Genomic DNA, 115,341 nt, shown 5'->3' with positions numbered 1-115,341 from the left:
AGTGATAAAATCTTCCAATTTTAAAATAAAAAAAATCTTCCAATTTTTTATAAATTCTCCATAGAAAATTTAAAGGTAAGTAATTCCTTTCGAAAATTATTTGTTTATACTTTGTCTATGACAATAATACGACATCTTAGTTTATAGTTTGTCTATGGCATATTTTTATGTACACTTTCCAAATCAGCTGATTATCTTATTCATAATTCACACAAATATTATACAAGGCAGACAGACCAATGGTTGTGCTAGGCCAATAAAAGTCAATTTTTGTCACAAACCCATTCTATTTATGTGTTTTTTTTGTATTCTTTATGACGTTATATTGTAAAGGGTTAGTTATTTGAAGTGGATTTCACTAATTTAGCTGGATCGAGTGATGAAATATTTTGGATCGAAGATGTTATATACGTTTAGAGATAATTTTAAAGATAAGAAAGAGAAAACTAATTTTGTTATGACGTAGTTTATAAAAGAATTGAAAATTAGTGAGGGAGAAGACATTGGACTGTAAATTACACTGGTACCTAAAGTTTATAACCACGTTATTTTATTCGTTGTATCAAATTAGTTAGTAGTGTCCCGAAAATTTTAATCTTTAGTAAGGGGTGAATTTGTTTAATAATCATTGGGAATGTAGAGTAACCCAATTTATCCTCTATTGTCCTATTCCTTAAGATTCCTCCGGATAAATATTAATAATAAATTGATTGTTATACCTAACTAACCTTTTATGTTTTAAGTTATTTTTGTTCAGTGAATCAATGGGCTCTTCATTCGTAGGGCCGGGGGGTGGGGCAGAAAAATAGTTAAAAACCATCCCATTAATTCAAAAGACTAGGCAATCTAAATTAAAACAGCCTAATCCCCATGTGTGAAGCTTCCTTAAATTACCTAGGAAAATTTAATGGTTCAGGAGTACGTTAAAGAGATCTTAAAGGACTGAAAACCTACTTTATATAATAAGATATGATTTTAAATTTTATGTAAAATCCTATGCTTTTATAAAATGCAGAAATTTTTTTTTTATGTAAATAACTTTCTTATTGAATTAAATTATGCCAGATCTCAAAATATTATTTGTATTTCAGAATAAATAAGCAGAACAATTACTAAATTACATCTACATAGATGAAAAATTGAAGTATATTAAAATAAATACAGAATGGTATTTAATTCAACGTTTCTTGGAGCTAGATTTTGTTCTAAAGTTCAGTTTCATAGTAGGATAGGGATTATAGATATATTTCTTCAAATAAAATGGTAGATTGTCCTATAAATATTTGGTTCGAATAAAAGATTTATTACCCTAGATTGTCAATCCAAATAACTTGAAAAATAATTTCTAGATGACAAAGAGGATTTGTTACATATTATTAATTTCTTCGTTACAAGCGACCACAATAATATCAAAAATAATATCTCCCAGCACTAAGCTCAATCATAGGAAATTCAACTATTAGTAACCTTTTCATTAATAATATTTCCATTTCCTGACCAATAATAAAGTCGGATTGTTACTACACTGTCTTACAATTAGTTAAATTAAGGAATTGTTCATCTAGACTTTATTTTTTTTGAAATTATGATATGATTTATTGCTTTGCTTTAAAAAGAGCGATTATCTGAATTCAGCATACGCTTCACTTTTAAGCTACATTCTTTAAGTAGATATTATGACGTTTAACTAAATAAATTTCCCATGTATTCATATCCAAGAAAGTGCCATCGAAAGTACCATATTTACTTATTTCTTAAAAATTCAATAAAAATATATCCTATTAAAAAAACAGACTGTTAGTTGGAAAGTCCAGATATTATAACAGTTGTCACCTAAAATCTGTTCATACTGCAGCATTTAATGGCTCCAGTTCTGGTTCAAGTTTTAAGGTTTTGGCACTATCCAATATATATTATTTATACTGGACTTATTTACCCCCCTTGGTTATGCCTTAACAACTGTATAATCGTTGAAATAACTTACACTTTGAATGATCATATAAGGTTAAAAGCCAACAATGGAGTTATTATGTATTAGATGTTTTACATTGTTTTAAAGTTATTACACCTTAAATTATAATATTATTGAGTAGAGTAGTTTTTATGTTCAGTTAAATTATTTAAAAATGTGTTTAATTATTGCTTTATTGCTGCTTTCTTATTTTTTTTTTTTATGATTTATGTCTATCTAGCAAATGTGGCTTTTAATGCTAAAACTTATTTTGGCTCACGTGGTGAAAATTCTTCCTTCTTTGCACGAAATTAATGGATCGTGTCATTGTCCAAGGTTTCTGTGAACCCAATCCTAAGAAATCTTGCCGAGAACCCAACGTTAACTTCTGGCTTCTCCACATCAACTGCGACTAAGGTGCGTTCATAGTTGATCTGAGTGTTGTTATGCTACCTACTAACAATACATATCCTCGTTGTTTTTATTTGTTTGCCACATATTTAAGATTGAACATAAAGGATTATTTTTGAGTAGGTACCTAAGTACCTAACTAACTTTAAAATGAGGTAAGGTATAATGTCAAAAAATATTTTAAAAAATTGTGTGATGAGCTAAACAAGGATTAGAAATACATAAATGAAAGAATTTCATTTAAATTGAATACCTACATATGCTTATAAATTAAAAGTTTTGATTGTGTTTATCTGGGGTTAGGGGTGTATATTTTCCAATCTAGTTGAATCCCCTCCCCCCCCCCCCCCCCCTCCTAATATACCTAGTAAAAATAAGAAATAGTTTCATTTGTGGAATATATACACCTCTGTTGTTTTTACTATATCATTATCAAGTAATTTATGAATCAAAAGAAGAAGTGGTATTTAGTTGAGATTTCGAAATTTTTACCAATTTTAACTTGCATAGGTATTCAAGATATGGTATAACATTTCGAAATCTTTCTGACTATTAATTCTCCACCCCTGAAACATATTTTTATATTAGCTAAAATTTTAGATCGGAATAATGCCGGGAATCAAAGTATCTACGGATTCCATAGCCAAATCTCAACAAGATAAAAGGTATCATTTGTCAATTTGTACAAAGCTGAAGGAAAATGAAAATTTTGTTATTATTAATGCATATTTAATGGTATTATACATAGTTTTGTCTTTTGTCTATATCTTAAAAAACTTTTCATGAATTCAATGATATTAAAGCATAATATTTAACAAGGATGAAAACATTCATCAGTAGCTAAGTTTCAAATTATAGATGGACTAACAGATTAAGTAAGTTATAGGGCTAAAAAAGAAATAGAGAATATGAAAAAAAAGAAAATCGCGAATACTCACGAAAAAAAGGGTTCATGTATTGGAGCAGGAATGACAGACGGACAAAATAATATGTATATAAGATAAGCAGAGCACAGCTAATACTAATCTTCTCTAAAGTTTTAGCTGCCTATCTTAAACTGCAGCCGAGAAAAATCATTTTTCCCTATTTGGTAACTGACGGACAGACAAGGTTGATTATAAAATAGCTTCGCTCCTAAAAATAAGTGGAACTAGAAAGGAACAACATTTTTGTATACTTCTTTTCTACTGTGCAATAACTCAATTGTCAAAGTTTCGTTACTTTGGTGACAATCGTTCGGGTAAAACAAATAGACAAGAATACACTAAACCTAATTTTATTTTAGGCTCTATCGCGGCATAGTCCTTGAGAATGGGTTGAAGGTTTTACTCATTTCTGATCCGGAAACTGACAAATCAGCAGCAGCCATGGATGTTCACATTGGTAAGAACTCCTAGAACATTATCAGAGGCTGAAAAGTTTTGTTTCAGAAAAAATAACCCTCCCTTATTGTTAGTTACTTAAAGTTGTATAAAAGAATATGTAGATAAAACAAAATATTTTTTCATTTTAGCTAGGTACCTAAATACGAAAAAATATCAAAATTTTATTGTCCTAAATTGTATACCTAGGTATCAAGTCTTAGGAAAAATTTTTTGGGTTCAAAGTACAATTTTTTTTCTATCCTAGAATTTCTAGGTTATTTCATTTGGCTTGCACACTAGTTTTTAACAATTGTTTTTCATTTTTGACATCCTAATTTTAAAGTAGCTTCTCCATTTCGGGGGGGGGGGGGGGTAATGCAACCATCTTGTAATCAATGATTAAATGGCACTTAGAATTCGAATTTAGATCTGAAATTTTTCATGAGTAATCCTTGGTAGATCTATTTTCCCTAAATTGAAAAAAAAGTTGGAAAAGTAACGGCTGGCGGCTCAGCCGTTTAGCCGTTTAGCCGTTTTTTGCCTATTTTTAGAGCAAATTCATCATTAATTACGTAGGAATCAACATTTTAAAACATGTATTTGGTTTAATTCATGTTAAATGATAGCAATAACCATTTTTAAATTTCTAGTACCAACAGCTACCGGCTAGAACTGTTTGATAAGGTTTTTGAGCGACAAAAAGTATTATGTGGAGATAGGTTTCGTGACTAATAGGCTCTTAAGATTGGCAAAAAATGGCAAAACGGCTGAGCCGCCAGCCGTTAACCGTTAATTTTTAAACTTTTTGTTCGATTTAGGGAAAATAGACCTACCAAGGATTATTCATGCAAAATTTCAGATCGAAATTCGAATTCTAAGTGCCATTTAATCACTGATTACAAGATGGTTGCATTAAACCCCTCCTTCCCCCCCCCCTTACATCATTTTTTTTCTTATAGGTTCTATGAGTGATCCCAGACATATTCCTGGCCTCGCACATTTCTGTGAACATATGCTTTTTCTAGGAACTAAAAAGTAAGTCTTGTTTTTCCTCTAAACAATGAACCGTAAACTATATGATATATGTACCTACCCAAAGGCTCATATTTGAATCGTCTCATTAAAGGACTTATATTATCTATCAGTGTCCAAACTTTTCTACCAATGGTGTCAATATTAAGTAAAGGTAATTAAAAATTAAACATAATGAGGGGTAAGGATCAAGTTATCGCCCATTGTCTTAATACCATAAACTACAAAGGAAAGGGATTTTAGAGAATTCTTACTATTAGCCATCCTTTTTTCTAAATACCTACCTAGAAATGTATCTTATTCTTAATAAAGAAGATTAAAAGGTCTATCTTATCATTATCTTCACACCCTTAAGACTTATCAACCCTTTAACAATCTCTGTGTATGTGACTAGTTACAATTTGCCTTTTTTTCAGGTATCCCGATGAGAATGAGTACAACAAGTATTTGAGCCAGAACGGAGGAAGTTTCAATGCCTTCACGACATCCGATCATACAAATTATTATTTTGATGTGTCTCCTGATAAACTAAAGGACGCTTTAGATAGGTAGCTTTTTGATATAGTTAGTAAAACAGCAGCACTAAATTTAACAAATGAATTATATGTTTACAATGATATTGAATAAAAAAACAAAATGAACATGGCATTAAATGGGTTGAAACATAGGCTTAAGGTACCTATTAATTTATATTTATTGAATTTGCTTTCTTTCTAGTGTCCAGGGAATTTACTTTGAAAAGGGGGAAATGTAATAGCCTAAAACCAACATATGAGTTATATGATACTGAAATCTTAACACAATCTGATTTTGTTTTAAAAAAACAAAAAGGCATAATGCTACTGTGTAGATTGCAGTTTACTTCTTTTATTTCCTCAAAAATGTTAAGTAGTTATTTGGCAACTAATGGTTATTGTTCTTGTTTCAGGTTTAGTCAATTCTTTATCTCTCCCCTATTCACTGAATCTGCTACAGAAAGAGAAATGAAAGCAGTCAACAGTGAACATGAAAAAAACATTCCAAAGTAAGTACCTATACGCTGAAGTAGTTCCATGAAGGATAGGTAAAGTAGGTGATTCAGTATAATTTGAATTTCTGTGTCAGCATGTAGTTCTCTATAAGTATAATTGAAAATTTTGACCTTTTATTGTAAAAGTCAAAGATTTCTAAGAGTTAAAATACATTATTTGCCCTTGTTCGAATAACCTGAATAACCTTATTTGACAAGAATTACACCCTTAAACTTTTCTGAAGTCCAACTTCATTTAAAAAGGCCAAATTCCCTGAAAGTGCTTAGTCGAGCATACTAATGCTTTACGATGGATTAGTTTAGATTAAATTGGGCAAATGGTATTGTATCCTTACAGGCTTAAGGCACCGTTAATATACCGCATTTTTAGATTTATTACAAAAATAAGAGTAAGGTATTTCATTGCACAGTAGGCAATTAAAGGAAAAGTACCAAAGAAAGCCTTTATCTTGCGGTCTTAAAACTTTTGAAATGTTTGTGATGGTGTAACATAAAAACTTTCTTTTTAGTGACGCTTGGCGTATATCCCAGTTAGAAAAGACACTTGCCAATCCATCCCATGATTTTTCAAAGTTTGGAACAGGCAACACACAAACCCTAGATATCATTCCTAAGGTATGGCATATTTTTGTAGCACAGGTAACTCACATGGCTTGGTATGTCCGTGATTTAATAATTATATCTAAATAAATGATTAGGTATTATGTTTAAAACTCAAGGAGCACTTAAAATCTAAAATTTTCTTTTACATAAATGGCATTTAGAAATAATATTTTTATTTTGACTTTTAGAAATAAATATAGTACCTATTGCAAACTTGAAACTAGATGAGAAAGATCTCCTTTTATACATTATCATACTAAGTTTCTAACGGCTCTAAATCATAGAAATGTCATCAAACCTTCCAAAGACACAAATCTAAATAAAAAGTTTAAATCCACGCAGCAGCCTATTTGAAGCTTCTCTAATATTATGAACTAAGTCGGTTCAGTGGTTATCGTAATCTTAAGCTACAGGCAAAAAAACTTTTCTACTTTATGTAATAGGATCTTGAACTAACAAAATATTTTCTAGGAGCAAAACATTTCTGTGCGAGAAGAGTTGTTGAAGTTTCATAACACTTGGTACAGCAGTAACATCATGGGATTTGTTGTACTTGGAAAACAGGTTTCACTTTTAGATCAACTAAAAAATATAGAGTTACTACACCAGGATTAGGCTTGGCAGGTGCTTTAAAGTGGTTTTATTTTAAAGTGCAAAGAAATATAGGGGTAACAACCAACGCTGCCGCCTGAAAAAACATCTCCTGTTTAATTTTTATTTTGCTTTGCCGATTTTGAATTCATGTGATGTTTGGGTCATTTTTTTTTGTTTTACCACTGAGGGAAGGGACACTGACGTTAAAGAAACTAACAACCCATCCTCTTATTATTTACTTTTTACTATTATTAGATGAAGAATAATCAATTGTTTATCATTTAATTCTCGATTTACTTTTTTCTTTTAGTTAAATATTTCGGAAAAAAATGCTCAACATATATAATATTTTAGGATCTGGACACTTTGCAGGAAATTGTTATGAAAATGATGTCAGAAGTGAAAAATCTTGAGGTACAAAGTCAATAGAATGCACCACAAAACAGCTGACTTTTGATTTTAAAAAAATGATTCAACATATATTTTATCAGTTGCAAAGTATTTTTTTCTCTCTTTATTTTTACTTTTTTAGAGCAACATTTGTCCAAAATTTAGTTTGTAGGTTCTATGACCAATAAGAATTTCATGTGTCCTTACTTTTATGCTTATTTTTACATTTTTCAGCTGCGCTACCTACCTACTCCACTTTTTTCTTTCTTTTCTAACTAGGTTGAAGTACCGCGTTGGGAAGATCCCCCGTTTAAAGAAGATCAACTCGGAACAATAACATATGTTATGCCTGTCAAGGAAATTATTTTTTAACATTTGGTTATATTTTTTTGTACATTAAAAGTGACTTTACTGTATTTTTAAATTTTGTAATAGTTCATTACCAAAAACGCCTTAGATTGCTTTTTTACCTCTCTCCTTGTTAACGAATATTATTTTCCTGGCCTGGGATAGTTATACAAACTTAAGTATTTAAACCACGAAAAATTTCTTGATAATTTTTAAAAAGTATTTGGTTTTTATGAGGAATAGAGGGGTTATATTTTTAATGTATTAAAAAATCTCAGGGGAGGAATTTACCCCTCTGACTGGTGTTATTAGGTTAGAAATGGTAGTTTCAAGGTCATCATCATGTAATAATTACATATGATTTCCAGCTTCTATTATACCTTACTAAAATCATCTGTGCACCTGAGAATGATAATTCAATACCTTAACAATAAAATGTTAAAAAATGAAAATGGCTTCCTAGGATATAAGACAGTTGAACATAACATTTGGTATCCCTGACCTGAGTAGTGAATACAAGTCTAGTCCTGGCAGCTATCTGGGTCATCTTATTGGACATGAAGGTCAGTCATTGTGTACATTGTCTATTGTCAAGTCTTAGGCTTTCGTCACACATTTTTTTCAGTAAAGCTTCTCATAGGTCCATGGAAATTTTAAAATATTTGAGAAAATCGCCACTAAAAAAAATTCTTTTACTTTTCCGTTTAATGAAAAGTGGAGGGTTGATATATCCCCCCGTGATTATTATATGAAAGTCAACATGTACCACAGGTTTATATATCTCATGAGATTGCAATGCCTAACTTTCATGTGATTAAATGCTTTCAGGTCCAGGTAGTCTTTTGTCAGAGTTGAAGTCGCGAGGCTGGGTTAATACTCTTGTTGGTGGACAAAAATCTGGATCTAAGGTATTTTTATTAATTTCTTGCTGGAGCAATGTAAAGAGATTTTTAAAAGAAATTCAGTGGCGTATTTTGATAATTTGATACTAGATAAAGAAAATGTTTTTTTTATTCGAAATATTAGCTAGAATATCTTTTTTTCAATATTTAAATCCTTAAAAAATGCCTAGGTAGTCTAGTTGGTAATATTGCTTTGATTTCTTTTCGTGTAAAGAAGTAGGTATGCTACTTTAATTAGCCTTTGTCTGTAAAAAATCTAAAGTTGATAGTTGACCGCTGAACTGACCGGACGTATATTTCTACATATCCTGTATGACTTATAAACAGGGTTGTCGAATTGGGCACTTTTTTTTATATTGGGCGGCCTAATTGCCCAAAAGGGTTTTAGGCGGGTTTTGGGCGCCCAAAAGTGGTTTTGGGCACCCTTTTTGGGCAAATGTCGTAAAAAGCATATAAAAAGGATAGAAAATAGCTTAAAACCATACCTAGACTTATTATTAGAAATAAAATAGCCTAAAACCACCTCAGGACCTATAAAGGCTACACTGGAAAGGAGAACCATATCGGTTCAGCAGTTAGCGAAATTCTTCTCTAGATACAAAAAAGCTTACTAATTTATATAGTTAACTAGCGGCTACGGCCCTAAAGGCCTCTAGGGGCACTTGATGAGGGGAGAGTCAAATTTGATAATCCAATTATTATATCAGATTTAAAAAGAAAAAGTAAAAAAAAATTGGGGGGGAGGAATATTTTTTTTTGTGAGGGTTTCCTCCCCCCAATTTTTGTTTCTAGTTTAAAAAAAATGAAAAAAAAGTTTTTTCTAGGGGCGATTTCTCTTAGGGTGGTGGTACCCTCCCTCAAAATAGTTATAAACCTTCCCAGAACCTATGAGAAGCTACCCTGTTAAGGAGAACCCGATCGGTTCAGCGGTTAGCGAGATCCTTCGGTACAAACACACAAACAAACATACACACATCCTGTTACTTTAGTATAAGGACTAGCGGCTTCGCCCCTAGCCTCTAGGGGCTTTGCCCCAAGAGGTATAATTACATCTTCTATTACTTACCCAGCAGAACGAATCGCAAATTTTCACACCTACCCAGCAGGAAAACATTTTCTCGATTAAATAACGAATTCGCAAAATTCGTAAAAAAATAGTCTAATGAACACAGTAATAGTGTCTGACTGATTATGACGTAACAAAAAAAATTAGCCAATGAGAGGCCACTATAAATTTTACCTTTGGTCAATAACGGCCTCTCATTGGCTAATTTTTGATACGTCATAATCAGTCAGACACTATTACTGTGTTCTAGTCTAATGTGTTCTCAAGAAAATTACTACTGGTGCTGCTCATAGTCTAATGTGTTCTCTAGAAGAAAAAAATTTTTGGGGGGGTAAATTTTCATTTTTGGGGGTGTCCCAACCCCCACAAAAATAGCTTAAAACCACCACAGGACCGATAGGTAGATACCCTGAAGAGTAGAATCTGATCGGTTCAGTGGTTACCGAGATCTTAAGGGACAGACAGACAGACGGACAGACATCGTTCTACTTTGTATTATAGATATCACCCACAATATAGGCCCGCCCCCCCTCTTTTTTAACCCCCTCCCCTTTTTCTCTCCCCCTAAAAGGGGGGTGCCCAAAACTGCCCAAAAGGAACTTAAATTGGGCGGCCCAAAACCGCCCGCCCAAAAGCGCCCGCCCAATATGACAACCCTGCTTATAAATAGAAATTATTGGTGTTAGGGTGTCCAACAATTTTCTATTTTTAAAATGGCGACTAATAACATTGAAATTCAAAGTGATAAAAATATTGAGAATTTATCAAAGATTCTCACTGAGCATAATGTGACAGCAGAAAAACTCATTGAACTTATATGCCAAGCTAAAGATAGTGAAAAAAAAGCTCCACCAAATGTTTCTAAGCTAGAGCTATATTGCAATAGCAACGAACAGTATGCAAGAAATTGGGCAGTCAGGATACATGGGCTATCTGTGCCTTCTGATCTAGTCAAAAAAGTTGGAGCTGATGAAGCTTGTATGACAACAGCTTATAATGCTGTCATAGAACCTGTGTTGAGAAAGCTTACCCCTAAGCCTGAAGTCCTTGATGTGAACACTAAATGGGGTCCTGAAAAGCTTGACTGCGTTCCCAAATGCTTTGACCTTCTCTCAAATGGTCACTTTGTTGGTAGGAAACAGAATAATCAACCTAGAACCATGATTATAAGATTTGTTTCCAGGTATATGAGAAATCTTTTCCTTAGATATAAGAGGCAATATATGCCGAATCCAACTGCTGCTGAGGCCACTATGGGGGTAAAATATTACTCTGCCTATCCTGACCTAACTGCTAGAAATCACAAGTATCTCTTAGCTTTGAAAGAAGACGCTAGAGTCAAGGCTGCTTGGGCTTTTGATGGTAACATTAGGTTCTCCCTGGCTGATAGCAAAGGACAGGCAGCCTCTAGAGATGGCACTACTGAAGCTGAGCACTCTGAGGTATTTTTTGTAGATGATATAAGGATTGAGCCATCAGCTGTTGTTGATAATGCTGTAGCTGCACTTCATGATCCAGCAGCTAGTAGAAAAACCCGAGCAGATCTTCCCTCTAACAATCGCCAATTGCGATCAAAAGGTCCAGGCAGAGAAGGTAGAGAATCTGGAGGGCGTGGCAGTCAGATTGGTGGACGTGGGGGGCAGCCTGTCGGACGTGGGGGGCAGCCTGCTGGACGTGGGGGGCAGCCTGGTGGACGTGGTGGTCAGCCTGCTGGGAAAGGTCGTGGAGCCCATGGGAGTCAGAAGTCTTCAGATGGTCCTGGAGCTGCCAGCATCAATTCTCTAAATGAAAATCAGGGCTGGCAAGATGTGATTAATGGAGCTCCTAAAGGTGAAGTTGTGAAAACTACAGGTTTATTGCCAAATGATAATGATCTTGCTCGTTCTCGTTTTAATGCTGATTCATAGAAAGAATTAATTTCATTTTAATCTTAAAATTCTACCCCATGTAGTTTTTAATTTTACTTTTTTTTTCATGTAACAATTTAATTCCTCTACATTCTTCAATTAATGTAAATCTGATTTAATAACTTAACCTTATCACTTATTTTAAAAAATTGTCGGACACCCTAAACTTCTATAATTTCTTAGCCGTAAATGATAAATTCAACCCTTTTTATTCTCACATGTATATATTATTTCCTTCCTCCCTCCTTCTCCCGCCCCTTTTCCCTTTTGATTACTCTTTCCCCCTTCATTTTTACCTGTATACTTTACCACGTATGTGTGTGTGTGTGGGATTATTATTCTCTCCTACTATTAGATCTAATATAAATGAATGAAACATTCCATAGGCTTGGAACAGACAATTTAAGTAACAACAATTTTCATAGATTGTTATATGATGACAACGAAGATTTTGATATTTATAAAGAAATTGACTTAGATAGTTCATATTATTCTCCTGATCAATTTTGTGAAAAATTTAATAACTCTAAAAACATTTCTATTTTAAGTATAAATTTACAATCCATAAATGCTAAATTTTCTAGCCTTTCTGATTTAATTTATTTTTGGAAAGAAAAAGGGGTTATTTTTGACATCATTTGTATACAAGAAAGTTACTCCATTGTCATTCCATCCATTTTTGAAATATCTTTGTATCATCCGATTGTATTTAAAACAAGATCAACTTTCGTTGGTGGAGGGGTAGCATATTATATTAACAAATCTTTGAATTTCTCTGTTCTAAATGAGTACTCCATTTTTCATGAAAAAATTATTGAAAGCTTATTTATTGAATTAGAATTTAACAACAAGAAAAAACTTGTTATTGGTAATTTTTACAGATCTCCTAGCACTGGTGTAAACAATCTCACACCTAATATGCAAATTGAGCTTTTTTTGGAACATTTTCAAGGTATTTTAGATTCTATTAATGAGAGAAAATGTAAAGCTATTCTCTGTGGAGATTTTAATCTAGATTTATTATCTTACAATGTACATAACTATACAGCTGATTTCGTCAGCATGCTCTTCAGCGCTGGCTTCCTGCAGCTGATCTCTAATCCTACTAGAGTGTCAGCCCATAATAATACAGCTACACTTATTGACCACATATGGACAAATGATATTAAGGATCAAATGGTTGCTGGAATAATAACCACTTATTTGAGTGATCACTTTTCAACTTTTCATTTTATCAGCACTAATAAACACAAGCCAAGCCCAAAAGTAATTTCCACCAGAGTCTTTTCTGACAATAATATTGAAAGCTTTAAAGATGACTTAAGTAATTTGTCTTTTAATGAAGTCTTTGAAAAAAATAACCCTACAGAAAGCTATGCTATTTTCCAAAACTTATTTCAATCTTCTTTTGAGAAAAACTTTCCTGTTAAAGAAATCAGATTTAATAAAAATTACCACTTCATTCAAAAATGGATGACCAAAGGTATATTAAGGTCTAGGAATAAGAAATTTGAATTACAATCTAGATTAGCAAAAGTTCCAACAACTGAGAATAAGGAATTGTATACTAAATATAAAAATATTTATAACAAAGTTTTAAAAACTGCAAAAAAGTTATATTACAGTAATCTTCTTGTCTCCAACCAAAACAATCTTAAAAAGAGTTGGCAAATTATTAAAGATGCAGCTGGTTTGAACTCAAAAAGAAAATTTACAACTGATAAAATTATTGTTGAAGGTAATGACATTCTTGGTGAAAAGAACATAGGACAGGCATTTAATAGGCATTTCTCTAGTATTGCTCTTAATATTCGACAGACTATACCACCTACTGACAGACCACCTGATTCTTATCTTGAAGAATCTGGCAATCTTTTTAATATTCCCCCAATCACACCTGCAAATATAACCGAAATTGTTAATAACTTTGAGATAAAAAAATCTTGTGACAACCTTGGAATCTCATCATTCTTATTAAAAAAAGTTGTCCATTATATTTTAGATCCTTTATGCCATATTTTCAATAAATCAATTGAACTTGGTTCGGTACCTGACCAATTTAAAATTGCAAAAGTAACTGCTGTCTTCAAAAAGGGTGGAGACCCTTTTAATCTTAATGATTACAGGCCAATTTCTCTACTTCTTATATTTTCAAAAATTCTAAAAAAGTTTATTGCTATTAACTTGCAAGCATATCTTTCTGAAAATAATCTTATTGATGAACTACAATTTGGATTCCAGCCAAATAACTCAACATTTCATCCCATGATTCACCTACTTAATCACGTTAGTAAAGCTACGGAAATAAGATTAGCTCTCACCTGGTCTGGGTAGAGATGTTGTCTGTGTCCAGCCTCCACGGGTTTTAGGCGGGCTCGTCGCCAGGCTTGGCGGTCAGCCTGGCCCGCCTACTTTTCAGGATAACTGTGAAACCAGGTGATAACTAAGAGGCACTAAGCCCGGACCATTTTACAGTCTGGAAAGAGACATGACTTTTTAGCTGCTGTTGACTATTTATAACCTTAGGCATAGGCATAATATGAAATGATAAAATTTGTAGCTTCTCTTCAACTTGAGATTTGTCATCAGTCTAAAAAGATAAAAACACATTAAACCATGTGTGCGTGGTTTCTCCTTTCTCCTCTGTCCTTTTTTTCACATAAAACTAAAGCCTTTAGAATTTGCCTGTTTATAGTCATGTCTCCTGGTCCTGCGTGAAGAAACACGTATTTCACAATGATTTTCAATATCACTTAATATCTCATCCATATCATAAACTCTGCCCTCCTCTGGTTTCTGTAGTGCTGGACTATTTTTATTTAAACTTTCTAAAACTTTATCAAGATTTTGAACTTTGTCACATTTTATTTTTTGTGGACTCCATTTTATTGGGGACGAAGTGATCATTGTTTGTTCCAGGTTTTCATTGAATTCTATGTCAGAATCACTTTCTTCAACAACAGGAATTTTTTCTAACAGGTTTGGATCTGTTTCTGACTTGCTTCTGAATGTTGTTTTTGATATAGCACCTGTTTCATTGAACGACAAAAATTCTGTATCATCAAATGTGAGGGAATCCGCATTTTCTTTGAAATAATCATCTATTGATAGATTCATTGCATCATAGTTTGGCAGCTGTTTTAACAAATTTGTCGACAAATCTGATATTTCTAATTTTATGTCAACATCAAATTCATCTTCCTCTTCCAATATTTGTCTCCATTCTTCTTGGTTCCACGGATATTTTTCAACAGAAATCTTTGTTTTGTTTTTAACAGATCTTAAGTTTGATTCTTTTTTTATACTTTTTTTTAGGTTTGTAAGTTTATTCTTAGCAGCACTTAAATCTGTTTGTGTAAAGCCCTGGAAGTCATCACTATCATCATCAGAGGACAAATAATCCTCCATTTCATGAATTATAGTTTGAAGTTTTTCTCTCCTTTGTTTGCTTTCAGTAACTTCTTCATGATCAAAACCACAAAGTTGTTCATCCTCTTCATCAACAACGACATCTTGTGAAAGTTGATTAATATAATCTGGATAAGAAATACGAGGCCTACCTCTAGCTTTTTCTGTTGGCAAAGAATCTTTGATGTTATTTGTTATTTCTTGTAACTTGTTTCTGGCATTTAAAGTAATATTTTCCTGGAAACCTTGAAAACTTTCTTCTTCATTTTCACTACAATTATCACTTTCTTTGATATTTACAGAAGGGGCTAAAATGATTTCTGATAATTTGACAAGATAATCTTTGTTTCTGAATTGCTTTTCAGTTTTTCTGATTAGCAGAAATATTTCATCATTTTTGACAAAGATTTTTGTGACTATGTATTCCTCCCTTCCTCTCGATTTTGACAAATCTTTTTTTATGTAGACTAGATCCCCAACTTTGACCTCCGGTGTAGCAGGCTTGTTTAAAGTTAACGAATCTTTCAACTTTGTATAATCATTATGCTTTTTTCTCCTTTCAAATTGCATTTGACTTTCAGAGCTATCATTAACAGTAATTGACTCATGATTAAGTTTTGAACGTTTCAGCATAATTTCTTTGGGAGCTAAGCCACTGGACCTAATTCTATTATTAATTATAGATGTGATTGTTACTAAATCAATTTCCGTAAGAGAATCCCCATTTGGCTTTAATCTTAACCATTCTTTGCGAAATTCTTTGATTGCATTTTCAGCAATTGGATTTTTTTGTTTGTTAGTTACCCGGCCAATATCTAACTCAATTTTGAATTTGGAAAGAAATTTACCTTTTCCATTTTCTAAAGCTTGAAATCCGGTCGCAGCATCTACCTGGACAATTGTTCCATCCTCCGGCACCAAATCAGCAATCAGAGATACCAGCGCCGTTTCTAATGTGTCAGCAGTTTCATCTAAAATAATCTTAGTTAAGGTGTATTGTGACAACTTTTCTCTACAAAGCAAAATCTTCTGTCCTTTTTCTATCAAGACATCCGCGGAAAAATGTTTACCAAAAGTTTCCGATGGAGAGGTTGCGTGATTACGAATTTCTTTCGGCAATGTTTTTAACCTGATGCATGTATTACAAGATGTTGATATTTGCTGAATCACAGTTGCCAAACCTGAACAATAATATTGTCTAGACATAATTTTGTTCAATTGATAAGCAGAGGGATGATTGAGTTTCATATGTAAAGATTGAACCAAAGGGGAGATATAGGTTTCTGGTACAGAAATTGCATTATATTCAATGTTATGAACGAGATCCGGGTGTTTTACTTGAATCAATCCATCTTTAGCAATATTTAAAACACCTCTTTTGTATAAATTATGTAATAATTTAACCGATTTGTTGCCAGATTTTTTTTCAGGGGCCTGTCCATTTTGAATAAGTTTGAATAAAGAAACATGTGTGGGATCTTTTTTTTGCAAATCAAGCCATGCTTTTCTTTGAGCTAAGGGGGCGGATTCTAATTGTGTTACATTTCTGATAATTACATCATGATCATCTATTTCTTGATTTATGAAATTACATATTTGACATTTTGTTTCATTACACATAGAAGGGTGGCGAGAATTGTAATCCGCTAAAATTGTTTGGTTTCCAGGAATGTGAACAATATTTACCTTATTTTCACACAATGTAGAGACAAATGAGGCAACCCTTGATGACGTCGAAATTTTACCATTTTGGATGGCAGCCCATGCATGTACTGTGACTATGTTGTCCGTGAAAATTGTGGTAATATTATTATTTTCACGGATAAAGGGTTGAAAATGTTGTACTAACAATTTAATGGCCAAACATTCTTTCTCACATGGAGTCCATTTTGATTGTGCCCCTTTAAGCCTGCATGAAAATTCGCCCCCATTCAAAGTAACTTGCTCACCTTTTTCTTTTCTGATGATAAGAAGGCGACCACCAACAGCATCTGCATCCTGTGACCAGTCTGAATAGATTTGTAGGGAATCTGATGGCCTAGGAAAAGAAATAGGTTTAGCGGTTTTTACAGAATCTTTTGCTTTGTCAAATTGAACTAAAAGTTCTGGGGACCAATTTATCCTATCCCGCGAATTTTTACCACCAGTCATTTTTTCAAAAACTTGTATGGCACTTGAATGGTTTGGGATTGTTTTTGCTATTTGCCTATAGGCACCAATCCATCCCCGCAATTTTTTTATTGTTGAGGGGGGTTCTGCTTGAGCAAGGGGGGATAAAACATGATTTGTGGGAAACCATTCATGATTTATTTTCTTCCAACCCAAAATAACTGTAGACTTTGGACAAATAACAATTTTCTCTGGTTTAAATGTTAAACCTGCTAGCTGTGCTCTTTTTAAGACCTCCTTAAAATTTTCAGTTACCTCCGTCAGAGTGTCTCCTAAAACATATAATTGATCTGCTATCCTGGTACAGATTTTATTTTTTACCAAATCTCCGTAAATTCTGGCTAAAATTTCACTGCCCCATTCTGCACTATTCCTCAGGCCTTGCGGTAGAACCGTGTAAACACGGAGGCCGCCATAAGGATGTACAACTGCAAGCTTCTCACTATCCTCTCTTGGTATCGCATTCTGCCAGTAATAATTACTAAAATCAAGTTCAATGTGAAAATTTGACAAGGCAAGGTCTTTCATAGCATCTGCCACTGTAGGCATAATTGTGGGTATTTGTAAAATATTTGACTGAATACTTCTAAAATCAGTTACTAGTCTAAAAGAACCATTTTCTTTAGGGACTAAAATACACGGATGTACATGAGTAGGAATAACACCAATAGTTTCAGGTTTGACCAATACTCCCCATTTCTCCATTTTGTCCATTAAATTAGCCATAATTTTTAGTTTTTCATCAGGGTAGTTTGGTAGACGTGGCTTTACAGAAGGTGGTAACATACCTGTTATGGTGAGGGAGCAGGGCACCTGTCCATAATAGCCATTGTATCTTCCTGGTTTATCTGTCAAAATGTCTGTAAAATTTGATAAAATATCGATAAAAATGTTTTTCCAATCATCAGATAAAATATTATCAGGGTCAAGCTTAACCTGATTTAAATCAAATGAATTATTATTGCCAGGAAAACATGGTGCTTCAAATTGTTTCATACTTGAACTATTTATATCATAAATCTTTTTGAGACTTGTAAAATACAGAGGATTTTCGGCATCGACAGAAACTGCATAATTACAATTGTTTTTCAGAATAACTTTGCCATTTTTTACATTTACAATTGTTGGTTCGGGACAGATTGATTTTTCAACTGATTCAACAACAAGTTCTTTACAATTTTTAAATTGCTCAGGTACATCAAGATGGAAAACTTCATTGGGGTAAACAGTTGATTTTTTTTCAATATTAACTTTGAAAACATTGCATTCATTTTTTGAATAAGGAACAACTTTGACATTTTTGTTTTGATCAATACATGTTGCTTGTTTGAGGGAGGGGTTAGTACATATATTATTAAATACTTTGGCAGGCTCACCAACTAAAACATCACACCCTAAATTATCAATTACTAGACATTGTCCGAGGCTCCATAGAGTAAATCCTTGAAGAGTAGGAACCTTAAGTTGAATGGCATCTGATGTCTCTCCCCTTGTTGTTAAATTTTGCAGATCTGCTGTCCTGGCCAACTCTACTGTTCTAGACAAAGGTAATTTTAATTTTGATTGTAATTCTGAACTAATTGCTGAAATTTCGCTGCCTTCATCGATAATTGCTTTCACTTTAGTGTCAAAAATAAATGCATCTAATTCAGGAGATTTAGCTTTCCATATTTTTCTTACATTTGCATTAACATTTTGTGAAAAAAGATCTTTACCTTCTGGAGAAGTGTCCTGATCATCATCCTGTTCTGGTTCCACAGGTTGGTCCAGATTATCCTCTCCATCCAGGTTGGCTTCTTCCAATTTTAACAACCTAAGGACCGATCTTTTTCTTGGACACTGGGCAGGGAAGTGAGCAAAATCGACATTTAAATGTAATTCTTTGGACAAATAATTACACCCAGGACAGAACATATTTGACCCAGGTCTACTATTGTAAGATCCTCTGAATCTGCCTCTAAACGAGCCACGGCCGCGGCTAGTGCCTCTTTGGGATGAATCCCATCTGACATTTCTGACTACATTATCACCATCCTTAGTTTTTCCATGTCTCACGAGCCAATCATCAATGTTTTTAGATATATCATGGACAAGGGAATGTAGCTGTTGACCATTTTTTAAATCTTTAGATTTCTCCAGCCTTACAATGCCAACTAAATTGGGGTTGATTTTTTGAAGCCAGTTAAGGGCCACTAAGTTTTTATGAGAATGTGTCACCTGCTCTGTAGTATTAACTTTTTCACCTTCAACTTCAGTTCCAGCAGTAACCAAATGTTGTTCAGTATGGTACAGCATCCGGTAGAACAAATCTATGTAGCGCTCTTCTTTATCTAAGCTAAGTGAATCAAAATCTAAAAAAGTAGAAGGTGTAGGATCAACATCATAATGCTTCCAGATTAATTTGAAAACATCCTCAATACCCTTGGTGTGTTTCGTTATTTGGGCCGTAAGATAAGGACCTGGCATAAAACCAGCTATAGTGTCTAAAAGACTTTCAAGACTATCAGCTTTATCAGCTGCATCCTCCCCTTGAAATCCATAATTATTTTTTGAACAGTCCCATTTTGCCGCTCTTGCAAAAAAAACTTTCATGTTGTCATCTCTTCTAAAGTAATTTCGAACATGACTTTTCCAGTGGGTTAAAGTGTCCAAAGTTTCATTGCTTGTTAACTGACGGGGGTAGGGTACTTTAGCAGTCATCTTGGAAAGGGTGTAGGAAAGAGCTGTCACCACGGAAATAAGATTAGCTCTCACCTGGTCTGGGTAGAGATGTTGTCTGTGTCCAGCCTCCACGGGTTTTAGGCGGGCTCGTCGCCAGGCTTGGCGGTCAGCCTGGCCCGCCTACTTTTCAGGATAACTGTGAAACCAGGTGATAACTAAGAGGCACTAAGCCCGGACCATTTTACAGTCTGGAAAGAGACATGACTTTTTAGCTGCTGTTGACTATTTATAACTTTAGGCATAGGCATAATATGAAATGATAAAATTTGTAGCTTCTCTTCAACTTGAGATTTGTCATCAGTCTAAAAAGATAAAAACACATTAAACCATGTGTGCGCTATGAATAACAAGGAGTATACAATTGGAATCTTTTGTGACATTCGTAAAGCCTTTGACTGTGTTCCCAAAAATACTCTTCTGATGAAGTTACGTAAATTTGGCATCCATGGCAATATGCTCAATTGGTTTGAATCATATTTAACAGGTAGAAATCAATTTGTTAAATTTGGCCTTTTTGATTCTGATCCATTAGAGATAGATAGTGGAGTGCCCCAAGGTAGCATATTAGGTCCTATTTTGTTTCTTATATTTTTTAATGACTTGCCTAAAACAACACTTTTAAAAGTCCTTCTCTTCTGTGATGACACCACTATATTAGCATCTGGTAAAAACCTGAATGAGCTTGTTGAATTTGTTAATGCAGAACTCAAAAATATTTCCCAGTGGTTTAGGGCTAATCAAATGTCATTACATCCCAACAAAACAAAATTCACTATATTTTATCCTACCCCCTCTCTTATTCCTTGGAATGAAATCAATCTCTATTTTGATGATAATGAACCAAATACCCTTTACCCTAACCCTTTACTTAGACATAGAATTGACTTTGTCAACCATGAAAGTGCGTCAAATAAAGTCACTACCTGATCGTGTTGCAATGACAGGTCAGATCAACACTGGGTGATGACCTGGCCTTCTGCCAGGATGGTAGACGCAGAAGGTACAACAGTCAGATCGCGGACAGGATTCAGCTACTGATTCTGGTGATGGTCATTTTATCACAGTCACTCTATTATCACTGAGTGAGGTAAATATATCCAGAGGTGGACTATCTATCTGAAATACAAATATATATGTACACAATGAACATTTGTAAGAGAAAGTACAATGTACATGTTATATTTGTATCCCCTGATTATCTTGAGCAGGACTGCGTCTAGTCAGGTAAAATATCAGATCTTGAATCTTCGTCACAGTAATACAACACTGAAAAGTGTTTAAGTTAATATTGCGCAGTCCTGTTCCTCCTTTCTTCCCTCTTCAATTTTTCTCTGTTGGATCCTGCTTACCATATTTATTCATGTGATAGTAATCAGGTCTTTGAGTTTGCCTAAGTGATTTCCTTTTAGGACAATTATTAAGGAGGTCAAGAGTTTTGGAAACATCTTGAACTTTGTTTGTGTCTGTTGGCAAGTTTAATTGGTTGAGAGCTGGTGAGACATCACATACAACATTGACAGAGATTGAAGAATTGGGATCATTTATAGTGGCAATAGGATATATATGGTTTCCTTCAATCCTATTTTTACAAGGGTTCACATGAGAACAGTCAGTCTCATGAGTATTTTGGGATAGATAGTCTGTGTTTCTGTATTGTATGTTCTGATTTAACATATTCAAGGAAAGATGTTGATGAGTTTGTTCTTTTACATCACTATTAGTATGAGTTTGCTCTTTCTCATCATTATAAGTATGAGTTTGTTCTTTCTCATAACTATTAGCATGAGTTTGTTCTTTCTCATAACTATTAGTATGAGTTTGTTCTTTCTCATCATTATTAGTACAAGTTTGTTCTTTTGTATCACTATTAGTATGAGATTGTTCTTTCTCATCACTATTAGTGTGAGTTTGTTCTTTCTCATCACTATTAGTATAAGTTTGTTCTTTCTCATCACTATTAGTATGAGATTGTTCTTTCTCATCATTATTAGTATGAGTAGGTTCTTTCTCATCAATTTTAGTGTGAGTGGGAAATTGGTAATCTTGAAATGCAGGAGAAGAAATATTGTTTAGGAAACCATTCACTATGTCTTGTTCATGGTTCTCAAATGCCATTTGCAGAGACTCATTTTTAGAATCATCACATTCAACAACAGTGCTTGACATGAAGTCAAATAGATCGGGATCATTTAAAGTGCTTTGTAAGGAGCAAAATATGTCATCCTCTGATGAATTTGAAGAAAGATCAGTCTCTAGATGAAAAGGATTAGTTGATGACCTGCGCTTATAGTTTCTCCAAGACTGTTGAATCTTAACAGCAGCACTGTGGATATCTATATCAGATTTTGTAGGCCATTCAGGAATAATCATTGACAGGTCTTTCAATGAAATTGAATCAGCAATAGTCTGATCATCCAATTTGGGCATTTCCTCAAAGTCCCAGGACAGATCTAAATGTGCACATTCAAAATTAACAATAGATGATATACCTGCTGTATAATCTAAATCATCCTCAAAATCCAGCATTTGGGACCATTGTTCTTGGTCCCAGCCATGAGTTGGAGGTTTAGAAACAGTTTTTAACTTACTGTTCAAAGTTCTGATGCAAGAAGGACCAGGTATAGCATCATCTACAATATAATCAGGATATTTAGGTTTGGGGGGTCTTCCTTTTTGTTTCGGAATCTCCTTTTCAAGGTTGGTGATAATATTTTTCAGTTTATCATCAACACCTATATCCTGTGAACTATATCCATGCATTTCATTTTCTTCATCTATTTCATCATTTTTTACATCTGTGTTGGAAAAACAATTTGAGACAAGTACTAAGTTGTTTAATTGAACATCATAATCAATTGATCTAAGACCTTTTTCAATTTTTTGAATTTTTGCCCATTTGATGTTATCTTTCTCAAATAATTTAGTAATCACATGTTCTTCTCTCCCTCTTGATTTGGACTTGTCATTTTTTATAAAAACTCTGTCGCCAATATGAAAGTCAAGATTAGTTTCTGCATTAACCTTACTATTATGTTTGTCATTATAGCTTTTTCTTGCTTTAAATTGTATTTCTGCAAGTTCATCATCTTGAAGTTGTATTGTTTCATTAGTCATTAGTTCCCTTCTTAGTAAAATTTCTTTGGCAGACAATCCTCTATATCTAATTCTTTGGTTCATATTGTAGGTAATAATTGCTCTGTCTGATTCAGTTATAGGGCCACCATTCTTGTTTAACTTTAGTTGTTCCTTACGAAACTCCTTAATTGCATTTTCCCCAATCGGATTCTTATTAGGATTATGCACTCTCCCTAATTCTAATTGAATATTGAATTTTCTGAGTACATCATCATTCGTTACAACAGATAGGAGTTTGTGAGCTGGAGCAGGGTCCACTCTAATCACAGTCCCAGTTGGAGGGATGAACTCCATGACACACGAAAGGATAGCATCTCTGATTGAGACAGAAGTTTCATCCTCAATAATCTTTGTTGTTGTAAATTGAGAAAGATTTTCTCTGCAGACAAAGATTTTTTGATTATTATCAACTAAAATATCAGCACTGAAATATGATCCAAATGTTGGTCTATGTGATGTTGTATATGTGTTTTCAAATTTAGGGAGTTTTGCTAGTGATGAACAAATTTGACAGGCATTATGTATTGAGTCCACTGTTTCATTGACTCCAATACAAAAGAAATAGCGGTGGAGAAATTTATGCATCTGATTTTTAGATGGATGTGAAAGTTTAATGTGAATACTTTGAACAAGGCCAGGATAAAGCTGCTTAGGTACTGAAATAGCATCATATTCCACTCCTGATGAACCATCAATGTATTTCACAGTTATTAATCCTGATTGATCAATAGACAATAAACCTTTTTTGTAGAGATTATACATTCTTTTTAAATCTGTGTGTCCTCTAAGTTTAGGTTCAGGTTGAAGTCCTCCTGATGTTATGAGTCTGTAAAGTAACCTGTGTGTTTCATCCTGTTTCTGTAGTTTAAGCCATGTTGGTTTTTCAGTAAGTGGAATTTTGTAATTTCCATCTTCAATGTCGTTAACAGTTATAGCCATAATTGAAGCAATGTCCCCAATAGAGGTCTGTTCAAATGCATAATTACATATCTGGCATCTTGATATGTTGCATGGCAATGGATTTCTTGAGCTGAAGTCAGCAACCTTAGTCTGGGTCCCTGGAAAGTGTACTATTTCTATATTGTTTTCAGATATAGACGACAAAAATGAAGCAACCTTGGATGATGTGGAAATATGTCCTTGTTTAAGTCTGTTCCAAGCTTGTACACAAATAAGGTTGTCAGTATGGATATAGGTCCTGTTCTTGGAGTTTTGAATGTATGGCTTGAAATGTTGAATGGTAAGTTTTATACCTAAGCATTCCTTTTCACAGGGGGTCCATCTAGTTTGGCAGTCTTCCAACCTAACAGAGAAGTAACCACCATTTAACCTGGTTATTTCCTTACCAGGTTTGTGAATTATAAGGTGTGAACCTATGGCATTAGCATTTTCACTAAAATCTGGATAGATATGTAATGTGTCCTCAGGTGTTGGGATGGCAATGCTTTTCAGGTCATTCAAAGAGGCTTTGGCATCTTCAAACTCAGAAACCATGTCTTGATTCCAAGTTACATATTCACGTGAGCCTTTGCCTCCAGTATATTTTTCCAATTTTCCTAATTTCATTGAATAATTGGGAATTGTAGAGCTAAGCTGTCTGAAAGCTCCAATAAAACCCCTCAGTTGTTTGACAGTCTTAGGCCGTGGAGCTTGAGATAGTGGGGTTACTACATGTGGAGTGGGAGACCATAGATTTCCATTCTTCTCCCACCCAAACAAAATTGTTTTTAAAGGGCAGATAACAATCTTTGAAGGTTTGAATGTGAGACCACATAGTCTGGCTCTGTGAAATACAGATCTTAGATTTTCTAACAAATCCTTTGGAGATGATCCTCCAACATAGAGTCCATCTGCCATTCTACTCATCTTTCCTTGTTGTTCAAGGTCCCCAAAGATTCTGGCAAGTCTTTCAGAATTATGTTCTGAGGCATTTCTAATACCTTGAGGTTCTCTAGTGTAAACTCTGATGCCTCCAAAGGGATGTGGAGTAGCCAAGTATTGACTGTCTTGGGGAGACATTTTACCTTGCCAAAAACAATGGGTCAAATCAAGTTCAGCAAGAAATGCAAAAGATGATATAATTCTTTTTGCATTAGCAATAGATGGTGCAACCACTTCCAACTTTCCTATGAAGGGTAACAAGCTAGTGAAGTCAGTGACAAATCTAAATGTTCCATCTGTCTTCGGAACAAGATAACTGGTGTGAACATTTCTTGGAATCACTCCAACATCTTCTGGCTTAGATAAAACCCCCATGGATTCCATTTCATCCATGAGATTTGCCATAGTCACAAGTTTGTCATTTGAATAGCTGGGTAGTCTTGCTTTCAGAGATGCAGGTGGATCTTTAATGAAATTGATGGAACAATCTACATCTCCAAAATACCCATTATAACAACCAGGAAGAGATGAGATGGTGTCAGAATATTCATGTATAAGTTCTTGAAAAAGACATTTGTCCTTGTCTTTTAAGATATTGTCAGGATCTATAGATACCTTTGCTAAAGTAGAGCAGTCATTACTGAGTTGTAGATTTGAAGCTTGTAAAGGTTGCAATGAACTTAATTGCAAAGAAGATGATGGACTAGAAGGTGTTAAATCACCAAAATGGCTGTTCTTTTTGACAAAAATAGAAGTATTGTTGTTGTTCTTAATACTTACCTTGCCATTCTTCACTGAACAAATTTGGTGTGAAAAGAAATTGCCTGATGTTAGTTGTCTTGGAGAAAAGAATACCTGTTCTGATTCTTTGAAGTGGGCTGGGACATCAAGTTCAACTTCTTCACCAGAATAGACTGTCTCATTTTTATTTATTCTGCAAATAAAATCATTCGGATAAAATTGTTTTTTATTTATATAGGGGAGGGAAACAGGACATTTATTAACATCAAGAGTTGTTATTTTTCTTTTAACAGGATCAGTTAAAATAGTATTATAAGATTTTCCAGGTTCTCCAATGAGAATTGGGCATCCCAGATTCATAACAACAATACAATGTCCCAAATTCCATTCGATCTTGTTGTTGTTGTGTTCCAATTGGATGATAATTGGATCATCAGTTTGACCCATGAGTTTCATTGAGTGTGATCCAGCTGAGACAGCAGATTCATTTGTCCTAGAAAATTTTATGTTAGAGCTGTTAGCAAATCTAAAATCAATACAGCATAATTCACTACCTTCGTCAATTAGACAAAATGTTCTTTTAGTTTTAAAATATGCTTGTAAAGATGGAGAAGAAGCTTTTAGAATAGAAGTATTACCTAATCTAGTTTCAATATTTCTTATTTTACTTATCAGATCAGAGGGTGGTAATATGGTAATGTTACCTGTATTTTCTTCAGGAGATTCATCACTAGCAGGATCTTTTTCTTGATCCTGATCCTCTGTAATAGTTTCAGCAGTACACTCTTGCACTGAGCGTATTGAGGATCGTTGTGGGCACTGGGAGGGATTGTGTCTGAAATTGACATAAAGAGATAAGCGCTTTCCTAGAGAATAGCAACTATTGCAATTGTTTTGGTTCTGATTTCTTGTATGTTGGTAGTTGCTTACCTGACCTCTGCCACCTCTGGAACTGGAGGAAGCAGGGAAGCGTTGATTGGCTATTCTCAACACATTAGCTTGACAATCAGGATTCTCAGTACTGTCAATCTTATTCACTTTGGAAGTGAATCTCATCATAAGAGAATCAATATTCTCTGCAATAGTTTTGACAAGGGAGGATAAGGGTATACCTGCCTTGAGGTCCTTGGAGTACTCCAATTTTACAATATCAATTAGTTTCGGATTGATAGCATTCAGCCAGTTTAATGCGATGAGATTTTTATGGCTGGTAGTTGGAATGTCAGTCTTTTCTAACTTTGATGGACTGGGGCTTGACTCTGCTAGAGGTGTACCAGCAGGACACAGGTGGTTCACTGTGTGATAGATCATTTTGTCATATAGATCTATATATCTTTCATCTTGTTCAATTTTCAAGTTATTGAAGTCTAGGAAACTATGTTGTGTAGGTCTTACTCCATAGTGTTCCCAGATTATGTCCCATACAGATTGTATTGATGTTGAGTTCTCAACAATCTTGTGTGTTATGTATGGGCTTGGTAGGAAGGATGCAATAGTATCCAAAAGACACTCTAAATTGTCAGCAAGAGTTTCTTTATTTTCTTCTGTGAAACCATAACATGGTAAGCTATGATTCCATTTGGTGCCACAGCTGAAGAAGATAGAATAGTTGGTAGACCGGCGGAAGTAATTTCTAACACTGGATTTCCAGTGGGAAAGTGATTCCAAAGTTTCCTTCTTAGACAGTTGTCTAGGAAAAGGAACTTTGAGATGTGAACTGTCCATTGCACAAGATTTAGTTGGTGCTTTTAAATGATGTCGGGGGCTGAGTTCTTTCAGGCTGCCACCACGTCAAATAAAGTCACTACCTGATCGTGTTGCAATGACAGGTCAGATCAACACTGGGTGATGACCTGGCCTTCTGCCAGGATGGTAGACGCAGAAGGTACAACAGTCAGATCGCGGACAGGATTCAGCTACTGATTCTGGTGATGGTCATTTTATCACAGTCACTCTATTATCACTGAGTGAGGTAAATATATCCAGAGGTGGACTATCTATCTGAAATACAAATATATATGTACACAATGAACATTTGTAAGAGAAAGTACAATGTACATGTTATATTTGTATCCCCTGATTATCTTGAGCAGGACTGCGTCTAGTCAGGTAAAATATCAGATCTTGAATCTTCGTCACAGTAATACAACACTGAAAAGTGTTTAAGTTAATATTGCGGTGATATTCCAGCTATAAAATTTTTAGGTATTTTTCTGGACCCAGCCTTGAATTTTAAAGTTCATATAAATGAGTTGAACAAAAAACTCTCTAAATCATTATTTTGTCTACGAAAATGCCAAAGTCTACTTACTGAAAAAGCCCTCAAGGCTCTGTATTTCTCTATTTTTCATTGTCATTTGGTTTATGGAATCCTTATTTATTCGTGTGCATCACATTCAAATCTTACTGGTATCATAACAAAACAAAAAATGGCTGTAAGATGTATTAAGCAAGCAACTTATTATAGTCATTCTCGACCTTTATTTAAAGAGCTCAATATTTTACCCTTTGAATCTTTATCACTTTATTTTAAATTAAAATTTATTTATGAGTACATAAATAACTTGTTGCCCAGGTCTTTTAATAATATGTGGCCAAGAAGGGGGGAATTAAATGGTAACTATAATTTGAGGAACAATAATAATCTCACTGTTCCTTTTTCCAGAATCAACTTAGTAGAGAGGCTTCCTCTTTGTTCTCTACCTAATACATGGAATAGTTTTAATGACCGTGACAATATAAAAAATGCCTTAAATCTAAATCAATTTAAGAAGCAGCTTAAAAAATGTATTCATTCAAGAATAGATATAACATGTAATAGACTACTTTGTCGTTCTTGCCACCTAAGAATGTAAAACCTCTATGTTGTCTGTTTTACAAGCCTTAGATTAATCAATTCTCCATTCTTTACTTAATTATAAGTATTTTAATCATTAATATGAACTCACACACACTCACACAATCATCCTACCATTTCCGTCTGCAAATCCTTTCTCTATTCATATCCCTGTAATATACCCTTATAAAATGTTTACTTTCTCGTTTTAATAAAAAGATTCACACTACCTTTTAGCTTATTTTTCTATGATATTTGCAAAGGCTATCTAATATCACCTCGAGAGAGATTATTTAGTCCTTTGACACGTATATTAATTTTTTTGTCTTATGTGGATATTATTAACCTTGTTATTATACTGTAATTAATTAATCATGATCAATTTTACTGCTTGTTTGTGATTATTTATGTCATGTATATATGTATGCCTATTTTACTATGTGTCATAAAATAAATATTTCATTTCATTTCATTTCACCCTAAATTAAATTTTGTGCTTTAGGGATTTGGATTCTTTGTTGTGAATGTAGACCTAACCCAAGAAGGAATAGAACACGTGGATGATATCATTGCTCTAGTCTTCCAGGTATTATGCCATTTTTAAAAGCAGGTTTTAAGCCATTTTCAAAAATTAAATTGTCTTACCACTTGTATCAATGAAATAGTCGCTACGCATTATAAACCTCTGGAGGTTCAAGTGCGGATTTTTCTTTGGATGGTGGAGGTACACTCCTCCAAAATAAGAGAGGGGGGAAGTTTTGACACATTTACGTAAACAGTGAGCATAAGCTTTATCTTTGGACTGAGAGAATAGGTTATCAGGGATAAAATCTATCTTATATGATAAATTTTCCAAGTTTTAAGATTTTTTGGATAGGCCTCCAGGTTTAGTAGCTGCAGGCCTTCAGGTTCAGGAGCTGCAGGCCTCCAGTTGCTATAGACCAGTAAAAATCAAAACCGAAAATTAAAAGAAATTTTTAAAAAGAGTTAGAAGACATTCTATATAACAAAATATGCATATTTTTAAATGTTATTTATATATTTTAAGAAAAAAGATGCATATTTTGTTTTATAAGTTAACCTCTATCTCTTCAAAAAAATTATTTTTCATTTTTACCGGTCAGAGACCACCATGAGGCCTGAAGCTCCTGAACATTGAGGCCTATCTAAAAAATCTTAAAACTTGGGAAAATTCAACATATAAGAATGATTTTTCTATCCTCTCAGTCCAAAGATAAAGCCTAAACTCACTGTTTACGCAAATGTGTCAAAACTCCCCCCCCCCCCCTCTTATTAACCTTCCCTGGACCTTTATGAAGCTATTAGAACAAAATCAGTCAAGCGGTTAGCGAGATCCTAAGTTACATACAGTAATCCCATTACTTTTACATAAGGATAATAAAACTTTGTTATGTAGTAAAATATTATAAACGTAGATTCAGCTAGGCTTTACTTTTTAAAGTTAATCTAAAACAATGATTTTTAGTATTTTGCGATGTTGAAGAAAGAGGGACCACAGAAATGGATATATGAAGAATGCAGAGACTTGAATGCCATGCAGTTTAGGTAACATTTTATATTATATTTAGACAACTTTTGTTTGATGGTATAATAGCATTACCTACCCAAAAAAAAATCACTATATAGATTTTTTGTTGTTGAAAAGGCAATATTTCGCAAGCTTTTGCTCATATCCTAATCTTAAAGGTGGACAATTGTCTGACAGACTGACAGATGAACATTTTACTTATTAAGGATTGTTTTCTTTTAGGTTTAAAGATAAAGAGCGTCCTCAGGGTTATGTAGCAAGTATGGCTGGTCATCTTCATGATTATCCTTTAGAGGTAATATTATTATTATACTCAAGGCTATGTAGCAAGTATGGCTTGTCATTTATAAAGATACAAAGATGAAATATTTCTTTTGATACCTAATGATTTTATGCAGTTCCTTACAAACTATAATTGTAAATCATCCTTATACATAGTCAAAATCTGGCGATTTCTTTCAAAGTGCTTAGTCGAGAATAGGAACTCCACCCCGTCTTATTTTGAAATAAGTATGGGGGGAGGAGGCAGGTAGTTTTTCGTGTTTGTTTATTTCTTTAGGTTAGGTTATATTGGAAGTCTGGGTAGTCCCACAAGGTTAGGACACCGCAGATATAGGCAACATAATGGTCAGATTGAGAATTAATCAATATGAGGGAGAGAATAATCAATGGGTGAAAGGAACTTTGGAGGAAAGTTACCATAATCTTTTATATAAGGGTATTTAATTTAGGAAGTATTGACGGGCGGATATCTAATAAGTGAATGGAACCCAGACCAAATAAGTTCACTACTGGATCATCTCACACCTGATAGAGTAAGGGTTGCTGTCATTGCTCAAAAATTTAAAGACATGTAAGTTTTTATTATTAAAATTAAAAATGGCTAGCTTCATAAAGATAATTAACAAAATTAGGGATAGTCTAGAATTAGAGTGGATCAATATTAGAAAAGGGCGGTTTTCTAAGCAGATCATAATGATTAAATTATTTGTAATATTTGTGCTCAATATTATTAATATTAGAAACGAGTTTTTTGTAATTCAATTAATACAAGAATTAAATAGGTACTTATTTTAAAATACTTTGTGAAAATATTAGGTAATAATCAGGGGCTTCTATTCAGCCAATTAATTCCAATTGAAATTGCCGCGAAATTTAATATTTTGTTAGAGTTAAGTTGGAGTATATAAGTTGTTTTTTCATGTGACTGAAGAGGGGTGGGTAAAAAGGGGGAGAAAAAAGGGAAGGGGGTTGCGGGGAAATTCCTTTAGAATTGTTTGTCAGAATCACATTACCTTTGCCCTGAGTAATAATAAAAGATTAATTAGAAATTACCGCTACTAACAAAATTTATATATGATGGATATCTTAAAGCTTTTTTACTCAATTAAATTAGATAAGTAATTTGTGTAATATTTTTTATAAGTCTCTTCGGTTTAGTCATAGGTCATTTTTGCAATTACCTACTGTGTTTTCAGTTTAGTAATACCTACCTATAATGTGATTTTGTTGTTATGCCTTTTTGTCTAGATAATGTAGATAGGTATATCTTAAATAAGGGTTGGGCCGGATATCCGGCTGATTTCCAATGCTGGATATCTGAGTACCCTAATGATTTTTAATGCCGGTTATCCAGTTTTCTGGCCATATATCCGGTAATTTTCCGGGTATTCGGCTTTGGTCATATATCCAGCCGGATATGCGGTACCCGGCCCAATTCTATCTTAAATATATTTAAGTAAATGAACGCCTATTATTTTTAGATGCGACTCCGAAGAACAGTATTATGGAGCCAAGTATAAGGTGGAAAAAATTGACAATTCTAAAAATGGTAAGTGATAGGCAGCTGTAATATAAAAGGACAAAGGGGAAGGTAGGTTTTACTAAAATTCCGTAAAAGTTTGAGTTTTAAGGCTTAAAAACAGTAGTAGAACGATAATATTCACTAACTATGTGTATTCCTTATTGAAAAGAACTATAGAATTCTTAAGTTAACATAAATTTATCGTTCTACTACTGTTTTTAAGCCTTTAAACTCACACCTTTACGGAATTTTAGCACAACCTACCTTCCCTTTTTGTCTACGATTTGGACTGCAATAACAAATAATGAACATGAACAAAATATACCTAAAGGGGGGGGGGGGGTAGATATACCACACTTTTCTGGGATCTTGCTGAGTCAAGTATCAACTGTTGGGAATATCAAAGGATGACTCCATGCAAAATTTGAGCCGGATCCGGCCAAAACCGGCCGTGAATTTTATGAAAAACCGGTTTTTTCCGGTTTTTAGGGGGTATCTGTAAATCGATTCAGCTGGAGCAAAACCGATTAGAGGTACAAAAAATTTTACTTCACATGAAATTTAGCCAATGCAATTACCTACAAAAATGTACTTCATCATCAACTTGATTGGACAACTCTTTCCCCTCCTAAATGTCCATTAAAACCTCGGAAACGGCAAAAATCGCCAAAAATCACGCCTTCGGCGGCAAATAACGGCTAAACGGTCAGCCGGAGGCGAATGAAACATAAATAAAGAAATGTCTTCCTCAAAAAGTTGTTCAACATCAAAGAGATGCTTGAAGTCTCTAAAATGACTCCTTCCCCTCCTTTAAGGGGAAAAACTGAAAAAACGTGATTTTCAAAAGTATGCCCACTTCGTGGGTGTGGGGCCACTATGTGCCCAGCCAATGCAAAAACTCCAAGATTCCAAAAAATGCACTTTTGAATATTGACCAATTTTAAAGTTTTAGGTTAATCTTTGTCATATTTGAGAAGGATTCCCAAAGCTAGAGGTGAAAATATCAATTACTTATAATTTTACAGCTTCGAGAAGTAGCCTACCTAAATATTTAGGATTTTGTAATAAAGCCTGGCTATTGAAATTACTTTTAATATGCAAACTTTAAATTATCGTCTAACTACCAAAAATTGAGCTACAGTAATATGTTATACCTTTTTTGAAAGCTTATTGAATATACTATACGATTTTAAATTAGTTTTTATACGGTTACCTATAAAACTTATGAAAAAATTGATGTCAAAGCATTCCCCCTTAAAGAATCAGGAATTATAATATTTTGTAATGATACTCTCAACTTCAAATAGTTTGATCTTTTTTCAGCTAACGATGCCGCATATCAGACCTTTACACATGTTTAACCAAGGCACTCAGTGAATGAATCCCGTTGGTTTCACTGGCGGCATCGTTAGCTGAATTTTTTTTCCCGCATTTTTGTAGGAGCGGTCGGGCCCATTTTATAGCAATTTTTACACAAATTAAAATACCTTTTTTTTACAAATAATTTTATCGTGATATTTATAGTTCTCGATGCAATTTTTTGATACAATCCCTTATTTTTATTGCTTAAAGTCTTTAAAGGATATCCTCGCCCCCCCTTACCCCCGGAGTTTGGGGGGAGGCCCCCCATGCACACGCCTAGAAATATTCATTTAAGCTATGTAATCGAACCTGTTGCTTCTAATCAATTACCATTCTTTTTAAATCAAATGAATAATATCTTAAATGTTTCAATTTGATAAAACTAAAACCTATTCCAATTCATATGCACGCCCTAATGAATTAAAGGAGTTAAGCAAACTTGTAAAGAAACTAAAAGATTTAAGCAAATTTGTTAATAAATGTATGAAGGCCTAGGGATCTAAAGGGATAAGAGAATGGCAGATAAATTGATGTACATTACCAATAATGATACACAAACTTACCCTTCTGTAGATTACAATTATTGGTTGAAAAGTTATGACACTCAACTTAATAAACAAATAAGAAAATGTTATTATAAAACTTTGGGGACTAGAGTGATAAACAGCCCAATGTCCCCTTCCTTCCTGATAAAGGCCCTATTGCAGACAATCAATCCTTTGATTGCAAGGCCTTTGGATTAAAGTTTTTAGTGCTTTTGGGGTGATTTGTGATATATTTGCTTTTATTTTTAAAACAAGGATTGCTTTGTCTAAAAGTAGCGCAGCAATAATAATAGGTCAATTTTTTAATGAAAAAGAATTAACATGTTTCCTTGTTTATAGTTATTAATGTCAACAAATCCAGGGATCTAAAGGGATAAGTTAATGGCCGATAAATTGATGAACTTACAATGATACACAAAATTACCCCTTCTGTAGATTACAATTAGTGGTTTAAACGTTTGGACATTTAACATTTGAAAAAAAACCATTAAAATTCAGTAAAAGCCCCTAAAGTTGCTAAACCAATGGATAATAAAACGTTATTATAAAGCTTTGGGGACTAGTGTAATAAACAGCCCAATGTCCCCTCCCTCCCTGAAACAAATCAATTGATATATAAGTATTTCATTGATAATTTATTTAAGGGGGGGGGGGGGGTAAAATGTGGTGACTTGAAACACGACATACCAGCAATTTTATTTTGGGCGCTACTCCCTTAGTTTTAGAGATAATTGGGTAAAATATTTTGTGTTGTGTCACCAATCACCCCAAGTTTTGGTATCTTCATTTTCAAATTCTCATTTATCAAGGTATATCTTAAATTCAGTGCTTCTCCTGTGCTTTTAAGATATTGGATCCAAATCTTTTTAGGGTGTCACTAATCACCCCAATTTTATGTATCTTTGAAAAAAACGGCGGCGGGCCTGCCGCTCCCGCCGTTTTCAGCCGCCGCCGCCAAATTTTTTTTTCGCCAAATTAGGCAATTTGGAATCATTTGAGATAATGTTGTTTTTTGGCGGCGGAAAATGGCGGTTAACGGCGGGAGCGGCGATCCTGCCGCCGTTTTTTTTAAAGATACCAAAACTTGGGGTAATTAGTGACCCAACCCAAAAGATTTTACCCAATTTGAAGCAAAATTAACAGAACTATGAGTTTTTGTTTCATATTGGAATTCTGGGCACATAGTGTGGGGGGCACTGAACCCGTCACCCCAGGGTCACCAAATATAAAGTCTAGGCGGCCCACAATGCTGAATTTTCACCAAGTGAAAGTCTTGTGTCATTATCTCTTATGAGAAAAAAGTTATTAATTAATTAAAATTTCAAATTGTGATTTTTTGATGAAATGACAGGCCGGTCAATTTTTAGGCCATTTTTTGCGGTTTTTGGGCTGTCACGCCCAAACGGTTTGAGATAATCTCACGGGACCTTTTGCCCAACCTAAGTCTGGTTATTTGTGAGGTCTAGGAAAAAAAACAGACTTACGCAAAAGATTATAATTATAATCTTTACACAGAAAAATGGCACGAGGTGAGGGTTTGAGGGGGCAAAATGAGCCGACCAGCGATTTTTGACGGCACGCAGCGACGTCGTGCTTCATCCAATCCGGGATTTTTTATTTCTTAGACCTTACAAATAACCAGGCTTAGGTCGGGCAAAAGGTCCCGTGAGATTATCTCAAACCGTTTGGGCGTGGCGGGCCGAAAACAGCAAAAAATGGCCTAAAAATTGAACAGCCTGTCATTTCATCAAAGAAATCCATCAAAAAATCACAATTTGAAATTTTAATTAATTAATAACTTTTTTCTCATAAGAGATAATGACACAAGACTTTCACTTGGTGAAAATTCAGCATTGTGGGCCGCCTAGACTTTATATTTGGTGACCCTGGGGTGACGGGTTCAGTGCCCCCCACACCCACGAAGTGGGCATACTTTTGAAAATCACGTTTTTTCAGTTTTTCCCCTTAAAGGAGGGGAAGGAGTCGTTTTAGAACTTCAAGCATCTCTTTGATGTTGAACAACTTTTTGAGGAAGACATTTCTTTATTTATGTTTCATTCGCCTCCGGCTGACCGTTTAGCCGTTATTTGCCGCCGAAGGCGTGATTTTTGGCGATTTTTGCCGTTTCCGAGGTTTTAATGGACATTTAGGAGGGGAAAGAGTTGTCCAATCAAGTTGATGATGAAGTACATTTTTGTAGGCAATTGCATTGGCTAAATTTCATGTGAAGTAAAATTTTTTGTACCTCTAACCGGTTTTGCTCCAGCTGAATCGATTTACAGATACCCCCTAAAAACCGGAAAAAACCGGTTTTTCATAAAATTCACGGCCGGTTTTGACCGGATCCGGCTCAAATTTTGCATGGAGTCATCCCTTGATATTCCCAACAGTTGATACTTGACTCAGCAAGATCCCAGAAAAGTGTGGTATATCTAGGGGGGGGTTTAATGCAACCATCTCGTTATCAGTGAGCAAATGGCACTTAGAATTCGAATTAGATAAGATAAGATAAGATAAGATAAGATTTATTTCCTCTAAGGTGCATATAATTAGGGCGAGTTACTAATAAAGGTTTACAATTTTTGACTATATGATTTCTTCCTGAAAGAGAATGCATATTAATAAGGTACTAAGTTTCTTCCTGAAAGAGATTGCAGGCAAGGTAATAAATAAATACATATTATAGAACACATCTTTCATTGTGGTAAATAAATAATCAAATTGTAATTTATTAGCATATTAAGTTTCTGGAGTACATTTACTATTTATGTACCTAGCTCAGGGTTGTAGTGAACTTCTCCTTCCCCGTTCACCTACATTTTACATTTTACTATACAATTAATATTAGTGATGCGAATCCGAATCCGGAATCCGAATCCGGAATCCGGAATCCGCCCAATTTTCGGCCAATTTTGGAATCCGAATCCGGAATCCGTTTTTTATAGCGGATTCCGGATTCTAAATTGGTAGGCTAAAATTACCGTCTTGAGTTTTTTCTTACAACTCCCTCTTTTTGAAAGCAAAGATCACCCCCCCCCCCCCAACACACCACCTTCCCCCCCCCCCCATTTCTTCCCACATAAACAACGTTGATATACCAGCTAATAGCACAGAGTTCTCATTGTCACGCCAGCGATCACGTGATGAACTATTCAATTCCAAGACCTCAGATTGGACAGCCAACGATCACGTGATGAAGTGTAATCCACTCAACATCAACAAACCCTCTAATTGGCTGTACAGTGATCACGTGACATAAAAATATACACACTCTCATTTTTTTGTAGGTATTTATTTTCATTTTACAGCTTTTCATGCTTCATTTGTTTTTTAAAAAGCCTTTTAAAATACTGCTAGAATCCGGAATCCGAATCCGGAATCCGTCAAAAATAAGAATCCGGAATCCGCAAGAATCCGTCACTTTTTTTGACGGATTCCGAAGGAATCCGGAATCCGAATCCGGCCCAAAAATTTGACGGATTCGCATCCCTAATTAATATATAATTGAACACTGAGCAAGCTGTGAAGCGAGTGGATGGCTTAACCCCGGCCGGGGTTGTTGAACCGCAGTTCTGCGCGGCGCTTACCAAGTCGTTTCAGAGCTTAGAAAATAGTTGTAACAATTAATTAAGTTACATAACTAGACATATATAAGACATATATAAAACTACTATACTAAGGTATGCTGAATATACCATCTAACAAATCATTCCACTAGAATCCATACGGGGTTTCCAAAAATAAGACCAATACAATTAGGTTATCGGTGCCATGGAAGTTAGCCATGTTTTTATTCCCGTTATAAACTGCGACTCCCACCGCCCTATCGTTCCCGGATTTAATGATTTAAAGAACTGAGTATTTTAATCCCGTGGGATTTTAATCCCACACTTCTTTGGTACCTGCTAATTTATTTCCGAACCGACACTTTATTCCTATATCCCTGGTGGCGTTATTATATAAGAATAAATTTACATATTTGAGTTTTTCGTTAGGTAAAAACTTGAGGGCTTGATGGATTTTTAGCCACATTTAAACATTGCAATAACAAGGATTACATATTCACGGTGGGCGTGCATATGTACCTAGCATGAAAAAAATGAAGAATGTTATCTGAAAAGTTAAGTAAAAAATTAAGTAAAAAGGAAGTCTAAAAAGATTATGAGCATTAGAGAAAAACTGACTTAATTTGATTTTTGTTTAAGTGTTTTAAGTGGCGACGTGCATTGGCAGTTTTAATATCGTGTGTAAGTATGTTCGGCTAGGTTTGTTATAGAGTGGCTTTGCTAACTTTGAAATGTAATTCTTATTTAAGTTTGGTATTAAGAATGTGCTTTTTTGTATAATTCAATTTAAAGGAGGATAAAAAACCATTTTTAGAAACACATCAGTTTACTAGTATTGTTCTTCAAGTGAAGATTCTTTTATAAGGATTAATAAGACGTTAAGACGTAAGAAGAGAATTTTGACTGTAGAGAAGTTTTGACAGCAAGGACAAGGACTGGAATAGAGATAGAGATGGAGATGGCAGGTACGGCGCTCGAGCGGCTGCGCACCAGAGTTCTGACCGCGGCGGCCAGTCCTTGGAGTAACTTATCTGAGCGTTTAACAAACGCTTCTTTGTTAGCAGAGTTTTATCTCTGGGAGGTTCAAATTGAGGACGAAGTTTACCTCGAATTGGCTGGGATTTATGACGAGATAAATGAGCTGCGCTCATTTATTTTTGTCAGGCAACCCCGCAGCTTGACTGGCCACCTGTCCGGGCTGTGCTCCTTGCGGCGCACACAAGCCGCCGTCCTTATCGTCGAAGGAAGACTTTCAGTGTGCGCGGAAAGATGCGCTCAGACTCTTAGTGCGCGGCGCCGGTCACCCTACCTGCCAGAAGTTGTTGACGCTAATGAGGATTAAATGACTAAGTGATCTGAGGAGGAACTGACCGACGGTTTGGCTGAGGAATGAGTGAGAAGGGTGAAAGAAGGATTTGAGGAGAGAGAGTGAGCTAGAGGCTAAAGACTAAAAGACTAAGTGAATGGATTAAGTTAGGTTGAACACTTGTAAATATTAACGCCTAGTTTGTAGTGATGAATATATAAAAGAAAAGGAGGATTGGAAAATGTATCAACCAATCGTTTCTTAGATATTTTTTTAGTTAGAATCTGCTAGAGTCACTTTACCTCAACGCTTAATACCTATGTAACCGCAATAATAACTGAATAAATAAAGAGTGCATGAAAAAATTTGATTTGTTTGTGAAAAATTGTTAAAATAAATAACCTCTCCAAGTTAATGGATTAATTAGTCATGTTAACAATCCTCCGTAATTGCGGTTGCAAGTAACTTACGTCTTTATGCTGATGCATATCTTAACCTCGCAATAAACCAATACTTCAATAACTTAATAACGCCAATGCTACTCTATAACTGGGTGTTTCCGTGTGCAAATATAAGATTTTTTGCCGGCAAAGACAGAAATAAAATAGATAAAATGATAATGGAAATAATGAAACTAATGATTGATGGAGAAAAAGATTCTTGGTGAGATTTTAATGAATATAATGAGTATGAATAAAGTATAAGCATAAGTTAAAAATTAAGTTAAAAATTAAGATTTAGAAAAATTGGTGTAAGTTTTGTAAGAAGCACTATATACCCCCCCCACCCCCCCCCTAGCTACCCGGGTGAGTGATCGGATCTTACAGATCCTATTTTTGGATTTTTGAATGTAAGGCATAGATAAATGATTATAGATATTAGAACACTTACCATTTATGTAGAAATATGTGATTTTTGTTTTATAGGTACCTACGTAAAATCAATTTGGTTAAGAAAGTAGGTGAAACATTTTCTATTGAATTCTTTTTCGTTTTCTATTTGTTTAATATTGTTGGGGAGACTGTTAAAAATTGTGGGAAATGAATGAAGGGGTGAATTTAGTAAAAAATTTCTATTTGCTCCATTTGCGTATGCAAAATTATTTACATTTCTTGTGTTGTACCTGTGGCGATCACGGGAGATTTCCCAGGTATTATTAAAAATTTCTGGCTGTAAGCCGTGTAGGTACCTATACATAAATTTACAGACATTAAATTTAATTAATAGATTAATGGGTAAAATCCCATTACTTTTAAAATATTCTGCTGTGTGTGCTCTACTGGGTAAGTTTTCTATAATTCTTACTGCTGCCTTCTGGATTTTCAAGATTGGATTTAAAAGATAGGCTGGACAGGCTGTAAAGAGAAGGCAGCAGTATTCGACATTTGCCTTAATATAGCTGGAATATAAAATTTTTAAGTGTTTCTTATCAAGTAAGTGGCGCATAACGCGCATAGAATAAATAATCTTTGAAATTTTTGCATGTACTTTTTTTAGGTGATAAGAAAACTTTAATTTTGTATCCAGACTAATTCCTAAGTGCTTTACAAAACCCTCATTATTGTCATCTACAAGGTTTAATTTTGTGATCTTTTCAGGGATGCTTTCACCTACGTTATTCATGTCTATGTAGACATTAAATTCCGTTTTTAATTGAATTTCTTCAGGGGTAAGATTTTCTCTGGGGGAAGTAAAGACCATAACTTTGGTCTTGAGGGGATGGATTAAGAGTTCATTTGCGTTATACCAGGCGGTCAGCTTTGGGACAGTTGTCTTTGCAAGTTCGATCAATTCCGCTAATGAATTCCTTTCCAGGAAGGTTAGGGCATCATCAGCGAAAAGATTAATGAAAACTTCTGGGCTACAGTTTGCAAGATCATTTATGAAAATTAAAAATAATACTGGGCCAAGAACTGACCCCTGTAAAATGCCTATGATAATCTCTTCCAACGTAGATGAAAACAGCCCCTTAAAGTACACCTTTTGGCGCCTATTGCTATAATATGAGCGGAACCATTGTAACGGTAATCCCCTAATCCCTGCATTTTTTAACTTTTCAAACAATAGATTTCTAGGGATCATGTCGAAACACTTCCGTATGTCCAAAAAGATGGACATACAGGAATTGTTTCGACCTAGGCACTGAGTGATCATATTTGAGAGGTCAAGAACATTATGGTAAGTTGAAATATTTTTCCTGAACCCAAATTGTCTACAGTTAAAAAAGTTTTTTTCATCCAAAAAATTTACCAAGCTATCGCATACGTACTTTTCCAGGGGCTTGCTAAAGTTATCAATCAGACTGATACCACGATGGTTATCAGTCTGATTGAGTGAACCTGATTTGTGGAGGACAATGATTTTACTTATCTTCATGCCATCAGGAAAAATGCCAGATTGAAGGGAAAGATTATAGATATGTGAAAGGGGGTGTGCGATAACATCCGCACAACGGGAAATTAAAAACATACTTACATCATTAATGTCTGTGGACCTTTTGGGCCTAATGTTTCTAATTAAATTTATTACTTTGAAGGGGTAAAGAGGTTCAAAAAAGATTGAGTCTTGGATGGGGGGGGGGGTAAATATTCTGCAAAGTTTTTTTCTGTTGTTGGGATCTCAGGTTTAAGGGAGGTTCCAATCTGGCTAAACTAGGAATTAAATTCGTTAGCGATAGCTTGGTCACCCTCTACTTTCCTATCCCCGACCTCCAAGTATGAACACTCAGCACTCTTTTGATCAAATCCTAGCATATCTTTTAAACAACGCCATAATTTTTTACTGTCTCTGCCGCAATTTCTTATATTTGATCTATAGTATTCAAGTTTTGCACGTCGTACATTTCTATTGTAAGAGTTTCTATAAGAGTTATACAACAGCTCACTTTCCCTTGTCCTTTCCCTAAGAAAATTGTCATGGAGGGTGTGTTTGTGCTCTCTCATTCTCAAGAGGTACTCGTTCATGAAGGGCTGTTGGGGTTGGACCCTTAAGTTTTTTTTGACTTTTACAATGGGGCATAAGGTGTTGTATAACTCAAGAAACTTAACTATAAAATTACTATAGGCAACATTGACGTCATTTTGGTTAAGTACATTTGACCAATCAGTGTTGAAAAGTGCGTCATTCAGTGAATTAATGTTATCATCGCCTAGCAATCTTTTTTCATAAGAATCAGGTTGTTTTGGTTTTTTGTTTGCATTAATTCTATACGCATTTATCAGCACCAAGTGGTCACTTATTTGGGATGTTAAGACACAAGACAACATAAGATTTGGAATAAAATTACCAACGCCAAATATGTCAATTAAAGTTGAAGTGTTTTTTGTGATTCTAGTGGCTCTGGTAATTGTATTCAAAATGCCGTTGAAATTCAATGACTCTAGCAGACGCATACTTGGACTGTTGTTTTCACCAATCTTGAACAAATCAAGATTAATGTCTCCAACAATAAAGAACGGTAGGTTGAGTGACATGATCCTATCCAATAATTCAAGGTAAATTTCAAAAAATTCATCAAGTTCAGCACTACTTTGGTTAGGCGGTCTGTAGGTGTTCAACACCAAGAATTTAAATCCATTGAACGAACATTTAAGACAGATAGATTCACATATACGTTCTTTAAATGAGATATTGTCAAACATTCTTACTACTTTATAATGTTTTTGTACGAGCAAACCCACCCCTCCCCCCCTTTGTGATTTTCTAAGGTTGACATGCCAATTATAGCCTTCAATATTATACACATCAAAATTTGCACTGGAATTTGCCCAGAGCTCTTGACATGCAAGAACGCTGGGCCATATTCCTTTGCAATTAAATTTGTCTATGCACGCCACCAATTCATCAAATTTAGAGTTAATTGATTGACAGTTTAAAGAAAATAAAATTATCAGTTGTTCTCTAAAAGATTTCAATTTTGTTATTGCTTCGTTTTCGGACATATATTGACAGTTAATACCAAATTCCTCATTAAATCCATCAAAATGCTGGCCATAAATAGGGTTCAGGAGGTCTAGTGTCGGGTTAAGATTTAAGTTAGCAGGTACCTGTTCATTTAATCCATTAGGGAGGCTTGTAGGGTACTGGTGTGGAGTCTAGGTTTATCGCAGGAGGATTAGCACGTATATCATCCAGTGGGAACGACTGAAAAACAATATATATCAGCATACATAAAACATGAACATATTTACAGTAGTAATAATAGTGAAATAGATAAAACATTTAGCTAAGAGGTGATGTGCCTCCGCTCTTTACTCTTTCCCCCCCCCCGTGGTATATTTGCTAGATACAAAAATCTTTAATCAATAATTTTTAATCTAAGTGTTGACATAGGGGGTAGGTAGGTTAAAAATAGAGTTAAATTCTGTACGTGTGTTTTTTTAATTCTTTGACAAAGATGACAAGGAGAAAAAACAGATCAGAATTAATTAAGATACAGCATGTGCTGTGTTACATAGTAGAACTAATGATTATATTAGTGATAATGGCTATAAGGACAGTAAGTATTTGTTAGCGGCTCAATAATAACTATCTATTTATTTTATCTTACTGTCGTTAGTTTTCTTTCCTGTTCTTGCAGGGAGAGATTTCAGTTGCGGTAGCGGCTGCAGTCTAGCTGAGTCTGCTTCTGGCTCCTTGGCTACCGGGCGGGCTGCTGCTGTGGCAGGGGCTGGAGCTGCTGCTACGTTGGACGCTGCTGCTGGAGCTGAAGTTGAAGTTGGCTCGGCTGGGGCAGCTGCGCTCTCATCCTCGGCCTCAAGGACATCGGCGGTTGCCGTGTCAGAGGTGGTGGCGGGCTCCAGGGGCGGGAACTCGTCCATGTTGGCGGCGTTGGGAGGAGGTTCAAAGTTATCCTCAAAGTCGTCCTCTGTGATGAGAGGATTGCAAAACTTTGAATTAGGGAAGAATGATCCTCTGTCTGTGTAGGGCACGCTGTTGTATTTAATCAGGGGGGGCTCCGTAGATGTGCTGAACAGCTTCTCGGTGCCAGGTATTGGTTTAGTCATACCAATTAGTGTGTCAGCAAATGGATTCAGCACTTTTTGCCATTTAGATCCGGACTTGATCTGAAAGGCCACAGTCTCTCCCACTATTTTCGTACGGGAGATCAGCTTGGTTGAGTGCAGAAACGTCTGGACGCTTTTATTCAAGGACGGGGCGCTTGGAGATCATTACCGCTTGGAGGTGGACGCGACTATGAAACCTGAAGATGGCCTGGGGGATCTCCTTTCTCTTGGGGTTGAACGGCAAGTGGTGTGCGTACTCGATGACGTCCCCCCAGTACTGGGGGACGAAATCGAGGAGGCCATTACGGTGGGCTATCTTTAGTGAGGGCAGAATGAGTGTGTTGTATATCTTGAGCATCGTGATCTTCTCACGGCAGTGCAGTGACTGGAAGTTTGTCACCCGCAGGCTCCACGCCCTACTTCTCTGCTCACGGCAGGAATTCTGAAAGAAGGAATAACGTTTGAAATTGTCATCGTTATTTGCTTGTGTTTCGAATTTACTCAGAAGAACCGCTATACTATCCTTAATCGCTTTTAGAGTTTCTGCCGATATTTGGGCATCTTTAAAATTATCAATTTGCTCAAGTACAGAGATTTTGTCACTTAGTTCGGAAAATTGTTTTTTAACCGCATCTATTTCTTTTTTGTGGCTAGAGATAGTATTAAAAACTTCTTCGTGTCTTACCTTGGCTTTTTTGTTATCATATTCCTCGAATTTTTTGTCAAAAATCACTTCCATTTTTTTCCAAAATTCAGGAGATGAGTGTTCCGGCAACATTTTCAAGCGAGTGAAGCCGTGTAGCTAAGATGGAGGTGAATATTAAATACAGCTAGCCAATAGGGTACGAGGAAATATTGATAACAGCCAATAGTGTGATTTGTTGTTGACGCTGCTTACTATCTAGCCAATGAGAGGGCGACACAGATTTGGCCCCCGTGTGATGTGGCCAAGTTTAAGATAGAAATAGATAAAGAATTGCGGATTTTTTTATTTCACTGATTAGGCGATTTTTCACTAGGATAGCATAAAACGGTTTTACACCGGCGATTTAACCTAGACGGCGGTGTAAAATATGGTGCCAAAACTATATACGAGTTTGCCCATGGCTACCATATCTTCCCAGTACCAACACGCGGAGGGACCACGGACGTGGGGTAAAGGGGAAATTAGTAAAGAGCGGGGGGTGTGCTGTACAGACTAGTACACACTCAATAATTTTGCATGAGTAATCCTTGGTAGGTCTATTTTCCCTAAATCGAACAAAAAGTTGGAAAAGTAACGGCTAACGGCTGGCGGCTCAGCTATTTTGTCATTTTTTTGATATTTATACTGCAAATTAGCCACGAAACCTCTCTCAACATAATACTCTTTTCTACTCCAAAACGCTATCAAACGGTTCTAGACGGTAGCTGTTGGTACTAGAAGTTTTAAAATTGGTTATTGCTATCATTTAACATGAATTAAACCAAAAATATGTTTTAAAAAGTCGATTCCTACGTAATTGATGATGGATTTACCCTGAAAATAGGCAAAAAACGGCTGAACGGCTGAGCCGCTAGCCGTTACTTTTCCAACTTTTTGTTCGATTTAGGGAAAATAGACCTACCAAGGATTACTCATACAAAAGTTCAGATCGAAATTCGAATTCTAAGTGCCATTTGCTCACTGATTACGAGATGGTTGCATTAAAACCCCCCCCCTTACTTCATTAGAAACTATCGAGTAACTTATTCTGACAGTGTAATGTAAAGTGATTTGGGTGAAGGGTATATCTATAATACAAAGTAGCTTGATGTCTGTCCTTTCGTCCGTCCCTTAAGATCTCGGTAACCATTGAACCGATCGGATTATACTCTTCAGGGAATATACCTACTTGTCCTGTAGTGGTTTTATGCTATTTTCTTGGATGGTGGTGTACCCCCAACCCTCCCCTTAAAAACAAAAAAATCCCCTCCGTCCAATTTGCCATTTATTCACAAAAAATTGCGATTCATTTCCGCTGGGTAGATAATAGAATATGTAATTATACCTCTTGGGGCAAAGCCCCTATAGGTTAGTGGCGAAGCCGCTAGTGCTTTGATATATTATTCTTGTTCATACTTGGTATATAGATCTAAAATATTTGGTTTTGAGCTACTTTTTATTCTACTCCCTACATTTTGACAATCTTTATCACCTGCCTAATTATAAGACTACAAATTAAATGGTCTTTGACTCTTTACAGGATACGCTTAGCTTTCATTTTTTTATTTTATAGCTGTTCTATTTTGTTTCCAAGTTATGGCGGTGAAAAGTTTTATTATTTTCAGAAACTTGGAAAAGCTGTACTTTAAATCCTAAATTTCGATTGCCTGACAAGAACGAGTTTATCCCAACAAATTTTGACCTGAAACCCAGAGATGATTATCCTTCTGACCATCCTACTATTATTCAGGTTAGTATAAGTGTCATTGAAAGGGACTCTTTCCTTACCTATGAATCAGGAGTAGCTATTCTAACAAATAATTCTACAAAAAAATCACGAAACCTTATAAAGTATCTGGTGGTATATTTTGTTTTTGACATGGCAGGTTTTTGGTTTTTTTTTATATGTTTTACATATTTCCCTATATCTTTGGTGTTTTTAGTCCAATTTTAAAACCTTTTTGGGATATCAGTATCAAAATAATTTTTCCCATTGTTATGAGCATCTTTTATGTAATTTTCTTTGACCTTCATCATTATACAAAATATGTGGTTTATTTATTTTCTCCAATAAATCTATTCTTGATTTTAATAAATACACTTTAAATCTACTTTTGCATATTCCCATCCATTATTTTTATGCTTCGCTTCTTATGGATGTTGTCATCCTTGTTTATTATTGAATATTGTATTTTATTTTCAACTTCGTTAGGTAAGACGATGTTTGTATCGAGTATTAAAATGATTTCCGCGACAACAAGCTTAATAGCAAAATAGTTTTTCTCTTTATAAAATAACTCACCATGTTTATGCAATTTTGTAATTTTAGGAGGATAATCTGGGTAGATTATGGTTTAAACAAGATGACGAATTTCTTCTACCCAAGACTTGTATAAATATAGGTAATTACAAAGGGGGAGGTAGCTTGTGCTTGCATTGCGTAAAATCGTAAGCTTCAGTCGAAAGCGATTATTAAGTGTAAGTGTTATTAAATATGCGTTTAATTTAAATTATACTGGGTACTGGGAAGATTCTAAAGCTGCGTTTTTTCATTTTTTTCAACGGATTCCGGATTCAAATTCTGGATTCCAAAATTGGCCAAAATTTGTGCGGATTCCGGATCCCGGATTCGGATTGCCAACCCTAGTTTAATTATACTATGCGTTTTGTCAATATTAAGAACACTTAGACTTAATAATCGCTTTCGACTTAAGCTAACTCACGATTTTACGCATTACAAGCACAAGCTACTTCTCCCTTGTTTTACATTGCTAATAATCCTTAATGAGACTAGCATACGTCGTTTGTCTAGCTAGCAACAGTTTATGAGTTTTTGCCTCAAATATTAAGAAATTATCGTGTCATATTAATAAATTGCAATAGTTGTATGTATGTGAAAATTATGAAATTATAACCCTGTCTTAATAATAATATTAAAGTACACGAATAGAGAGGGCAGGTGTTAATTAACTGTATTTCTACGATGCGAGGACCCTGTGTCGACTTTCAATTGGATCTTTGAATATCAGCTAATTGCGTCTGATATATTAACACAGCCAATGAAGTCGCTACAAAAGAGTAGAAAGCAATTTGCTAACAGACAAAAAAAGGTCCCTACCACTGGAACTTGGTAGTTGTCTAGGTTATCCATCATACTTATACATTTATTGTCTGTTTCGGTACAACGGCATTTGGCTGGCCGTTTACCAGATCTTTACGTACAGACGTACGAAACCTGCTACTTCCCACAAGAATCAAAACCAGCATAGTTACTAATACAATTTATTGTATGAAAACGGTCATGCTGAAATAGAAAATAACAAAATTAATAATCAAATATTAAAATGTTAAATACATTATAAAATAAATCTTGTAAAAGAAAATAAATCTTTTTCTTATTTGGAACAATCGTCTATTCAATAAAATAAATATTCCTTATAAAAGGTTGCGTGACTTCGAAATTATATTTCAAAATGTATAAAGAAGGCTAGGGTTATTTTTTGCTTAAATTTAATCAAAATTGAATGCGAGTTTGAAATTCATAAATAAAATCATCATAGACTACTATTAAAATATTCTGATACAAAAATAGATTAATTACTTGGTCTAATTTCAGTGAAAATGAAAAGATTAATTTGCCATATTAAAAAATCACTCCACTCTATTATAAATGCTTAAAGAAAGAATTCTTAGCGAAGTTTTTGATCTTGTCAAGCCGGGAAGCACTCAAAGGTATTTTTCAGTACAGATAACACCACAATTTTGACTATACATGGTTTTTTATCACACAGATATTCCGCACATTTTGAAAGAAAGATTAAAGATGGCCACGCTAGCTTTGTTTTGGTTTAAGCGCAAGCGTTGTTTTGATTGCCGCGTTCAATTATGAACTTTATTTAAACTTGGGCGCTTTCCAAACTGCCATTAATGATAAGGAAAACAAAAAGGATAAAGGTTCGAGTTCACAAACGCATCACACTATTATACTTCCAATACATTGTCTGAATATCAATGTTAGGTCTCTAACTAAATCAAGTCGTGTAATAACTTTATGGATTCTTATTAATACTCTGGTAAGCCTTGAAACAAATAACTACCTTCTAAACCTGTCAGGAACTAACTATTCATTCACTTCATATATTTCCTATTTTAATTGTTTGTTTTTAGAAATGCAATCACCTGTGGCCTACTGTGATCCCCATCATGCTAATCTTACCTATATGTTTGCTTATCTTTTCAAGGTAATATTACATAATGCTTTATTTGCATCCTTGTGTCAATGTGTAGTGTATGTCAAAGGGTGCGCAAAAAGTTACGTTTCTTGTGTAAACACTAAACTGTAGAAAAATGCTACGCATATTTCAACCATCCTTACATTAACCTGTTAATCTAAATTTGTATCTAATTTATTTTTTCCCTTATAATATAAATGTTAAAACCAAAAAAAACATAGATGATAAAGAAAGAATTGTTAGTTTATAAACTTTTATTAGGATGAGCTGAATGAATATGTGTATGCCGCAGAACTGGCGGGTCTTGGTTATAATCTGGCCAACACAAAGTATGGTATCACTCTTGGAATAAAGGTACCTAGCAATTTTTGTCTTTGGTTAAAGGGAATTATGGTTCTTGTGATGGCTACAGTGTCGATTTATATGGATGAAGTACATTCGTAGCATTTGTTTGACATTTTAATAAGTGTTAACTTGTTAAGGCAGGGAAGTATATTTTCAATCACCCCCCCCCCCCCTCCCTTTCGTTTATATATTCTATTTTTTTGGTTGATTAGCCATAGTTTCTTTATTATACTCATAGACTTTTGTATTTCCATTTGGGCCAGTTTAAGAATAACTAGAAACACTTTCTCATGAGAGCTCCTCGTTATTATCTTACCCTTGCAGATTTTGAGTATTACCTTTGGTAGGGGGGAAGGAGGGATTCTTTGGAGTATTTCACAATTATTGTAATTTTATCTACATTATAGGTATACAAACAAACAGACAGACATCGTTCTACTTTGTATTATAGATATAATATAACACCTACACAATACAAATATTTTAATTGATATAACTAATAATGTTCTAATAAAATATCAGTATTGCTTTTCTTTAAATAGGGCTACAGCGACAAACAGAAGGTTTTACTTGAAAAGATCATGGACAAACTTACTTCTTTCAAGGTAGGTATTTTATGTTGCAGTTTAAAACCAAATAAAATGTTGTTTTAAATATCATTTATATCCATCCAACTTTTACATTAGTCGAGATCATCTTTATATTGAGAAAAATTACTTTTATTATTTTTATGTTTATATGACGTGAAAATATTATTACCTATAAATTTAAAAATTATGAGATTTTTGGACTTGCTAAAAAGAATTTTGTTTCCTTAAAATATATCTATCCTTACTTAAATTGTTTAGATTGATTCTAACAGATTTGAGATTCTACGCGAGAATTACATTCGAGGGTTAAAAAATTCAGTCGCAGACCAACCACATCAACATGCCATATACTACAATTCAGTGGTTCTTACAGGTAAAACGCTCTTTTAAATTAACTATTATACACTTAAAGAATAGCTGTGCTTCTTGAAATAACAAAAACTTTACCTAAAAAAATAGAAAAACAATACAGGGATCTAAAGGGATAAGACAATGGCCGATAATTAATATACATTAAAAATGTTCAGATTCCAATCATCAAAAGATTTTTTGAACCATATAGGCTAAAAAGTGTGGATTTTTATCAAAACTAATGAATCTTTTGAAATTTTTGAAAAAAAAAATTTTTTACTATGTGCGCCAATAGCTTAAAGTTTTTAAAAAACTAAACTTTTTATAAAAAACCTAATAACACAGTAAAAAAAAAATTTTACTTACCACTAAATTTCAGGGAGTATGGGAGGGGACAATGGATCGAATATTCAATTTTTAAGGAGTCTCAGACTTTGGGGACTGGCTTAAAGGGAATGTGCACGAATACAGCAGATTCTTACTGATTTTGGGGACTTGCGCATCAATGCCCCGCTAACTAGCTGAGCTAGATTTGAATATGCAGACAGAAAAGTTTGTTATTTATCGCTGGTTTTAACAAATATTTTTTCCCAAGAAAATGTCTTTTCATGTATAGAAACTCTACTGTGATATTTATGTATTAAATAACCTAAGAACCGCTTGAATTTCGGGGTCAGTTATAAATATATCAGAAGGGTTGAGGTAGTTCTAAACAAGATTTTTCTAGTGATTAATTACAGAATGTTTACTACGTTGTGATGTGTTGATAATTTAATTTTTAAGTAAATGATTTTTTTCTTAGAACTAATTTTGTTCTAAATTAGGTTACCATGATCCCTTTACAATTTTGGTAAAATTTTCTTGAAAAATCTGGTTTTTATTGCTTTTCAGCGAACCCTCTTAAATTGAATTAATTGCCCATTGTCCCCTCTCTTACTCCCTGACTAAATTTTAAACCAATGTTTAGTTTCATACCTATTGACTTCCTTAGAAAAAAAAATCATGATTTATTTTTTTTACTGTGTTATTAGGTTTTTTATGAAAAATTAAGTTTTTTTAAAAACTTTAAGCTATTGTCGCACATAGTAAAAATTATTTGTTTTCAAAAATTTCAAAAGATTCATTAGTTTTGATAAAAATCCACACTTTTTAGCCTATATGGTTCAAAAAATCTTTTGATGATTGGAATCTGAACATTTTTAATATACATCCCCAATGATGAAACAAAATTATCCCTTCTGCAGATTACAGTTAGAGGTTAAAAGGTTTGGAAACTCAACTTAATAAACCAATCAATCAAAATTCATTAAGAGTCCCAAAAGTTATTAAGGCAAAAAATAGGAAAACGTTATGATAAAACTTTGGGGACTAATGTAACAAAAACATACATTGTTCCCTGTCTCTCTGATAACAATATCACTAACATAGAAAGAAATGCATGCTGTATAAATACTTAAGGCGAGTCCTTAAAAAAAAAATTAGTGAAGCCCAACAGGATCAGAAAAAGAAAATCTTCAAAATTATTTTGTAACAACTTCACCAATATTTAATTTAAAAGCTTTCTGCATTGTAAACCTCATTTTTTATCTGATTCCCTAATCCTTTAGTGCTGTTTTTTTTAAGAACCCAACTGTGATCAAAAGAATTGAACTTTTGTTTGTATATTCTAAAGTATATATTCTTTATATTTAAACGCTTTGAAGTATGTCTATCTTGTATATTTTTATTTTCATGTCTCGTTGTTTGGGAAAAATAATTTCTTAAGTTGGAATTTCTACTATCTATTAATTCCACTTGAAAAACAAGGATGATTTTGTCAAAAAGTAGTAATAAATCAGAAATAAAGTTGTTTGGATGAGATTTGAAGAGGTAGGGAACAATAGGCTGCAAATTACATCAGAGGTGGATTTTTAAATCATTTCAATGGTGCGCGGGGTGATTTAGCGCACCATTGAAATGATTAAAAGATCCAGCTTAGTACTTAAAGTTTTTTTTCTCCGAATTTTAATTTGTTATTTTAAAACAAGTTGTGTCCGAAAGTTTTAACCAATAAGTTTAACCTACAGAAGTGGTTTTCTTGTTAATCATCATTAGTATTTTGTCTTATCCCTAATGATCCCTGTTGAAAAGGAAAGTAAATGTAGAGAGATCGGTAATAGGTAGGTAAATAAAGCTTTGGTCATGGTCACACAAGAAACAAACATGGAAGAGTTGGCATAAAAAAGCATACAAACAAAAGCACTGATTGGTGAGCTTTTCAGATAGATGAATTTTAGAGTAACTTCACTATTAAATGGAAAAAATGTGATACTTTTTAATTTAGAAAATATCTCGGAACTATTCAATTTATTTGATTATATTCATATTAACGAGTAATGATATGAATATGCGCCTTTTCATATTTAACATATTAAAATATTGTCATGTCAAAAGTGGAAAATAAATAAGAACAAGGTAATAGTATTGCCACCCTTCCTCCCTTTTGAAGAAAAATGCGTTTTTCTAATTCCACTTTTTCAATTACCTGACCTGACCTAACCTAAATAATAGGCTTGACATAATACTTAACCTAACTTAACCTAAATATTAGGCTTGTCTATGGTCTACTTTGCGTTAAAGTAATGTTTTACAAATATTATTTTACGAAATCTAAGGTTTGTAATAGGATAACCTATTTTGTCTATGGTCTACTTTGCGTTAAAGTAATGATTTACAAATATTTTTAACGAAATCCAAGGTTTAGAAAAGGATAACTTTTTTTGTCTATGGTCGGCTTTGCGTTAAAGTAATGATTTACAACTATTTTTAACGAAATCCAAGGTTTTAAAAAGGATAACCTTTTTGGCAAGGACGTCCAAGCTTTTTCATTTATGGGGGGGGGGGGTAAAAAGTCAAATAATATTTTTTTTGGGTAATGTTTATATTTATATAGTCAAGAACGTCCAAGTTATTTTATATGATGGGGGGGGGGGTAATTCACCCCTTTAACCCCCCCCCCCCCTAGGACGTTTGTGTTCGGACAAAGTTAGGGTATAGAGTAGCTGCACTAACAAAACAATAAATCAGTGGAATTTCTCTATTTTTATTGTAGATGTACTAAGAAAATCTTTTAATATGTTAAGTAGGCTTATCAGTGTTATTTATACCAATAGAATTATGTACTATCTAACTTTCATAGTACGACATATCTTTAGATGTATTAGGATCTATTTCATAGGAATAAGGTATAAACAACAAGCGAAATAAATCTAAAATAATATTTGAGGGGCAGATGAAAGGTCGTCAATTTTTAAAGTGTCCCCCCCTCCCCCAACGACAGTTGAAACCAAGTTTAAGTTTCGTGATTTTTTCCCGAATTAATTACGTTGTTTGTATAAGCTGTTTATTACCTCGTATCAAAGGTTGGTTTTCGCTTACATATATTAATCTCATACGAATAACTTATTAAAAGCCTTGGGTATAAATATGTAGGTTTACCAAACCAGACAAACACCTCTATAAAGGGGGGGGGGGGGGTAATGCAACCATCTCGTAATCAGTGAGCAAATGACACTTAGAATTCGAATTTCGATCTGAACTTTTGCATGAGTAATCCTTGGTAGGTCTATTTTCCCTAAATCGAACAAAAAGTTGGAAAAGTAACGGCTAGCGGCTCAGCCGTTCAGCCGTTTTAGCCTATTTTTAGGGTAAATCCATCATCAATTACGTAGGAATCAACTTTTTAAAACATATTTTTGGTTTAATTCATGTTAAATGATAGCAATAACCATTTTTAAAACTTCTAGCACCAACAGCTACCGTGTAGAACCGTTTGATAGCGTTTTGGAGTAGAAAAGAGTATTATGTTGAGAGAGGTTTCGTGACTAATTTGCAATATAGATATCAAAAAAATGACAAAACAGCTGAGCCGCCAGCCGTTAGCCGTTACTTTTCCAACTTTTTGTTCGATTTAGGGAAAATAGACCTACTAATGATTACTCATGCAAAATTTCAGATGGAAATTCGAATTCTAAGTGCCATTTGCTCACTGATTACGAGATGGTTGCATTAAACCCCCCCCCCCTTATTTCATGACCTTTGTCTGAAAATCCTAACTCGGCTTGTAAACTAATCTAATTTTAGCAATCTAATTCAATTTTAAATTGGTATTAAACTAAAGTAAAGTTAATTTTTACTGGATAGCAGAAGTAAGGTATAGCCAACAAGCGAAATAAATCAAAAATAATATTTTGGATCCCCAAATCACGAAAAAATTCAGCTGAATTTGCTTAATAAAGTTGTTGGTTACAGCTGACTGGATACTTAGTAAGTTAAGAAAAATACGCCATAAGAGGAAAATAAAAATGAAGCCTGTTTTATTTTTAGAGAAAGTGTGACATAAAGAGGAGCTTCTCTCTAGTGTGGACATACTTACTGTTGAGGCTTTACAAAACTTTATTTCTAGATAAACTGTGACATAAAGAGGAGCTTCTCTCTAGTGTGGACATTCTTACAGTCGAGACTTTACAAAACTTTATTTCTAGAGAAAGTGTGGCATATAGAGGAGCTTCTCTCTAGTGTGGACATACTTACTGTTGAGGCTTTACAAAACTTTATTTCTAGAGAAAGTGTGGCATAAAGAGGAGCTTCTCTCTAGTGTAGACATGCTTACTGTTGAGGCCCTACAAAACTTTATACCAAGACTTTTAGCAAATGTCAAGGTAAGGTTTATCATAGACAAGGATGACGACATTTTAAAAAGCCAATAAAAACACCTATAATATAAAATGGTAGGGTTTTTTGCCCAAAGCTGAAGATTTCGATGACTATTGAAACAATTGAATTCTTCATGTTAGGGAAGCTTCACATACATCCAGGAGTGTGTTAGGTTATTTTATTTTAAGATTTAAGTCTTTGGATGGTTTTGGGCTATTTTTTTAACTTTGATTACAGAGCCCCTAGATGCTAGTGGGGCAGCAACTAGCTATAAGTAAATCAAAGGGCTTTTTCACTCAAATATAATATTGCCCCCCCCCCCCCCCCCACCTCTCCATTTTATTTTTAATTTTTGCACATATTTGTCCCCCATACAGGGCCTTATCCTGCAAGGATCTTATAACCTAACCTAAGTATTAAGCATCCATACACGTTTATTTTCATATCAATCAGACAACTCTTGCTTACAAAAAATGCAATAAAAATACCTAATTCTTTAAGTATAGATTGTCTATAATTTGCAATTGTAAAAATATAAACTTGCAGAAAATTTGAAAAATATGGCTCCATATAGTTTTTATACAGGGTCTTTCAAAATGTGAGTAGGGGAAAACCTAACATCCTAGCATTTAGCTTCTTCATTCCAAGGGGGGAAAATAGCCTAAAACCACCCCAAGCACTAAATTAAAAATAAAAATTCCTAAATCCATACAAGAACCTCAAATTAGCTTAATGGGTTGCTGGATCCTTACGGACAAAAACCTAAATTAACTAAATAATAACTTTTAAAAACCTGAAAATTAAAGAATCTGATATTCCGGCAAAATATTGAGGAACCCTAACATACTAAACCCTTGTACAAACATGATATTTATATTCTTTATTGGTATTTCAGATATTTATTATACAGCAGCTAGGTATATATAATATATACCATTGAGTTGCATTCTTACCAGAGTCACGTTAAATTGATAATTTAGTAGCGCAGCAATACTCAATAATACAGCACTTGGCATCCCGTACATATATATTGCACTGCCCATTGTATACAAGGATTGACGACTAGCTCACATTCACCTCTATTTATGTTTAAAAATAATAGTACAATATATTTATGTAATAGTTTTACAAAAAATATAATAACTTTTGATTTATGAAAGGGTATAAATAGATTAAATTTTTTGTTTTTATGTACTATATTTTTTATTTTATATAAGGCATAGGTAAATTAATTAGTTTAAGAAGGGCGTCTAATTAACATATTATATTTCACCTTTTCTCATCCTTTAAATATCATGCTATTTGAATATCTTTGTACTTAAATTAAATAAAGTCAAGATATTTTAGTTGTAAGAAAATTGTTTTCTTCTGTTAAATATCCTTCTCTGATTTATTAAAATTTCTAGTTGGAATGTTTGGTGTACGGTAACAGTACTGTGGAGGAGGCTACAAATATTTATTCCCTGGTCTCTAACAAGCTAAAACAAGAATGTGGTTCCAGGTATGATTTTCAGCGCAGCAGCTAGAAATTGACGAGGATCTCTTGGGGGCTGGCTGGGTGGGGCTTTGGGTACAAGTACTCACCATGCCATCTTGAGGGTTGAACATACTCTACATTTTGAACTGCAGTGTAACGCGCTTGAACGCCCAGGGTGCTAGGCTAGGTAACACCCATTAGACAACAAAACTCTTTGATCGTTGTCTAGAATTTCTAATTGTGCATGGTAATGAGTTGTGCCTGTTTTTGGCCAGGATATCCCCCTCTACTCTAATTATTTTTCTCTCGCACCTGACATGGCGATAGTAGGAACCATTTTAAACGTCTTTAGTTATGACGCGTTGTCATTACAGTCGTGAGTTAGCAGCTAGAAATTTGTTATGGATAGTCATATCTATAGTAACAGTTTTAATTAAATTGATATCTGTGTCGGATGGATCTTTACATTAACTGTACTTTAAAACACAATCATTCACTGGGAGGGAAGGGACATTGTGCTATTTATCACTCAAGACCCCAAAGTTTTATAGCGTTTTTTTATTAGTTGGCTAAACAACTTTGAGGACTGTTATTGAATTTTGATTTGTCGGTTCATTGAGTTGAGTGTCCAAACGTTTCAACCACTAAATGTAATTACTGAAGTGTTAATATTGTTTATCATCATCGGGGATGTACATTTAGTACAATCATTTATTAGTCATTGTCTTAGATTCTTGGTTTCAACGGTATTATGAACTTAAATATTCTAATTGATGTATTTTTTAAGACCATTACTTGCTTCTCAAACCTTGAAAGAAAGAGAGGTGAAGCTCACAAATCCAAGTTATTTGTATGAGGTAGGTACATATTATTATTTCTGAATATATTTGTATTCAAGCATTTTTATGAAATATCATCAAATGTTTTGTTGAGTTCAAACTGTTGATTCAAAAGTTTTTATATAATATTTTGATTAAATGTATTTTTAGAAAAAGGGGTGGTAACTTGTAATATTGTATAATTTAATGTACCTTTACAATTTATAGCATTTCATGATTTTTGCCTTGTTAGTATATTTTGTCTTTTGAACTAAACCACAAAGGGGGGGGATGTGCCACTTTTTGAAACCAAAAGTAAAACACGCATGATCTCAGCCTATAAAAGAGTTACAGCTATAAAATTTGGCACAGCAATTACTTTTGTTGAGAACAACATGGAACTGTGAAGAAACGGCGGCGGAACCGCCGCTCCCGCCTAAAACCGCCGTTTTCCCGCCGAAATTTTTTTTGCCTTTTCTCGCCATAATAGACAATTTTGAATTATCTGAGGTAAACTTTTTTTTTCAAGGCAAAAAAAAATTCGGCGGGAAAACGGCGGTTTTCGGCGGGAGCGGCAGTTCCGCCACCGTTTCTTCACAGTTCCATATTGTTCTCCACAAAAGCAACTGCTGTGCCAAATTTTAGAGCTGTAACTCTTTTATGGGCTGAGATCATGCGCGTTTTACTTTTGGTTTCAAAAAGTGGCACATCCGCCCCCCCCCCCCTTTGGTGATATTGCGCAAAAAAATGCTTAGGTACCTAATATTTCAATGTTTTTTTTTCATATAAAACCATAGTAAAACTATTTTTTTAGTCGATTTAACTATTAAACATAAACCTAGTATATTCACTAAAAAATACTCAGGTACACTGGTGGTAGGTGTTTAAAATCACTTGCTCTCTTGTGTGCATAGTGCCCTTTGATGGAAATGTTGCACGCAACTGAATAGGTCATTAACTTTGCCTGGGTTGACAATCAACTTGTACTAATGATTGTCATTTTAAAGACGAAGAACGAAGTCCATAAGACATCCAGTATTGAGATCTACTACCAGTGTGGAATACAAGAAACAAGGTAAAATAAAAAGCAGCAAAAATAGATTATTAAAGTATGAGTTGTGAAGAAGGAGGGGGTGGGGGGTTGATTTTAGTGATATTAATATGGAAGAATTATGCATGATAAAAAATCTTGAATTTTAATTATTTTGTGCTAATTATGATAGGTTTCTCGTATTCTCATGATTGAGATTACATTGATGTGATTTAATTAATTAACATCTCTTTCTTACCCTTAAGACTGAATTTTACGTTAAATTTATTAAAAGAAGTTTAATTTATCATTGATTGTGCCATCTCTGTATTTATGCATCGTATAAATATTAGATAACATTTGAATTTACTTGCCTCATGAATTCTCAAAAAAAAATTTAATTGGATCAAAACTCATGAAACATAATAAATTCGTTTCAAGTAACCTCTGGGAATGGTGACCCATAGTTTCCGCATAAATATAAACACAATACATCAGAAACCATAAAAAGGGTCATTTTATAATTTTTTCGCGTAGTTGTGTGTTACAGTTAAATGTTAAATGCTCTTACTAAGTCAACCTGTTCTTGATTATGGCCAAACTGACCCCCTTTAAACTTTTGGCTGTTTGAATATTTTTTTATTCAATAATATTATGTAATAAGATGATTGGTCAATCTGATTTTAGCATCTTTTTGACAAATTAACAATATAATGTTGATTTCCAGATTTTATTTTTTCATTCTGCGATAAAACTTTTTTAAGCGGAAGTGTTAGCTCCTGGTGGGAATATATATGAATGTATTTTAAAACCTAAAGTTAATGTTAATTAATATTACACAAAGATATATATTATGCTCGTACATTTTCAATTACGTTTTTACTAGTTGATTCAGGATTTTGTCTTTCCTCTAGTTTTTGTATTAGTGTTTGCACCCCTAGCATCAGGGGATTTGAATTCTAATTTTTAAAAGAAAAGCATAAACCAAGCTTTTCTAAAGAATATAATTCAATCGGCTTATTACTTGAAAATCATAATCTTCAGACAAAAAAATCACAACTTTATATAATAGGAAAACTAAATTTTCTAATAATTCTTTCTAATAAAAATGTTTTATTTTAGGACGAATATGTTATTAGAATTGTTGGCTCAAATCATAAAAGAACCTTGTTATCATCAACTTAGAACAAAGGTAGGCCTCGCAATTTTACTTAGATCTTCATATTTATTTAGTGGCATTAGATTTGTTTGCAGTATCATATCTACTTTTCAAATCTTTAATATATGTTTGTAGGTTAATTATAACCTTTCTTTTAGTTTCAACCTCTAAGTTAACTGTTTTTTGATTATTCTCTTAATTGGCTTTACACCTCTTTGAAACTTTTTTTATTTTCGGTATCACAAAAGAGCTCATTGTCTCTTTCCTTATTATCCTACTTATTAATAATACATAAAAATATTTTAGGAACAATTGGGTTACATTGTATTTAGTGGTTTGAGACGTTCAAATATTGTACAGGTATAAATAAAACAACTTTTATAAAGGCTCATTAATACTTAAGGAAAATAGAGCCTGGTAATTCTTAATTTTTTTAACTGCTCAGTTTAATATCTGAACAAAATGCGGCTAAAGCAGTTCGTCATAAAAAATGAATACTGTGGGAATGACTTTCTATCGAGCCAATACAGAATTGGATGAAACTATCTAGTACAATCAGACAAACACCCAGTATATAGGGAGTAAGGGAGGGGACAATGGGCAATTAATTCAATATAAGAGTTATCAAAGAAAGGGCATGAAATCCAGTTTAATCCAATAAATTTGTAGGAAACTATAAAGGGATTGTTAATTGAATAATAGATTTCCATAGCGTCATGTAAAGTGAAATCACAACTTGTTTTTGATGAAATATATTGAGGTTTTATGGTGTGATTTTTATATTACTAGATTATTGGACCCGGCCAGTTGCTAGCAAGAATATGACTGCCCCTTTTTATTCTGTTTATTTCCCTTGCCCCCACCTCCCTTCTCCCCGTCTGCTACATTCCAAACTAACACAACGAGTAGTTATTTCCCTTGCCCCCACTTCCCTTATCCCTTCTCCCCGTCTGCAATATTCAAAACATACGCAACGAGTAGCGGCATTTCATGCGCAAGTACCTAAACTCAGTCAGAAACTGCTAAATTCTTGCACATTCCCTTTAAGCCAGTACCCAAAGTCTAAGACTCCTAAAAATTGAATATTCGATCCATTGTCCCCTCCCTTACTCCCTGGACAGACACCCAGAATACCTAGATATTTATACTATACTATCTATCTTTCTTTCTATCTAGGGACTTAAAATTATTGTACAATCAGACAGACACCCAGAATACCTAGATATTTATACTATACTATCTATCTAGGGACTAAGAATTATTGTACAATCCGACAGACACCCAGAGTACCTAGATGAACGTGTTGAGAACTATATCCAGGACTTGAAAGATACTTTACAGGTATTTCAAACCTTTATTATGGAGGCATTTGGAGTCTTTAAAGAGACTATTTGCCTATTTTTATTGTTGATATGATATGTTTTATTAATCATTCCTTTGTCCCTTATACCTACCCACTTATTATCCAGGGACTATTTAAAAAAGAAATTGTTTACTCCGTAGTTTGTACAGAGTTATAACTACATATTTTATTTCTAAAGTTTAATTTTTACCACAACTTTTCATTTTGTGCATCCCCAAGTATTAATATACCTAATACTGTGTTACCGTAAAGTGGAACGCGTCCTTCAACCGTCGTTAAAATCTGTTATATCATGAAAGTTTTGATCGTGCCTTTCTTCATTTATATTTTCTTCAAAAGTCTAAACTCTAAATATTTGAGTTGTAGGTTAAGATTGCTTATTTATATTCTATAAACAAAATTTTAAAATGTGCTTAATCTTATTCATGAAACATAGTTCCTACCTACGCATCTACTAAATTATGTCATTCTTGTTTTTAAACTTAAATTGCTACAATTGGATTGTTAGTTTTATGTCTTTTTTTTATAAAAGGATTTATACACTTACATAACTGTTTGTGTCATAAACTTGTTGAGGTTTTATATTTAAGCATTTTATCCCAAGTTAGTGAAATTTTCTGAAATTATATCATGTATTTAAAAATTAATAATACATTACGTAAAGTTTTATTCTGAATTATTAAATCAATGATTTGTAGTTTTACTCAAGTTTCTCGGTACTTTTTCTTCATTCATAATTGAAGAATTCCACAATCATTTTTCATGTTATTGATTTTGCAGCACTACTTTATATAAATACAATCGCCAATCTCAGCTCTAAAGTTACTTCAGGAATGAATAGAGGGATTGGTGGGGGGGGGGGGGGGGGGGGTGGGACGTGGTCGTCCATTCACTTTATATTTTAGTGTTAAAAAATAAAAATGTAAAATAAATGTTTAGGGGTTGGGTGCAATTTTGTACAGGGGCTATTATATCTCTTGGGATTGAGGAGGTACATTCACCCAAAATAGTCATAATTCTTCACTTGACCTTTAAGAAGCACCATTTAAAAGGATTACCATGTGGGTCTAGCGGTTAGCGAGATTCTTCAGTACAGAAACACAAACTTGTATCCTGTATCTTTTATATTCCTATAATTGTCCATGTTAAGGGTATGAGCGATGAAGAGTTTGACTCTCACAAGGAGGCGCTGGCAGCCAAGAGACTTGAGAAGCCTAAGAAACTATCCACCAAGAATGGAAGATATTGGGCAGAGATCCTCTCTGAACATCTGCATTTTGATAGGGCTAATATTGAGGTAGGTATAAACCAATAAATGTATAATTATAGATGTATAACCCAAGCAATTACCTGGTTCCAGTGTTGAGGACCTTTTTTCGTCTGCTAGCAAATTGGTTTCTGTTCTTTTGTAGCAACTCGGCTGTGTTGATATTCCTCACGCTATTGTCTGATATTCTAAGATCCATTTGAAAGTCGGCACAGGGTCCACAGGGTGCGGACATTCCTTTACTTAACCCTTTCCTTCTCTATTGTTTTACTTTAATTTTAAACCTTAGCATTTGTCGAAAATTATTTTATCACACCGTGACATCTCCCTCATTTCTTAGACTAAAATACAAATAAATTTTCCATGGAAGTCTTACCTATTTATTTAATTTTTAAAAATCCTAACAAACACTTAGAGAAATTAGTTTTCTTAGTAAATATGGCGTCAAAAGGGGACTATACAGTACACGAATGAGAGTAAGTACTAGAAAGTTCCTTTCAGGTGTATTTCTAATATTATGTGTAAGTTAAACAACCTAGAATTTTAAATTTCTATAAGCATGTTTTAAGGTACAAAAAGGGTTTTGGTTCATCTTTGTACATAGTTTATTAACTGGTTGATTTAGTAACTGTTTAGTTGTGTTTTAAGTAAGAGATCATTAATGACAAGTATTGTATTATTCTATTGAATACTGTTTATAAATTAAGCTTTATTTTTTAAAAATGTAGTGGGCATTTTATGAAAAAGGCGTTTTTTGAGATAGGCGTTTTCTGAGATGGGCGTTTTTTGAGATAGGCATTTTCTGAGATGGGCGTTTTTTGAGATAGGCGTTTTCTGAGATAGGTGTTTTCTGAGATAGGCGTTTTTGAGATGACACTTGGTTTTTTGATTAAAGAAATAATACCACAGTTCTAAATATTTCTAGAGTTTTTAAACTGATTTTGGTGCAATTTCCAATTATTTTTATATCTATTGTTATTTGTTTGTGAGAACTATATCATATAAATTATTAATTTGCTTAAAAGGGTTAAGAAACACATTATAAGGGAATAAAGATAATTACAAAAACATTTTACTTCAGGGGATTTTGATAATTTTAATAACCTAAGTAAAAAGGTTTAGACTGTCTGCATTTAAATCATAAATAACCACCCCAGAATAAAACTGATATTTACTTACGTTGAAAATTTAGGTCTTTTTCTGTGCCCCAATTTAACCATATCCTATTCAAACGAACGCATATTTTTAAAAGAAATCTTTGCATTGTCTTTATTTTTGAAATATAAATGTTCTTTTTTAGGTTGAAGAATTGAGAAAATTTACCAAGGACGACATCATCAACTTCTATTCCAAGCATATTTGTCCTAACAGCTCAGACAGACGGAAACTGAGTTGCCATGTTGTATCTCATGCACCCGACGGGGCAGGAATGACAACTGAAACAGCCGCTAAACCCTCCTCCATCCACTGTATTAGTAATATTACAAGGTTCAAGGCGGGACAGCCGCTGTACCCCCTCGCCTCGCCTTACACGCCGCATGACAAATTGAAGAGAAGCAGCGTGGCGAATGAAGCGCCATAAGAAATGTATTATGTATCATGTTAGAAATATGACTTAAAGTATTTCTTTTGACAATTTTATAGGTTGCTGGTGGCCTAAAACTAACTTACTTTCCCTCATCATTGGAACCGACAAACATAACAATGTCTACAAAAAACATTTAATACAGGAAGTTTAATACGCGCATTTTCTTTAGGCTTGCGCCCATTACTACTTTTAGCGTAGACTTTTACAGATTATTTTCAGACGCGGCGCGCGTTGTTTGTTTTGTCTGTTTAAATGATGTGCAAACGTTTTAGGTTCAGTCGATATTTTGGCCGCTAGCAGCCTCTAAAATTGTCATAAAAAAAGGAATTCCTTCATATTTCCGACTTATCTAAGGTGGGTTCTTAAAAGAATAGAATCGGCTCTAGGATGACCGTATCATCAAAATCATTTTTTGAGAAAAATCTACCAATATTAAATTGAAATCTTCCAAAAAATCTACCTATCCCTTTTGAAATTAAATTTTGGCTTCTCTAAACCTAGTCATTCTAATTCTATATTTTAAGAACTTTCATTATTAAATTGTATTGAACCTTTAGGGTATTTATTATTGTTTTTTTCTCTTTGTTGTTATAATTATATTCTAAATTCATGACATGACTGTGCGATATATGATCATTAATAAAAATTTTAGTGTTAATTTTATTTGTTTGTTTGTTTGATTAGCCATAGTTTCTTAGGGTTTGGACCTAAGACTCCTGTAATTTTCATTACTATGTAGTAGAGCATCTTACTCTATAATTAGGTTATTTTCAATGGTCTGACATTCTATTTTTTCTCTATGTAATGTTGATAAATTTGGAATCGTGCACAAACATTTTTTATGGTTGTTTGATTTATTAAAGGGATAAGACAATGGCTGGTAATTTGATGTCTAATAATGATACACAAAATTATTCCTTCTGTAGATTAAAATTAGTGTTTGAACACTCAACTTAATAAATCAACCAATCAAAATTAACTAAATCCCAAAGTTGTTATGCTAACGAATAAGAAAACGTTATTATAAACTTTGAGGACTAGTGTAATAATAGCCAATGGTCGACCCCTCTCTCTGTGGAAAAAAGGGGTAAGGTTTTTCTTTCCAATCTCGGCTTTAATTGAATTTTTTTTTATTTTCGGGTAGGGGATGGTGGGATTATGCTATTAAGTTCGATTTTAATTTGTAAAAAAAACCTAAACAGTATCGGTTACAAATCGAGTTACAGATAAGAAGAGAGGTTGGGTTAAAAGTGTGAAATCAATAAGGAAGATGCTGTAAAAGATTATTTTAAAATTGCTGAATACACGGGAGTATTAAAATTTTATAATATTACCTTAATTTCCGAAGCCTCTATCTTTAAGATCTGTCTTATTTTTAGCTAAGCTGTGTCAACTATTATTTTCCTTGAAAATGACGGAATGTGGAATGTGTGGGGGGTGGTCAGCTGAATCTTAGTTTCCGATTTTGTACGTATCCCCCTCATCCTATCTCAATATTTACTACTAGCTAAAAAAAGCTTAAAACTTCCAAAATAAAATCAAAATTTGAAAAATTAAAATTTTGAATGTATTATAAGTCATCTTGTTATTTATTTTTATATTAAAGATGATATAGCTGAAAATATTGGGTTATCTGTCGTACAACTTCGGAAATTAAGGAACATATAGGAAAATAATTTTCAGTTGATCGTGGGTGTATAATCGATGTTCATTTGTTTATGCAAATTTGTTTTTTTACTAAGTTGAACCTTCTACAAATATCACATGAAGCTTGTAATCTCCGGTGGCTATTTGAAATTGTTGATAATTTGGTTATTATTGTGGCGTAAAGTTAGGTAAAATTTGTTTTTCTGAAACTAAATGGAAGTGGGTAAGAAGGGGGATGGAAGGAGGAAGTGTGTTTTGGGAAAATTTTAATGAAGAATTTTTTGTCAGAATCCTGGTCCCTTGACTCTGAGGATCTCGTTAACTCATGAACAATTAGGCCCTGTTTTTCAGAGGATATTCCTAATGGCTATATGAAGGTTCCAGACCATTTACTTATCTGTGTGTTTGTTGTTCTACATATGAACTGTATTTGAGAGTAAGTTTAGTTTTTTTTAGCTGAATTACTTGAACACCGATATTGCCGAGACTAACAGAGAAATGAGAGATGATAACACCTATTTAAACTATCACAGAGAATATTCAGACACAGTTACTAACTACACATCAGAATAAATGGTCACAACCAATTACGCGTTGCATCTGTATTTTGTCAGTTTGAAGAAAACCTATGGTTTTTTCCAGTATCGCTTCAAAACCGATAAATATCCGGTGGATTAGAATACTAAAGCATTAAGTGTTACATCGTATTATATCCAGTCTTCTACGAGTATAAAAAATGTAAATTTTTATATACACGGAAAGCTGCATATAATACAATGCGATAAATTGGGTATTCATTCCTAAACAAAAAACTGGATAGGAATATCATTCTCATTTAAACAAAAACTCATTTTTATGCTAAAAAGTGGTTTAATTTTGGTTTTTAAATTTCATTTATTTCCCTGGTATCATTTTTCTTTCTTTAATTAATTAATAAAAAATCTAAAAGCTTCCAAAAAAAAAAATCTTCTAAAAATGATACCAGGGAAATAACCGGGGAAATAAATGAATATTTACATCCACTATTTAAGGGGTCGTTTATATGGGAATGACTATTTCATATCTTAATATACATATTACATATAACTGAAGTGCAAAATTTAGTATGGTAGGTGCGCTGCTTCTCTATAATATTTGTTGAAACCAAAGTGGGTTTTAATTTTGTCCCTTTCTCGCAAAAATTGTCATTTCTAAACAAAAACACTCTTTGCGGTTGTGTTTGGTGATTTTAACTACATAAATTTCTTATATAAAACTTTGTCATAAATAGATTTTTATGGGTCCTCAAAAAATCATTTCTTCAGCGAATTATTGAGAAAAAAAAGTAAGATTGCTACAAAATATTAAGTGTGATGGGGAGAGTACTCTTCTTGCGGCTAGGGGCGAAACCACTAGTTTGAACAGAATCAAATGCTTTGCTTAAATCTAACTGCACAATCATTTTTTAAATATAACATTTTAAAACTGGTTTAATATTTTATAAAAGTAATAGGGTGTTTGTCTGTCTCTTTGTACCTCAAGCTCTAGCTAACCGCTGCACTGGACTGATTTAACTCTCCTTTACAGGGAAGCTTATCCCTTAATCTTACCATCCTCGAAAGTGGCATCTAGGAGCTACTTTAATTAATCACTAGCGGATGCGCCCCTAGCATCTAGGGGACCTATATTCAAAGGGATATAGAAGGGCAGAAAATAGCCTAAAACCATCACAGGACCTATAAGAAGCTTCACTGTATAGGAGAACCATATCGGTTCTGTGGTTAGCGATATCCTTCGTTACAGACAAAAAATGCTTAATCCTATTGTATAAAGTAGTAAGCGTTTTTTGTCTGTAACGAAGGATCTCGCTAACCGCTGAACCAATATTGTTCTCCTTTACAGTGAAGCTTCTTATAGGTCCTGGGAAGGTTTTAAACTATTTTTGGGGAGGGTGTCTTCACACCCATCCCAACCCCAAAAATATTTTTTTACTCTTTTAAAACTCAAATTTAAAATGGGATGAGGTCGACTTTTCCCCCTCCTACCTTAAGTGCCCCTAGAGGCTTCTAGGGGGCGCCGCTAGTTCTTTATAAAATAGGATATTGCTAAAATTTATTTCTATTTAAATGAGGAAAACGTGAAATAAATTTGTATTTTAAATAAAATCTAATTTGAATTTGTTGAAAAGATTTATTCATATGTAATATTTTCGTTACTTTTCTAAATCATTTGATTAAGGAATTAAAATCGCGTATACATCTGTTAATATTAATTTTAAAATGACCAAAAGCAGCCTTATGAAAGAAAAAATATATTATATATATATATCTATAATACAAAGTAGAACGATGTCTGTCCGTCTGTCTGTCTGTCTGTCCGTCTGTCCGTCTGTCTGTCCGTCTGAAGCTTAAGATCTCAGTAACCACTGAACCGATTGGGCTCTACTCTTCAGGGAATATACCTACTGGTCTTGTGATGGTTTTAAGCTATTTTCTTGGGGGGTGGGACACCCCCAACCCCCCAAAAAATTAAAATACCCCCCCCCCAGAAAAAAATTTTTTTTTTTTACTTTTTAAAAAAAATCTAAAATACGAAAAATTAAGTAGATCAAACCTCTTGGGGCAAAGCCCCTAGAGGCTAGGGGCGAAGCCGCTAGTCTATAATACAAAGTAGAACGATGTCTGTCCGTCTGTCTGTCCGTCTGTCTGTCCGTCTGAAGCTTAAGATCTCAGTAACCACTGAACCGATTGGGCTCTACTCTTCAGGGAATATACCTACTGGTCCTGTGATGGTTTTAAGCTATTTTCTTGGGGGGTGGGACACCACCAACCCCCCCAAAAAAATGAAAATACCCCCCCCCAAAAAAAATCTTTTTTTTTACTTTTTCTTTTTAAATCTAAAATACGAAAAATTAAGTTGATCAAACATAGCAAAGCCCCTAGAGGCTAGGGGCGAAGCCGCTAGTATATATATAATTGCTCTAAATTCTTTCTGATATAACCTATAATATGATACGATACTTGTTTTCTCAGTATGGCTCGGAAATAAATTTGATCCGGTCGAAATGAATCCGGTCTAGAGCTATACTACATCGTATTATAAAAACTTATGCGGATATTAAAATGAAAAATATAAGATGAAATAAAGTTTTGTTAGTCACGAGGGAATGGAGGCCTAGGTTGAAATAAATCAATTTTATGTTTTTTTTTTATTTTAATAATCGTGGTAAAACGTCTGTAATACGATGCTAAACGTGTTTTTTTTGTTTGGCTGAGAACCGGTTCTAATCAAGCAGATATTAATCGGTTTCGAAGCCATACTGGAAATACTTATCTCTGTAAAACTATATCACTAATATATTTTTGTAATATTAGAACTCAATAATAAAAAAAAATGACAGATAATTTGATAAGTACAACAGAAATATTCACTTTAGATGACATCAAAAGGTAAGTAAATCACTTTTACATTTTTTAAAAATTGTATATAAAACCAACAAACTGCATAGATTTTAATTTGAATGGTAACTTTATATCAGGTTTTAGGCCATTTTAAGTAAAGATATATGAAAGTGATGTTTATAGTAGATTAACCTTTAATGACAAAATAATCAAGATACTATAACTCATATATTGAAATTTTAGGTTCAGTGTTGTTAAACAACCGACCCTGCCCCTAATATTCGAAGATGATTAAAACTACTTTCCCGCTTTTTTTCGCCGCACTGTCAAATGTCTGTGCATGACACTGTTTAGGTTCAAAAATAGTTGTTTATCATATATGAATATTTTTCATGATTTTTTTTAGTGTTACATCCAGCCCTGAGGGTAAGGTGTTGCCTCCCGAGTTTTTATATTACATCATGGGGTTCTGGGCCTTCCTTACTGGAACCACAGGCTGCCTGGCAAATCTGCTCGCCATTTTTCTATTTATTGTTACACCAAAGGTAATAGTTATTTATCATATTTTCGTAATATTGTGAATGCTAGAAAGGATATTAAAATTATTTCAACAATTTTGGTCATGTGATCAAAATTTGAATTTTCCTTCTACTATTGCCCCCTCTGGGGGCGAAGTAGGTGGAAATTTAAATTTTTGTCACTTGACCTTAATATTGGTGAAATAATTTTGAATGACCTTTCTTGTATAAGCAATATTAATAAAATATGATACTTGGTTTTGTCTCATTCTCTATCTTTTTCTTAAATTCAAAAAAGTCTTTCAAAAAATTTACATCATCTAAGGGTGAACAATAAATATCTCTGTCTATTTTTCTCTATATTTCTTCCCCCTCCCCCCTCCCTCACTTTTCTGTCTATTTCCTTGGTCGATGACAAATTAATTCCACGCTGTATCACGGGATGGGGGCGTGATTGAAATGTGTAGTATACTCCTTTGATTAAACTCAATTTACGGGTTTTTATATAATTGCAACGTAGTTATAAGACTTTTGGTAGCAATAAATTGAGACGTTGGGTATCCCTCTAACTGAACCGATTTTTGATTAGTCAACGGTCTAAATTTGTCTCGGCCAGGATATGATTAAAAGCCTAAATCGGCCAAGGAATAGCCGAGTACAATATTTTTAAACTTAAAAAATTAAAAATAAAGAGCTAAATGATTTATTGCGTCTTTCTCTTTTTATCGACAGACGCACTTGGATATATTATTTTCATAATTAATTATATGTATTTCCCATGTTAACGTCACCTTATGTGTAAATTTGGTGAGCTACAGTATTGAGTAGCGTTGTTAAGTTAGGATGGAAGAATTTTGTAATGAAAGCAAAAGTGGGGTAGAGGATAAGGGATGGGGTAAAACGGGTTATCATAATGTTTTATTTTCTTGACTTTAAGTTAAACTCTATCATTTCCTTCTCTCTCTCCTCCTCTTTTGTACGTTCATTTATACAATAGAGATAACCTAGAGACAGCACAAGGGAATTTTGTTTACATAATGTATCAGCTATAAATTGTTGAATATCTTAGGTTAAAGCTTTCCTTGGGTGAAATATTTGAAGAAAATATTTCTTCCATCATATAATGTGAAGCGTATGACACAACATATAATAAGTTAGTTATAAATAATTTAATTTCTTATAATAAAGTTATCTTTCTAAAAATTATATCATTGCAAAATTTAGTTGCAAATAATGTTGCCTATAGGGCTGTATTTCATATACAACAAAAAGTGAACAAAGGTTTCTTTTTAAGAAAAAAATGGGGTCAGATTGACCATCTATGTCTAATGTTTATACCCACATCAAATATTAAATTATAACAATGTACAGTAGAGTGGATCAATTTTGGACATTGAATTTGTAATCAACATCTACAGTTTAAGTGTCATATAAGAAACCTAAATATAAAAAATTGATTTTGTCCTTGAAAGGAAATGGGGGGAAGGTGTTTTCATGCATTAAAAATTTTAGAAGTTTATTCTGGAGGTGCAACTTTTTTTCTTTCAAAGTATTGCTTTATGCATCTTTTTGAATTTGTCTTGTTGATTAATATAAGAATATCAAATTGGTTTTAAAAAATATTCATCCAAGCATGAAAAATCTTAAATTAAATGTAAAATCTCTTGGTTTTTCAATTTATTTATGGATTTTTCTTGCCAGGATCAATAGTTTTAAAAACAGATTTTTTATTCTTATTCTACTCTTCAAGACAAAATTGGGAAGGTGCATAAAGCTATACTTTGAAAGAAAATTAAGTGCCCCCCCCCAAAAAAAAAAAAAATTTTCCCCACAAGTGTCTTTCTAAAAGTTTACATGCATCAGCGGGCCTCCCCATTATTCAAAATATTTTCTTTTCATTTTTTGGTCTCTTATATGATGTTCAGACAGAAAGTGTATGTAGCACATTTAAAATTAGAAAATCATTGAAAATCAAGCCACTCTAATGTACAGCATTTATTACTCAATTCCACAGTACAAAATTATTCCTGTATTTAAATTTAACATATCATATAGGAAAAAATATTCTTGTATTTAAAATTAAAAATCATGTTGGAATTTTTTTTACAATTTTTAAATTTTTTAATAATGTACAGCAAATTATTTCCTTTTTATCTCATGTTTTGAAATTTATAAGATAGTTAGAATAAATTACAGAAATAATGAAAGATTTAAAGAAGAGAGCGTCAGGGGGGGGGGTCGAGGGGGGTTACCCCCCTCAGGAGAGGGGGGGTTGAGGGGGGTCTCCCCCCTCAGAAAAAGCTTGGGCTTAAATCTTCAACAAATTAAGAAAACAAAATTATTTTAAAAATTTCTTTTTTATGTTAAATATAATTATTTTTGTGACACTTGATTTTGAATGACAAAAAATGTTGAAATAAATATTACCCACTGTATGAAATGTTAAATTAGAAATCAATAATGATGTTGGAAAATTTATTCTCATTTTATACTCTGAAAAAAGGAATTGACAAAAAATAATAATTTTTATTCCAAACTTTTAAAACAGCATGCCTATTTCTTATTGGTTGACACCTTTATTAAAATAAAATAATGAATATTATTTCAAGACCAGAAATAAATTTAAAATAAATAATTTTCTTTCCCCTATATTTTTTATTCCAAAATGCCAAGAATTAATTTTGAAATAAAATAATTTTCTTTCCAATATTTTTATTCCTTTTTCTTATTGGACGTCATTTTGTGTCCAATGAGAGACTAGTGTTTAAATATTTTAAAGCTTATTACAGCATTTATTTTGAATATGATAATAGCAACATTCTCACATTAAATGTGATAAAATATAATATATTGTTCAATACCATACTATAAATTAAGGGATCTAAACGAATAAGACATGAATGATTAATTAATGCACATCGCAATGATGATAAACAAAATTACCCCTTCTATAGATTTATATTATTGTCTGAAATGAATGAACACTAAACCTAATGAATCAACCATTCAAAGTTAAATAAAAATTTTCAAGCCAATAAATAAAAAATCATCATTATAAAACAGTCCAATGTCCCCTCTCTCCTTGAATAAAGTAGTAAGTTATATGTGTGTGTCTGCTAAGATATTCTTTACAGCTAGACCATTCGTTTAATAATTTTTATAGAAGTTTTATAAGAATCCAGGGAAGATTTTTGCGGGGGAGGGTTAATTGCTACAACCCCCCTCAAGGAAAAATACCATCCACCCTAAAAAAAATTATCAAACAAAATTTAAGTTACTTATAATAAATAAGTTGCTTATATCAGTTACCAGCAACATTATTAACTTAAAGTAGCCTAATGCTGCTTATATAATAATTCTATTAATGGTTATCTGAAACGGGGTTCTGTATCTCTACCCCTTTGACTTTGTTTAGTTACAAACTCCAATCAACTATCTGTTGCTGAACCTGAGTATTTTTAAACTCTTCTTTATATCAGTTACAAGCAACATAATTAACTTAATGTAGCTGCACTGCTTATATAATAATTCTATTACTGGTTATCTGAAACGGGGCTTCTGTATCCTCACCTTGTTTAGTTACGATATCCAATTAACTATCTGTTGCTGAACCTGAGTATTTTTGTAACTCTTCTTTATATCAGTTACAAGCAACATAATTAACTTAATGTAACTGCACTGCTTATATAATAATTCTATTACTGGTTATCTGAAACGGGGCTTCTGTATCCTCACCACTTGTCCTTGTTTAGTTATGAACTCCAATCAACTATCTGTTGCTGAACCTGAGTATTTTTGTAACTCTTCTTTATATCAGTTACAAGCAACATAATTAACTTAATGTAGCTGCGCTGCTTATATAATAATTCTATTACTGGTTATCTGAAACGGGGCTTCTGTATCCTCACTTGTTCTTGTTTAGTTACGAACTCCAATGAACTATCTGTTGCTGAACCTAAGTGTTTGTGAACTCTTCATATCAGTTACTAGCAACTGGGTTCTGGCTTTAAATGCTTATCACAGGTAAAAAACTTTACGCCACAAAATTAGGAAAGTTGGTAAAACAAATGAGTGACATAGAAACAGGCAGAGCAAGTGATAATTAGCTTTATAGAATATGCTGCGAGTGGTAAAAAAAAATACAAACCGACAGAGGGAGGAGATTATATTATAAAATATTATATACAGGGATCTTAAGGGACAAGACAATATATGATTGATGTATATTACACCAACTCAAAATTACCACTTTTTTTGAAATTCAATGGGCGCGCTATTCCAACCCATTTCTTTTATGATATAATGACCACTGATACCAAAAAAAGTGTTCTGTTCCCTGGGGGAGAAATTCTATTTTCTTTCAAACCATGGCTTTAGATACCTTACTGAATTTGTCTTGAAGAGTAGATTAAGGATCAAAAAACGGTTTTTAAAAATACTGACCCTGGCAAAAGTTATCCTTAAATTAAATAACTGCCAAAATCAGCTGATTTTGCTAAAATGGCCAAAATTGTCAGTCTTTTGAGGATAACTTTAGCCAGGGTCAATATTTTTTAAAATCGTTTTTTGATCCGTAATGTACTCTCCAAGACGCATTCAGGAAGGTGTATAAAGCCATGGTTTGAAAGAAAATAAAATTTTTTCCCAGGGGGGACCCTTCCCCTTTTTCATGAAAATCGAAATTGACATATTGCTGAAAAAAAGCTACCAGAACACTTTTTTTTGTTTCAATAGTTATTATATCATAAAATAAATGGGTTAGAATTGGGTGCCAAATTTTTTTGCATATTAAAGGACGCCTGCAAGAAATAACACGCTTTAACTGCTGAAAGACTGCCACAAGAAGACCCAATACCCCAAATTATAAGCCTTCAGCTTCAATAACAAAAAAGTTCTAGGCATTTCAAAATAGCATTTTATGTACAATGGAATTTTTGAAAGATTTCCAATGCTCATAAAAGAAAAAACAATATTAAATTACGTTGCCTAGACATAAAATTATAACCTTATCTTTGTCAGAAACTCAGATTGCCTGTAACTGATTACATTTTTACAATAAAAACATCACATTTCATAGTCAAAATCTATGAAAAAAATTCGATTTAAATTGCATTTTTAAACGAAAATCATAGCGGAAACAAAGGGGTAAACTAATACAAGCTTAGCTGTGATTGGTTGTTAAGCTGATTCAGCCTTCTGATTGGCTACAGTACATTCGGTACAACGCAAGTAAAACTTAATTTTTTTTAATGATTTTGATTATAAGAATTGGTATTTTTATTGTAAAAATATAATTAGTTACTGGAAACCTAAATTTATGACAAAAATAAGCTCATAATTTTGTTTCTAGGCCACGTAGTTTAATTTTAAAGTTTTCAACATGAGCATTGCAATTCTTTCAAAATTTCCATTGTACATAAAATGTCATTTTAAAATGCCTTGAACTTTTTTGTTATAGAAGCTGAAGGCTTCAAATTTGGGGTATTTGGTCTACTTGTGGCAATCATTCAGCAGTTAAAGCGTGGTATTTCTTGCAGGATTCCTTTAAGTCATTCTAATGTATATTTTTCATGATGACAGATTAAGAAATAATCCATCTCCTAGAATATTCAACAATTTTTTACAGTCCAATGTCCGCTACTTCCCACAATTTTTAACAATTTTTTGCCTTTTGACCTCACCTATATTATAGAGAATGGATTTTGACCCCCTGGTTGTGCAAGGCAAATGCTTTTGGAATGACGTTTGTAGGTAATATTGTAGGGCAGATATGGATATACAATTTAATGGATATTAAGACAGGGGGAAATTGTCGTCAATTTAGCTTGCTATCATGGAACTCATATATTGGTCTTTTCTGTCAGCAAGCAGGAGGGGAACTAATGGGCTAAACTGTATGGAAGGGTGGAATCATTATTTTAGCTCACTGCAAGTTTCACTTTATTAGAGAACATAAAAATCTTGTGTAAGATCCAATAGATATATAATGTATCCATTAGAGCAGCTAACCTACTATAAGATAATTGTTTTAATATGCAAGCGAAAAAAAATGTATGAATTGCTTACAATTGAAAAAGTTGTAAGGTTTATTGTCTTAATATCTAATCTGAAATAATTAAGTTCTCCTTTTCAGTGAAGCGTCACATAGGCAACCGGGAAGGTTTTAGGCTAGAAATTTTTAGATTTTAGACTTGGGATAGTTTTAGGTTATTGTTCCTGCCCACTTTGAACTAAAATAGGTTAATAAAAAAATAAACATTGACTTTAAATGAATTTTGTGAATAATCAATGCTACCATCATTGTTAAAATTTTTTTGTTTTAGGTACAATTTCTATAGTAACACTGGCTGTTCTAGCTTTCCAAAGATTTATGATGGTCACGCAGGAAAACTTATTTATGGAGTAGCTATACGCCTTTCCCCTGCTAATTTTATGCTCTTAGGTGTTTTTATGTGCACGACTTTGAGGGAAACCAACAAATTATTACAACAAATATACAAAATCCGGATCATGGAAAGAAAACGAAGTAGTGGGTTTCGTCGCATTTTCACAGTAGCTATAGATAGGTTATTTTAGGTTAGGTAAATATTAATGATTGCACTGCCACGCAGGGGCTAATAATAGGAGAAAAGCTACTGTGAAAATACGACGAAACCCGCTACTTCGTTTTCATTCCATAATGCCAAAAGCCCCCTACCTTTAAAAGAGAAGCTACTATAAAATAAGTTTTGTTCCTTAGGACAGACCATTCCCTTTGTCCTCTGATATTTCTACAATAGCCACCATGGCATTCATCTGGATCTACACCTTTCTTATTGCATCTCCCCCTCTCTTTGGCTGGGGGGAATTTGGGTAAGTATTCATTTAGTTGGTCTATTCAGATGTTTTTTTTCAGTGATATGATAATTACATATGGTTTTGTTTAATACTTTTAAAAAAAATTCGCTTTTTATTGTTCCTGGGGTGGTACCCTGACCCACACTAGTGCTACACAAACTCATAAAAATGATATTTTTAGTTTCATTTATTCTTTTTTTTATCCACTGTCTATTATTAAAAGTTGTTGTGAAAAAAATTCATGTTATTTTTTTAGTAGCGAAGCTACTGTAAATTGTAAAAGTAATGTATATTTAACTTTAGGAAGAGAGAAAGGGGGGAAGGCGAAATTTAATTTGTAATTTTTATATGAAGGTTTCAGTTATCTTCAAAACAATTTCAAACCTTCCCTGGACATATAAGAAGCTTAACTGTAAAGGAGAACCATATCGGTTCAGCTATCAGCGAGATACTTATCTACACACTGATACACAGACATACAAACACATTATCTGTTACATCTATATGAGGATTGCTTCGTCTCTATAAAATGTGTTAGTCCTTGTTAAAAATATAATTAATTTATTCCTGTTAATTAATTAATTAATATCCTTTGAGTTTTTATTTATTTTCTAGCAGGTTGTATAATTGTAATCAAAGGATTTTACAAAAAAAATACAATAAAACAATAGTTTTTTTACTATACTATAGCAATAAAAAGTCAAGCATTGCAAGTTTCTTAGAGCATACTTAAACCATTGCATTGCATTGTATATCTCATTTACAGTTTAGGCTAGTATGATAGCATCAAAATTTTGTTTATCTCTAAATTGAAAAGTACTATGAAAGAAAAAATTTGGGTAATCTAAAATCTAACCTGAAACTATTGTTCTATGTTTAATTAAAAGATATTTATAGCATCTTCATCGGAGCTATTTGAAATATTTCCGAAAATGTTTTAGTAGACTTGGCTTTTTTCGACGCTATTGGCTGATATTCAAAGACCCAATTGTAAGTCGACACAGGGTTCAAGGGGTATGGACATATAATCATTTAACCCCTTACCCCACTTTTCTTTTACTTTAATCATTAAGAAAAAACAGGTTACGCATATTAATATCAATCAAATTAGGGGCAATTATTAGTAAAGAAATTATCATCTAAAATTTTATATATATCATGTTATTATCTGTTAACAGACATGTGCTGATGTTCATAAAGCTCTTTATAAAAATATAAAAATGACGCCATATATTTTAACTAGTGGTTGCGCCCCTAGCATCTAGGGGCTCTATATATTCGAAGGGTAAAAAAAGCATAAAACCACACCCCGACTTATTTTGAAAAATTAGATAGCCTAAAACCATCTCAGAGCCTATAAGAGGCTTCACTGTAAAGAAAAACTATATCGGTTCAGCGGTTAGCGAGATCACTCGCTACAGACAAATAAAGCTTATTACTTTATATTATAGGATAGTCCATTATTCTAATATGACGTAATTCGGGATTTTCCTGCCAAAAGTTTTTTTAATTTATCCCCTTTTTTTAAGGCACTAAATTTTAAAATCTTTTTGCAGTAAAATTCTTAATCTAAGGGTTCCCGGTTCAAGCCCCGCCACGTGCAAAATTAACTCTGATGAATTGAGCCATACTGATGAGCCCTAAAAGGGCGAAACACTGTGTCTGGATATTCTAATATGACGTAATTTTTCATAGGCTTTATAAAGAGCTTGATTACTTATAAACCCTTGCTATTGTTTCAGATTGAACACTTTAAAAGTTTCCTGTGGAGTTGTTTGGGATATAACCAAATCATTAGATTCAAGGAAGGTACAAAAATAAATAAATTTAATTAACAAGGTTTTTGTTGTTTTACAAATTACTCATACTGAGAACTTTATTTATATTTTAATTAGATTCAGACAGATGAAATGTATAAAATAAAATAAAAACATAGTTTCAATCAAATATCAGCGTTTAAAATAATTAAAGAACAGTAAGAAATCAATTGAAAGAATGGCAAAAATTAAAAGATGCGGGGGAAAAAGATCGTTAAATTGGGAAATAAAAAAGGATTAGAATTTGTCAATATTGTGAGAGATTCTTGCATACCCTGATAAAATGTTTCTCCCAGCTGGCTAATATAGCTATACCCCCCATATCCCTCCCTTATAACTTTACCCCTTCCCCTCCCCTGACCACGAACGAACTTATTGGCAAATGTTTGATGACTCCATTAGCAACCAGCAACCTAAATTGAGGACAAAATCCACGTATTCTATATCCTTTGAGATAAAACAGAACCTAGTAATAGTGTCTAACTTTTTATCTTTGTGACGTAACAAAAATCGAAGGATGAGAGGGGAGGTGGGAAAGGAAACCCCTAAAAAAGAGATGGATTTTTGTTACGTCACAAAGATAAAAAGTTAGACACTATTACTAGGTTCGATAAAACACTCTGAAAAATATGAGCATTTCAGACAGACAGACTCATGACTTGACTAGTATTAGCAATGCCATTTATGTGAAAATTTTCTTTGAAAACAAATACTTGTAAGAATTTGTTGTTTAGATGACGTTCATAGCTTACATATACATACTTGGATTCCTTCTTCCTTTGATGATTATTGTCTTCAGCTACTCAAAAATCATCAGTGCTGTTAAAAATGTAAGTTTTTTCAAATATCTAAAAAAGAATAACAATACAGGGTTGATCTTCCACATGAAGTACAAGGGGATGTGGGTGGAGGCATAATGGGATGTCACCCCTCTTTAAAAGTTTTACCGTAAAAATATTATTGGGGGTGAGAAAACTAAAACCCCCCAAAAAAACATTCAAGCTCTTCCGAAAAAGCCCTTGTTTCAGGAAATTAGTCAATTTAACATTTTAAATCAAATTTGATGGTTTATAACTCCCCCTTCACTTTCTAAAAAAAAGCAAATGGATGAATTAACCCCCCTCACCCCCCCCCCCCCCACTGCAAATGTTAATTAGCACACCTGTGGAAATTTTGTCCCCCCTAAAAAACTTTTACGTCCTTGAATTTACTTATTTGCCATTATCCTCTACCTGTTCTGATTCCAATTAGTGATAATATTATAATTTTTACAATTTAAAGATGTAAATGATCACTTTATTTATTTATGTAAATGTATTTATACAACTGATCAATTTGACCAAAAATGGAATTTAATTAGTTTGTTTACTCTTGTAGATAAATAAAACACTTGTAGTAGGTTAAAAGACATTTAAAATTTGGAGGATTATCAATTAATTTAAGATTTTCTCTTCCTCATTTAATTAAAAACATCTTACCTACCTACGCAATTTCAAAGAATTTTTTATATATATAATGCTAGCCCCTATCATCTAGGGACGTCTTATTGAAAGGAAGAAGGAAAGAAAGCCTAAACGACGCTAAGACCTAAATTTAAATTAGCCTATACTGACCCTTTGCCCTACATTTATGAAGTTTTCCTAAAATGGGGTACTTAATCGGTTCAGTGGTTAGCGAGACCTTCAAAAAAATCTTACTACTTTTTGTAAGAGGACATAGAAAAATTCCTTCATTTTAATATATATATAAATTCTGATAGTTTTCATTTTTTCCGGCCATCGCAGCCACCAAATTTGAATCCTTAGTCGCTGGTAGACTAAGCCGCCCTCAGCTGGAGACAACTGCAAAATGTTTCCTAATTATGAAACAGATTTTGAAAATCTGCTTTAATATTTTAGTCCGGATTGAACAACATGACAGAAAATGATTCCAGAAGAAAGGCAAAGCTTCAAAGAGACAGAAAACTGACAAAAATGGTCATAATTATGGTAGCTTTATATTTTTGAGTAGCGCAGCTACTCTTTATTTACCTTGTCTGGCTGTCCGTCATTTCTTAACGCAATTGACAAACTTGATTATCTGGGCTGTTATTAAAGATACACGGCTGAAATTTATTTGTGAAGATTCCTTAAACTTACGAGCTTATTATTTGGTCCGTTAGTTTGTCAGTCATGCTAAAAAATACTGATACTAAAACATTTAAGAACAAATATGAAAGGTTTCGTGTTTTTTAAATAAATTTATTCTGGATAATTGACCGCTTAACATCTGCGCTTTAAGTCACTCTGTCTAATTTTTTTCTCCATTTTTTGTGCTTTGCTGCTTATGGATGTTGTCATCCTTGTTTTTTTTATATTTTATGTACTATTTCCCTCCCAAACACGTTTTGAAGTACACTTTGTAGGAAGTTGGTGAAACTTTTTAGTATTAATTCTATCTAGTGATCTTACACTTTCAACAAACACGTCATTCAATGTTAATTCCATGGATAATTTATATTTACTGATTATAGTGTTGTTTTACATTTCACATCTATCTACAATTGAATTAAAAAGGAAGTTTCCTCAAAGTGTATAGTCAGAACCCCCTTCCCTTATTTTTCAATACATTGAAAATAAGAGGGAGGGTTAGTTTGTTTGTAGAGTTTTACAGGTTAGATTAGTGAGTACTGGGTAGCAATACAGGGTTAGGACACCGAAAGTAAAAGGAGAGGGGTGGGGTCAATATAGTTCATGAATGAGTTAAATGAATCAGTCTGTATTAAAAATATTGTATTTGGTTTATCGAGGTATTTTAAATAATTTTTTTTTCAAAATTAACATATTTAACTACTTTAAATTCATCTTATTTAAGCCGAATGTAAATCACTATTATTTACCATTTTGTGTTGCTTTGACTTTAACAAAATATTTGGTTTAGCTTGGTGGATATCTGATCATATGGTTCCCCTACGCTTGTGTTAGTATTGCTGAATCAGCTGGGTAAGATTTTTATATCTGATCATATGGTTTCCCTACGCTTGTGTTAGTATTGCAGAATCAGCTGGGTAAGATTCTTATATCTGATCATATGGTTTCCCTACGCTTGTGTTAGTATTGCAGAATCAGCTGGGTAAGATTCTTATATCCAATCATATGGTTCCCCTACGCTTGTGTTAGTATTGCAGAATCAGCTGGGTAAGATTCTTATATCTGATCATATGGTTCCCCTACGCTTGTGTTAGTATTGCTGAATCAGCTGGGTAAGATTTTTATATCTGATCATATGGTTTCCCTACGCTTGTGTTAGTATTGCAGAATCAGCTGGGTAAGATTCTTATATCCAATCATATGGTTCCCCTACGCTTGTGTTAGTATTGCAGAATCAGCTGGGTAAGATTCTTATATCCAATCATATGGTTCCCCTACGCTTGTGTTAGTATTGCAGAATCAGCTGGGTAAGATTCTTATATCTGATCATATGGTTCCCCTACGCTTGTGTTAGTATTGCAGAATCAGCTGGGTAAGATTCTTATATCTGATCATATGGTTCCCATACGCTTGTGTTAGTATTGCAGAATCAGCTGGGTAAGATTCTTATATCTGATCATATGGTTCCCCTACGCTTGTGTTAGTATTGCAGAATCAGCTGGGTAAGATTCTTATATCAGATCATATGGTTCCCCTACGCTTGTGTTAGTATTGCAGAATCAGCTGGGTAAGATTCTTATATCAGATCATATGGTTCCCCTACGCTTGTGTTAGTATTGCTGAATCAGCTGGGTAAGATTCTTATATCTGATCATATGGTTCCCCTACGCTTGTGTTAGTATTGCAGAATCAGCTGGGTAAGATTCTTATATCTGATCATATGGTTCCCCTACGCTTGTGTTAGTATTGCAGAATCAGCTGGGTATGATTCTTATATCTGATCATGTGGTTCCCCTACGCTTGTGTTAGTATTGCTGAATCAGCTGGGTAAGATTCTTATATCTGATCATATGGTTCCCCTACGCTTGTGTTAGTACTGCTGAATCAGCTGGGTAAGATTCTTATATCTGATCATATGGTTCCCCTACGCTTGTGTTAGTATTTCTGAATCAGCTGGGTAAGATTCTTATATCTGATCATATGGTTCCCCTACGCTTGTGTTAGTATTGCTGAATCAGCTGGGTAAGATTCTTATATCTGATCATATGGTTCCCCTACGCTTGTGTTAGTATTGCAGAATCAGCTGGGTAAGATTCTTATATCAGATCATATGGTTCCCCTACGCTTGTGTTAGTATTGCTGAATCAGCTGGGTAAGATTCTTATATCTGATCATATGGTTCCCCTACGCTTGTGTTAGTATTGCAGAATCAGCTGGGTAAGATTCTTATATCTGATCATATGGTTCCCCTACGCTTGTGTTAGTATTGCAGAATCTGCTGGGTAAGATTCTTATATCTGATCATATGGTTCCCCTACGCTTGTGTTAGTATTGCAGAATCAGCTGGGTAAGATTCTTATATCTGATCATATGGTTCCCCTACGCTTGTGTTAGTATTGCAGAATCAGCTGGGTAAGATTCTTATATCTGATCATATGGTTCCCCTACGCTTGTGTTAGTATTGCAGAATCTGCTGGGTAAGATTCTTATATCTGATCATATGGTTCCCCTACGCTTGTGTTAGTATTGCAGAATCAGCTGGGTAAGATTCTTATATCTGATCATATGGTTCCCCTACGCTTGTGTTAGTATTGCAGAATCTGCTGGGTAAGATTCTTATTTCTGATCATATGTTTCACAGAAATTAAACACGGAGGTGTGAAACAATTTGGGGGTTAAAAAGGTCGAAAGCAGACCTTTTTAATTTATTATGTAACTATTAATAATAGATATCTTTAATTTATTGTATACCAACGTTGGAAGTTGGTAAAAATATTTTAATTTCGTCGATTAATGCTTGTTTTTCCAGGTTTTCCAATTAAAAAAAGTAAAAGGACAAGTAAAAATCTTTCATTATAAGCATAGCATTATTAATTTACATGATCAATTTACATTGACCTCAAAATTACAATGATAAGTTAAACAAGTGGTGTATTTTTTAGATATTCACCCTATGATGAAACAACCTGGTACATTCATGCTATTCCCACCATTCTTACTAAAGTAAGTTCTATTCTTTTTTAGTAGCGAAGCTTTTCTATAATTAGGGTCGGTCCGACCGTCCGTCCCTACGTCCGTCCGAAACGGATAGCTTTTTTTGTTAATTTAGGCATGTTAGAATTGTCCTATCGATTTTAACCTTTGCATGGTGATTTATTAGTAGTTAGGTACGAGTTAGAAAGCGTAGCAACTCTATAATCATTACCAGAATGTCCGTACGTCCATTTTAAACATGTTGATTTTTTTACTTTTTTAACAACAAATTTTCATGTGATTTAATTATCCGATTGATCTGATTTTTGTTATATTGATTCCTGGGACAACAAAGTACAATATTATCAGCGAAGCAATTCTATAATCCTAAAAATGTAAGTATGTCCATAAACATTATCCTGTATCAAGCAGTTTTTCAACAAATTTACTTACAATTTTGCTTCGACTCTTATACTTTTATATTCTGATTATTCAGTTCTGACATTATACAAGTGTTAATGTCCCTTTGTCCTACCGTTTCAGTGCTTCGCTTGGGTCCATTTTTACAAAAAAACATTGAATATTTAGACTGCCATTTTACATATGGAAGTCTCAAATTGTGTATGTCTTATGTGCAAGTACTCTTTAATTCTTTAATTACTTGAATATATAACAAAGGATTTTCCGTGAATAAGACGAAGAAAATCCCTCAAAAAATCAGCATGTTACGTCATAAAAAGGAGGGATTATCCATCTCTTTTTTAGGGGTTTTCTTTCCCACTCCTCCTCTCCTCGTCCCTAATTTTTATGACGTCATTGAGTGAATTTCTTCGTCTTCAGAAAAAAAGAAAATAATTATGAAAAACCAGATGTTATAGAATGTTAAAATACCGACTGACTGACGTGTATCACTAAGAGTATCTTTACTTCTAATTTTTTTTTAGTTCTGTAATAATATTTTAGACTTGTGTTTGTCTGGATCCAATTATATATCTTGGTTTCAACCCTCAGGTCAAAATTTTTTTCATTTACTAACTGCTTTGTCCCTGGCTTTTAGGAGTGGTAGGGTAGAAAACGGTCTAAAACCATTCTAAGATTCAATTATGAAAATAAGAGACCATAGAACCACACCAGGACCAATGTAAAGCTTCCTTTAAATGGAATACTCAATGTGTACCGTAGTTATCGAAATATTAAGCTCAAGACCCAAAACCTTCCTACTTAATATTCATGTTTTAACTATGGACAAAGCCCCTATTATCCTGTTGTGACGTCATAAATTTTAGGAAAGGGAAAGGAGAACCCCATTTCTCCCATCTCCTATGAAGAGATTTTCTTCCCCCCTTCCCTTCTCCTATCCCGAAATTTATGACGTCACAAAAGGACAATATTGGCTTTGTCAACTATGTAAATATGAAGACGCTGAAAGTCGCCCAATGGGACGTCATAAAAATAAGGGATTATGCATCTTTATTTTAGGGGATTTCTTTCCCACATCCGCATCCCTCATTTTAGATTTTTTTTGATTGACTTTCTTCGTCTTCTGTAAATATATGTATGTTTTTGCTTTATTTAGTTCCAAATAGAAATCATCCGCTTTTTTGGATACGATAGAACCCAAGAGTCTACCCAAATCACACAGAACACCACACTATCAAGCAAAGGAATAATGCTTAATTAGAATAAAGAAAATCTAAATAATGTGATAGATGTTTTATACTTAAATGTGCTCTATAATGATGGAAATTTTTACAAAAAATGAGGTCTTGATTTATTAGGTATTAAGTAAGTCCCATTTTCCCATACAGTTTCTATTACAAAAAGGTATTTGGGATCTGGTTTCTTTTTTAATTGTTTAAAGTGTTAACAAAAGCGTTTTATCTAAATATAATTTGCCTAATACAGTTGTATTAAATATCCATTATGCTAAATTAATTGAATGTAAGTAAACCAAGTTTTTTAGTTTTTTAAAAAGATTCTAAGAGTTTTCTTAGCCTTATTTATCTATAATACAAAGTAGAACGATGTCTGTCTGTCCGTCTGTCCGTCTGACCGTCTGTCCGTCTGTCTGTCTGTCCCTTAAGATCTCGGTAACCACTGAACCGATCGGATTCTACTCTTCATTGTATCTACCTATTGGTCCTGTGGTGGTTTTAAGCTATTTTCTCGGGGGGTGGGACACCCCCAACCCCCCCAAAAACCAAAAAATCCCCCCCCATTTTTTTTTTTTTTTTTTTTTGTAAGGAGATTTCCATGGTCCTTTACGATTAACGCAATAATTTTTTTTTATCACCTCTTGGGGCAAAGCCCCTAGAGGCTAGGGGCGAAGCCGCTAGTTTATATATATGACAGGCTAAGGATCCATAACTTCTAGGCTAGACAAGGGACTTATGTATGATTTGGCTCATTGGCCAGAGTTTTGACGTGATATAATGTGACTCTCTATGGAATTTTTTACTTATACTTTTCATGATTGAGAGTAGTCTTAATTATTCTTTAAAATCTAAATAAGCGAGTTAATTTAGCTGACAGCCAACGGAACCTTGTCAGGGCAACGGCAAGCAACAGGTAAAAATATCAATTAGATTCCCGTAGTTATATCTATCTATTGTATAGGTATACTGTTATGTAAATAGGATAGACGTTCAAGCTTTTTATTAAAGAAGAAGAAAGTCCCTCAACGAGGTCATAAAAATGAGTAATGAGGAGAGGAGGAGTGGGAAAGAAAACCCCTAAAAAAGAGATGGATAATCCCTCGTTTTTATGACGTAACATGCTGATTTTTTGAGGGACTTTTTTGGTCTTCTTTTTATTTTGAGGGAGTTAAAATGTTGGGTTTCAAAGGTTTAATGAAGTTTTTAATATTATGAAGGGGTAAAAGTTTGAGGGGGATAAACACCCCTTCACCCCACCCAAATCCTTAAATGAAACTGTTTTAAAATGATTTCATATTTTTTTTAAAGCGAAGCTTTTCTACAATTAGGATAGGTCTGTCCGTCCGTGCGTAATTGATATATCTTAACATAAATCTAGGCGTTTTAGAATTGCCATATAGTTTTAAAACTTTGAATAATGATTCCTTTAATGATTTAGAAAGCGTACCAACTCTCTAATCGTTTTTGACGACAATTTTTGAATGATTTAATTATCCTATTAATTTTTCTTGAATAATTGTCCCAAGGACCACAAAATTAAGTATCAAAAGCGAAGCATTCTATTTTCAAGCCATAGGAATGTAAGTATGTCCTTAAGCAATAATTAACTTCACAACAATTTTGTTGAGACTTATAAATCAATATTCTGCTTATTAAGCTCTGACACTCTACAAGTGATAATGTTCGTTTTGATTCTAGAACTTCGTTTTTGTGGATATTGTCATCCTTGTTTTTATACTTTTAACATTTAGGTCAACCATGATTGAGACTACAGAACATTTATAAACAAACAATGAAAGCATTTATTCCGTTTTCTGGAAGTTTTTTATTATTAGTATCAAATTTAATCATATAAAATTAATTAAATGTGTCTTAATATGTACATATCAAATATAAAAAATCATATATTTGGTGTTTTTTTTCTAATAAATACGAGTAAAAAAATGATAATTTGTACTTAAATTTTATTTGTATTTGTACTGTTTGTTGAAGATTCTTCGTTTGAATTGTTTTTGTGTTGAGCAAATTTGTGACTCAGATAGTAAAATGGAACACTAACTCCTAAAAAGAAAACTATAATTAAAAACTTGAACACTAACTACTAGACAGGAAATAGATATTACGAAAAATTTATTTTGAAATTAAATTTAGCAAGACATCTGTTGGGAATTGACTATCAAATTTGAAGTTCATTTGTAACTTGTAGAAAAGCTTTGATTTTCAAATAGCATTGCAATTCTCATAATAAAGTAAAAGGAGGTCTGTGTATCTGTCTGTACTGAAGTATCTCCAGGGAGTAAGGGAGGGGACAATGGATCGAATATTCAATTTTTAGGAGTCTCAGACTTTGGGTACTGGCTTAAAGGGAATGTGCAAGAATTTGAACACAGTAATAGTGTCTGGCTGATTATGACGTAACAAAAAAAAATTAGCCAATGAGAGGCCACTATTAATTTTACCATTGGTCAATAACGGCCTCTCATTGGCTAATTTTTTTTGTTACGTCATAATTAGTCAGACACTATTACTGTGTTCTAAGAATTTAGCAGTTTCTGACTGAGTTTGGGTACTTGCGCATGAAATACCGCTACTCGTTATGTATGTTTTGAATATTGCAGACGGGGAGAAGGGATAAGGGAAGTGGGGGCAAGGGAATTAAACACTTGTTGTGTTAGTTTGGAATGTAGCAGACGGGGAGAAGGGAGGCGGGGGCAAGGGAAATAGACAGAATAAAAAGCCGGATCTAATAATCTTGTAATATAAAAATCACACCAAAAAACCTCAATATATTTCATCAAAAACAAGTTGTGATTTCACTTTACATGACGCTATGGAAATCTATTATTTAATTAACAATCCCTTTATAATTTCCTACTAATTTATTGGATTAAACTGGATTTCATGCCCTTTCTTTGATAACTCTTATATTGAATTAATTGCCCATTGTCCCCTCCCTTACTCCCTGAGTATCTCGCTAAGCGCTGAACCGATATGGTTCTCCTTTACAGGGTAGCTAGCTTCTCATAGGTCCTGGGAATTTTTATGACTATTTTGGTGGAGGGAGAAATCTCCCCTATAAAAAATACAGCTCATAAAAAACTATTTTTTAAGCTAAATTTAAAAATGGGTTATTGAATCCCCCCTTATGTGCCTCTAGAGGCCTCTAGGGGCGTATCCGCTGGTATCAATTAAAAGGAAAAATTAATGATTATTTACATTAAACTCTTACTCTTACTTGTACCTATTTTTACCTACTTGTCAAGAACTGAAAAGTTTCTGCGCTTCAAAGTGGCGGATTAGAAAAGTTTCAAGATATATTTGCCCTAATATACATTTTTAGTAGCTAATCTACTCTATTTATTCCCCTGTATCGGTCTGTCGATAGTACATTCTTTTTTATATACTGTGTGTCTGCCCTTTTCAAAGTCGTCTTTCCGTCTCTATTAACACAAAACCATGGACTTCTAGGAGGAGGGGATAATGGAGGTAAACATTAACAGATGGGCAAAGCCGAACAATTCGGGGTAGATAATACCCCACTTTCCTCCAAAAAAAAATAAAACCTCTGAAAATAAGAAAAAAAAGTTAGGCGCTTTGCACAATGATCCAACGCCCCTAGTTTTTGCAAATCATCCTTGGTGGTTATTTTCCAGATTCATTCATTTTATAATAGCAAAGCTACTCGTCAAGTCCACTGTGCCAGTCTGTTGTTGTTTACCTTGGTTAACATTGTCCATAAAGATTCCAGCGTGTAGACAGGACAAACATCCAAGACTTCCCAAGCTCAGAAAACCTGAAAAAAAAATTATTTTATGTTTTGATTTTTAATTTAATATAAAAGTAATAGAATGTATGTTACTGTACCGAAGAAAAGTCCTAACCGCTGGGCCGATTTGGTTCTCCTCTCCAAATTTTTCATTCTTTTTAGAAATTAAATAGAAAAGGGGAATGGTCGACTACCTCCCTCCACCCCACATCAAGTGCCTCTTTAAGCATCTTGTGGATATTGTAGGCTGTATACACTCGTGGGCTATATAAGTTGCACTCTTTAATCTCATTTTAAATGCCTGTGCATCATTGTATTTAGCTGGGGAGAGAATTTGTATTTAAAAAATGTGAATCATTTACCAAAAACAAGGATAATCAGAGCAAAAATTATTTTGTCTCAATTTTTTTTTGTAAATATCCCATTCTTTAAAAGAAACTGAAGCAATTTGCATATATTTATAAGAACAGTCAACTACTCAAGCTAATTATTTATACTAGAATTTGAATTAAAAAAATATTTGTTGATAAAGTGAAGGCAACAAAAATGAAAAAAATATTGCGCAGCTTCTCTTTAAATATAGACTTTGCACAAAACACCCACGCCCTTACTTTGAAATAAATGAAAAAATGGGTTGAAAAAATAGTTTATGTTTTATTACTTTAGTTCAGATTAGGTTAGGTGTTATTGGCTACTGGGAAGTCCCACAGGGTAAGGGCACCGGAGGTCATCTTAATTGAAAAAATCTACTTCCCCTCACTTTTCCTAATATGTTCTTTGCCTTTAAATCTATTTTATATTTCTTTATATTAAACATGCGGCTACGCCCATAGACGCCTCTATGGGCTCTTGAGGGGGGGGGGGAGGGTAGCTGTTAATTGTAGTACAAAGAAAAATGATTTTTTTATTTTGAGGGGGGGGGGGGGTAGTTAATTTTTTCCTATGGGCGATTTATTATGAGAAGCTGGTGGTACCCTCCCCCCCAATTAGTCAAAAATCTTCTCCGGACCAATGAGAAGCTATCCTGTAAAGGAGAACTACATTAGTTCAGCGGCGGTTAGAGAGATCCTAACAGGTACAGACAAACATACTGTTACTTTATTATAAGGATTTGATTAAATTACAATTTAGCTACCCATGGGCATTATCTTTCTTTTAGTGCATGAGATTGCAATCTATCAATCATCTGCCTGCCTCATTATTCAAAGTTTTTTTTGTGAAATTTGTTTGTATATTTATATAAAAATGCATAAAAAATTATATTCAAAAAAAATAAAAGGTGATAAAGTAAATATACATATATATTCAAATAAATTTTTAATTAATTAATCATTTACATAAATGATCTTTTTCTTTAGATTATTCTATTTTGATTAAAAATCAATGATTTTTTAATGTTTTCTTAGCAATTTTTAAAAAGGGTTTTAAAGGTACCATGTTATTTTAAAAAATTCCTTAAGCCCTTTACAACCTAACCCTTATATTACGCATATAAAAACGCATATTACAGGAAGGAAGGGGACATTGGCCTATGGATGTACATCAATATATCAGTCATTGTCTTATCCCTTTAATCCCTGCAAAAATTACCTAGTAGTCCAGAAATGAGATAAGTGAGATTTTTATGTGAGGGCAAGAACCATATGTCCAGGCAGTACCAAAATCCACGGAAACTAAAATATAAAAACAAAATAAAAGTAATGTATTTTTTAACAGAATAAATGAATGAAACTCAATAAGCTTTTTTAAAAGTTTAAATTTTAATGCATTGCTTATAAGCTTTAAAGTTGTTTTAAGGGAATAGATTAAGGAAACTGTTCATTGAGGAATTTTATTATGTTGTAATAATTTTTGTTTATTTTATTCTCATTTTTAATTACGCGTTTAAAACAATAAATAAACTGTTTTTGTAAATAAATGAAAAAATTTTTTTTTCTTAAACTATTATAAAACTTTGCTGCAGTAGAAATGGACACAATTTCTCAGGGAGAGAGGGGGAAAAATATTACACCAGTCCCCAAAGTTTTACAAAAACGTTTTCTTATTCATTGGCTTAACAACTTTGTGGAAATTGAGTGTTCACAACATTTCAACCACTAATTTTAATAAACAGAATTTGTGTATAATTTTGTGTATCACCACTAGGGATTTATATAAATTTATCGGACATTGTCTTATCCTTTTAGATAATTGACACACTCCCCTTTTATGTCCCAAATCATCAATAAATCCTGCAGTATGATACCTGTCAAAGCTTGTTAATGCAGCGCTACTTATGATTATAATTGTACTTGTTCACTGGTCGCCTGAGGGGTACAGCAGTTTTTTTAAAGGAGCTATCTGATATTATTACAGATTATGATAAATACATATATAGCCTAATAAAAAATGCATTTCTCCCAAGAAGGATTTCTTTTTTTGCATTTTTCATTAGGCTACATATATATCTATCAAAAACTGTAATTATAATCTCAGATAGCCCCTTTCAAAAGACCATTGTACCCCTCCGGGGACCAGTGTTGCATTATTTACCTTTGAACTGTGATGAGAATGCAGAAAAAAATAAAAACACGATTCATGAAACGTAAGCACAACGACGCATTCGTCTTGCTGAAATAAAAATAAAAACAATCAAATAGTTTGTTAACAGCAAAGCTTTAATACAATTAGTTTTTAACGTAAAAAAGTTATAAAGTATAATTAAAACATGTGTTTTTCAAATCAAATTCTGGATTTTTAATAGATCATAGTTCTCATTATTGCCCTAATCATTCTTCATTTTTCTAAAATATCTAAACAGCTTATTAATATCTTATTCTATTTTTGTATGAGCTTTGCTTTGAAATAATGTTTACTTGTTAATTAAAACTGAAACATAATTAGTTTAAAAATCATAAATTGTTTTATTACAAAATTTGAAATATAAAGGAATAAGGTTATTGTTTTAATAAATGTAAAAGAAAACCAGAAAAAAAGCATTAAACCTACGGTTAGAAAAGGTTATGTTGGGTTTTTAATCCTTAAATAATTTAGAAGCTAAGCATTTGCTAATATTTCCTTGCTTGTGCAGCTGTAACAAGACAGAGTTGCCAAATATTACCTTGCTTGTGCAGCTGTAACAAGGCAGAGTTGCCAAATATTACCTTACTTGTGCAGCTGTAACAAGACAGAGTTGTCAAATATTACCTTACTTGTGCAGCTGTAACTAGACAGAGTTGCCAAATATTACCTTGCTTGTGCATCTGTAACAAGATAGAGTTGCTAAAATATCACCTTGCTTGTGCAGCTGTAACATGACAAGGTTGCCAAATAATACCTTGCTCGTGCAGCTGTAACAAGACAGAGTTGTCAAATATAACCTTGCTTGTGCATCTGTAACAAGACAGAGTTGCTAAAATATTACCTTGCTTGTGCAGCTGTAACAAGGCAGAGTTGCCAAATATTACCTTGCTTGTTCAGCTGTAACAAGGCAGAGTTGTCAAATATTACCTTGCTCGTGCAGCTGTAACAAGGCCGAGTTGTCAAATATCACCTTGCTTGTGCAGCTGTAACAAGACAGAGTTGCCAAATGAACAAGATGACCATTCCAGCGGCGCCGACAACTACGGAGACAATGGCTGACTCACTTTTGTCCATATCCATATACTGTGGGTCTAAGGTTAAAAATATAATTTTTTCTTGGTATTAAAGGGATCAGACTTGGCCAAACCACAACAAATTTCTTTTATTGTTGCTGTGTCAGACACAATAGTTCAAATATAAAGAAAAATATATTGCCCTATAAACAGTGAAGAATTATTATAAATTTGAAACTTCTAGATAAAGGTCATGCAATTAAAAAAGTTTGGTTGACTGTTAAGTGTTAGTAGAATAAAATATTAGTTGAAATAGTCACCTTCAAGAAAGACATCGGTAATAGTCCAAATTCCATGCCAGCAAATAATAACGTTGGCCTCCAGAAGTCTGCTTATAAATGCATCCTTCATTTTCCTAATAAATACAAAAATGGTATGAAAATTATTAGTAGAGCAGCTACTCTATAGTTTGGCATGTCTGTGCAGTACATCTAACATACTAACCGTCTGTGGAGAAAAAAAAGTTAATCTATACTAGCTTCTAGGGGCTTTGCTCCAAGAGGTTTGATCACACTAATTTTTCGTGTTTTAGATTTTAAAGAAAATTTTTAAAAAATTGGGGGGGGGATTTTTTTTTTGGGGGGGAGGGTAGTCGACCCCACTATTTTAATTTTAGTTTTAAAAAGAAAGAAAAAAAAATGGGGGGATTTTTCATTTTTTTTTGAGGGGGGTTAGGGGTGTCCCACCTCCCAAGAAAATAGTTATAAACCTTCCCGGGACCTATGAGAAGCTACTCTGAAAAGGAGAACCCGATCGGTTCAGCGGTTAGCGAGATCCTTCGCTACAAACAAACAGACAAACAAACAAATATCGTTCTACTTTGTATTATAGACTAGCGGCTACGCCCCTAGAGGCCTCTAGTGGCACTTTATATGTTTGGTGTTTAAAAATAATTCGATACCTTGCAATGTTACGAAGGAGTCTCTATCAAATTGCTACGATACTTTGCAATGTTACGTAGCAGTCTCTATTCAAGGGGAAAAAAATTCGATTTATTGTGATTTCTCTTGGGAAGGTGGTGGTACCCTTCCCCAAAATAGTTATAAACCTTCCCGGGACCTATGAGAAACTACCATGTTAAGGAGAACCCGATCAGTTCAGCGGTTAGCGAGATCCTTCGGTACAAACAAACAAATAGACAGACATCCTGTTACTTTAGCATAAGGATATCATGAGATAGATATATGGAAAACAACATTTTTAAAATGCATATATGATTGTTCTATCAAGAGAGAGGGAAATTTTTCATTAAAAGTATTTTTTTATCTTTCTTTTTAACTTCTCCCTAGTACACAGGAATTCTGGTAGCTCAAAATAAAGATAATTATAATTCGACAAAGACTACATTATTTTATGAATCATGTAGAGTAGAAGTCAGGTAGGTAGAACTAGAAATAATTATAGTTCTTGTATGACTTACTTATTAAATGAATCATGTAGAGTTGAAGCCAGGTAGGTTGAACTGTAAATGTGTGAATGTGGCTCATCAATGTTCAGACCAACCTTTAAAAGAAATTGATTGATTATTGAAATTGACAATAGGAAAAATCCTAAATAACTACCAAGGATAGTCTAAGATAGTCCTAGCATAGACGTCCAAGGGGGGGGGGGGGTAAAGGGGTGATTACCCCCCCCCCCTAAATAAAAAAAATAATAAATAATAAAAATTTCCGCTAGATTAGAACCGGTTCTCAGCCATACTGAAAAATTATGTATAGCATCGAATTACAGGCATTTTATTAAAATAATATCATCACTGGTTTTAATCTTTAAGTTTTTAATTTTAATTTCAGAAGAAAATTGTCTAAAATAGTATAAATAACTATTATAGATTTTGCGCATTGTCTGCACATGGTATTATAGTAAGTTATATGTTCACTCCATATGAAGGGACAAGACCAAGTTATATAGTAGCCACACTATATACCCGCGACTGTGGCTTAACACGTAGCGCATCCGCTCGTCGTGGGGATGATGATAGGGTCGACATCGTGTCATAACTAAAGACGTTAAAAATGGTTCCCACTGCTACTATGTCAGATGCGCGACGTAAATAGTTAGAGTGGGGGGGAATGCCTTGGCCCAAAACAGGCGCAACTAGTTACCATGCAGAGTTAAGACTTCTCAGCCAAAGTCGTGCATCACAGAGAGTTGGTTGTCTGATGGATGTTACTTCACCGAATATCCTTGGGTGTTTGGACATAGAAGGGTGCGTATCAATCTCCCTTAGTCTTCCTGGATTGCTGGACCAGGACCTGGACGGTACATTAAGTCGATAAGTCCTGGACTGCAATCCCACCCGTACGAGGTAAAAGCCACACAATAAACAAATATTATTCTAACTTACTGGCATGGACATAGCTGACTTGTAAACTCCAGAGATCAATAACACGAGGCTACCTTTTTTTCAATGATATACATATAGCTCACATTTTAAGTAATAATTTGTTTGTTTGTTCAATTTATCCAGTATGCTTTGTTTTGGATTTGTGCTGGTTTTCAGCTATTATTAACAAAGGCTTAGGTCAATCATGTAAGAAAAATAATACCCTTCACCTCCCAAAAAATTATTTCTAACCCTAACAGATAGAAAGTGCCTCACTTAACCTAACCTAACATAAGAATCCGCCCGTTCAATATCTTTAATGTCGACTATGTAGTAAATAAATATAACTACATAGTTATATTTATTAAATATAGTAAATAAATATAAATGTGATCATAACGTACATATAAAAATATTCTAATAACATTGGACCAAAACCTAAATAGATATCTTAGACTAGCTAAGGAATTCGAGTTTCCTAAGCCTTACAAATACATTTATAAATCTTTATAAATATTTAATGCTAAGGATACCCTAACTCTTATGCTACCCTAGAGAATTTCATAAGATTTTCCCAGGGACAGCGGAAAGTCTCATGTGTAACGTCATAAAAAAACGTCTAAAAGTGTAGGATGAGATGAGAAGTGGGAAAGGAAATCCCTAAAAAAGAGATGGATTATAGACGTATTTTCATGACGTCACTCATGACACTTTTCGCTGTAACACTTTCCCATTATGACTTCAATCTTATGTTGATATAATGACATCAAAAAGTTTGACAAATTAGTTTGCTATATCTTTATTTTCCTAGGATAAATGTGACGGTGCTTTGTCTGGCCCCATGTCCAAAACAGTAATCATATCCGTCCCAAATTCCCTGAAAAATAGAAAAAAAGTTTAACAAAAATTATAAGTTTAATTGAACGGTAATCCTATTATAAAAATAGAAAGGTTTTTTTGTCTGAAGCTTATAATTTCAATAGCTACTAAACTGATTGAGGAAAACTTCACATAAATCTTGGGATGGTTTTAGGCTGTTTTTGTTTCTTACTTTTTCTTACTAGAGTCCCTTACAACTATCATTATAAATCAAAGGAATCAAATGCTATGTTAAAGTCAAATTGTCATATTTTTAAAATCTGTTCTTTTCAGATGTAAAGTAATATACTTTATAAAACATACTTTACATAAATGATGCATCTACTCTTAAGCTATGTTATGAATAATGCAAACAATACATTTTACCTTCCAGTAGTGAATATCACCTATACCCCAAATCAAGCTAAACACGCTGAAAATAAAATAAAATTTTAACTATTGCAACGCACTAGCCACCAAGATGGGATATTTTATCTGATGATAAACATTTTTGCCTCAAAATTTTCTGTCAGTCAAAGATTGTTAAGTCTAAATATATTGTTTGCTGTCTAAATTATTATGCTTTAATTGTTTGTGGCAAAACAGTTTACTTTAGAAGAAATATCCCTTTTTAAAAGGTGAACAATTAAAACTATTATTTAATTTGATTGGAGTAAAACACTAGAGGGGGAAGGGGAAGGGGTTAAATAACTGTATGTCCCATCCCAAGGACCTTGTGCCTTGTGAAGATCAACCAATTGTGTCTGAAATATTAACACAGCCGGCTAAGTCGCTATAACAGAGCGGAAATCAATTTGCTAGCAGACAAAAAAGGTTCTTAACAGGGGGATCCAGGTAGTTATACATATTAATTAATTCACAAAACAACAACCAACAAAACTACATTTCAATATTTTAATTTGTACCTCAGTTTACAAAATCCTTTTTGGGTTGGGCAGGTGACTGCTTCATGTTTATATTAAACTTGGTTGGGCAGGCGAGAGAGTGGTTGTGCGTTATATTTTACTAACCATGCTGCAATTTTATGTGAGACAGACCCAATCTCTCCAACATTCTCTCTTATTTGGCTATGAAATCCATCTTAAATAAAACATAAAAATCCATCAGATTTGAAAATTATATAAACCTTGAAAAGCTTTTTATAGTGCCTTTAAAAAATGACGTCATACTGGCCTACCATTGGTCAATTAAAATTTCTACTGGTAATTTAGTCTGTGTGTTGAACTATCACTGGTCATTTGTATTATATGACGTCATACTTTTATAGCACTATAAACTTTTAAAGAGCTTCAAAACTTGATTCTAACTTCTAATATCTAAGGCCTAGTTTTTGTGCCTTTATATCTAGGCCTTTTAAAACTTTTTGCGCCTTCAAATAATTTTTTAAGATGTAAACAAATTTACTGTACATAGGAAAATTAATATGGAAAAATGATTATCTAATAAAATTCCAAAATTGTTAGTTTTTTTTGTGCTGATAAAACATTTTATTTGTACTATGATTTTTTTTGTGGAATAATATATGATTTCAGTTTTCCATATTTGAATATTTTTACAGAAAGTAAAAGTTTCCACTGTTAAATCTTACTATGGACTATTAAGCTGGCAAGCTATATTTTAAATCGGTCGTTCGGATTCTCTAAGTTAACCGCATTTTTCTTTTAAAACAGTTAAGAAAACTATATTATTACCTATGAAAAATGTGACGAGAAATCCAAACAAAAGACAGGAGCAGTGATAAATGCTCATATCATCCATACTCTCACCTATGTAAAGACTAGATCGACCTAAGATACTGAAAGAGTTTCTTTCCAAGCCCAAGTAATCAGTTTTTAAATATCTTTCTATTTCATGACTTGTAAAGAAACTGTTTCAGTATCTTAGATCGATAAATATATGCTTTTAAAGCATTTTTGATAGAGTTATGTCCAAATACATGATCAAACATATAAAAAAAAATAACGAAAAATACTCCAAAAAGTGCTTTCAATCCTTAATGTTTAGGTGAAGCCTAATTGTAGAATGAATACCGATAGGAATCTTTGAATGAAAAGTCAATTTTCACAGCAAAGAAAACAACAAATTTTCTTATACATAGACAAACAGACAAAGCAAGTTATAAAGGGGGAGGTAGGTTGTGCTCAAATTCCGTAAAAGTGTGAGTTTTAAGGCTTAAAAACAGAAGTAGAACAATAATATTTTCTAAATATGTATATTCCATATTGAAAAGAACTATAGACAAAAAGAATTTTCTTAAAATTAACATAAATTTCATCGTTCTACTACTGTTTTTAAGCCTTAAAACCCACACCTCTACGAAATTTTAGCACAACCTACCTCCCCCTTAGCTAATTGGAATTTATAATCTTTACCAGAAAAATAATCAATTAAAAAAAAAGAATGAATTAAAAAAAAATATTGATCAATAAAAAAAAACGTGAAATAACTTAGTATGTTTGTTATAGTAAGTAGCGCAGATACTTTACAACTAGTTTACCTGCAAGCAAGCTAGACCAATCCCAAACACAACGCCAGAAAGCGACCACTGAAGGTCCTAGGTATCAAAGAAATATTGAAAAATGTCTTTGTGTTATGATGAAATTTAACATTAATTTTTTTATAATAATGGATTTATAATTACTTGGATCTTTCACCAGATTTTTTATGTTCTCTAATAAAGCGGACTAAAACAATGATCTCCCTCCTTCATACCATTACTTCCCCTCCTAATTAATTAACGGCCCGACCAATAAATGACAGGGGAAACAGCAAGCCAAATTGATTACAATTGTTCTCAGGGGCGTCCAAGCTTTTTTATTTGGGGGGGGGGGGGTAATTTGTTTTTTGGGGGGTAAAATGGCACGCGATGCGCGCCGCAAATTTTTTTACCCTCCTCTTTTACCCCGGGGGTAAAATTTGCTTGGGGGGGGGGGATAATTACCCCCCTGAAATCTGTTGGCAGGGGTCAATTTTGTTTACCCCCTCCCCCCTCACCAATTTACCCCTGCTGTAAAATTTTTGGGGGGTAATCACCCCTTTACCCCCCCCCTTGGACGTCCTTGATTCTACATCCATTTCTGTAATTCTTGTGTTTTTTTGATGATGGGAGGGGGGTGGGGGGTGGATGATTTAGTTGTAAAAAAAATTGAGAAGGAATGAATAAGGGAAGGGTAATCTAAGATTTCGGAGCATTACAGACTGTCAGACAAGATTAACTTAGAAAATAGTTTTGGAAGCTTTTTATAGTGCCTATAAAAATGACGTCATACTGGCCTAACATTGGTCAATAAAAATGTACACTAGCCTGCTATTTGTAGTTTAGTCTGTGTATTGGACTATCATTGGTCATTTGTATTGCATGACGTCATTTTTTTTATAGTGACTATAAAGAGCTTCACTAAAAAATTGTATTACCTACAATCGTAAAACAAATAGGAACATCCAGAAGTAGGAGACAAAAGAAAGGTTTCCAACTAGGTCTAAAATAATAGGCGCTAATTAGGTACACCGACAAACCTCCTAATGCGACAAACGTCCTAAACCTCCTAATACGACAAACCTCCTAATGCGACAAACCTCATAATGCGACATCTCTTAAGTAAAACCTGCTAAAAAATTTTTCAAGTGTAGTCATATTTATTAAGTATGAGGTAAGGGTTAATTTTTTTTTTTACTGCAAGGTTGTTTCGGGTTCGAAACCATGCCCTTAGTTAGCCAACACAGACTTTGGACAAATTGTCGAACGAATTTTTAAATTTCACCCTTGTGGACAAAGTTATAAAATTCGGTTTTGAATTACGTCCCTGTGTGTTTTATCGCCATATTGGATTGGATTTTTACATTGTTTCACTGTTAGTACATATTTTTTGGAGGATTTAAAAATTTTTTTTGGAAGATATAAAAATTAAAACTACAGTTTTTCAGAGCTCGGCAGCCGCCACTCAACCACCTCAGGGGAAATTAATCTTCAACAATTTTAAAATAAGCTGGAAGTCTAAACCTTATATAGTATACTAGCGGCTAGTTATAAACCTTCCTTGGACCTATGATGAGCTACCCTGTAAAGGAGAATCATATCGATTCAGTGGTTAGCGGGATCCTTCGGTACAAACATACACACAAGACACAGACAAACAGAAAGCCAAACAGACATCCTGTTACTTTATTATGAGGATACCAAATATGACAATTTTTTTTTCGCTTTCAAAGAATCCAAACGGGTTTAAATATGAGACTTCGGTGCGGCTGCCGAGCCTTACAATTATCTGTGATCCTAATTACTATTGTATTTATTGTATGTATGTAAGTCAACTAAGATCTCGTAAACGGCTGGACTGATCATTACAAAATCTTAGGAATATTTTTATTTTTTCAGGGGAAGAATTTTAGCATTGGGCGAGGAGATGTGACAACGTTCTCCATTTTCCCCCCCAAAAATAGTTTTTCTTGGGTTAAACCCCTATAGGCTAGAGGCACAGCAACTGATTGATTTTATGGCGACTTTAGGATGTTGTAGGGTTATATAACATTTACAAAAATTAGAATGCCTTTAAAGTTAGAGGTGAAGCCGATAGTATAAATATAAAATTAGGAAGAATAAATGTGCTGTATGTCTGTCTATATTATGAGATTTATATTTTTCACCCCATGACTAATATATGTGTATATACATGAATATAAACTTAAATATGCATCATTAAAAAAACTCGTATTTTCTCGTTTAAATTAAGTAACAATGATTATCATATTCATAGTAGTGAAGTAATAACAATTTAGTAACTAAATTATTGATGTTTACTAGGATATATAAGTTGGAAGGAATTTTAATGTTAAAGGGAGATTTGAAATCTGCATCAAATTTTAAGGATTTTTTTTATAAAATTCGTTTTTTGTATAATTCTTTATCTAAAAGCGGAAATACAATTTAAGTTCATAAATTTTGACCAATAGGATAGGTGGATTGGAAACTACCTGCGCTCTAATTGGTTGAATGATGTGCGACACTTAGGCTTCTCCAATGAGAGCGCAGATGATTTTCAATCCACCGATCACAGATGTCAAAATTAATTAACTCAAATTGTATTACAGCTTTTAGATAGAGAATTATACAAAAAACGAATTTAATAAAAAATCCTTAAAATTTGATGCAGATTTCAAATCTCCCTCTAACATTAAAATTAAACATTTAAATATATCTTAATGTTTACTGTGCAATTGATTTTTTTAGTTGTATTTCAAAATTGTCAAAATTTGTCAATGGAAAGGAACCAATTTTCTTTTACGTTTTCGTCAGTAAAAGATAATCATTATTAAGACAAAATTAAATAAACGTTCGGTGCTTTTCCTCAAAAAGCATATCAAACACTAAACTCTACCCCCTATTTTGAACAAAATTACAAAATAGGGGAAGGGGGGGGGGTAGTTTTTTCATATGCCCAGCCTATTTTTAAATAAGGGGGGCTGGGTTTAGTGCTCGACAAGGGTAATTACCAAACAATCCTTCTTTATAGACGTAAGAAAAGATCATGATTACAGATAAGCAGCGTTACTAAAAAATATAGGGGAGATGTTAAATTATAGCTTGAAAGGTCACTTATATCGCCAGCACGTCACCCAATCACAACCACCCTTATTGCAATATAAAAATTTAGACCATACATTCTGGCATAACAATCTACTGAACCAATCGAAGATTCTAACAATATGCATCTTGAATACTTCATAATAAAAAACAATAAAGGTGAGATTTTCTCGGCTGCTATAAAATATAGGTACGTTAAATATACACTAGCGGATTCGCCCCTTAGCCTCTAGGGGCTTTTCCCCAAGAGGTTTTATCAAACTAATTTTTCGTGTTTTAGATTTTTTTTAAAATTAAAAAAAAAAAAATTGGGAGGGGGGGGGGTTAGGGGTGTCCCAAGAAAATAATTATAAACCTTCCCGGGACCTATGAAAAGCTACCCTGTAAAGGAGAACCCGATCGGTTCAGCGGTTAGCGAGATCCTTCGCTACAAACAAACAGACAGACAAACAAACATCGTTCTACTTTGTATTATAGATAAAATCTATTGTCCAAGCGTCTAATATATTACTTAAGCAGTCAGATAACTCTTGGACGGTTTTATATCCATTTTTTTATTTTCAATTAAGGAGGTGGGGGCAGGCAGTTGCAAATCATTGGAGTTAAAACAAATTTTTCCAAAAACATTGTATTGAAAGATGAGTTTTATTTGTTTAAATTATTTTCTATGTGTTGTTCGGTAGGGAAGATGGAAATTTTCCCTCCTGTTTAACTCAAGTGCTTCTATTATATCAATTAAACAAGGGCAATCAACATTATCAGAGTTGTGTCCTGACATATTGTCGACCAAAACTATAACTTTGTATGGCAACACAATTTAATGATGCTTAATAGAGACTCTTTTTAAATATTATTTACTAAGTATATTTGCGATAACTTTTATTTAATAGATTCTTCCAATTTTTAACATTTACAAAACAGCCTGCTTTATTGCTTCAAGATCCATGTCAGATCTATATAGGAAATAAATGTCTATCTATGAGCTCAAGTTTTCCAAGGAATAAATGTTTAAAACTCATAGTGCTCCAATAATCCATAATAAACTCCCATTGACCAGAACGATATGACCCATTATTTTACTGCTTGAAGAATAAATTCTTTTTTTTATTTCATGTTGCTATTTGAATTATATTGAAGTATTAAATTTATATTCATAAAACAGAAAATTCAAATTTATAATATAGTAAATAAAAGAAAACTTAGTTTATAAATAATTTGATACTAGCAATACGTGCATAATGTGGTCAGATATTGAACTAAAATTTAACAGTTAACAAAACATTTTAACCCTTTGAGGACGATAATTTTAAATAAAAAATATTAGGATCCTGAAATATTTTAAAGAAAGAGGAAATACTTTAATATTTTAAACAGGGATAGGACAATGGAAGAAAAAGATTAATATTCAATCTAGCTAATAGCGGACTAATTTTAGAACGCCACTTCTAGTATTCATATAATATCCATTAAAAATGTTTAAGCTTTTAGAAAAATTTCCATGCAGATTTATAAAAAAAAATATTGGACTAATCTAAGCTTTTTGGTTCTGTGGGACCTTTGTCCTGGGCCAACAAAACATAAATGGCACTTCTCTATTGGTGGATTTCCATTGTCTTATCCTTGGAGATCCCTCTTGATATTAGATTTTCTTTTTTAAGAGAAGAGACATACTCCCACCTCCCAACCTTTTTGTACTCTTCATTCAAATATATACTCAAGGATCTTAGGGAATAAGACAATAGACGATAAATTGATGTACAGAACATCCCAAATGATGATAAACAAAATTACTTCTTCTGTAAATATAAATTTAAAATATTGGACACTTCTATTTAGGAATCAACCAATTACTATCCATTAAGATTACCCAAACGCCAACGCCATAAGAAAATGTGAAAAGTATGGGTACCAGTGAAATTTAAAGTTCAACATCCCCTCCCTTTCTAAATTTACTTTAAACACCACCAGGGAGAAAAATGTTCGTCTGTAAGAAACCTGAAGGGGTAAACATGAATTTCTCGGATGCTATTCAATATAAGCAGCTGGAATATTTTGTGATAATTCCCTATACCAATGAGCATCGAGTACGTATAATTAGCTTGATCGGAAAAATAGAATAACTACTATATAACTCACTTTTTCCGTATCCATCCACAACTTTTGTGTGTTTCATTAATCATGGATGTTGATATCCTTGTTTATTAATAATAAACTAAAAACATTTTTAAATTTCTGTCACTTTTTTTTCTCCCTGGTAATTCTTATTGCATAGTAATTGCACACAGTGCCTTCGAAGGTGCTTTGACTTTTGTGTCAGAACCTAAATTGGGACATAGTGCATTTCATTGCCCTAGGTTAGGTAACTTCATTTCACTTTTAAATAAAATCTAAAATGCAGCGGTTTTTCAGAAAATTAGATTTAAAAATTTCAAGTTCAATTTCACCCACTAGGAGTTACCGCATAATCATAACAAGAAAAGCAAAGATTATTTATTTAAAATTTTGAACAACTTTGCCTTAATAAAGTCAGTCATATAACCTCTCTATATATGATTTATTTAAGGCTGAATTTCCGTGACCTTAGCAAAGCAATTGATAAAAATGGCCATTAATTAACTCACTTCTGGAGTGGTTTTATGAAGAACTTAATAAAAACAAAGTTGTTCAAAATTTTAAATAAATAATCTTCGCTTTTCTTGTCATGATTATGCGGTAACTCCTAGTGGGTGAAAATTGAACTTGAAATTTTCAAATTTAATTTTCTGAAAAACCGCTGCATTTTGGATTTTATTGAAAAGTGAAATGAAGTTACCTAACCTAGGGTAATGAAATGCACTATGTCCCAATTTAGGTTCTGACACAAAAGTCAAAGCACCTTTATTTGCACTGTGTGCAGTAAAAGAAACATTTTTATTAAAAATATAACTATAAATGTTGCTGACAAAAAGTTATTAATATTATAAGATATTCATATTAGTTGAAACAATCAAAATAAGAGAGAAGAACAAGACAAGTTTGAGAGTAGCTAAACTTTTAAAAACAAGGATGACAACATCAATAAAAGCGAAGCACTGAAACGGTAGGACAAACGGACATTAACACTTGTATAGTGTCAGAACTGAATAATCATAATATAAATGTGTAAGAGTCAAAGCAAAATTGTAAGTAAATTTGTTTAAAAAAATTGCTTGATTCAGAATAATGTTTATGGACATGCTTACATTTTTAGGACTTGATTATAGAGTTGCTTCGCTTATACATTGTTCTCCCAGGAATCAATATACCAAAAATCAGATCAATCGGATCACATAAAAATTTGTTGTTAAAAAGTGAAAAAATCAACATGTTTAAAATGGACGTACGGACATTCTTGTAATGATTATAGAGATGCTACGCTTTCTAAATCGTACCTAATTACTAAAGTAATCACCTTGCAAAATTTGAAATCGATAGGACAATTCTAACATGCCTAAATTAACGAATAAAGCTATCCATCTCAGACGTACGAACGGACGGACCGACCCTAATTATAGAAAAGCTTCGCTTTTAAAAAGTTACTAAAAGAATAAGATATTCATATTAGTTGAGGCAATCAAAATAGGAGAGAAGAACAAGCTAAGTTTGAGAGTAGCTAAACTTTTAAAACAAAAATTTTTACCTTCGTATTTCTTCATAGCTATTTGATGTTTGTAGTATGTAATCCTCTATAAGTGCCTCAATAACACCTTTTACAAAATGAAATTTAAATCACGGAATGAATTGAAAAGGGTAGCAAGTTTAACCTAACATAATTTGGTTAAAATATAATGGATTAAAAAAGTAGAAACAAAAAAGCACAATGAAAAAGGCTAATTTAACCCAATTCAATAAAAGATTCTAATTTTTATTTTGAGGTAGATAGTCTATATCCATTAAATTCACGCAAACAATTGCAGATTCAGATATAAAAAGGTGTGAGAAGAGGATATTTATAGAGATGCTTCGCAACTTTATAATACTTTTTAAAAAAATTGTCACATATGTTATATTTATTAATATTTTACATAAAACATTAAAATGTTTGTTTATCTCACTAAAATTTAAGCATAGTACATACTTCAATTAAATTTTAAATTGACAGAATTTTTATTTATATATATAAAATATTTGGAGAACCTTTCATATCGAACTGCAGAACTATTACTGTGAGAGCAATGTGAGGGCTCAGAACTCATCATTTTGATAAGTTAACATGACAAGTGGGTAACACAAGTAACTATTACAATATTTATTAATATAAAAACACACAAACACATATCTGTGAAGCGTGACTGATGTGTGGCTGGGTAGAATTTTTGTTTGTAAAGAGAAGGAAGAATATTGTATGTATGTATATTATAGATATGAATAGTTGCAATGCTCATATCACTTATACACAGAGATTATACTTTTTTTACACATGCTATTAGTGTTATGTAAGCTTAAGCTTTTATCACTCTATCTACTTGTGGCTTCGCCCCTAAAGGTAATTAAAAAAAAATTGGAGCTGCCCCAGTAGCAATTTCAAAATTTTCGGGGAAAAAAAAATTGGATCTGCCCCAGTATCAAATTCAAAATTAAAAAAAAAGAAAAAATGGGGGGTTAGGCGTGTCCAACCATCCAAGAAAATAGCTTAAAACCACCACAGGACCAATAGGTATATGCCCTGAAGAGTAGAATCCGATCGGTTCAGCGGTTACCGAGATCTTAAGGGACAGACGGACGGACGGACAGACATCAAGCTACTTTGTATTATAGATGAAGCTCTGGAAAACTGCTATATTTGATGGGCATCTAAAACATTTTACATGATTTCCCAGACCAATGAAGTACAGCTAAATATTTCCATAGAGGGGGGGGCGGACAATAATGGGCTGTTTATTATACAAATCCCCAATGTTTTATAATAACGTTTTCTTATTCGTTGGCTTAACAACTTTGGACACTTATAATGAATTTTGATTGGTTACCTCATTAAAATGAGTGGTCAAACATTTTAACCACTAATCTTGATCTACAGACGTGGCTATTTTGTGTATCATCATTGGGGGATGCTGTACGTGTTGGTGCAAAAAATGGGGACAAATTTCAAATTGTTTTGGCGTGTCATACCCCCATCTCTTTTCTAGGGGGTTTCTTTCCTCCTTCCCTTTTCTTTCCCCTCACTTGTGACGTAAATAAACAGCCCCGTCAAATCAATTTAAAAATTGTCCCCATTTTTTGCACCAATACGTACAGCAAGCCTGGAAATATGATTTATTTTTCTGCTTTAAGATTTGGTTATGCGATTTGTTGTGAACTTTCCCTTGGCTAATGATCATCTATCAAATTCATCAATTTTGATTACCGTCTATCTATTCATACCGCCATTGGAAAATTTCTTGTGAAGTTTCCCCTAACTGATGAGCGTCTACTAAATTACAAACCATCATTTTCTCTTTCTTTTGATAATTCTAAGAGCATTTTATTTCTAGTCTTATCCTAGGATGTAAAATAAATAATGAATAAATAAATTTAAATTAATTATTATCTTATTATTTAAATTTTAACTGTACGTGTGCTATGACTGTGAATGTCCTTGTTATCATTTAATCGAACACTTTGTTAATATCAAGAATCACTTTTCATGTCTCAAGTTTAAGTACTTATCTAATTTGTCTGAAATTCAAGTTACAAATTTTGTTTTTATATTAACAGTGGCTACGCCCCTATCTTTAATTTATATTCAAAATAGCTGTTTTTGAAGGACGTGGGAGGGGATTTTAAAGACAGTTTTTAGAGGAATAGTTTATAAACCCCCTACCCCCTAAAAATTAGCCTTATAAAACTGTTTAGTTTTCAAGAACTTACTGGACAAGCAAACATCCAACTACGTTAACTTAGTATATAACAACTTAAATCTAAACTAACATTTTTACATCATGGAAAAATTGACAACATTAATACATGATATAATTAATATTCATGTACATTGTACATATAATACATTGATTTGAAGTCATAAATTCATTTTTAATCTAAACAAATATTCTTTATGGAATTTATACTTAGCAATACTAATAATAAGAGTACATTATTTACTTTAATACTTCAGGGAGGGAGAGGACATTGGGCTGTTTATTGCACTAGTCCCTAAAGTCTTATATTAACGTTTTCTTATTCGTTGCCTTAACAACCTCGGAGGCTTTTATTTAATTTCAATGGATGGTTTATTTAGTTCAATGTCCAAAAGTTTCAACCACCAATTGTAATCTGCAGAAGGGTTATTTTATGTATCATCATTGGGGATGTTCATCAATTTATCGGCAATTGTCTTATCCCTTTGGATCCATGTTTATACTTACTTAGTTCCGCCAGGGATGTATGAATACAATTAACAGTAAGTTTTAATACTTTATTTGTTTACTTTAACAAGTGGTTTCGCCCCTAGCCTTAAGGCTTAGGAAGGACCTCCTACTCTTTATATAATATTCTTTAAGCTTTATTATCAAAAATTTCCCTAATAAAAGTTCCTCTAACAAAAATAGTCGCACCGTGTAATTTGGGATGAGGAAAGCCCAAACGGTTCAGCGGTTACCAAGATCTTAGGCTTCAGATGGACTGATAGAAATCGTTCTACTTTAAATTATATAAATAGGATGAGATTACAAATGATTTTCTGTTAAAAATTGCCAATTTCATATTTATTGAAATAACCAGATAAATCTGGCGTTTGATCTGCAAAATTATATTAATATTTGATTGTCCTATTCTTGTAAGTTGCGTGCACTATGGGAGGATGTTTGGACAATTACTCTTGCTATCTGTACTAGCACCTGTAATTAAATTAAAACGTAATTAAAATTTATCATTTTCAAATGCGAAGCTTTTCTATAATTAGGTTCGGTCCGTACGTTTATCCGTCCATACGTAACGGATAGCTTTTTTCGTTAATTTAGACATGTTAGAATTGTCCCATTGATTTCAAACTTTGCATGATGATTCATGTAGCAGGTGGGTACGATCTAGAAAGCGTAGCAACTCTATAATTGTTACCAGAAAGTCCGTACGTCCATTTTAAACATGTTGATTTCTTAACCTTTTAACAACAATTTTTCATGTGATATAATCATCCGATTTATCTGATTTTTGGAGTACTGATTCATAATACAATAAGGTACAATGTCATAAGTGATGCATCTCTATAATCAAGTCCTAAAAATGTCAGTATGTCCTTAAACAGAATTCTGTATTTAAGAAGTTTTGCAACAAATTTACGTATAATTATGTCAAACCTTTATATATTTATATTTTCTATATAGAGTTCTGACACTCTATTAGAGTTAATGATCATCCGTCATACCGTTTCAGAGCTTCCCTTTTATGGATGTTGTCATTCTTGTTTTACTACACTTAATTGAACAAGAATAACAACATCCATAAAAGCTAAGCTCTAAAAAGATAGGACAAATTAACTATTAGAGATGATGCAATTATAAAAGTGTACCTTGTTGTCCTAAGAATTATTATTTCAAAATTATTTCTAAATCATAACTAACACTTAAAGGAGACATCATGCCAAATTTGAAATCGATAAAACAATTTTAACATGCCTAAATTAACTATAAGAGCCACCGTAACATACGGACGGACCGACGCTAGTTATAGGAAAGCATCACTTTTAGTTATCATAGAAAAGCTTCGCATTAAAAAGCAGATTAATGCAAGTGGAAACTAATTTCATATTTGACATCTGAAAGATTTCAAGGTGGCGCAATAATAAATCATTTATTTCAAGGACAATAAGGTGCATAGATACCGCTTCTCAGGCAGAGAGAGAGAGAGAGAGAGAGAGAGAGAGAGAGAGAGAGAGAGAGAGAGAGAGAGAGAGAGAGAGAGAGAGAGAGAGAGAGAGAGAGAGAGAGAGAGAGAGAGAGAGAGAGAGAGAGAGAGAGAGAGAGAGAGAGAGAGAGAGAGAGAGAGAGTGAGAGAGAGAGAGAGAGAGAGAGAGAGAGAGAGAGAGAGAGAGAGGAGAGAGAGAGAGTGAGAGTGAGAGTGAGAGAGAGAGAGAGAGAGAGAGAGAGAGAGAGTGAGAGAGAGAGAGAGAAAGAGAGAGAAAGAGAGAAAGAGAGAGAAAGAGAGAGAGAGAGAAAAAGAGAGAGAGGGAACAATGGGCTGTTTAGTACACTAGTCCCCAAAGTTTAAATAACGTTTTCTTATTTGTTGACTTAACAATTTTGGGGACTTTTACTGAATGTTGATTGGTTGGTTTATTAAGTTGAGTGTTCAAACGTTTCAACCACTAATTTTAATCTACACATGGGGTAATTTTACGAGTCATCATTAGGGTTGTACATCAATTTATCGACCATTGTCTTATCCCTTTAGATTCCTGATCGCTTCTACAAAAAGGAATTGGTAAGGGAGGAAGGGGAATCAAACTGCAAAATATACTGGTACCAAAAGTTTTACAAACGCGATCACTCATTCATGGGCATAAAAACTTTTTAAAAATTAATTCATAACCTTGCTTGGATTTCACAAAACTGCAATGTTTAAACTTTTTCAACACTAACATTATCTTTACAAAGGGCAATTTTGTTCATCGTAATTTGGGTGACCATTAATTTAACTTCCATTGTCTTATTCCTGTAATTAGTACTGCAGAGATATCAGTACATTCAGTTCACTTGTTCAGCTGAGTAAAATTCCACACATAATTAGATAATACATCTTAGTTTCTTTCATTATCAAAAATATTTAGATTTTTTATAAATTATATAGTATATATACACTACTAGCGGCTTCGCCCCTAACCTCTAGGGGCTTTTTTCCTAAAGGTTCAGGGGAGAATTTTAAAAATTTGTTTACATTTTTTTATATGTTTTCTGTATTTTATAACATTTTATAAATCTTTCTAACTCTTTTTAACTTTTTATATTTATTTATATTTTTTAAAACCTTCGAATTGTTTCTCTTTTCTAATGTTTTTAAAGTTTCTTTGTCATTAGCCTTTTTTTGGGCTTTGCCCCTACATGAGAAGGAAGGTTTCACAATCTTTTTAATCTGATAAAACAAAGTTTAAAAGAAGAAAAGAAATTAAAAAAAAATTTAAATATAAAAACATCAAAAAAATTTTAAAATAAAATTTGGGGGGGGGGGAAATTTTCATTTTTGGGTGGTTGTGGGTGTCCCACCCCCCAAGAAAATAGCTTAAAACCACCACAGGACCAATAGGTATATACCCTGAAGAGTACAATCCAATCGGTTCAGTGGTTACCAAGATCTTAAGCTTCAGACGGACAGACAACAAGCCACTTTGTATTATAGATACATACAGGCATCTTATAAAATAAATCTAAATAATCACTACTGCAATGTGAGGAACATGAAGATTTAAGGAAATCCATCAACAGGTGTAGGTCATCTTAAAAAGAGATATCAAGGAAAAGGTTAGGAAATTATGAGGGTTGGGCCGGATACCGGCTTATTTCGAATGCCGGATATCCGGTTCCGGCCGGGTATCTGGCCAACGTTCGATATCCGGCAATTTACCGGATATCCGGCTGGATAACCAGATGTCCGGCCTCAAAAATCAGCCGGATATCATGTAACCGGATAGTTTTAATATACGGTATCCGGCCGGATATTGAAAATGGCCGGATAACCGGCCAGACCGGATATCCGGCCCAACCCTAGAAATTATAGCGTTGGTTGTCTCGGATATTTGGACAAACTTCGGTTCTAGATAAAATAAATAAGACCTTGTTGTGAATATAATCTTTCTTCCAGGGGTTATATCCAGGTTAACTTTTTTAAATTATACAATTTTAAAAGATTTCAAAAGATATTTACATATCCTTTTTTCCATGCACGAGGGGAAAAAATCTGAATTATAGAATGCATGTGTGATAGTTAGTATGCTAATATTAATAAAGTGCATAAATAAACATAATAAATGTAAACAAAGGTAGTTTTTTATTATTATAAAATATGTATTTTCTGACTTTATCCATTTATTAGCCAGTGGAGCACAAACGATTTTTATTCCATGTACAGATTTATGGCATAAAGGGAGGGAGGGGACATTGGGTGGTTTATTGAACTAGTCTCCGATGTTTTATAATAACGTTTTCTTATTCATTAACTCAACAACTTTAGAGGCTTTTGATTGGATGGTTCATTAGGTTGAGTGTCCAAGTATTTTAACAACTAATTGTAATCTACAAAAGGGGTAAATTTGTGTATCACCATTGAGAATCATCAAACCAACTACAAAAAATGTTAATTATTGTTCTCTGTTAAAGAAAATTGTCGTCTATCTTAAATATTAGCCAAGGAAATCTTAGTTTTCAATTCCTTAAGGCACAAAATGACTTAACAATGAACGTATGGGCCGATAAAAAAAATTAAGTTATAGAGTTGCTTCGCTAATATGAGCAAATTTGTTTGGCTTGATAAATTACAAGGCTCAATGACGACAAAAAGTATTTTTCCCTATTATTATATACAGTTGGGATATTTACAAGAAATTGGGATCATGTCAGACATGCAAATGAAGATTGCATGTCATATCATAGATTTGCACATCATTGGAATGGATTCATAAAGTCTACTAAAGATCAGAAATAACTAAGACTTAGTAGGGTCTTTATTTTGAAGTTAAAACAATATTTTGATTATAATTTCAAACAGCTTCCCTTTTCTTGGACTTAAATGTCCATTTAATGCAGGGATCTAAAGGGATAAGACTATGGCCACTAAATTAATGTACATCCATAATGATGATACACAAAATAACCCCTTATTTAGCGTAAAATTAGTGGTTGAAACGGTTGAACACTCAACTTAAAAAAACAACCAATCAAAATTTACTGAAGTGCCCAATGTTGTTATGCAAACGAATAAGAAAACAATGTTATGAAACTTTGGGGACTAGTGTAAATAACAGCCGATTGTCCCCTCTCTCTCTAATGTAATGTTCTCATTCCTAACCATAGCATACTCAATGTTACATATTGCCAAGACAAGTGTCCTACTTTAGTCCACCCTAATTTATGAAACCTAATAGTAAAGTGTATAAGGAATCACATTAGATATTTATTAATGTTGGGCAGGTACATACAAATAAGGAGGTACGGGTAGGGGGGCAGGCAGGGGGGATGGTAAATAAAAGAACCTTAAAAAATTGGGAAATTTGTTAGATTGTAAACCCCCCCCCCCTCACCCCAAAATAAATGCTTCAAGAGCCCTTGGATTCAAAATTTGACATTTCACCACAAAAGCATGGGTTGGGAGGAATTGTTACACCCAACCCCATACAAATAATTTTGGACAACTTGACACTGTGAGTACCCCAACAGCTTACACAGAGAACCCCCTGCTATTAACCTAACTGTTACAAACTGTACATATATCAAAGATAAGGAGGTTGAGATAGGTCATTCCACGAGATAAATCTAGTATCTGTAAATACTATGTCGTATTAGTTAATTAACAAGGACAATTTTGTTTAAATAAAGTATAGTTTCTTTTCAATAGATTAGAAGAACTAAGCAAAAATAAAAAAAATCTCATGATAAATGCAAGATTGACAAAAAAAATTGGGGTATAGTCCCTTTAGTGGCAACGCCCCTTAAGGGGCGATTCGTCGTATTTTTAAAATGGCTTTTAATAGGTTAATTTAGGTTATAGTTAGGTGATTGCCCACTAGGGGCTAGAAATAGGAGAAAAGCTACTGTGAAAATACGAAGAATTGGTTCTTAAGGGGCGTTGCCACGAAAGGGACTATATCCAAAAATTGTTTTGTCATAATAAAACTAGCAGTCTTTGTCATACCCTTATCCGTATATAGAAGTAACAGGATGTCTGTCTATCTATGTGTGTGTAGCGTAGGCGCTAGTTAATATCATAAAATAGCAGCTTTAATACAAACAACTGTACAGCAAATATATAATATATGTTTGCTTACTAGAGATAAATGATAACCGAGTTCAATATCTTTAATTCAACATCGAGATTTTTCTAGTTTTTCTCTTGAAACAATATCAAACATGACTACTTACCTATGTAAAAGATAAAGTTAACCCAGGTCAAATTCTATTTTTCAATATTTGTTTACAGATTAGAATAAAGTTTCTCTGTAATTAATTCATATTATCGCGTATTCAGTGATAAAAATAAAAAAAAAGAGTCAAAAATAAGTCTTATCACAACACATATGGTTCTTATTAACTAACAACTCTACTATAAGTAAATAACAGTACAAAATTATCAAAAAGATATACTGTAAATACATTAAATAATATAGATTTATTTAAAAATAAGATATTCTTCTTTGTTTAAACCCTAACTTGAAAATAATTCTAAATTGATGTCAAATAGCTGAGGACCGGTTGAAGCAAGAAAATTATGGATGACTTACTTTGAATTTATGTCAAGAGGTATAGTAACGTTAAAATTGCAGAAAAAAAAACATAATTAATATTAAAATCATTTAACTGGTTATTACTAATTAGCGCCAGCGCATCACAAGGTAAAGAAATTTTTTTTTTAATTCTGTGTTTAAAAACTTTACTTATTTACTTTTGAATTTCAATAGACTTTAATGCATATATTTGCTTTAATTCATGTAAAATGATTAACAACCATTTTTACTAGTATTGTGGAGCCGGAGCCGCCATATTTTGCCGGAGCCGTTATTTTCAGAGCGGCTCCTGGGGTACCTAAAAAATATCTGAGGAAAAAAATAGATTTTTATACCTTGTTTAAATTTTATAATTTGGAAATCCTTTTAAGTGTTTCAAGTCCATTTTTTTCAATAATTGAACTTTTAAAACTTTCAAAAAATATGCTTGGAGAAAATTTTGTTGTTGAGTTTTTCTTGATTTTATTTCAGAGGCGAATCCGCGGAGCCGCAACAAAATCAAACGGCTCCACAACACTGATTTTTACCATTGGAACTGGCTGAAAACGTCCTAGAGTATGATATATATATACTCTGGCCGCAGAGCTCGGCGCCCTAGCCGGCCTAGCCGCAGCGCTCGGCCCCCTTGCCTGCCTAGTTGCAGCGCTCGGCACCCCAGCCTTTAACCTAACCTAATCTAAAATAGTTGTTCTTTTTCGGGGGGGGGGGGGGGTCTCAAATTTTCAAACTTGAAAAAAAAATTTCTAAGAGGAGAACGCCGATTTATGTAAGTGGATTTGTCATCTCCCTCCCTTTGCGTTCAAATTCACTTTCAACCAAAGAAAATATTTTTTTTTTACAGAATTTTGTAATACTATTTTCAAAGAAGCGATCGTGATGTATATTTATCGTATGCTTAAAAGTTGACAAATTCCTGTCTATATTTATTGAAAATAAAATAAAATAAAATCGGAGGTGGCGGGAGTATGTGGTGTCTATTTTATTTGGGGCTCGGCAGTCGCAGTCATAACTCTACAAATTATAATCCAATGAATTAATAATAGCAGCTGCAAGTTTATTCCAGACAATTTCTAACACCGAATACTATACTTCCAAGAAATTGCAACCAGCACAAATTCAATAATCTGTACCCGCGCCGCTAATATTTAACAGTCCGCGGCTACCACCCGCTTCAAAATGCGCCGTCTCGTTCAAAACATACTTTACCCATTACTAAACATAATGTCTGTTACTAGAAATAATAGTTATTTCTCGCATCGTATTATAAACGGCTTTCCGCGGATATAGAATGTACAATTATAAGATTAAAACCAGTTTTACCTCGGGGCTTATGATTGTACATTTTTATATTCGTAGAAAGCTGGATATAATACGATGCTAGACATAGTTTTTTCGTATGGATGAGAACCGGTTCCTATCCACCGGATTCGAATGAATACGAGAAAAACAATTCTGAAGATTTAAGAATATATTAAATATTGAAACAATGAAAATAATACATTATAATACGTTATGAATACATAAATAGTCATTTTATATATCTTTTAAAATAAAACAATAAAATACAACAGGCATTTATAAAATTGGTGTCTAATCAAAATTTCCAATCATATATTTCTAAAGATATTTTAAAAATATCTTGACGAATTTAATTTATAGCAGAATTTTTTGTATTGAAAAACTATACCTATCATTAACATTTCTTCCAAACATCTTTTTTAATTTAGAACAGTGCACTTATATTTTTGGATAGGTATTATTGTTTAAAATAATAAAAGATGATAATACAAGTATATATAAATTAGAATATTTAATACATTATAAATTAAAAATCCTAAATGTAACATGTTTAGTATATCAAAGAGGACTGTTAAAGAAAATAGTAGTTTAGGGTTGTTACTTTTTATTTTTGCAAAAACTCTTGTCCTTTTAATCATAAATTTAAATAGACCAAAGCTCAGCAGCCGCGCCTTAGCCTCAAATTTAAACCTGTTTTGATACTTTGAAATTTAAAAAAAAGACTGTCATATTTTAAGTCAGATTTTAGACTTCAAGCTCATTTTATAACTATAAAAGGTTAATTTTTCTGAGGTTTACAGGCGGCTGACCCACAACTGCCGAGCCCTGACATTAACCAACCAAACATTAAAAAAAATAACTTTTTATTTTATGTGAATAAACAATAGTGCACTTCTCAATAGATAAAAATAATAATAGCACAACTTATGGACGGACAAAATAAATACATTAAGGCCATAATTACCTAATATGTGTAGAAACAAAGCTACTCTACACTTAACTTCAATCGGTAAACCGACAAACGATCTATTGCGACAGACGTTCTAATGCAACATCTCTTAAGGTTTTACTTAAGAGATGTTGCATTATCCCTTTTTTAATGTTTGTCGCAATAGGACATGTCCTATTATGAGGCTTAGGACGTTAGTCGCATTAGGAGGAATGATATATCTGCTTGGTGAAAATTGTACTAAAAACTCACCCTTGCTATTATTTTATTTATCTTATTTTTTAAAACAGCTTTGCTAC

General features: G+C 33.5%; 4 protein-coding genes across 28 annotated transcripts; 2 read left to right on the top strand and 2 right to left on the bottom strand.

Annotated features, from left to right (window-relative positions):
* Positions 1–1,089: 1,089 nt before the first annotated feature.
* Positions 1,090–63,885, top strand: Ide (Insulin degrading metalloproteinase). 14 transcript variants are annotated; one of them, XM_080163373.1, is made up of 36 exons: positions 1,090–1,227; positions 1,794–1,890; positions 2,288–2,368; positions 2,963–3,027; positions 3,648–3,745; positions 4,686–4,761; positions 5,175–5,306; positions 5,687–5,782; positions 6,298–6,403; positions 6,863–6,955; positions 7,340–7,399; positions 7,655–7,734; positions 8,189–8,286; positions 8,552–8,631; positions 28,992–29,075; positions 29,976–30,055; positions 30,261–30,333; positions 30,770–30,891; positions 31,802–31,869; positions 45,938–46,062; positions 46,642–46,714; positions 48,480–48,553; positions 48,806–48,898; positions 49,432–49,494; positions 49,738–49,852; positions 54,433–54,530; positions 55,932–56,026; positions 56,790–56,859; positions 57,828–57,895; positions 58,973–59,042; positions 59,316–59,369; positions 60,258–60,350; positions 61,523–61,669; positions 62,940–63,283; positions 63,552–63,581; positions 63,785–63,885. In XM_080163373.1, the coding sequence occupies exons 1-34, from the start codon at positions 1,166–1,168 to the stop codon at positions 63,219–63,221; spliced, it is 3,171 nt and encodes a 1,056-aa protein (XP_080019499.1). In that variant the 5' UTR covers positions 1,090–1,165; the 3' UTR covers positions 63,222–63,283; positions 63,552–63,581; positions 63,785–63,885. The 14 variants fall into 14 exon arrangements, with proteins under 14 accessions (XP_080019499.1, XP_080019500.1, XP_080019498.1 ...); XM_080163374.1 differs by having other exon boundaries at positions 63,752–63,885; XM_080163372.1 differs by having other exon boundaries at positions 63,528–63,581.
* Positions 13,211–20,241, bottom strand: LOC145321765 (uncharacterized). 12 transcript variants are annotated; one of them, XR_013880405.1, is made up of 4 exons: positions 17,964–20,241; positions 16,956–17,044; positions 15,855–15,977; positions 15,554–15,673 (listed from the first exon to the last, which is right to left on the bottom strand). XR_013880405.1 is itself a non-coding variant. In XM_080163357.1 (4 exons), the coding sequence occupies exons 1-3, from the start codon at positions 19,873–19,875 to the stop codon at positions 16,148–16,150; spliced, it is 2,574 nt and encodes an 857-aa protein (XP_080019483.1). In that variant the 5' UTR covers positions 19,876–20,241; the 3' UTR covers positions 15,862–15,977; positions 16,136–16,147. The 12 variants fall into 12 exon arrangements, 11 of the variants coding, with proteins under 11 accessions (XP_080019479.1, XP_080019476.1, XP_080019477.1 ...); XM_080163357.1 differs by lacking the exon at positions 15,554–15,673 and adding an exon at positions 16,136–16,187 and having other exon boundaries at positions 15,862–15,977; positions 17,431–20,241; XM_080163360.1 differs by lacking the exon at positions 15,554–15,673 and adding an exon at positions 16,136–16,187 and having other exon boundaries at positions 15,862–15,977.
* Positions 63,886–68,225: 4,340 nt separating the features above from the next.
* LOC145321764 (rhodopsin-like) lies at positions 68,226–86,122 on the top strand. The gene is made up of 15 exons (XM_080163348.1): positions 68,226–68,302; positions 68,661–68,799; positions 72,695–72,795; positions 74,465–74,523; positions 75,096–75,159; positions 75,514–75,624; positions 77,352–77,418; positions 78,161–78,256; positions 79,325–79,414; positions 80,346–80,407; positions 82,498–82,558; positions 83,492–83,539; positions 84,105–84,192; positions 85,054–85,096; positions 85,935–86,122. Exons 1-15 carry the CDS (start codon positions 68,247–68,249, stop codon positions 85,966–85,968), a joined length of 1,119 nt encoding a protein of 372 aa, XP_080019474.1. The 5' UTR covers positions 68,226–68,246; the 3' UTR covers positions 85,969–86,122.
* Positions 85,985–104,644, bottom strand: LOC145321763 (uncharacterized). The gene is made up of 16 exons (XM_080163347.1): positions 104,526–104,644; positions 104,029–104,095; positions 98,204–98,268; positions 97,287–97,343; positions 96,481–96,555; positions 95,800–95,869; positions 95,156–95,201; positions 94,720–94,787; positions 93,932–93,986; positions 93,005–93,087; positions 91,845–91,939; positions 91,482–91,602; positions 90,482–90,559; positions 89,540–89,622; positions 87,902–87,976; positions 85,985–86,244 (listed from the first exon to the last, which is right to left on the bottom strand). Exons 1-16 carry the CDS (start codon positions 104,530–104,532, stop codon positions 86,141–86,143), a joined length of 1,149 nt encoding a protein of 382 aa, XP_080019473.1. The 5' UTR covers positions 104,533–104,644; the 3' UTR covers positions 85,985–86,140.
* Between the last annotated feature and the right edge of the window lie 10,697 nt (positions 104,645–115,341).

The sequence above is a fragment of the Acartia tonsa genome, chromosome 6 (assembly GCF_053477335.1).
Source record: "Acartia tonsa isolate MP-2025a chromosome 6, ASM5347733v1, whole genome shotgun sequence".
NCBI lineage: Eukaryota > Metazoa > Arthropoda > Copepoda > Calanoida > Acartiidae > Acartia > Acartia tonsa.
Note: the sequence above shows the minus strand (reverse complement) of the source record. Positions and strands in the feature narration are given on the sequence as shown.

Coding starts and splice junctions, on each gene's coding strand:
- Ide (XM_080163375.1), top strand. CDS start 1,166: ATGGTATTTAATTCAACGTTTCTTGGAGCTAGATTTTGTTCTAAAGTT. Junction 3,028..3,647: donor AAATCTCAACAAGATAAAAG/GTATCATTTGTC, acceptor ATTTTATTTTAG/GCTCTATCGCGGCATAGTCC. Junction 48,899..49,431: donor GTATCACTCTTGGAATAAAG/GTACCTAGCAAT, acceptor TTCTTTAAATAG/GGCTACAGCGACAAACAGAA.
- LOC145321765 (XM_080163350.1), bottom strand. CDS start 19,875: ATGACTGCTAAAGTACCCTACCCCCGTCAGTTAACAAGCAATGAAACT. Junction 15,278..15,854: donor AGCTTTAGAAAATGGAAAAG/GTAAATTTCTTT, acceptor TGATAATTGTAG/TGAAAATGAAGAAGAAAGTT.
- LOC145321764 (XM_080163348.1), top strand. CDS start 68,247: ATGACAGATAATTTGATAAGTACAACAGAAATATTCACTTTAGATGAC. Junction 72,796..74,464: donor GCTTTAAATGCTTATCACAG/GTAAAAAACTTT, acceptor CCTATATTATAG/AGAATGGATTTTGACCCCCT. Junction 78,257..79,324: donor TCATCAGTGCTGTTAAAAAT/GTAAGTTTTTTC, acceptor TTAATATTTTAG/TCCGGATTGAACAACATGAC.
- LOC145321763 (XM_080163347.1), bottom strand. Junction 94,788..95,155: donor GTGATATTCACTACTGGAAG/GTAAAATGTATT, acceptor TCTATTTTTCAG/GGAATTTGGGACGGATATGA. Junction 91,940..93,004: donor CTACATGATTCATTTAATAA/GTAAGTCATACA, acceptor TGTATTTATTAG/GAAAATGAAGGATGCATTTA.